Source organism: Tetrao urogallus (genome assembly GCF_951394365.1).
Source record: "Tetrao urogallus genome assembly, chromosome: 18".
In the NCBI taxonomy this organism is placed as follows: Eukaryota; Metazoa; Chordata; class Aves; order Galliformes; family Phasianidae; genus Tetrao; species Tetrao urogallus.
The window spans coordinates 10458807-10569344 of NC_136831.1; the positions used below are offsets into that span (position 1 = coordinate 10458807).

The 110538-nt window shown below is 44.3% G+C and overlaps 1 protein-coding gene across 2 annotated transcripts; it reads left to right on the plus strand.

Annotated features, from left to right (window-relative positions):
- Nucleotides 1-4221: 4221 nt before the first annotated feature.
- On the plus strand, nt 4222-100756 carry GAS7 (growth arrest specific 7; the record flags this gene model as incomplete). 2 transcript variants are annotated; one of them, XM_079544321.1, is made up of 14 exons in its annotated part: nt 4222-4404; nt 42625-42748; nt 64442-64513; nt 65552-65637; nt 68314-68367; nt 74265-74354; nt 77471-77586; nt 84585-84659; nt 88926-89004; nt 92201-92329; nt 94292-94415; nt 97775-97854; nt 99870-99968; nt 100643-100756. In XM_079544321.1, 14 exons carry the CDS (start codon nt 4222-4224, stop codon nt 100754-100756), a joined length of 1425 nt encoding a protein of 474 aa, XP_079400447.1. The 2 variants fall into 2 exon arrangements, with proteins under 2 accessions (XP_079400447.1, XP_079400448.1); XM_079544322.1 differs by having other exon boundaries at nt 65552-65604.
- Between the last annotated feature and the right edge of the window lie 9782 nt (nt 100757-110538).

The window sequence follows — 110538 nt, forward strand, 5'->3', positions numbered from 1 at the left end:
CCTGGCTGGATTGCTCTTTTTAGCTGGCTAGAAGCCTGGCTCTCCATGGGATCAAAAGAAAAGCTCAGATGCTCAGGGACCCACCAGGCTGTTGTAGGTTATCTGGCAAGTCCAGATCACATCACTAAGAATTATACTAAACCAGAGAGAAGGATATTTGATATCTGCTTTCATCAGAGATCTCTTGGGATGTTTTCCTGCTTTTTCCAGTGCTCCTTCATGTGATCTTGGAGAGGTTCCTTAAGATGCTTAAAGTAGGTGAATCATGGATGTGTATCTACACATCTCCACATGTGGGTAACTTTCAGTTCAGTGCTTCAGGTTTGGACATCAGTGCAGCTGTACAAGTATGAAGGTCAGTGTGGGTGGGTTGTGCCTGTGACAGTGGGCCAATGCTGCTATAAATGAAACAGGCTAGGGACAGGTTCCAAAACTGGAAAACCTGTCTACAGAATCATATGGATACCAAAAGTTCTCATGGTCTCTGACAATTACTACCTAGAATAATGAAAATGAACTATTATAAATAGAAGATACCATTTTTCAATGGGGAAGACATGAACTATAATTTTCAGGAAACTGAGAGGATGTTCAACAGAAATAGCTTTCTGCACGGGTCCCTTTTCCTATTCTGTTATTAGACATTACTAGAAACAGGATAATACATCAGTCAGACCCATGGTCTAACCCATAACTATCTGCCTTATGGTCTTATATAAATGCTATAAACTGACATCCAAATGGCCATAGCTCGACTGTTGTTACTGATCCTTAAATGACAAGATTCATAGGTAATGTCTTTCTTCTTTTCAAGGGCTTTTCTCTTTTACATGAAATAGTTAAACTTTCAATGAAGATTTGCTTAAAATTCTGGTTGTGAGTTCATCTGGAAGAAGAGAGGAGAAGGTTATAGTATCTGCTCTAAAGAAAATAAGTGCTCAGCAGTCGTTGAAGTGGTCTACAGTCAGATCCCTGTAAGCGTTCTCACCGCTGTGAAATGCCCTAGCCCTTACCCAAAGCATATGCTTCTTGTCAGACTGGTCGAAGCTCTCTCCTGGAAGTCTAACCAGCTGATGAGAGCACATTTTTGTGACTTAGGTATTCCAGAGCCTGAGTTAGAGAGCAGAATGCTGAACTGCTGGAGAAAAGGCATGGCATCAACATTTCAAGCAAGAGGTTTTGTGACAACAGGGTGTTGTTGACACCTAAGTCGGAGAGTCAGTTGTGAGTCACATTCATATGACCACATATGTCCCTGCCATGTAACAGGGTGGGTCCTGTCCCGCCCCTCCACAGGGAATACGATGACTGTAAGGAAGCTGATCAGAACAGTTTGCTGTTCTCAACTTGTTTTCAAGACAGGAGGTGAATGGAAGCAGTCAGCTCTCCAGGTGAATTACTGTGGCAGGCAAATCCAGTTTAGTCTTAGGTGAATCACCACAAACTTCGTTTGTTGCATATCACTGTCCCTTTACAGACAGAAGCTGTTTTATGTCTGACTCTAAAATAGTAGGTACAGCTCTGGGCACTGTTAAGACACAGATGACTAAACCTGCCCTGGAACATCACTATGTTCTGCAGCAGCCATGGTAAGGCGATGCTGTGAACTCCAATCCTATTTGTGGAATTAACTATGTACAGGAGGAGTTCCAAGATCAACAAAGCCATCTGAAAGAGGGCTAAATGCAGAATCAAAGATAAAGCCAATCTGTACTTTTTTTTTTTTTTTTTTTTTTTTTAAACTGTGTTCGAAACATGTATTTGGTCATATGAATATGAGTCATGAGTCTGACTCCTCTCCCTGGAATGCTTGAATGCCTGGACAGCCGAGTTTTCAAGTGTGGTGCTACAGAATATCTGGCTTAGGAGGTTCCTATGCTGCAGTTTGGTGGATGATGGGAGAGTTTCCAGGGGAAGCACTGCTGTACATTATACTGTTGTTTCACTCCACCCCATGTATTCTCTAAGTTGCTTTCGGAAACATTGCTGACTAGACTACATTTTGTTCTGAGCGCATGTATCTGTTCTTATGTCTTGGCTGTTCAGAGCACTGAAAATGGTCCTTTCTCATAAACAGCAATAGCATTTACACATGTTAAGAAATGTATCTTTTCCATACGGGCTCAGAACATTTCCTCTCCAACAACAGAAGTAATTTCTGCTAAATAATTAGATTACAGAAGTCATTTAAATATCCAGTGCTGTGTGCGGCTTCTTTTTAGACTCTTTCTGTGCTGATTCTTGGCCTCAGGAGATCTGTTTCTGCTGAGTCTTGCAAACAGGTAAAGCCAATCAGCTATTCACGTGATCCCAGCCTGTCATGACTGAAAAGCTCTTCCATTCCAGCTCTGTTATTTTGAGCTCTGCAGGATCTTTTCAGCAAAGACAGCAGGAGCAATTAAGTTCTTTTCCATAGGCTGGAGAGATTGTCAGATGCTGTTTTAAAGAAACAAAATACTGACCATTTCTACTGCTTTCAGGTGCAAGTATTCTTTCAGTTAGTGCCATGATGTTGTAAGGTCCTTCTTGAGGGAATATGCCTATCTTGTTTTTGTGGCATCATTTTAAGCTCCAGATGCAATCTGCAAAATCAAGCCAAATAGGAATTAATTTATCTTTGGATGACTATAATTGAGGCTTTTTGCAGTATCATATGAAGTTGGCTTTTTCCCATTCACCAGAAGCATTTCAATTTGATAGAAAGTTAGAAATCTAAACTTGAGATCTTCACACTTCAGCTTTTGGTGGCAGACAGAGAAAAAGGCCCCAAAGTAGCTGAAAGAATAAGCGCTCTGCTCTGATGGCTGCTTATCCCCGCTAATTGAAGGATGCCTCTGTTGAAGGTCACCTTCTGAAATGCTTCCTGATTGCTCACTTCACAGATAAGGTACCACCATTTCTTAAAACTCCGAAAAAAAGAGAGAAGGAAAAATTGTCACATGAATTAAAGCCTGTGTAGCCCCAGACAAGGAGACATGCATGTGATGGTCCGTGATTGGCACAGGAGGCAGTCTATTCTGAATGTGCTCCTCATTCCTACGCATTGCAAAGCATGAACCAACTGAAAGAATAAATACAAGGCTACTCCTTGAAAAAGGATGGAAGAGAAAAGAATCTGAATCATAGGAACAGGGAAGACCATGCAGGATACAACAGCCAGATAGGATTGATAAAAAGGACAGAGCCCATAGAAAATATGCCATAAATTTTGCACATGCCCAGGTGAAGCACACCTGTGTCCTCTCCACTGGAACAGAACCTGACCCGCGAGCCTGCAGGTGCAGAGCCCCACCAGCACCGGCACCTTGAGCTGCCGGTGGGACACGGCTGTATGGGAATGCAGCACACAGCTGTGTGTGCAGAATGGGCGCTCACAGCCAAAGTCAGACTCACAGTGGTGTCACAGGAGTGTGACACAAATGAAGGTGTCACACACTGAGGTGTCTCACATGTGTGACTCGCACACACTGAGTGCATGAGGAATAAGCGGGGTGCTCACTGAGTGCCACAGACACACACGTGGGATGTGTCACCCACACCTGTGTGTCACTGTTGAAAGATGAATGGGCTTGTGGTTTGTTATATTGATCCCAATCCCTGTGAATTAAGACTCTGAACAGAGTTACGATGTTGACTGAGCAGGGGTGTGCCTGTATTCAAAGATGGGCGACAGATACCCGTAACGCTGACCTGTGTGACACACATTCGTGTCGCTCACACAGATATGTCGCACTCACCCGTACTTCACGCTGACCCGTACATCACTCACTGCTGTACGCCACGCACACACCTGTACATCACACTGCCTCGGATGTGTCCTGCGGTCGGGCAGAACGCCGTCCCACACAGACGCACCTCACAAGCGCACGGATGGCGTCACGTGTGTCACACACACCTCCCAGACAAGCGGTGCCTCACGGGCATGTCACGGCTTCTCTCAAAAGCGCGCACTCGGCGTCACCGCGGACACGCGCGCTGCTCCTGACGACCGCACACCCGCGGTCCCGCGTCCCCTCTCCCCCCCTCTCCGCCGCTGTGGGGCTCCGTGCCCGCCCCGCCCCTTTCCCTCCGCGCTCAGCGTGCGCCGCGCCCCCGCAGCGGGCGGAGCGGAGCGGGGCGGGGCGGGGCGGGCGGGTCCGGCCCTCCCGCAGCCCTCGCTCCGCGGGCGGGCGGCGGCGCCCCGGGCGGGCGCTGAGCGGTGGCAGCGCCGCTGTCGGCAGCATGTCGGGATCGCGCTGCCAGACGCTGTACCCCTTCTCCGGGGAGCGGCACCGCCAAGGGCTCCGCTTCGCCGCGGGGGAGCTGATCACGGTGCTGCAGGTGCCGGACGGCGGCTGGTGGGAAGGGCAGAAGGAGGACGGGCTGCGCGGCTGGTTCCCGGCCAGCTACGTGCAGCTCCTGGAGGTAGGAGTGGGGCCGAGTGGCGGCGGGGCCGCGCGGGTGGCTGCGGCGGCCGGGCCGGGCCGGGGCACGGAGAGCTCCGCAGCATTCCGTCCCGCGGGGCTCCGGAGTCGCTCCCACTCTCACGGGACGCCCCGTGCCCAGAGCGGGCAGCGCCCCGGGGCGATCGGTGCTGCTGAGCTCTGCTTCGGAACGCGGGCTGCTCCAGACGCTTGTTTTTTCGCTGTTGCTCAAAGGCAGCAGTCGGCGGAGGAGGCGATGCAGCTCCTGGCGGCCATGCGTGTCGGCTGGGCGAATGCCTCCGCTCCTCTCCTCCTCCTTTCACTAAGCATCTCCTGGGTTGATGCTCTAGAAGAGGTAACCCAGATTTGTCCCTTCTGCTGCAGCAGCTTCCAGCTGGCAGGGCACCCTACCAGCGCATGTGGTTTTGCCCAGAGCACCTTAGGGACCCAAGAGCTGTGACCTCACCACCAGGATGCCAGGAGGTGCTGTACCTCCAGTTGTCCTCACAGCCCTGCAGCTGCGAGCTCGGGCAGCAGTTCCATTCCTGCAGTACTGCTTGCTCCCCAACTGGCTTGTTACGTTCTTTTCCGTGCAAGGAAGACACCGTCCAAGTGTAAAATTCATGTCTGCCTTCACAGTCTTCGCATTTGTGAAAGTGAAATCTGCAACATCCCTTAGCACTGCCAGAATCTGCCACGAGCCCATCAGCCCTCCTATCATTGTCAGTCAGTCAGGCCATGGACATGGTGCTGCAGAAAAGCAGTCAACAGCGCAGTGCTTCTCAGTCACCTCTGCCTGCCAGGTTTCTGCTGGGATGCATTCCCTGCTGGGCTGCATGTGCCCAGGCTTTCCCGTCTGGGACATGGGGAGGGCAGGGTGCACAGCACTGAGCAGAGCCAGACCGCCAGGTACCTGCAGAGCAGAGCTCTGGGAGCAGGACATTTGCCTGTAGATCTGCAGTCACCCTTCCGTTTTGCCAGTCCAAATGAATAAAAAAATCTGTGATGTTTCCATGGAGTTGCTGTTGCTCATTCTTAGCTGTTGTACAGGAAAGCGGAGGCAGAATTTCCCCACTCAGCATTACAGGAGTGAGGCCGGGGACTTCTCTCTGCCTCTGAAGCACTTGCGAATTTTGTGCTATAGTTTAGGAGTGTGGGAGTCCGTTTGTTTGTCAGGTTTGCCACCTACAAGATCATTGACTGAGATATGTGAACGTTTGTGGTCTCGCACATTGCCAAACATTTACACATCTAATCAGGAATTTAGAAATTATTGGAGACAGAGTGGATCATGCAGTGAGACAAACCTTGCTCAGTAGAAAGTCAACACGATGACTTTGTTTTATATCATCTCCCTCTTGGAAACTCCTTCCTTCCTGCAGGGGTCTGAGTGTGTCACACTGTGCTCGGTGTAGCTGACCTGACTGAAGGCACCACAGCAACCCCATGTCTTCCATTCTTTATCCTGCGCACAGACACTGGGGCTGGTACTAGGGAGGTAAGAACACGTAGAGGATGGGGTCATGAGCACGATCCTCTGATCAGCACTCATGCTGGCTTTGGGTGCCCCATCGCCACAGCTTCTGGTTCAGTACTATGTTGGGAACAAAATTTACTCTCATGGAGGATACGATCTCCTATGGCTGCCTTAATAAGGGCAGTGCTCATGCCAACAGGTACTGCGGCCCACAGCTCTTTGCTCTGAAGGACAGCTGGCTACGTGCTCTGCTGCAGCAGGAGGGAGCAGGTCGTGATCCTCATGCTTGTATCCTTGCTCACACTGGCTGATAGCACTTGGCTCTTGCAAAGAAAAGTAGGTGTTTGTGCCTTTTGGCTCACTAGGGCTGGTTTGAATGGCCCAGGGAGGTAAGGAGGTTTGGCAACCTCTGGTTCCTGCTCCTTGCTGTGGTTGGTTGAAAGGAAGGATGATGGCTGGGAGGTCCCTGTCATGGCAACGATGTAAGTAGTGAGAGCTGGAGAAGCAGTGTGGTGTCTGGGGAGGAGAGCTTGGAAATAAAGAAGTCTTTGTGAGCTCAGGAGAGGACACAGGTGTCACAGAGCAAAAGCAAGCACTTGGAAGGCATGTCCTACAAGGAGAGGTTGAGAACACTTGAGTTGTCTGGTTTGGAGGGATGGAGGCTCAGAGGTGACTTCACTGCTCCTGGCAGCTCCCTGAGGAGGGGCAGCAGAGGGAGGTGCTGGTACTTTGCTCCCTGGTCACTGATGACAGGACGTGTGGGAATAGCACAAAGCTGCACCGAGGCAGGGTCAGACTGGACATGAGCAAAAAGCTCACTATGAGGGTGGTCAAAGACTGGAACAGGTTCTGAGTGAGGTGGCTGACTCCCCGTGCCTGTTAGGGTTCTGGGGCATATGGACAATGCCCTCAGTAATATGCTTTAACTTCTGGTACTCCAGAAATGATCGGGCATTCGGATCTGATAATCTTCATAGGTCCAATCTGACTGAACTCAGGAGGTTCTAGCTGTATGATGGGGTTGCCTGGACCACAGTCAGTCAAGAGAAATTTATACTTAATGTGTGTAAGTAACAAAACTTATTTTTTAACTTTTTTTTTTTTTAATTAAAACATAAAAAAAGAGAGTGAAAAAAACATAAAGCGAGTGGGAAATTTGAGCTTGTTTTCATGAAATGAATGCATCAGTCTGGTTTGATGGAAGTGGCTGCAATTCTCAGTGAGCTCTTGAGGCGTTCAGTAAAGATTTTGGATGAAATTTTACAATTCCTATGCTTCATCCTTGAAAACAGCTGTTCACAAAAAGCGATGACATGAAGCAGTTGTGACTGTGAAGTGAGGGATATCCTTCTCTGGTAAGGGAGGGCTTGATCGAATTTTTCTTCAAATTGAACATCTGACTGCAACTCTATACATTCCATTCAAAAATTCGCAGGTAGTGTATTTATGTTCCCTGAAAACAGAATTGCAGATGTACCCAAAAAATTGATTTTTTTGGCAATATGAAAGCCTATTCTCAAATTTCTTTATCAAAATGGAAAACAAGGCTGCGCTTTTTTTGCTGTTCACAGGACTGTGTTTAGCCTATATATCAAAATGCATGAAAGTTTTTTACAACAAGGGGGTGAGGCACTGGCACAGGTTGCCCAGAGATGTGGTGGATGCCCAGTCCTTGGAGACATTCAAGGTCAGGCTGGACCAGGCTCTGGGCACCTGATCTAGCTGTAGGTGTCTCTGTTCATTGCAGGAGAGTTGGACAAGATGACACCTAAAGTCCCTTCCAGCTCTAAGGATTCTGTGGTTTTCTACAATTCTACAGAAGTGATGATATGAATAAGGTGTGATTGTGAAGTAAGAGATATCTTTCTCTGGGAAGACAGATGAAGTCCAATAAGAGTCATGACCAAATCCGATATGAAAGCTAGGCTTCATATTTTTTGCTGTTCAATAGGACTGTGGAGTCATTAGCCAATGTATGAAAACGTACAAAATGATTTTTCATAACTTCAGCTTGCCATAATTTTTCATTTTGAACATTGTCATGGTAGCACAGATAAGTTGATTTCCGCCACAAAGACACATGTTTGACTCATTTAAATGAGTAGTCAGATCCACCAGAAAGCTGAACCTGTGAGCTATTCTTCATCTTCAAGTTCTGGCACAAGTTTTCCTTCGGATTCCATGGATGATTTGGTTTCATTTCACAAATGATAAAATCCTGTTGGCATTTTACCTCTTTCCTTCAGAGAGGAAATGATGATCCCACAATGAGCATCCACACTTCTAAGGAACTCCTGGGATTAGTAATTATTCAGTCCCCTGAACTTCGTGAAATTCACAGCTCTCATGATAATGTAAAGTGTACGACACGTGGGTCTCAGTCACACCATGTTTGTGTGGCAGGCCCCAGAGGTGGGTCAGCCCTGCACCGTGCCCTCACCTGCACAGAGTTCCACTGTCACCTACAGTCTGTACTTGAGCTACGTGCAACCAACTCATGACAAATATTGCTAAAAATCACATGATAACGATAAAAGTTTATGGCCTTCCAAGGCTGCATTACCAGCTGCCCAGAGCTGCATGCAGGCTGCGGTGGCTCATGCTTGGTTTAGGGATGGTCACATACTTCTGGCTTCCTCCTTCACATGCACTTCTTTTTTGGTCTGAGATTTTTTTGGCCACTTGAGCAGAACCAAAGACTCTAATCAGACTGCTGCAGTCTAAGGCTTGTCCTTCCCAGTCTGGTGCAAAGAGGAATCTTTATAAGCAATGCTTGGTTACAGTGAACACTGCAGTGTAACTGCAGAGCAGGTGGAATGAGGTGTGTGATACAGTGAGTGAGGATTTCTTAACAGCTGTAGGCAACAACTCATTACTTACCCAGAGGCTCTGCATCTCACCTGCAGCAGAGATGCTTGGGATGATAACGTGCGCAGACAGGTTTCTGTGCAGTGCCAGACCCAGGAGCATCCCTGGAGAAGTTTTGGGTGTATTCCAGTTTGCCACAACGATACCCATTGCAGAACAGTGGCAAGATGGGGTAGGGGATGGGTGGGAGGTATGGAACATACTCCAGGACATGTTTTGCATGGAGTCCTTTGGGGAGATACTGGCTGCTGCATCTGCCTTTTCTGAGATGTGCCTTGCACAAGGATAGAGAGATGTGTCATTCAGTCACATTTGCAAGTGGTTTGTTTTAAAATCTATTTTGGGTGCTGCTTTTTGTATTTGTGGTTAGCTGGAAATCACTTATATAAGCAGCAGCAGTAGCAACATATCCAAATTTGCTGATAATTGTCGGTAGTTTTTATAGCTGCAGCCATCCCCCAGATGTGATTCTTTGTGTGAAGCACAGCGTGTGCTTCCAGCCTGTCTGGAGGTGGCTGTGGAATCTGGGCAAGCAGGATGGAGTAGAGCTGATCTTATCTGCACAGCATGGCATGCTGGAACCATGAGATGTTCTGGAGGGAAGGAGTCGTGCACTGTCCCGATGCCTGGTGCACGTGCGGGCAGCATCATTTGTTACTTCCACTGCCATTTAAGATCCAAGGCAGGGGGAGATTCATTTCATGAAACTCAACCTGTGACACATGGGCATGGGAAGTGCCAGAGGCATAGCAAGGAGGTGGGAGCATGCTGGGCTCTGGAGCCACTTCCTTCTTCATGCCGAGGTAGTGACGGGAACAGGAGTGAAAGAGATTAATGGAAACAGTAATACCTCTGATTTATTTGATAATGGCAGAAGAACTGTAGAGGATTTCTGTACCAAACTGTATCTTGTTGTAAGCTGGTGTGATCTGGGGTGACACTGTGCTTAAGGAGGAACTGGAATCTGCGAGCTGATTAACAAGGAGTATTCCGCTGCGTGACATAACTCAACTTTCAAAAATTTCTTCAAAACAGAATTTTGCTGAAATCTCCAGCTATACAGAAAAAAGAAAAAAAAAGTTTATTTTTATTTCTGTACCTCCTGCTTGATTTTGGAGTGTGTTTTGATCAAAGACCCCAAAACATTTTGTCAGAAGATGCGCAATCAGTGCTGCGCAGGTGGCCGTGGGCTGCCAGCTGTGCTGGGCACTACGTGAGGTGCATGGTGTGGTGGGAGATGCTGGCAGCTGTTGGAGTGGGGAGATGATGCTGGCAACTATATACATGAGAGTGAGGTTGCATGTGCAAAGTACCCAGCTGGCTTGAGGTACCTGAGCCCTGTGCTTTTTGTTGTAGTGTCTATACCTCAGTGCACAGCGTCACTGCTTTGCTTTCTCAGCAGGTCCTTCTTGATCCTGGATGTGGTTACCTGATGCCTTCATTCCTGGATCTCCTCTCAGAAATGAGCTCGATGTCAAAAGCCACAGAGAGCAACAAGGGAGATGTGTGATGGGCTAAGTACCAGCAGAGCTGCTGCTGCTGCTGCTTTCTGAGCTGTCCCCAGTGTGGGGACGTGTGTTGGAGGGAATGTGCTGTAGCTGGAGGCTGCAGTGTGTCGGGGGCAAAGGAAGAGTTTTCAGAACTCAGTGCTCCTAGCTGTTTCGGCTGCTTTACTTGGTGTGGTTTAACAGCCAACCTTTGTCTGAAAGGGGATCTTAGAGGTATTTGTGAGACAGCAGTGACGATTAGAATGGTCTGATATCGCTTCAAAATTTGAGAGGGTGACTGAGACTGCTATGGACAGATGTAGAGCATCCAGCTCCCCCTGAAGGTACCGCAGTTCAGCGGTGTCTTTCTGCAGTCAGGATACAAGCAACTGTGGCTTGCACAGGCACTTTAATTTCAAAGGGTTGTTTCTGATGTCTGTGACATCTGTAACGTTTCACATTTGAAACTTCTGTTCTTTGGAGCACCTATGTTTCTGGAGAGTGAGAACAGAACTAAGTAACCTATTTTCTCCTGCTAAAAGAGTGGAGAAATGATGTTTTGCTGCAAGAAGGCCACTTTTTGATCAAGATTTTGAGATTTTAAAGCCCTGTGAGAATGTGCAGGCTGCAGTCCCTTGCTTGTAAGAGTGTCAATCGTGTGTATGGTGAAAATTATCTTCAACTGTAGAAGTTGTAGGAAGAATTTCAAAACTGAATAATACTGTAACTACCCCAAAATGTGTGTAAAGGGGGTTTCTATTGGCAGATGGGGGATTTTGGTGAGCTCTTTTTCCTTCTGGACAAGGTGAGATGTTGCAGGAGCTGTGCTCACGGATGCTGTGGCTGTGGCACATGAGAACAATCAGACCTCTTGCCTTGCAGAAATTGCATGAAACAGAATTTTTAAAAATGTTTTTATTTACCTTCTGCAAAAAGATGAAAGTGGGTCATAGGAGACTTATCCTGTAAGAACCTCTTTCTACCCATGGGTTGCAAAGGGAGTCTGAAACCCATCTCACCGCAGGGATTTGTCTTGTAGATATTGAAGATCAAGCAAGTTACTGTTCACCTGCATTGTAGGGAGTGGATATATAGTGAAGATGAAAAATGCAGATCATTTACAGACTGCTTAGTTCACTGACAAATTCCCTGTTAATTCTGTGCTTTCAATGGGACACACCTCCTGTGGAAAAACTGAGAGTGCTTTCTGTAGAGATGGTCTGTCTCTTTTTCTGGTGTGGATGCAAGATTAATGTTCAGCGTCATGAGTATTGCACTGAAAACCAGATCCCCTGAAATATTACATGGCATATTATACTGAATACTTTTAAAGGAATAGTGGGAAGATGCTGGACACTCAGTATTTTCTAAAACGACCTTTATTTTAATGTCCAAATTGGTAAATACTTGAAAGCAAGACCAGAAGATTCTTGCAGATTTTCCGTACTCATTTCACTTTTACCTGTGTGTTAATAAATGACCAGGTAAAATTAACTGGTCCTTTTAATAACAACATTAAATTCTTGTTTTGTTTTGTATTTTTTTTTAATCTCTGGTTGCTTGTGCTTTATTATTATCATTAAAGCACCTTCATTCTTTAATGTCCAGGTATGTATCCAGAACTTGCTTGGTTCTTTCACTGGCTGCTGATGCTAAGTACAACCTCAAAAATAGGGCATTCTCTCTTTTGGAGAAGTCCCATAATAATGGTAATAAATATATGGTTCTGCAGTATTGAAAGAGAGTGTCCTTCTTTGGAAATATTTGGGACTCTTGCAGTTGTTTTCACAGTGGCCACATTATAGCTCAGGCCAGCAAGAGTGATATTTCTCAAGTTCCTTGTATTAACCCTGTTGGGATGAGGAACCAGCCTGATGGCCCTGGCAAACAAGCAGCTCTGCCAACTTGTGTTTTAGAATAACTGAAATAAGGCACTGATATCTCTGTCTTTGGTTTCAGATGCTTCCAGGGAGCGCTTGCTCTATGTGGCTTTGTCATAATCCAGCACTCACAGGATGCGTCTCGCTGTGCATGCAGGCTGATTTGCTGGAAACTTCCCAGCAGCTTTGCTTGTTGCAGTGGCTGCTCCCTACAGTGCACACTTCAGCAATGATGTGAGGCTCTGTGCTGGGCAGAATTTGCAAACAGGTTTGCAGAACTACTGGGGAAACCTGAAACCACCATAATAGGTTTGATGGTCCCCATTGTGTGCTCTGCTCACTGTCAGCTGTTACATCAGTTCAAAGTGTCCTTGGCCATATTTAATTACACACTGCACTCCCTTGTATTGGTATGAGCCACTCAGTGCAGAACAGTGTAAAATCAAGGCCAACCATTTCTTCAGCTGGTTTTTCAAGAGCAGGGTGCTTCAGCAAGTGTTTGCATTGAAACGTGGGTATGATATTGCATAGCTGGAATGTTTATGTCATGCCACTGCATAAAACATTACTTGTTAAGTGGACCTCTTGTAAACGACTGGTTTGTAGCAGGAATCAGGCCATCAGCCATGCAGATCTGCACTGTGCAGTGCAGCACAGAAGCCAGGCCTCTGCAGTGGTGGGGCATGGGAGAGCAACAACCAGTAAGAGCCCCTGGCACACCTGCCACCACAGCCACAGTGCACTTCTGGCTGATGATACCGGCTTGGGTTGAGGGGCAGGGCAGGCTGCATGTGGGCTGCAGAGCTGTGGCTGTGTGCTGTTGGCCAGAGGACCTTCTCTGTGCGTGCTGTGGTCACCCTCTGGGGGAGGCACTTCTTGCTTCTGCTACTAACCCAGTTTTCCACATGATGCTGTTAAAATAGCTTTTACATCAGTCTAGTACATTTGTGGTTAGCCTTTTTGCTGGCAACTTCTTAAAGGGGGATGCTATGGATTACTCAGGAACTACCACTCCACACCTTCAGCAGTGACACAGGCCAGCACCTTTTAAAATATGTCTTTTTCATTGCTTGTCAGCAGTCCCTCCAGTTTTCAGCTGCAGGTTATGGGCTGCTTTGGAGTGAATTTAGGCAGGCTGACAGGTGACTTTCGGAGGCTTTTGGTCACTGATTTTTGGGCTCCTCTGCAGGCATAGAACCAAACGTCAAAACTACTTCCTTGTGTTGTTGGGGAGTGGTCTGGCACTTTATCCTGTGCGTGCAGTTGGTAACAGTAGACTCTATGCAGATTCTTCTTGAGCCACAGAGATCCCCACTGTGATGCTGGCAGCAAAAGCACCATGGTCTTCCAGGTTTGTTTACTGTACGGATTTACTAGGGCTGTCTCAGCTCTATGGCACCTTGAGATAGTCCTCCTCACCTTGCTATTGTGGTCTCCAAGCTGTAGCCGAAAAAAAGTGACTTCAACATTAGCTGTTTTGTCTTGTATCACTGTTTGCACCCATATTGATCAGTTCTGTGTCTGTCATTTCTTTTTCCACAGGGGAAGAGAGAGCTCAATGAAAGGTAACTAAAAGTTTGAGAAGACCTGGGATGGGTCAGGCCAAGATCTGGAAGAAAGATGTGTGAGAGAGCTTTCCATGACTGTCTCATGGAGTGCTCAGAAGCAAGGAAAACACACAACTGATGTGGAAGCTGTAGGGTGGCTTCCTGTCACAGTTGTATTGTCCTTTGCTATTCTAACATCAAATCCAGAGCTGAACAGCATTGCTGACAGCACTGCCAGAAGATGGGTGATGCTGCAAGGCATGTTACGTAGAAAAAAAAGCAAAAGCTGTCTCTGGGCTGTTTATATAACCTGTAATTGTCAAGTTATCCCATTAGCACTGTGTCTTAGTCTTTGAAGTATCCTTACGCACTCAGCTAGTCCAGGAATGGAGAACAGCTTGAGAGGGCCACAAAAACGCTGAGGGCTGGAGCACCCCTCCTGCGAGGACAGGCTGAAGGAGCTGGGCTTGTTCAGCCTGGAAAAGAGAATACTACTGGAAAACCTCATTGTGGCCTCCAGTATTTCAAGGGAGTTTGTAAACAGGAGGGAAATCAACTTTTTACTTGGGTAAACAGTGATAGGAGAAGGGGGGATGGTTTTAAACTGAAGATTTTGGTTAGATGTCAGGGGGAAGTTTTTCTCTGAGAGAGTGGTGAGGTGCTGGAACAGGCTGCCCAGAGAGGCTATGGATGCTCCATCCCTGGAGGAGTTAAAGACCATGTTGGATGAGGTTCTGGGCAGCCTGGTCTAGTACCAGATCTGGAGATTGGTGGCCCTGCCTGTGTCAGGGGGTTGGAAGTTGATGATCCTTGGGCCCCTTCGACCAAAGCCATTCTATGATTCTATGAGGGTGAGGGGGGAGCAGAGGCACATCACAGTTTAATGAAGAATCCCGAAGTGCTCATATTATCTTCCCATATCTTATCTGAGACTCTCGTAAATAGTTCTTGCCTCTCAGAGTGATATCTCTTAGCTCAGAGTTAACTCAGGTCTCTAACTGAGCCTGCGGTTTGCTTTCTGGCATTTCAGCATCACTCACTGCCTGTTACCTACTGGGGCTGATACAGAGAGCTGGTCAAGAAGGACCAAAACTGTTAAGGAAGAAGCAGTAATTGTATGAACAGCAAGAAAGAGGTTAAAATGAGTTTCCACCCTCACCCGAGAGCTCAGTGGGCTGCCAGTGGACCAGCCTTTGTTGTAGAGAAATGGGAGAAGCAAGGATCTTTGAGCTGGTGGACACTGTCTGGAACATGGAGAATATGTGTGGGATTACAGTTATTACTCCCATCTTTAATACTTTGCTCTTCTCATTAGTGTAATTTGTATGCTAAAATGTTACATGTTTATTGTGTCTTGTAAGTGCTTCAGGCTTTTGACTAGACTTGCTTCATGTAACACTTGCAAATATTTTCAACACACCTCTCACTCTTTTGTTGAATTCCTTGAGAAACGATCTGCATCTCCAGGCCTTTGTGGTTGTATTGCTGGCCTTTTGAGTTGATGGAGACTTTCTCTTTTGTTTCTGCTTCTTGATCTCTGACTCATTATTTTTTGACTTTGCACAGAAGTTTTAATGCTCCTTGACTGCTTCTTTTCTTCTTAAAGTCTTCACAGAATAAAGGGGTTTGTTTTGACAAACCAAATTGTGTTACTTGGTCTGACAGAAGGTACCATCTCTCTGAACTGTACCTAGCACAGATGCTTATGCCATCATGGCTGTTACATTGCTATCCAGTGTTCTTTCATTCTGCTTTTTTCCCCTGATACTCTCGGAAAGTTCCTTTAAATTGGCTGGTTGCATCTGCTTCCTCTTCGTGACCCTTTCTAATTCACCTATTTAGCACTCATTCAGGTTTCCAAAATAAAACTGCAGTTGCTGTGTGCCCACATGCTCCTCCTTGAACCACATACCACAAAGCCACAAAGCCAGATCTGCAGTGACAAGCTGCTGCTCAGCAAAACCAGTTGTGAAGTGAGCTTTCTGCAGCTGCTGCAGAGGTGAGGCTGGGCTGTAGAAAGGCAGCATCATGAGCTGGCAAGTTTCTGGGAACAGAAACGGAAATTTGGGGGGACAAAGATTGCAGGGGGTGGCAGAGAATAAAAAATTAAAGAGTGAATTTGATTATTGATATGGCAAAGTGCCATTTTAAAATTGCACAGAAGAGGAATTATACTTCCAAGGGGTGGGCAAATGCTTAATTCAGAAAGCAACAGCCAGAAACTGGATTGATGAATGCAGTGTATTTTGCAGTCCTGGAGAAATCATTGTACTGTTTGCAGAATTCTGTTTTAAAATCCTGCTGAGGGGTGCATGTGTAGTACATGGCTGAGTAGTTCCTGCACTGCCCTTGTAACGAGCTGCCTTAGCAGCAGATTTGCTTCTCTTGTGCCAGCTGCTGTATAATGGGACTAATTCATTACCCAAGGCCAAGTAATCACTCTCAATAGCAAGATTTAGAGGAGAGCCTATGACTTATCTCATTGTGCTACGAACTGCTGATTATCACAGTGATAGCTGGCACCAAAGGAAGACTGGAATTGAAGACTGGAATTGAACCTTGGTGTGTTATGGGATGAAGAATGGAACTTCAGGTATTTCCATGACAAAAGCATGCTTAAATGATCTATGAGTCTGTTTTGGAAAATGGTTTTGATTGCCATCTCAGCTGCATTGCCCCAGGCATTGCTGTAGTTCTTCACTCCTGCACCCTCTACACTTGACCAGTTTGATTTACCAAAGCTGAAAAAAGATGATAGAATTATAAAATTAGGTAGGGTGGAAAAGGCCATTAAGATCACCAAGTCTAACCATCATCCCATCACCACCGCGCCCACTAACCTTTGTCACTCACTGTCACATCTGCACGTTTCTTAAGACCTCCAGGGATGGTGACTCCACCACCTCCCTGGGCAGGCTGTGTCAGTATTGGTGAGAGACAAAGCCCTCCCTCAGTGCTCGCCAGAGACATGGTTACAGTACCCTGCTCAGGGAATGGCAAACCCGATTTTTCCTTGGAGGAGGTAGGAGACAACACAGCATCTTCCACCATTTCTCATTTATGACCTCCTGCTCTGGCATCTTGTCAGCTTTGAGGCGGGATCTGCCACGGAATCTCTGCTGGAGCAGAGCAGGAGATCTTCTGATCATGTTGGAGCTTTACAGACACGGAACCGACATCTGAAGACCATCCTCTGGCTGCAGGCAGCCTGTGAAAGGGGAAAGGCCCTGAAGGCTCACCTGCTACCCTCACTGTGAATCAGGAGCACGTCTGTGGAGTGTGTACTAACTGAAAACTTCAACTCTTGTGGTACTTTGTTTTCTGGTAGGTTGGAGAACTTATCGTGGTGCTCCACTCAGTGATGACCAGCAGTGTTCTTTCTGTCACAGTCTTACGTGCTTGCTCCCTCCTTCTGGATGTCCAAATGAGTACCACTCCAGTATGATCTGGGAAGCATGGGGACTGCCAGCTCCAGTGTGACCATGACTCAACAGCATAGTGTTCACCACACTTCCTTCTGCAGGCCAAGAGCTGCTCCACACAAATCTTCTGGGCTGAGAGAGTTTGCAGCCATGTGTAGATCATTTTAGATAAGCAGATCATCTCATTAAATCATTTTCATGAGTGTCACATGGGAAGCTGCCCACATCTTGTCAGCTCTGGCCTGCAGGCTGTTGTTTGCCTGCAGACTGCTTGCATGGAGAGCTGGGCTGCCTGCACCACAGACCAACAGTGCCACAGCCTCAGCTGCACATATCTCCTCTTGGGAAGGCTGCTTCTGCCTCGTCATTTTCCTTTCTCTCTGCTGACCTCAGTGGACTTTGCATTAGGCTCAGTATCTCAGAAACCAAGGGGTCTCATTCTTTTCGCAGTTAACGATAAAGAAGAGTGTTGGTGCTGCTTTTTGGTGCTTTGGTAGAACTGGAGGTGTTGCTGGTGCTGGCATGCGTGGATGGTCAGGGAGGGCCATCCGAGCACTGTGTGCTAGGTCTTGTGCAAAATATGGGCTCCTAGGCTTTGCTCTTAGAAAGATGGTGATTCCTGGAACACAGAGGATGAAGTTGGCTGCACCAAATGGGGTGGCTTTGTGCTGGATGAGATGTGGATCTCCGGAAATAGCTCTTTTGTGAGTCTAGGATGAGAAATATGAAAGCAGGAATCACTGTACTCTCTGTTAACACTGATTGATGTTCTGTGAGTGCGTGCGTGCGTGTCCCTGATTTATGCAATGTTGTTAAAGTCACATGCCTGAGCCTCCTCCTCCCTTCCCCCTCCTCCTCCCCTGCCTTTTGCAACATGGCTGCTCCTGAGCTCTGACAGCACCACTGGGTTCAGCAGATGTGCCCTGGCAGCTGGTGAACAGACATTCAGGAGATCCAGTCTGTTTCCAGCTCCACTGTCAGCCTCTGGAGCAAATGAATCTCAACTTTTTTTCCCCAGAACAGAAGTTGATTTGCCTTGTAGTGCTGGAGGATCCAGTGGAGGGGAGAGAGCTTGAAAGGCCCTTTCCCCCTCTCCATGGGAGGGAAGCATGCTGGGGATGTTACTTGGAACTGCTGTGCTCAGGCACTTCCCTCACTGCTGGAATGGAAGGTTTCCTGCTCACCAATTTTCTGCAATCTTTCGCTGTTTTTTTTTTTTTTTTATTCCCCTTACAGACTTCATGCTTTACCCTCCCTGCATCAGGGGAGAGCTGTTGCACCCTCAGCATTCCCCAGAAGCAGTTATATGCTCAAGGTGCTGGGATGCCAGCTCCTCCAGCTGCTTGCCACTGGGACGTTGTCTTTGCGCCTTCTCTAATGCCTAGTTGAACCAGTTAGAGAGCAAGGTCTGGGTGGGAGGTGATACTGCAGACAGTGTTATCTTACAACATCTAGAAGCCGGTGCATTGCAAAGGATTCGTGTCTGATGTCACAGCATCTTGGAAGGGCAGATTTTTGCACAGGGATTTTAATCTGCTGAACCTGCCCCTTCACACACGGAGCTGTGTGCTGTGTCTGCTGGTTTGGATGTTTGAGAGTAAACAAATAGCGAGTTCTGTTTGGTACAGCTATCCCCTGGTCCTTTCGGACCTCTGATAATCCAGACTATTGTCTCTCTTGTGTGTTATCTAAATAGGAGATCGATCACCACTTTGTCTTCAGCAGCTTGTTGACTACGGGGCTGGTCACAACCCATGCCACTCTTTAGAGAGGTACTGGTTGAAAATTTGACTGAGGAGAGATTTGCAGTCCAGTTTCTTCAGTTTCATTGTGTAGAGGCAAATGTATTTTATTTCTGTGATAGGGTGCAATTGTCCTAAATTGTAACACTGTGCCTGAATAGCCTCACCCCCCCACACTCCATGTAACTCTGCATTTAATTCCCACATCAACAGTAGTAAATCACTGTACAAGAGTGGCTGCAGTGGGAAGACTGTCCTGAAGGATTTCAAGCTGCCATGTGTGCAAGCAGCAGGCACTGCCTGGGTCTTGGCAGAAATTGGTGCAAGGTTTCTCCAAATGCATTTGCCTGGGGCAGTGTATGCACAGGCCTTTCTGCATCACCCCGCAGGAGCTAGCATCTGTAGTCCATTCTATTCTCTGGATAACTGGAGGAGAGACTTCATGCAGTTACATTGCCACAGCTGCAAGAAGTGAGACCAGTAATACACACTGTAGGGATTGGTGGTAAATCACCAACGCTGCAGCCTTGCAGGTCTGTAAGGGTGCCCTGAACTTACTTATCAATAAAAAAAAAAGCCAATGTGGCCTTTATTGATGGATACTCTGTTGAAGTTATCTATTACCCAATCCAAGGGTTTTTTTTTTTTAAATGACTGCTATGTGGTGAGGTAATGGCCTGAAGGGGAGGTTCAGGTTGACTGTTAGGAAGCCTTTCCTCTCTGAAAGAGTGGTGAGGTATTGCAGTGGGCTGCCCATGGGTGTGTGGGAGTCCCCATCCCTGCGGGTGTTCAAGAAACATGCATGTGGCTCTGAGGGATGTGGCTTAGTGGGCATGGAGGGTTGCAGTAGATGATCTTAGAGGTCTTTTCCAACCTCAATGATTCTGCGATGATCTGTTTGTGTTACCTTGCTATCCAGTACTCATGTAGGGTTCTGTTGTGTTCCAAGCAGCTGCTTTCAGTCACTTGGAGAAGTATGCCAAAATCAGTCTTTAGTCCTTTTTTTAAAAATAAAGGTGATGTGGGCTGAAAGTTTTGCCTTGCTCTGTGTGATGGGAGGGCCGCTGGGTGGTTCCATTGCTTATTTAACAGTGTAGCTCCCAGCACCTCTTGGTGTACACCTCTGCTGAGAAATGCAGCATGAGAATTGTTAAGACTGTTCGGCTTCAGTGCAACAGACAGCTGTCATGAGCAGTTCTACCTGCCATGTCAGGTGCCAAGCAAACATGTTTAGGTCGTAATTTGTAATCATTTCTTCTCCTTTGTTCAAATAGTATGCAGCTGGAAGGACAACTTGTTACAGCTTGAAAAGCAGTACATCTAAAATCCTTATAAATACCCCCTTTTATTTTAACTAACAAGTTTACAGCTAAAACTCTGATAGAGCCTGTACATTCAAGCTGTGTTATTAGGCTCTTTTTGTCATGTAAATTACAACTGCCTGAATCGTCTTATCAGAATATTGCCAAGGAATTGATCATTGCAATACAGGACACAATTTTTCATTTGCTGTAAGCTTTTTCCTTGACAATTTCTACATACTACTCTCAAAGTGAGACATTTATTTCTAAGTTTGTAAGCCCTCCTTGGTGTTGAATCATTTTTTTTCCTGTCTGCTTGGCATTGACTCCAGCAGTAGGAAGGCAACTTCTTCAGTTGAAGGAGTTAAATATATCACCCCAGAAAAGAGCAAGCCAGATCTGAAAGCTGTTCCTGTGAAACTAAATTTGATCTCGGCCATGCTTCCTGTCTAAAGAATTTCTCTTTTAGAGCAGACCATGCTCAAAGCATCTTGAGAAAAAAGAGAAAAAGCTTTTCAGCTCCAGAGACTCCCTCTTTGAGGAGCACAAGATGAAGGATGAGACCCACAAGTTACAGCAAAGTTAATAATTCTCTGTATTTTTAAACAATATTATGCTGGAGAACAGTAATAGTAACATTAACTGAATATTAATGAGATGACCTCCCATATTTCCCAGATAATTCAGGCTTTGTTTTTCTTCACATAGTGAGGTCCTGCAGCTGTGCAGGATTCACCAGGCGAATGAATACCTTCTGCGATCATACCAACTATTCTCTTAATCGAGGCAATTACAGAAACATGGGATGGACAACAGAAAGCTTCTGTGGCAGGAGCACCTCTGCACCAGAGAAAGATGGAGAGATAGAACCTTAGCATGAGGGCTGTGGGAAGGGTCACAGATGTGACACAGATCCTGCTGATCCTCAGTCGTCCATCAGCTCTCACTATTCTGGCTCAGCAACTGGCCCTGTGATACTGAGTCCAATGCGAGGGAAATTGAGGCTCAGAATTTGGTTGTTCCCTTGGTGCCATTGCCTGAGTGGCTTTGGCAGGATGGAAGGTTGGTTTGGTGTGGTTTGGTATGGCCTGCCCTTCGATCCTCTTTTGTTCTTTAATCCTAGCCCTCATTTGGCAGCAGGCCTGTTCAGCCCCTCTAGGCTTCCTCTGTGAATCAAGTGTCTTAGCAGGAGGTGACTGACTGTTTTCCTGGGGTGGCTTTCTGCAGGGTGAGCTTGCAGGATCACCAGAGCCTGTTCAAAGGGAAAGCTGGGAGTGGGGATGCTGCAAGGCAGCTCAGTGCCTGCTGGGTCTGCCCCTAAGGCCTCACAGCCTGGACTCAGGGTTGCCCAGCTCCTCCCTTGCCTCTCTACAGCTTCAGGATGAGTCCAGCTGAGCACACAATCTGGAATGAAACAGGTCTAGCCACAACCACATTCCTCTGAGGAAGAGTTTGGGAAGCAAGGTGTCCATTCTAAACCTTGCTCTGTGTAGGAGGATCACATGCATTTGACAGTTCTTGCTGAGGGAGCCTCACACCTTATTAAAAGCTACAGAGGGAGGAGGAGACTGTTAACCACCACCTCTTGCAGCACGCAAGCAGCTCGACGGCAAGAAGTTGGTGATATGGCTTCTCTTGTTCTGAGAGGACTCAAACTTAGAGCTCTCAGTTCCTGGGGAGCATGTTCGGTGTCAGGCTGTACACTGAAAATCTTCCTGCTTCCCAGGGAAGGCTGTCTGTGCTGTCAGCAGGCAGGAGCCCAGGGGAAGCAAAAGGAAAGCAAGCAAAGGGAATCCAAGTTGAGTGCAGGTTGCTTATAAGCTTTGAGGGCTGTTTCTGCTGTTACAGTCCAGTGTAGGCAGACAGGCGAGCTCTGGAGGAAAAACTTCTCAGTCTAACATTCAGACAGTGAAATATAATTTCACCTTACTTTACTTTAGAGATACAAATAGATGAGAAGGAGTTACATCTGAGTTGAGCTTTGTGTTTTTTCAGATGTCCTGGCTGGTAGGAGCTGTCTTCCATTTCTCACCAGCAGTTATGGGGCACAGCTGTAGGCACCTGCATTCACTCATGAACTCTGCAGTGCTGTACCCAACTGGAAGCTTTCACCAGCTGAGTGTTGATTTCCCTGCACACAGAACTCAATGACTCTCTTCATGAGAAGGCACACTGAAATGCAGTTTTCATATTTCGCCAAACTGTTCTTCCTATTGCTAACTCAAAGTTCTGGAGCTTGAGAGAGTTGCTATCAGTCTGTAGTTTGAATTCAGCATCTGTTCTGCGTTGTCATGCTTCTCTCCTAGGCATGAGGCCAAGGCTGGCATTTGGTGTCCTGAAGGAGGTGGGACCTGCCTGTACATGCAGTGTCTTGGCCTGTCCTCACAGCACATGCCTTCAAGCCCTTCTGCTAGCTTTGTTGCCCTCCTCTGGATGCTCTCAGTGCCCTAATGTCCATTTCATATTATGGAACCCAGAACTTCACAAAATACTTCAGGTGAAGCTGTGAGAGTGGACCTTCATGCAGAGCTACCATAGAGAAGTGGTTCAGAAGGTGAGGTACTCTGAGAAGGGCAAGCTGCTGATAGTGGTGACTGACTTCTCAGGAGCTCTCTTTTTTGTGTATTCCTTGGAGGGCACTTACCTTGCTCCTGGATTAGCTGCATCAAAAGCTGTGCTGCAGTGCTCCTCTGCTTGCTCAGCACAGCACAGCAGCTTGCTGCCAGGAAACTTCTAACCCTCTATTTCAGATTCATTATAGATTCAAAATAGGATACTTTTTACAGAAACACCAGTCCAGGCCTTAAGAATCCCATCTAAAGCAATGAGATGTGATCGCCAAATTCGTTAGAACTTGCTTGTTTTGTATAGCTACAGTTTTTTGCAAACCCCAGCTTCAGACTACCTCAACTGCAAGTAAGGTTGTGGTTCCTGTGCAAGTTGTTCACTTGTTCGTGTGGAACAGGTTTATAGACTAGGAATTATTTCTCTTTACCTCTTCAAGGTAATACTGCCATGTAAGAGCAGAGGTTGGCCTGTGGGTAAAATGCCATTTACTCAGGTGTTAGGTGTACTAATGTGCTATACTTCTGCTTGCTGATAGCTTGATGTGTTTGGGTTTCCTCTAAATATATGTCCTTAGTTTTCTGCAGTTAAGATGACCAGTGAGATTTTGTTACTGTGAAGATGTTCAGTTTTCAATTGGAAACAAGCATTCCCAGTTTCTTTGCACCTGCACATGGCTGTCATTCATCCCATTTATCTTAAAGCATTTAAAAGTTAGAATATATATTTCTGCTAATCACTTCTTTATAATAAAAGGAGAAAAATACCTGGGGCTATTGATGTGAACTGTGTTAGAAATTCCATTTTGGAATGAACTGTATTAGATTTGGATATTAAGTTTTGGATATCTGCTTGAACTTGGATATACAGTTATTAGACTTTTTTTTTTTTTTTTTTTTTTTTTTTTTTAACTTCCTTTTATGTTTGGTTATTCCTTCTAAAGAAACAGCCACTGAGGATGAAATCCATTTTCTTTAGGACAGGATTATCGATCCAGGAAATATTAATAGACATTATTAAAAGACAGAATAATAGACAGAAATATTTGCCTGATTTCTATGGACAAAAATTAATTTGCGAATAATCTTCTTAAAATTTTACTTCTCAAGTTCTGAAATCTGAAGCTAGGATTTACAAGTTTTTAATTTTTTCTCTCTAACATTTCTTATTAGAAAAAGAGATAATATTAATTATCTAATAAGCACACCTCATAAGAAGTATTGTATCTCGTTACCTAAAATTACCATGTGTCTTAATGGAAACTTTTATAAATTTCAGCAGTGTAGATTTTATGTCAAACTCCATCTGGGATTGTGGGCTAATCTGATTAAGTAGTATAAATTTACACTCACCATGTAAACAATCCTGTACATACCGACTTATTTAGCCAGTGATTAGAGTTATATATAAAATGCAGTCCGAATATCTGTTATATTACAGAAAAGCATCACGGGATGTATTCCAGTATTCCATATACATGATAACAAACTTGATTCTGGGGTTATTTACAACTGGACTGAACAATTGATTGGAACCAGGGGATGGACGCAGTGATCCTTTTGGGTTCCTTCTAGCTCAGGATATTCCAGATGCATTGTGATTTTGTGATTCTGTGCTGAGAGCTGGGTGAGGTTGTGAGGGAGGATGGCTGTGGGGCGGTGCTGCTGCTGCGGCTCTGTGCTGGAAGCAAGCAGCTCTGTGTTTCAGCCCTGACAGAAACCCTCAGCTACTGCAAGCCTGTGTGTGCTGCGGTGCCCAAAGGCTTCGGCTGGGACCACTCTGCTGCATGGGCTTAGTACAAATCCAAGGTTGCTGATCTGCAGAATCCTTTGAATAATACAGCACAGGCTTGGATCTAGGATCATAGCTACCTAAAGCCAAGCTTCTACTAGGTTTCCTTAAAAAAGAAGACTTTGTATCCCTGTTGTTCAAGTGCTTTCATTTCCAGAGGCTTTTCTGAGGCCTTTATTTATGTGGGCTGGGGAAGTTCTACTGGATCACCCCAGAAGCTTGTCTCCTTCAGAGTGGGCTGAAGAGCTCCTCTTGCATTTGGCTTATGAAAGCAAGTGAAACATGACCAATCTCAGAAGTGACTGGAGAGCAAAACTGACCTGAGGCCCTCTGCATTCTTTGAATCTGTTGTGGTTCGTGTCTCTATGGGGAAATATTACTGGTTTGGCTGATGGTAATTCAATGACTTGTATTTTTTCTTAAGTATCAGGATTAATATTCAATATTCAATATCAGGAGAGGTAAAACCCATGCCACGGTGATCTCTGGGGCCTTGTTTTCTGTTGCTGTAAATGTAAATGGTTGCTCTCTCAACCGAATCCATTACCCTCCTAATAAATTATCCCCTGTAGGACAGAAATGAGGTACAGTTAAACAGTTTCTCAATAATTGCATAATTTACGCATCACAGGCCTATGGAAGAAAATGGTTTGTGATAATGTTATTAAAAATTGCAGTATGCATGCATTCAATAAGATTACATACCCTCCTCCACTCTGTAACTTTCAGCTCCAAGTGTTGGCCTTTCCTCAGTAGCATTTCCTTACATTAGGTATTGTTTTCTTTTCAATACACGGTCCCCTACTTTACATAATATTTCCATTTGCAATACAAGTGCATACATTCCAAGTCACCTCAGGGAACATCCGCATAGTGTGATTTCTGAACACACCTGCACACGGAATGCATATGTATCGTACTATAGTCACAGGCTCTCTCCTTTGCTCCATGCAAGGCTTGATAGCATGTATATGATTTCTGAAAAGCAGTTATCTGGTCTTTTTTTAAGGAAGTTCAAGCTGAATCTTTATGCCTCCAACTGAAATCCATTTTTATCCTACCTGTTATGAGCAGGAAAATAAACCATACTTTCTCTTTTTTTTTTTTTCCAGCAGCTTTATGGTATATCTGAGATACTCCCCTTTTTGCTTGTTTCTTCTCTATATTAAACAGCCTTTCCTCTTTCATTTTGGGTCATTTCTTCCAGATCTCTGGCTTTTACTCTGTTTTGGATGACCCAGTTTTTCTTATCTTAAAGAATGAAGTTCAGACCTTGTCACATAATCCAGCCTAGCAGGTGCATATCTCTCAGGTGGCAGTCTTGTTTTTCATCTTACACTAGCGTTCAGGCAGGTGATCAGACTCATTTAACAGATCTGTCTGTGACAAAGTGGTGTAGGCATTTAATTATATTTTTTTTCTCTTATCAGAGTCCATTAGTAAATAATTTATTCAGCTTTTGTTCTAGAAATGGGAATATAGACTGGCTGCTTCATGACTCCATCTCCTTCTTCTTCCAGTTCTACAAGTGATTGTAGATGCGTGTTTTGCCCTTTCGTGATGTTCCCCATCCTGAGAACAACCTCTGAGCTGCTGTTACCCAGGGCCTCTGGGAAGCACTACTTCCCAGCAAAACTTAATGATTTCATACACACATCACTGACGCACTGGTTGTGCATTAGCATACCCCTGCTTTAAGACCGGTCTTTTTTCCAAGAAGTGCTTCTGTCCCGTGTAAGCCAATTTGGGATGAAGCATCCTCATATACAGTCAACTGGAGGCTTGAAGTCTGGACAAATCCAGTTGGGAATGGTGTGTCAAAAGGGAAATATGGCAGTTTTAAAATGGGGAGTTTATTAATTTCCTATAAATCAGTATTAGTGGGAGAGAGCAGTGACTCGACAAAGTGGTGATCCAGTGATGTGTTCTTCTGAGGTTGTGCTCAGGGTGGGGCACATCTTAAATCATCGACGACTGTTTCCCAGGATTTCCCTCCCACAGGCGGGCTTTTGGGCTTGTTGTACTTACATTTTTCTGAGCTGAATCTTGTTATTTCCTGTCCGTGTTTCTCCCTGCTCCACTTCATTGCATGTGTCTGTCCTGGCTGCAGCCAATCACCTCTGACTGATGGCTCCTGCTGTCCCAGACCTGCTTGGCTGCAGCAGCTGGTGCTTTCTTTCCAGTGCTTTTATCATTGCTGGTGTCCACAGCCCTTCCTGCTGTCTGCAGTGTGCTGGGTTCAGTGTTATTCTCTCATATGGACTGTTCTAGGATTAAATGAATTTGTACAGGTGTGGTGACCTGGATACTTTTCTCAGATAGAACTCTTGCACCGTGAAGTTTCATTTCAAAGAGATAAGCTGTGTGAATGAGATCTGCACTGCCTTTGGAGCAGTAGCTCTGAGGACAAGAAACTGAGGTTTATCAGACGCTCGAGGTTATGCTACTGGTTAGGAAGTATATGTGAACAGACCCTTTCATGTCAGTGGAGATATGTCAGAGATAAGAGGCATCCATGTTGTCACATAGTGCCTGGTCTGTTGAAATGTCAGCTCGCTTAGCAGTCCTGTGAATGTGGCATATGGGAAGGACCTGGGCGTCCTCTGTATCAGAAGGGCCAGAAAGAGGAGCAGAGCCCCTGGGCAGGAAAGACTGAGGGAGGCAGTGGCCACAGAGAGCACTGTGAGGGTCCTCGTGGGCTGCGGAGGCACGGCCAGGCCTCACCTCATGGCCAGGCCTCACCTCATGGCCAGCCCTCACCTCATGGCCAGCCCTCACCTCATGGCCAGGCCCTGCTGCTCAGCACGCAGAGGGTCGGCTCCAGAAAGCTGATGGTGCTACCTTTCCTGCGCTTCTTTCCACACCTGTATTGGGAAGAAGTTTTTAAGTGAATAATAACATCCTCTCATGCCAGCAGGTGTCTCTGCCCATGCTGGTGTGCCCCAGAGCCTCCGCCCTGCTCTTGCTGCCCACATCCAGTCCTGCAGGCCCCTCCTGCCAGCCCCACTCTGCCAGTCTGGCAGAGCCATGACTGGGATCTTTCCCCAGGGCAGCCAATGTCTGTCAGCCTGTCTAGCCACTGGCTGTCCATCTGTCTGGCTGCTGCTCCTTCTGCCTGTGGCCCTTGGTGTGGTGGTGGGGCAGGGTGAGACATAGCCCTGCCTGGGGGCTCCAGTCATGGCAAGTGCAGGGCACTGCCTCCTTGTCTCACCTTTTGTTTGCATATTTATGAAGACTTGTACTGTTTGATAGCAGCAAAAACAACAGCTCAATGCCGAGTGTCTGTCCAAGAATGCTTTACTGCAGAGTTACAGGCAAAAACGGTTACATTCCCCACGCCTGAGAGGGATTATGAGGGAGTGTGCAGGAATGTGCATCTGGCAGCACTTTGTCTCTTGGCCATTTCATTGTTTTCTCTGCATCTGAGGTTCCCGAAGTTTTGGTCGTGGAGGGCCATTTAATCTAGGGAATATCAGGTCAGGGCTGCACAACAGATTTCCTCTGCAAGGAAGCACCACTACAGAAAAGCAAAGGACAATTGAAAATAAAAAGTCCCATCCAGGCTGCATGCAAGAGTAGGTGGGAGCTTTATTTGACAGGGAGAAGCAATTTTCATTTTAAAGCGCAGGAAAATGTAGCAGCAGCATGCCAGAGCCTTAGTAGTTCTGCTAAGTCCTGGGGCCAGGAACAGAATCTGAATCAACTATTCTGATTTTAGTTTAATTGCACAGATTTTAAGATAATATTTGTAATAAAAATATCTTTGTAAACATGCAGATCATCAACATGGGTTTCTCTGGGACTCAGTCTCAATATTCTTCCTAAAAAGAGAGGATATTTGCAGTCGTTAAATAAGTAATTAAAGAAAAATACCAACCACTATCCTATACTGTTATCCTTTGGACAATCTCAGAATATCCTTTAACCTCTCTCAAAGGGAGAATACAGCTGTGGAAGTCTCAGCACAGACTCTTCCATGTTGCTTTCACTTCTTTTATTAGCCTGCAGTTATTTACGTGCTACAAAATGTTTCTGTAAATATCTCTTGCCATCCAGAGAGACCCAGTGTGCACACACCTGTATAATTTTAGGGAGAATCCCTTCCTTCCGAAGAGAACAGATACGAGCTGTGGGCTGTGACAGGACTATTTCCTTGTGCCTGGGAAACTGCAGAGCACAGCAGCAGAATTGTGCTTATTAAAAGCATGTAGAGATGTTTGAGGGGTAAAGCACTCAAAGCCCTGACATGACTGTGTGTGAGCAGTGTGTGTCTACCAAGGAGTGCTGTGGATGCACTGTGCCCTTGAGAGTACAAACATCTTGTGAGAAAAAACTACAGTTTTGTCATTATTGTTTTATTTTTACTTTACTAGATCTTTTTGCATCTTGTGCGTTGCTGGAATGGAAGAATGTTCATGCAAACCATGAAAGCAAATGCCTCTAGTGCTAGGAGCTGCCGTGGTGGTACCACACTCACGCTGTCCTGCTGCCATCCGGTGCCAAGCAGGAGTGCTCTCATGGTGCTGCCATGGTGGATGCTGGGTTCTGTGGCCTGGCTCTCTGCTTGTGGGTCAGGTGGAGTGCTGCAGCAGGTGCTGGTAGTCCTGGGAGCTGTAGAGCACCCCCCAGGCCCACGAACTGATAGGGGCTCAGCAGTGCGGGGGGCAGGAGCAGCCTTCTTGTCTGGGCCTCAAGTGGGGCTCTGGGATGCAGAGGGGAAGTGTGGAGCAGTGCCATGCAGCAGGTCAGGACCTGAGGCCAGGGATGGAAATGGAAAAGCCATGGAAGTTTCTCTGCCACATCTTCTCGTTTCTGTTTTTGTTCAGCTTTTTCCTATTTAAACAGCTATTAAGCAGGCCTCTGTTTGCAGAACTCATAGAATCGTTTGAGTTGGAAGGAACGCTTAATCATCATTTAGTGCAACTCCCCTGCAATGAGCAGAGATACCCATAGCTCTGTCGGGTGCTCAGAGCCCCGTCCAGCCTAACCTGCAGTATCTCCAGCAATGGGGCATCCACTCTGGGCAACCCGTGCCAGTGCCCCACCGCCATTATTGTAAAACAAATTTTCCAGTCTAAATCTCCCCTCTTTTACTTTGAAACAATTTTCCCTTGCCCTGTCACCACAGGGTCCTGCTAAAGAGTTTGTCCTCTTTCTTATAGCTCCTCTTTAGATACTGGCAGGCCACTCTCAGGTCTCCCCAGACCTTCTCTTCTCCAGCTGAACAGCCCCAGCTCTCTCAGCCTGTCCTGTTCCATCCCTGGGATAATTTCTGTGATGTTCCAACAGCTCCGTGTCTCTCCTGTACTAAGGACTCCCCATCTGGATGCAGTGCTCCAGGTGAAGTCTCACAATGCAGAGTAGAGGGGCAGGATCCCCTCCCTTGCCCTGCTGTCCTGCTTTGGATGCAGCCCAGGATATGGTTGGCTTTCTGGGTGATTGCTGGCTGATGTTCAGCTTGCCATCTACCAGAAACCCAAGTCCTTTTCAGCAGGGCTGCACATAATCCTTTCATCCCCCACCTTGTTCTAGTAGTGGGTATTGCTGCAGTCCAGGTGCAACACATTGCCCTCAGATTTGTTGAACCTCTTGAGGTTCCCCTGGGCCCACTGCTCAGCCTGTCTGGGTCTCTCTGGATGGCATCCCATCCCTTAAGGGTGCTGACTGCACCTCACAGCTTAGTGTCATCAAGTCCTGTGGCACTATGTTAGGGCTGACCGCAGCTAACTGTGAAACTGCATCTGATCCCATGTCATTATGAATTTTGGCCCTGACTGGAAACACCAAGCACATCTCTGTATGAGTCGCTTGGGGCTTCGTCCTGGGCTGAGAAGAGTGTGTTCTGTCAGGACATATGGATGAGCGAGCTTAGCCAGGCTGAAGTTTCCCACAACATAAGGAGTGGAGGTTCTGTATGAAAACATTTGGCATTGTTCCCAGGTGTTTCAGTTCTTTAGAACCAGCTGCACTCCCAGGGCCCCAGCAGCACAGAACTTGCTGTGCTGCCCAGCTCTCTGCCTGCTCTTTGCCTGCTGTTGTTGACTTCTCTGGTGCCCTTTTCCATGCTGTAGCCACAGTGCACTGCAAGGCTGTGAGAGTAATAAGCGCACTGAGTTAACCAGCAGGGACAGGCTGCAAATTTAGGCAACCATGGAAGATGTCCTTTTTTTAACTGCTTCCAGTCTCCTTCCCAGTGTAGAGCACTCGGAGCACACAGCATGCCCCAGCTCCGCGGCTGCCTCTTGAGCATCCAGTTGACTTCAGCGTGTGCCATGCTCTGCAGTCCCTCAGACGTAGGTCTGTCACTTCCAGCTGGAGACAAGCAGTAATGCTGCAGCTGGCCTGGCCTGCCCTTGTGACTCTCCAGGCATATGTGGGATGACTTCTGCAGTACAAGATTTTCCCAACAAAGGCCTGTTGTCCTGATCTGCATAGGACAACAGAGCCCTTCAGAGTGCTTGGCCCTGGTGCTCCGCCTCGTACCAAATGCTGATGTCACAGATGGAGCTGGAATGTCCTCTGGAGCACAGCAAGTGGAGGAGCGTGCCGCAGGCTGTGCTGCAGGCTGGGCTCCTGGGCTGCCCAAATGTTCATGAGGTGCTGGCAATGCCCAGGCTTGTAGCTTCTCCTGCACATTCCCACATTGCTGCAATAACCCCTTCCTGGGGAAGACTTAGGATTCAGGTGAACCAGCTCATGGCAGTCTGTGCAGAGCTCTGGGTTTCAGTTCCTGTTGAGAAAATGGGGGTATCATAGTTAGCTCATATCAAAGTTTGTCAGCTAAGTATACGTAACAGCATGCAGAGCTTGGGCATGGTAACTGTGAGACTGGCCCAACTGGCCACATTCGAAGATTGTGCTGTGTTCTTTTGAGACAGCATGGTGGGAAGACATCACAGCTTCACTTCCTAATAACAGAAACTTGGGTGTGCTGCTTGTTGGTGACCCAAGCTGCTTGTGTACAAACAAATAAACTGTTCCCAGATCCCCATAGCCCATATTGGCTTTGCTAACTGGAAAATCAGATGCGAGATATTAATTCTGAACATCAATGGTGAGAAGAAAACAAGAAGAGTGGGAGAGTGTTATCTTTATTATTTCTATTTGAGAAGAAGAAAAATCTACAGGTATTTTGGAGAAATTCTGTGACTGCTATGGGGCAGCAGACTGCTGTGAGAGATTATTCCATATTTGAGGGATGTAGTTTGACACACCTGTGTTTGGGAATGGATGCGAGGTACCCCCTCAGTCCTTCTGGGCATTTTTGTGCTTGCCTCTTAAGTTCTGTGTGGTATGCATATGTGCCAGCTTCTCATGGGTGTCTCCAAAGCTTCACAGAGATGCAGATATCTGCCTGTTTTCATGACCTGGTGCCTTTGAATGGACGTAGAGCTGAGCTTCTGCAAGATGGAATGAATGTGAGGTGGTCTGCTCGATCCCCCATTTTCCAGGGACTGTAGCAGGGCACAGACACGTCTCAGCTTTGTTTTGGACTGGGATTATTCCACCTCACCTAAATGTCCTCCATGTCAGCAGCTGCAACCCCACCCCTGCAGGCTGGGAAGTGCGTGTGCACTGTGCCTGGAGCTGCTGAGTCTGATAGACCAGCTGAGGTGAGGTTCTGAAAGCTCCATGTTCCCAGGTGCAGGCAGCAGCAAGGCTAGGCGTGTACTTACAGTAGGCATGCGACAGCACTGCACATATACAGTGCTTACATGCACATGGCCAGCTGCACAGATTCAGACTGACAGAAACACTCAGCTCTCTCGCAAAACAGCACCAATAGTCTCATCCTTTCCCTTTGTAGATACCTGTGTATACTTCTACCTCTCACATAGACACACAAAAAGCAAATGGATCTCAGACAATTCCCAGAACCTACAGCCCCTGCAAGGATCAGGACTGGACCTCTGGACCCTCAAATAGCTTCTGCAGTGTCTGGCCCTCACTCACAGCTGTTCTGATACCTGGGTATCATACCATCTTGATATGCAGCCACAGTGTACACCCGTCCTCTCATGGTTTCAGTTGCTGGCAGATGCACAGTGACTGAAGGTCCCCACTCCTAATGCTGGCAGTAATTAACCTTCATGTATGCTCACGCACGCTGCATAGAAAGCTTCTTTTCCAGGAACACAGCTAGAAATTGAGTTTTATAAAACGATGACAGGATGGACTGCAGTGATCAGATGCAGGTATTTTTCTGCACTGGATCTGCCACAAACCACCTGAATTCCTCCTTTCACCCATCTTTGTTTTTTCCCCTAAACATCCCAAGACTTGCTCAGTCCCAAAGTGTGCTTTGCTTTCTTCTCATGAGCCCAAACCCCTAAAGACAGTACCAGTCTGTAAAATGGTCTACAGAGTCTTTCCCTTGACTCGTGTTGATGATTGTCACTCCAGATGATAGAGCTGATTGTTCTGCACGGGGCAGGAGCCAAGCAGAGTGCTCTGTTTCATTTGGTTTTGGGTTTCTACAGTTATCACTGTCCTGCTGTGTTGCTCTTATTGTTCCTCTCTGCTCCCTTGCGCATTTGAGCCCTTCATCACAGCTGTGTGCCTGTTGGGCTCCCCTTTGGCCATTCATGCCTTTGGCCTCCCCAGACCATTTCAGAGAGGCTCCCCATAGGAGTGCTAGCTCCTGCTTCTGCCTGCTGGGGCCTCCTGCATCTTCTTTCCCATTCTGTTTCACAATGGCCTGTTACTTTTCATACATAGTTCAGCTGGATGACACTAGCCAGGGGGAGCTGCTCAAAGACAGCAGGGCAGATTTGTCCGGTAACTGAGTTAGCATTAGCACAGAAAGGAAAAGCAACAGGCCATCTATTGTATTAGGGGTATTCCTGAGCTTTCTGTGGGTACATTCATTATAGTATATCCATTACTGGAATAAGCGCCTGTAGCTGTGATCGTCATGTTCTAGACAGCCTTTCTTAATCAGAGCAGGCTATTCCGAGACTGCAGTGCCTGCTATGAAGGTGGTAGGTATTTTGTTTCCCCTTTCTTGGTTGCTTATTCAGTGATAGGACTCTACACTCTTGTCACATAGCACTAAATACCATGACAGGGAAGCACTCTGGCTATGAACACACTGGAAAGAAAGCATGGGAATGTGATTAACTTGCTTGGGGGCATGTTGAGAGCTCAGGCAGATCAAGCAGCACTAAAGCCAGCTGCCACACTGTTGTTCTGTGCTCATCCTCCCGCCATGCCTGCTGCTCCCCACGTCAGAAGCGCCTTTTGTTGTATTCCATGAATACTGTGCTCCCCAAGACCAGACCCCACTCCTACACTCTTTCCCCACACTGAATCTCTCCCACATCCCATCTTCCTTCTCCTTCCTACTTCTTATATCTACCCAGCTCTGTTCTCCTCATCCAAAAGACCTAAAACCACTGCCAAGAGCCTCCCTGTACTTCTGCTTTGCAGAGAAGTGGACATTGTGTGCAGCAGGACCTGGGCCAGACTTGGTGCCATGTGTCCCATGAGACAGTATCCACTGCCACGCACTGCTGCGACTTTGCCCAGCTTGTCCCCGTACGTGCCTTGGTGCACCAGACCAACAAACAGCTGCTGTACAAAGTTGCGAATGTTATTTAGGAAGAAGGGACATGGAAGAGAGTTTGGGATGGGAGGAAGGAGAGTTATCAAGGCAGGGGATTTTTGGGGCTAGGACAAATGAGAGCTGTCCCATTCAGCTGGCAGTGGGGTGTGTGCTGTGCATTCCTCAGCCTCTGGTCAAGCTGCCACAGGCAACACCGGGATTCCCAACAGGTGGCATAGGTGAAAGGCGCTTTTCTCACTGAGGAAGTGGGTTGGTGTGCCAGAAGGTTGCCAGGCTGAGGTGCAGTGCTCAGAAGAAGCATGCCAACCGCTGGGCTGCGGCAGACAGTAGCCACGTCTGCACTTGCGGCGTCTGCTGAGTTTCTGCTGCAGAAGCGGTGTCTGCAGGGCCACCCATGGAGGGGCGCTTCCTGCAGCACCCCGCGCCATCAGATGCAGCTGAACAGGAGTTGTGTTGGTTGCCGTAACAACTGGGTGAGCTCATATGACCCGTTCCACTTTCTAAATATAAATCTGTTTCACACAGTGTATATGACACCATGGAAACCAAATGTTGAGCAAGAAAGATTGCATAAAAATGAAGAAAACACAAAATGACTCAATGTGCTAGAGAGACTGGGCAGTGCTGGAGGGGCTCCGAGGGGCACTGGCGTTTCCATTTGCCATGGTGTGAGTTGCAGTGGCTGTGCTTGTGCCCAGCCTGCCCATGTGGGGCATTTCTGGGGTGGGAGCTTCATAGTTTCATTCTGAGGGGGGGTGGTGTAGGTCTCAGTGTCTCAATACAGGCATCGCTACTGCTGAGGGTTTTCATGGACTTCTCTCACTAACAATCCTGTTTGAAGCATCAGCTGTACTCAGATGCAGACTCAGACTCCAGTTCTTTGGCTGCACTGTATTGGTCTTAATTCTGCTTCACGCCGTTGGACGCATAGCTTTGTCAAGATCAGTGTTTATGGAACTTTAGCTAGACAGAAACACCAGCTCACTGAGGTCATTACAGAGCAAGCTTTTCCTCCCAGGACAGGGGCTGTTCTGGTGCAGAGCTGTGGCAGCTTTTCCCTGTTGTGTCCCTGCATTCCTTCTTGCAGGGAGCTTGCACTGCATTTTGTTAATTGTTCTCTGCTCCAGTGATCCTCTGACACTGGGCAGGACACTGCAAGGACTTTGCAGGCCTTCTCTGTACTATCAGATCTGCAGCAGAAGTGCAGTATGACCCCAAGTAAGTGGCAGTAGCAGGTAGCACTGCATTTAGTTAACAGAAACATAGAGAATGGTTTGAGTTGGAAGAGACCTTTAAGATCACCTAGTTCCAACCCCTGCTACAGGCAGGGATACATCCCACCGGTTCAGGTTGCTCAGATTCTCACAGCTCTGGGGCTGGGTGCTGTGCTTTAATAGGGCCATACAGTCATAGAAGAACTGAATTTGGAAAGGACTTCTGGTGGACCTTGCTCAGGGTGTTCAGAGGTTGTTTTGGCTTACCTTGGGCTGTTTGTATGGGAGAGCCTTAGGGCTGTACTCCTCTGGAGTGCAGTGTGAGGTAACGCATCTCCATGAGGCTTTTGAGCACACAGATGTTTCCTCCTGAGGATCCCTCTATGAAGGGAAAAGGGGATTTCCTGCAGTTTGAAAATGGGAAGTGATTTTGTTCTGTTGAGCAAGGCTGGACTCATCTCAGTGGATCAGTCAGCATGGGATGGACTGATGTGTGTAGACCTTTCGTTCTCTGTTCCCTTACTTGGCTGCATAAAATGAAATGCTGTTCAGTGGCCAAGACTGTGGCTCTTGAGTAGGTCATGACACACTGGGGTGGGTGCTCTGCCCCCCCGTTGTTGTCCTCTCCCTAACATCCCCTAGCTGATGCCCAGGAGTCAGAATCTAATGCTGGGGGAATAGATCACAGGTAGTGGTCAGGTTCATGTGCTCTGCCATAAGAAGCACATATTTCTGTCTCCATTGGAGCTCGGGCCCTGGATTAGGTGGGTGATCCTATAGAACTACTTTCTTAGGTTTGCTTTTGTTATGCTCTCACTGGATACTTTCCTTAGAATCACAGAATCATAATTAAAATTGGAAAAGACCTCTAGGATCATCAGGTCCACCCTCAATCCATCTCCCACCCAGTCCTATCTTCTCCATTGTGGGGGCAGTCTCCTAGCCCCAACCACAGCTGCCCAAATTCCCCTCCTCTCCCACCCCGCTCCCAGGCTGCGGTGCAGACATGTGCCCAGAGTTCTGCTTTATGGCAGCACTCCCCCGAAGACTGTGTTTGCAAGGAATTTGACTTTGGGGGCTGGTATACTTGTCTCTGCCGGCATCCTACACTTGGGAAATGAAAACTGTTTCTGAGACACAGGCTGAGAGATGCATTGTGACTTGGTGGGAGAGACCAGAGCGAGTGCTTTGGTACTGAAGAGCTCCAGTTTTTTGAGATTCATTTGATTTTTGATGCATATTCCCAGTTCCTTTCTGTTCTGCATGTATCAGAAGACTCCTGTCTCTGTGCTTCTGCAGACAGTGCAGGAAAACCGTGGTTTGTCATGGAGAAGGAGGCATGCAGGGCAGGTGGCTCCTCACTAAGGTGGCTCCTGCTGAATGGGTTTATGATCCTAGTGAATCTCATAGGACAGAAGTGCTTGTGTTCTTGGTTTTGAATGTTTGGAGAGACATATTGGTCCCCTTTCCAATCAGTAAACACAGATGCAGAAGGATTTTGCTGGGGTCACACATTCACATTGTTCACGTTTCCTGTTTCCTCCATGGTGTACTGCAGACATCCTTTCCAGGTCCAAATCTGCCCCCCAGCACCATGTAGAGGCTGGTGACATTCCCGGCAGTGACAGCGAGGGGAGTGGCATTAATTGTTTCTCCCAGCTCAAAGGCGCTGTGGGAGTTGTGAGATTTGAGAGACAGGAAGGCTTGCCAGCCCCAGCTTCTGCACGGCCGGATCGGGGGATTTCAGAGTCCCATCTTTTCCCCTGATTGCAATAGAGCACTTCTTCCAGAAAGGGGAACTTGATCTTGATGGAGGAACTACACGAAGTGAACAGTCCCCTGGTAAGTCATTCTAGTTGATAATTATCCTTGTGACTGACAGATTCTTTTTGATCTGAGCCTATCTAGTCTCAAGTTCCACTCATTGTCTGCTCTCCTGTCTTTGCCTGTTGGTTCATAGTGCACTCTGCTAATAACAAAACCTCCTGTCCATACAGACTGTCCTCTATTGTGATTTACAGTTCTCATAAGCTATCCTTTTTGTTTTTATTCTCCTAAAAATAGTAACAAGAAATCAAAGTGATGGCACAGTCTTGCCGAGCTGTACAAGACAGAGGTGTGCAAGCAGAAGTGCCTCTTCTCCTGGTGATCCGAGCCAGGGGCAGAGGGTGTGCTCTGCTAAGAGCAGGGCTTGGGGAGGAGGGATGGAAGCATGTCTGTGTGTGCAGTGCCAGCTTCAGAGCTGGGCTCTTGAACACCATCTGCTGGTTGCTTCCTGTCCCTGTGTTGCCTTCTGGCTTTGCTTTGTCTCCTGCACTGAGTAGGATTGCCTACATTACATGCCAGGTTAGTCTGAACTCCTCTTGTGTGGGTGTGCAAGTATGGTTCAAATGTAACTGTGCTAATGCTGGAAAAAGGGAATGGCTTGGATGGGGCTGTGTCTTCCAGGCAAAATAGAGTCACTCTACTGTGATTCTGATTGCCTGGCCGAGCTGGGATGGTGCGCTGTCCCCATGGCCTCCACAACCCTCATTTCTCAAAGGATGCACTGCTGAGCCAGGCGAAACTACTGGCTGTGATGCATTTTAGAGCCCAGCCCTAAACCCTGCTGCCCCACACCATACGATGTATCCCAGAGCTTCCTGCTGTCTGTGCTTCAATGAATGCAGGGTGCTGAGGAGTAGAGGGTGAAACCAAATTTCATTTCTGCTTTGATTCCTTCCCTGTTCCTTTTTCAGTTCCTTTCTCCCCCTCGGTGGGATGGGAGTGGAGCTGCTATAGGAAGTGCAAGTGTGTGCAGGAGGGGACTCCAGTGGGACCAATTAGAGATTCTAATACAGAGTGGTCCTCACAGCCAGAAGCTTTCTTTTGCAGCCCTGAGGTGGGGTAAAATACTGCACAATAGTGAGCTCCTGTTTAGAATCATGTTCCTCACAAACAAAAGGAAGAGATCCACATATCCATGGTTCGTGTACATCCAAGCAAACCGATGTTCTGTTGTTTATTAGAATGGCATTTGGCAGCACTGGGGTTTTTCCCTGTGTTCAGTCATCTCTACCGTCATTCACATGGACATCTCTACCGTCATTCACTGTTGTGCTCTCAGCACTTCTGCGTTTGCAGAATCAGAAGCAGTGGTAGAAATATCAGGAACTCCAAAATAGAATTATAACTGCAAAACATAATGTTTGCATGCTTTTTTGAAGTGATACATTTTGACAGAGGTTTGAGCTGAAACATTTGCTTAATTTTGTTCTTTATTTTTCCACCCTAGTTTAAATGGTGGTCACAGTGGTGTCCACTCTCTCTTGTCTGCCTCCATCTCTTGGCTTTTATTTAAGAACACATCTGTGACACCTGACCTCTGCCTTTGTTGCAGCCTGCCAGGGAGACCAGAAGCAACTGAAAAGGTCACTCAGAGGATGTTGGAGTAATTGCAGAGCTTTCATTAAGCAAACCACTGGGTATCTGTCCCTGCAGGGTACTGGTGCTTGTCGATGGTGTGAAGAGAAGTGATATCTGAAGTGTGCCAAACTTTGTCTTGACCTTCTTGCTACATGGGTACACTACTGGGCCTCATTAAACAAAAGGAGGAGCAGGGATGGATGTGATTTCATCTCCAGGAGGCAAAGAAGGTATAAGGACAGAAGTGGGAAGTGTGCAGTAAGTTTATACAATCCTGTAACTTTAATATTCTGGAACAGAACCCAGGAGGGGATTATCCTGAATTCCTCTTCTTGGGGTCATCTTGCACAGCTGAGACAGTCTGTTGTAACTTTGTTATCTTCAAGGCTGAGCAGTGGATCCCAGTCTGCTGCCAAATTCTTCAGGAGCTGGTAGACTCCTGCGCTGTGGAATTTCAATTTTCTTCAGTATGCTTTTTCAAACAATAATGAAGGTCACTAATCCTGTGGTAGAGAGCATTCAGGAGCTCACCCTGGAGTTGTTCCATTACTCTGTGCTGTCCCTTGGAAAATGTTTGGAGAAGGACTGGTTTGTAGTTAAAAAAATAGCCTGGAACTGACTTGCTTTCCGTTCTGATCTGAATTTCCCTGCGTGTGTTACTTGACCTCAAGCCTCCGAGCATCCTTCAGTCTTGGCTTTCTTTACAAACCTACCTGTGTTTTGGATAAGGACTCTATGTGGGCAAATGCAAGGAAGGCCCTTCGGGAGGTACTTTTGTAGACAGAAATCAGCCAGCATTCCTCCTAACCATCAGCAGAGTGACTGGGGTAACTGCACCAATGGGGCACACTTGCTGAAGGTTCTTTTTAGTTCCCCATGTTTCATTCCATTAGGTGGGGCTGTAGAAAGGGGAGGGGGGGGGGGTAAGAGAGACAGAAATGGAGAAGCTCCTCGGTGTGGCAGGGGAGACCACACAAATGAGGAGCAGCCAAAGCCAACTGGCACAAAAACATTTTTTGTCTAAGGTTCACATGGTTGGTGCTGCAGGTGCTGGTCTGCATCACCTGTGCGAGCAGCGGGTGCTCCCAGTGACATCGCACCTTTGGAAGCCTGCAGGGAACTATTTTCAGTCCTGACTGAGAATAAAATCAAACAGAAGGTGATGGTGGATGCTGTGTTTGTTCTCCTGGCATGGCAGGAGCTGTGCGAGCAGGTCCTTTTTGTGGTGCCAAGGCATGGCTGTAAGGAATTGGAAAGAAGAACGTGATTTCTTGAGCTGTGCAGGGAGTGGTATTGCTGAGTGAAACAAGGCACCGCTGTCAGCAACCGTCTGGTGGAGGAGAACTCGGATAACTCAGAGGTGAAGCTGGGATACCTGTTCGTCAGATTCATCAACTTCAGTGTTTTCGTTAGTAGGATTTGGTGCTCTTATGGAGGGGCTGTATGAAACACGGAGGTATTTCAGTGGCACGTGGGGAGGGATCCCACAGAAAAGTAGGCATGGTTGTGTTAGTTTGACTAAGATAGGAATTTCATTTTGTACATTTCTAGGCAGAAACAACAGTGTTTCTAGACACAAACAATAATGAGAACGTTTGCCTTGGGGCAGGCTGATGTGTAAGAGAGGTTTCCCTGGTATACTAAGTTGAGATCAGCAAAAAGTAAATATTGAATAGCAACATAAACTGTGAAAGGTTCTGCTTTCTCACATGTACGTGATTTCATTAAGCCTCAGAGACCAGAAGAACAGGGAACAGGAACAGATAACAAAGATCCTACTGATCAGTTGTGTGAAGCACCATGCTAGCCTCAGGCATGCAAAATATTCATTTGAGTCATGCACTCTATAGAGACACAGAATCGGACTCACAGAATAGCTGAGGTTGGAAGATCACTGGGGATCACAAAAGTAACCCCACAGCATCACTCAGGGTCACGCAGAGCAGACTGCCCAGCAGCACTTCCAGGCAGGTCTGAAAATCTGCAGGGGAGATGAACCTCTGGACAGCCTGTGCCAGGGCTCTGCCACCCTCACAATGAAGAATTTGTTTCTCACGTGCAGATGGAGCCTCTCGGGTTCCAGTTTGAGCCTCTTGTCCTGTTGCTGTGCACCACAGAAAACAGCCTAGCTCCATCCTGTTGATAATTCCGCTGAGATACTTGTGCACATTAATAAGATCCCCTCTCTGTCTTCTCCTGGTCACACTGGGTCAGCTGTGTCCCCCAGGCTCTCTCTCTGCCCAAGAGAGGAGCTAAAATCTGAATCAGCACAAGCACGATCTGTGCTGCAGTGTCAAGATAATACTTATCTCACATTGTTCTTGGGTCTACATGGCTGCCTTGGAGCTGTGATCTGCCTTTATCATATACCTGATGAGACACAAATGCAAGGTCACTCTTAAGTTCAGTGCCTCCAGAGGGCCACTGAATCAGAGTTTTCTCAAACTGAAAAGAAATGCAAAATATACTTTTGGCTCCAAAATCACTAAATGTCCCATTTGTTCTGTGTTGGAACAGAATTGGAACTTCATGCAGAAATCAGATCTGTAGGAGAAGGGCGCACCACATTGTTTGTTTTTTTTTTTTTCTTTCTAACAACTCTATTCATTTTGCCAGTGTTTGAATATTATATGCAGCAGATGCTGAAACTCTGCCTTCCCTCAGTGTGGCTGCCTTTGCAGTCATTTCTTACCTCTCCACCGTATCAGAAGGCATTTTCTGGATGGATATTTGCTTCTGTTGAATAAATAGTTCAATTTCACATGTTCTTCCTTGTTCTCCTTTTGTTCTAAGGCAAGGCGAGGCAAGCAAACAAAAACCCCTAAAAATTAGTATATTACATGCCTGGTTTGCCTTAGGGAGTGAAAAGAAATACAAGGCAATGTTCTCTGGATGTGAGCCAGCAGGAGGCTGTTGGGCTCACAGCTGCAGCCCTGTGAGTCTGCGACTGGCAGTCTCTGGCCATGCTTCCCAGGTGTTGTCATTCAGCATCCCTGCTTGAAGGGACCAGACAGGGATGAAGCCCTCTTTGCTGTTCTCACATTAAGCAGCTACTGTAATTCCCTCGCTACCAAGGAAACACCAGAGCTGCTTGGAAGAGGTGGTATCACCAGGGTCATGCCCTTCAGCTTCACCTTTTTCTTCCAACCTGAACCCCAGCACACCGATACTTGCAACTGAGATGTGAACTATTGAGGTAGCACTTGAACACTCATAGCAGTTCTGAGCGGCAGCATGATGCTTTTCCCCTTCTCTTCCTAAAGATGTGGATCTCTCCTAGTGAGCTGGATCCTAACCATCAGAATAATAGCCATATAAAGACATCATCCTGCATCCGCATGATATGGATGCAGATTACATCTGGATCAGTAATTTATGCACTGATAATTACATGCATTATCAGTGTTTAATCAGCATACTGATGGGTGTAATTCAGCATGCTGCTCCTTTTAGGCAACAGGGCTCTGCAGAGTTTCTTGACAATGTTTAAAGCTGATGGTACCCCTGTAAATTACATTTGGACAGAACCTTTATGACCAATGCTTTTACTTGCCAGCGCATTCATGTCAGTGTAAATGAGAGTGCCACATGCATATCCTTCTTTCTCAGACAGATGATTGCTTTCTGCTTTGCACTTTATCATTTAACAAGAGTGCCTTTACTGGACAGGTCCAGTGCTTGTGGAGCATCAAATACAGAGGGGTTCCATTTCTCTCCCAAAGAATATTCTGTATCCCAGTGCTCCAAAGGAAGATTTCTAGGAGATAAATTCTATTCTGGGAATAGGACAGATAAGAAGAGCAATGAATGGAACTCTTTAGGTGTCTTGCAGTCTGGAATGCTAAACCATATGATCCTTTTCCAGGCGTGTGTCTCGTTAGGCTTTACATTATCTAGATATCAAGTTAAAGGATTGTGTTTTTTCTTTCTTTATTTTCTTCTTTTTGTTTTCCTCAGCAGAAGCCCAGAAGGGCAACTCCTCAGCCAGGAGAAGACACCTTGAACGGCCATCTTCCCCCAGGCTGGCAGAGCTATATGTCTCCCCAGGGCCGCAGGTACTATGTGAACACCTTCACGAACGGTAAGTGGAAGCTCCAGTAGATGTGTCACCCCAGTAGCAGACATCTGCTGCAGGGAGTTGTCTCTCAAGTTAGTTTTGATAAGAGCTACGCCCAGAGAGTTATAGAAATGAATGAATGACCTTGCTGCCATGTAAACTACTCTCTAGCCCTCTTTCATCTTAATTCTGACCATTCAAAGATATCTGTAAAGTAGAAAAAGCCCTGCCATGAATGAATTAGAACATAAGACATTGTAATGATGTAATTTCTACTACGTTCTTTTATTTCTTTTTCCTTCAGCTGGAGATATGTGTATCTACATATGTACATACATTTAGAGTTGTTTGATAGAATGTCTGGCACCACTAAAGCATCTTCAGGGGAAAACAGAAATAGTTAATTGGAAAGTTGCTCAACTCAAAGTCAGTTTCCCTGTGGAGTCAGAAGAAGAAAAGTGTGTGTAATGGGATAACAGAGATAGACTTTTCAGTCCATTTTTCTGTCTTTAAACACTGTCTTGCTAATAGAGAGACAGACTTAACTCACATTCTTACCAGCAACTCAAGACCTGTCAAACTCGTACCACTTTGGCTTACACCATCTTACCTGCTTTTCTGGTCATGAGCTTACAACATCATTGCAAAACTTGTGACCTGCAAAACCAGATTTCTGAAATAGAAATAATGACAGGATGATAGGGGAGGACAGCAAGAGTTCACTGTGTTTACTACATAGCCAAACCCATCAGCTTCTTTCTGACTGACTGTAGGGGCAAGAAAGAGCCATGGGCTGTCAGTGAGCCTTATGGTCCATTCAGGGACTGATGTGTCTTTGTCCTAGAAGTCTGCCAAGTCCTTATTTACCTTAGCTTTATGCACTGGCATCTCACTGGACTTTTTAGAAAGCACACTGCCATTAAACACTTGCCTTCATTATGAAGCACAGCGAGCTCTGGCTCATTGACAACATCCTTCGCAGGTTGGGGAGATCATTAGGAGTTAAGTGCTCTGTCCCCATTTGCAAAGCTCAGGGCTGAGCCAGCTTGGTGATGGACCTTTACTCACATGCATTAGCCTGAGAAAAAAAAACAGGCACAAGAGGTAGATGCCCCTTTTTTATGTGATAAAGGCAGTTGTCATTGAACCCTATCCCAGAAAAGCAGATGGCCTGGAGTCAGTTTCTTCATAATCTCAAGCAGCTTTTTACAGAAGAAACAGCAAGGAACACTAGCCCGTCCTGCTTCAGAAGACCAGGTCAGAAATGAGGTTCTCACCAGACAGGCAGGGTAGCTCTGGTACAGGCTGCCTGGGGAGGTGGTAAAATCTCCATCCTTGGAGGTTTTCAGGGCCTGACTAACAAATGCCTGTTGTTGGCAGTGATACTGCTTGGTGAGCAGCTGGGATTGAGACTAATCACTTCCAACCTGTCCTCTCACCATTATTTGCAGTCTCACTTGTTGCAATGGGGTTGCTGTAGACCAAGGAATATGGTTTACAGAGCAGCAGAGAATAGAAGAGTGGATAGAAGAGGGATCTGGTCCTTGCTTTAGGGAGCACTTAAGTTCTGTTCAGATGAGTGGGTAAAACATGTAAACGACTTTAGAAAGACCGATTAGAGTCTAAAGCTCCTCACTGGAGTAGTCCTAAACTCAAGTGATATTGAAGCAGGGCATGCTTGCTCTTGTTTGTCATTCTGCACACAAGATCCATGCATTTCTGAGCCTCCCACACCTTCCATGAAGTCTGTAGCCTTTGTGAGACAACAATATTCTCCTGCAGCATGTACAGACACTGTACAGGGACAACTCCAGCTTACCTGGTGTTCTTGGCTGGCTCAGTTTCTCTCACTCTGCTCAGGCAGAATATGCTACTGCATGAAAATCTTTTGTGTGGATATTACATTTTCTTAATTTTGATTTTTTTGTTGTTTGTTTTTGTTTTTGCTAAAGTTGGGATATACTGTGGTGTCATGTTAACACTGCAGATGTCTGCACTTCCTCAAAGTGTGGACAAGGAAGTGTGACACCTGTAGTGTCATTCAGGCCTCAGACAAAGCAGAAGTTTGATGCAACCTCCAGACTTTTCAGTTGAAGCAGGTGATGAAGCCCCATACAGCCCTGGCAGGACAATGTTTTGATTACATCTGACTGATTGGCTTTGACCTTTGTTCCTGAAACATTGGTAGTTCAGGACATAGGCAGCTTGTTCAGTCTCATTTTGTATATTTGCTTTTTTTCTTGACTTTAATGCGGGGTTGATGCTGCGCCATACAGTCACCTCAAAGTCACATTTGGCATTTGAGGCCTGCTGTTTAACACTGGGTTAGCACCTTGACACTCAGAGTGTATTCCTTGTGTTGGAAATATCCAAATAATTTTTGTTAGGACGGTATCTCTGATAAAAGCAGAATTTATTCGCGATTGCAATGGCGGGCGTCCCGCAAGCAGGAGCGCGCCTATGGACACAACATGACAAGCCTTTATACCCTGTTTTCTGCCCCTTGCCTTCCCCCTCCCCTGTTTCCCCAATGGCTGGGTACTCCAGGTTCACAATCTTATCGGAAGGTTTACATTTGCTATTTACTTGTTAATTTATTTGTTATCTGGTGCCAGTCAGTAGTCATCCTGTTGTTTCCAAGATGCCTCGGTGCTCTCCTTGTCCTATTGATATGGTGATTTTCTTTAAAGTCATCATCGTTAAACAAAGAGCACTGGGGGATGATGCCAGGCCTTCCAATGTCTCTTCAGGTGCTTCCTCGGGCAGGCCATGGCTTGTTCTCTGGTTTGATCTCGTGCAGGATATTCTTGCAGTGTGTATGACAAAATATACGTCTATACACCTATATACAGAGTGTGCGTTCCTGGGAAGGTTCGTCTATAAGATAAGTGATGTAAACTTATCAGAGATCTTCCCCAAGTTAAGTAGAAGGACTCCCAAAAAGAACTATGATAGCGGAGATCATAAAATAAAAATAATATTATCCAATTCTAATGCAGAAACATTTGATTCCCATACTTGGCTTTGAGCCGATGGGTATGTCAAAGGTAATATGCTATAAAACCACTGTCCCTACCTTACCTGTGGCAGTTTCATAGACTGGACATCTCACTGATGGCACCTGCTGGTTTGTCTTAACTGCTTGTTTGTCTTGTCACTGTTTAAGCTGCTACTGGCAGTGTTTATTATGGGCACATGATGCCAGCATACATCTCTGTCACAGTGTTTCATATCCCTCCATCCCAATTTGCCACCTTGGCACAATTTTTTTCAGCAGCAGGACCTAGATCTCTTTTCTGTTGAGGTCTTTCCTTTTGTGTGGATGCAGTGTAAAATTAGTCTCTGTTATATCCAAATGAGGAATATGTGCTGGAGTACCCGAGAGATATATCTGTTAAGTTGCACAAGCATGGTGATGTGCAGGCTAGTAGCTGTGTTCCTAGAAACTAGCTGTGCTCTTGGTTGGCTTCTAGCTTCTTCCAAAAAGCTAAAGGTATTTTACCTACCATTACCCACCAGTAATAGCTGATGCAAAATTCTTGGCTTGTGAGGTTGTAACCATTTTACGTACCTCCCAGGAACCAGTTGTCTCTTTATTACAATGAATTATAATAAACTATTTCAAGATCTTGTCAAGTCTTCACGTATTCTTTCAGTTATTTTCTTTGAACCACATGTGCAGCAGCTTCCAGATAGTGACTCACAAAGGGGCTGCCTGACTGCATGTTGACTTACTTACTATGAAACCGCTATAGAAATGACAGCCATTGTTCCCAAGTGAATCTGGACTCAGCTATAAGAGAAGGGACACTGCTAGCCCCATCAGGAAATACTGTAGACCTTGTGCATATGCTTTCCCCTGTGATTCTCCAGCTCAGATGGTCTGAAATGATGCTTTATCTCATCTCCCAGGCATGGAGCAAGAGACTGGGTGGGATCAGGAAATGCTGCTTTGGGTGCTGATGGCAGTAATGTCTCCCACGTAGTGACGAGCATTCTTTCTGCTAGAATGTGCATCTATCAAAAGATGCACATCTTATCAAACAGTACTGGTAATTTCTTCTTGTTGGGCAGAGATCCATCGTCAGCAAGAATGATGAAGTGTAAGCTGTTTTTTGATAGATATATCATGAAAAGCAACAGCCCTGGGATCCATCCATGCAGACTAGCAGAATGTGGTTCTTGACTGTGCCTACAAGAGAAGAATATTAGAGATTACCCACCTAAGTGCCACTGTGTTTGGTCTCAGCCAGATGCCAACCATAGTCAGCCTATGTTAATCTCATCTGGATGGATGTGATGGGGGGTTCTTGTTAATGCACAGATTATTACAGACTGCAAGATTCTGTATTAGGATACATGCCATAGCTAAAGATGCCAGTAAGTCACTAGATGGAATAGCAGAGAACTTTCTGAGGCAACAAAGTGTTAAACAGTTGGTGAAACAGAGTAGTTCCCACCCATCTGAGGAAGGAATATTTGCATGCCCATGGGAGTGAGGAAGTCCTTATTTTAATGAAGACAGATGACCAAACTGTCTCCTGGACGAGGAAGGAGTATTGTGAGATTCAAAGTGAAAGATTAAATCTGTCTGAACCCCTTTAATATAGCCTGAGAAAGAGACTTTTGGAGCCAAAAAGTTTCTCAAAGTGCTCTGATGAGTGTATGTTTAAATGCAGACTTTCTTGTGGAGGGCTCTCCTTACTAGATACAGCAAGGTATAAGCTATGCTTGGAGAAAGAAGCTGTGTACCACCGTGCCAGAAGAGGACAGTGTTTCAGAGCGGTAAGGGAACGAAACAGAACCTTCTAAGCTATTTCTAGTCTGAGCAATTTAATTGTAATTTTCCTTTTTTTTTTCTTTTCACTTCTGTCTTTTGCAAACATCTGTAACTGATGTTTCATCTGTTGTAACTGTTGATGTTTCAACTGATGTAACTGTTTCATCTTTGCTGAAACAAGATGTTGTGAATAAAGTATTTTAGTAGGATCTCACATTAACACGGCTGCACTGGAAGGCGAGTTTGGGGCAACTGTATAACAGCAAGGCATTGTTCACTGGAAAGTGCAGTAGATGTTTCATCTGGGGGACCTCAACTGGATGCTTTCTGCTTAGTCCTCTCAGGGCCTTCTGCTGCATGGAGTAGGTGGAAAGCTGGCACCGAAGGTGCAGATGCTCTGACATGCAGCAGAATGCTGGGACATCTGTTTGAATGGTAAGGGCTTCTAGGTGCCTTGTTACACTGGTCTGTACTGAAAAATTAGTTTTATGTCTGCTCCATTTCAGTCCTTCTGTCAGAGAGAACTTCAGTTTTCAGTCCCAAAGTGAAGGATCTGACTTTAGTTTATGTGTGTCCTCACAGATGTCTCATGTCTCCTGTTACCAGGCTCCACAGAGCTTCTTGTTCAACAATAAAACACATGGAATTGTCCTGGGAAGGAGTCTGTGATCACCATCTGTGATCGACCAAAGGCAGTTTCACTCCCTAAGTGCTTCTGAAATGCCCTTTGGGGGTTTCCTTCCGTTTTCAAGCGTAGATTCTGGGCCTGGATCGGAACCACCTTTTCAAATCAATGGTGTCTTCTCCAGACACTGAGGCACCAAAATTGTCTGGAGATTGGAGTTATGTATTTTTCTCCTTATTTTAAGTAAGTTAGAATATTCTTCCTACCAAAGCATTTCTCTGTTATTTGCTCTGTACCTCCTACCCACTGAGGCTGAGCTAGGCAGCGAAACTGAAACAAAGGGAAGAAGTTATTTAATTCTGCTAATTTATGCAGAAACTTCAGACAGTAAACTAATAATAACTAGAAAAAGCAAACAACTGCCCAGTGGGAGGAGTGGGAGATGCTGGTGTGCTTTCACAGGTAGTGATATGGAGGAAAGTGGCCAGGAAGTAAGTGGAAGGAAGGGTGAACTGTCTCCATGTTAGAGCATCCAGGAACATACTCAGCTCTCCTTGCGTGGAGCCCTGCTTGCAGTTTGTTTGAGGTCTGCCTTACCATGTTCCATACATGCCCTGGGGAGCCTGTCCAGCTGCTTCCATCCACAAATGCAGCTGCTCAGCCTCTGCCTACAGGATGCTGCTACAGAAGCTGTCTCTAATCCCACCTCTGCCAGAGCCTAGGGTTACCCCAACTTGGCCTGCCACAAGACACCTAAACACTACTGTTAGGAAGTGTTTTTTCTTTTTAACTTCAGTACTGAGGTTAGGAAGTAAATGTAACATTGCATTTTTGGTTGAAAGGTGCTCTATGAGGTCTTCTGTAATCTGAAGCCCACAAAGATCCCGAAGCTTCTGCTTCATTTTTATATGTGTTTATTGCTATTATGCACATGCCCTGTGGTCATCCTCGTATGTCTCTCATGCATGAGGTAGAGGACAGCCACTTAACTCAGCCATATGCTAACCACATGTGGAAGGTCCAGGCATTGGGTTCACTGTCTATTAATTTAACCACTGCATTTGGATATCTCCTGAGTGACAGACATGTCCTTCTCTTGCAGCACTCCAGCTGTCATGTGTGCCCAACCAGTTGCCCTGTCAGATATATCTCAGAATGGCGTAGGCTGGGGCTATTCACCTAATTCAGAGTTGTGGCTGAGCCCTGGCATGGGTGAGAGCACAGCATAGCTTCCACCACACGCTCACCATGGTGTGAAGCTGCAGGGCGAAGCATCACCTCACAGAAGGTGAGCACTGGCAGAAGCAGGCTTTCTTGGCAGGGTAACAGAGATTTTAGCACTTCCATCACTAAGAAGTAATGGGATGAGGCAGGCACCCTCTCAAATGGCAGGATTGTGGCTGAACATCTGTGCAGCCTCCAGGCAGGGCAAACACCCCACATGCAGCAGGGCAGCTCTGTTACAGGAAGTCAAGTCTTAAAAACAGCAAAGGCAATTTGAAAGCTGGCTGGTGGAAAAGCAAACTAAATAGAAGAAAGACACTGTGAAGTTACTATAAAATGCTGCAGAACTGCTGGGAGAATCATATTCAGAAGAGTGGTTCTCAATGGCCCCTTGTCAAGGGAAGTTACCAATGAAGGAAATCCTGCAGGGACTTCCCTAGGCTTCGTTCTAGTCAGTATTTCCAGTAATGAATGGCATGCTGACATTGAAAGTACTTATTCAAATGTTCACTTTAAATGAAGCTGGGAGAGAACATTGTGTACTGCACAGAACAAGCTCAGAATTCAGAATCATGATGCTGAAAGGATAAGAAACTGCTCAGTAAAGATGTGCTTAAGATGGGAGATTTCATCAGAACTGATTAAGTGACAAAGGCAGGCAATTGAGCAGTTCACAGACAAAGATGTAGAAGCTTTGGAGGATCTGAATCTGAGTGCTGGCTAGCAGGTTTGTGCTGTTACAAAAACAACCAGTGTTTTCCATTGTATAAATAGGAATGTTGTCTGTGAGAGTAATCCTTTAACTTTACATGGAAAGTATGAAGCCTCTGTTGGAATGTTTTATCTTTTTGTTTGGGCTCTACACTCTTAAGAAAAATGTAAGCTGGCTGGATAAAGCCCAGAAGAAAGCAGCAAAGAAGATGAGAAACCGTGGCCTGTGTGTGCATGTTAAGAGGTTGGGTCTGACTGCCCAGTCAGTCCCTAAGCAGCAGCAGCAGCCCCCCAGCCAACTCAGTTTTATAACTTTTCCGCCCTATGTCAATGTCGTATGTTGCCCAGTTTGGGTCAGTTGTCCTGGTTCTGTTCCCCCCCAGCTCTTTGTGCCCCCCCAACACTTCCCCACTTACAGGACAGTTCAAGAAGCTGAAACATCATTGGCTCTGTGCAGTGCAGCAACAACTAAAACTTCAGCATGTTATCAACACTGTTTTTCTCCTAAAGCCAAAGCACGGCACAGAAGAAAATCAATTCTGTCTCAGCTGAAACCAGGACATTAGGACAAGGAGCAAAAGCTATACAAGTTTTGGTGCAGTGGACTTCTGGACTGCTCCCTGTGTGAACACTGTCTAGTTCTGCTCCTTCGTCCTGAAAAAAGGTGTTGGATGAGTCCAGTCTGACAAATGGCCTTTCCAAACACTCCTGGCACTGCTACACCAACCAGCAGCCACCACTTGTCTCCTTCCCCACACTAAGCAGAGGGTAGTTTTTTAGATTAACCAGGTTTTATTTCTGTTTATAGCTCAAGCTATTCAGATATGGGAACTCAAGATACATATTCCCATACCTGGGAGGAAATGAGATTTTAGAGGCAAGTAACAAGATTCTTACAAGCCTTCAAAATACAGCAGAAGCTGCCACTATTATTCTCCCACAGCTTCATGACCTTCCACATGGTGCTACATGGTATGGAATGTCCCAGTGCCAGTTCAGGCCACTTGGCCTGGCTCTGCCCATCCCCTGCCCTGTGCCATCATGGCCACAGCTCTTCCCCACTGAGTGGCCTGACCTGCCCTCTCTGGGCTGAAACCAGGACAATATCCACCCCTTTTTCCATATCATTTATGTCATACTCAGGCCCTACCCTTTCCCGTACATCTCCGTTAATTACAGATATGGTCTTTCAGCCATCCCTCTAAATAGTCTGTTGAGTTCATTTAGTTCATGACTGGGCTCCATCTGTCATAGCAGTCTTTCAGTGCAGAAGGGACGATGCATGGTGCTGGATTGTTGCGTGCTGAAGCCATTTCTGGTTTGGAGTAAAAGGTCAGAATTCATTAATTTGGATGATTGTTACTGTAATATCGCTGATAATGCAGCAACCATAGCAACCATAGTAGTGATGACTTGCAGTATTATATAATTCAAATTATTGGCTGTTCTCACCCCACATCAGATCCCCTTGAGGTTCACACCAGGTTTCCCTGTTCTTCTGCGTCACTCACCACATGCACCCAGGTCCTTGAGCAAAAGCCCGCGGATGGGCTTGCCTTTGCCCGTGGCAGGAATAACCCAGTCAGTCTTTGCCCAGCATGTTTTTTATGTCTACTACAGGGACTTTATCTGCTTATAGAAGTTTGACTGAGCAGGGCCAATTCTACTGGCAGATCCCCAGATGCTGCCTAACTAAATGGCTTTTGCAAAATGTGTGTCCTGGTGTTTGAATGTTGCAGTACCCATCAATCTCAGTTTTTAGTAGTTTTCAGTAGTTTTTAACAGTCCATTGTATTGTTCCGTTTTCCCAGAGGTGAGTGCATGATAGGTGATGAGATGCACCCTCTCAATGCCACGCTCTTAGGCCCAGATATCTATGAGGTTGTTTGGGAAATGAGTTCTACCGTCTCACTCAGTTCTTTCTGGAGTGCCATGTTACTACAAGACTTGCTTTTCAGTGCTCAGGATAGTGCTTTGGGCAGCATGGGCTGTGTTTCCAGCAATCTGGCGGTTGGTTCACTGTTGTAAGCAGATGGTGCTTGCCATAATGGGTTTGTGGGAGTGTAATATAATCCATATGCCAGGCTTTCTTGTATTTATATTTCTATTGTTCTCCATACCAAAGAGGTTTTATGCACTTGGCATAATTATAGCACATGTATCATGTTCATCCACAACCTGTGCAGTGGTGTCCATGGTCAAGCCCATCCTCAATTCCGAGCCCACCTACATGCTGCATCTCTTCCTTGATGACACTTACATGATGTACCTTCACAACAATGTTCTCTACCCAACCAGCAGTGTCTTTCCATAGTGCAGCAGCTCAGATGGGTTTGCCTCTTCACTGGCAGTTGTTCTGCTTCCCCTTCTGTAACCACACCCCTAGTGCATTGGTGGCCATCTGTAAGTCAGTGTAGAGGTAGAACACTGGTCAAATTCTCTCGTTCAGCAATATCTAAAGCCAGCTGGATGACCTTTTGCAAATTGGCTCAATTTACCTTCTCCTTCAACAGTTTCCGCAGCTCATCATGTAAGACTGTTCAGCAGCCTTCCACCTCTGACACTTCCCCATGATGTTACAGGACCCATCAGTGAACAGGGCATATTGCTTTTCATTCTCAGTGCATGTCACCTCCTCTGGTGATATTCCCAAATCCTTGCCTTCAGGCTAGCCCATAATCACTTCCAAGACTCCTGGGTGTCTGGGGTTTTCCTGTTCAAGCCTGATGTACAGTGCAACCCGCTTACTGCACACAGCATCAGTTCAGTGATGGGTGGAGGGGACCCTGCATTTGAATGTCCAGCCCAGCACAGACAGGGTGACAATAGGAGCTCAGGCCCCTTCATATGATGCCAGTATCTCTTTTTCAGTCAGAGTATAGCAGGCCTTGGTTCCTCTGTATCCTCAACTCCAAAACCCTAGGGCTCCACCATGAGTCTCCCCCGAGGATTTCTGCCAGAGGCTCCAGGTGGGGCCATTCTGCCTGGCTGTGGTATAGAGCATATTTTTTACATCTTCTCCTGCCCAGACTGGCTGAAGGTCTACTGCATGAACTATCTCCTGTTTAATTTGTTCAAAAGCTGCTGTTGCTCAGTTAGGGCCCCATGTGAAATTTTGGAGGGTGACTTGATAGGGAGGATTTACAATCAGATGGTAATCTGGAATGTGCATTCTCCAAAAACCCACAAGACCTAAGAAAGCTTGTGTTTCCTTTTTACTTGTTGGTGGGAACATAACAGTTATTTTATTGATCACATCCATGGGGATCTTATGACATCCATCTTGCCATTTTATTCTTAAGTACTGGATCTCCTGTGTAGGTCCCTCAGCCTTACTTTGTTTTATGGCAGAATTGGCTTTCAGGATTTGGATTATTTTCTTTCCTTTTTGAAAAACTTCTGCTGCCCTACATGATTATGTTGACAGTGTATTACAACTGTTCATAAGTTATTTAAGTTATATATAACAATATAAGTTGTTCCCCTGTGCCAGGAAAGTCTGTGTCTGGATCAGTCCATGGGAAATAGTTGGGCTGTGCTTCCACCCTGGGACAGTCAATTCCAGCTGTACTGGATGCCCCATCAAGTGAAAGCAAACTGTAGTCTGCACTCTACTGCCAGATGAACTGATATCACACTGGTGATACCAGTTGTGGCTGCCTTTGACTGTAGTTTATATTGGAGTTCTAGCATGTTTGGTACAGCAGCACCAAAGTGGTGTGACTTCATTCAGGCCACAGTAGTCTGCAGTCAGCCTCCACTCTCCTGACTTTTTCACTGGCCACATGGGACTAGTGCAGTGAGTCTTACTGATTACTCTTTGGTTTTCCAGTTGACGATTCAGCATATGGATGGGAGTCAGGGAGCCCAATTGGTGCAGTACTGCTGCTGGCACACTGCTGTGGTAGTGATCGGTACCTGTTCCTTCAGTCTTAGCAATCCCACAACAGAAGAGTCCTCTGAGAGACCAGGCAAGATGGACAGTTGCTCAGTGTCCTCCATCTCCAACACAGCTATACCAAAAGCCCACCAGTACCTTTTTAGGTCCTTAAAGTACCCTCTCCTGAGGTAATCTATACCTAGGATGCACAGAGCTTCTGATCCAGCCACAATGGGCTTTTGCTACTTATTTCCAGTCAAGCTCACTTCGGCCTCCAGTATAGTTAGCTGATCCACTTCTCACTTCAGAAATACAGATAGGTTCTGCCCCTTCATTGCTTAGTGGCATTACAGTACACTGGTCACCAGTGTCCACTACAGCCTTATATTCCTGTGGTTCTGATGTAGTATGTCATCAAATCCACACGGTTCAATAAACCCACTTGTCTCTTTCCTCCATCTGGCTGGTTATTGTATTCAACACTCACTTCTCATGAAGGCAAACCCAAAGGCTTCTTATCTACTTCAGAAATAGGATCAGACCATCTTCTTTAGCTGGGAGACTGTCTGCTGGAAACTGGAGCAGCCATTATCCTGGAAGAGCCCCCTTTTTTAGTTTTAATCCTTGCAGTTCACATGGCCGTGCCTCTAGGGTTGGTGATTTTCCATCCCACTCCCTCATATCATCTTCATGGTTACCCAGGTAAAACTACAGGATGGCATGTGGTTTGTAACCACTATATTCTCTCTCTCAAGCACAGGAGTGTATACTTCTTATAGCTGAGATACTGCTCCATACAGGTCAGGAGCAAGGCATATTGTCTTTGAATTGGTTGATATCTCCAGACAGTTTCTCCACAGCTGAGGCACAAACATGTAGGGAGAAAAAGAGATTTTCTTCATATTGTTGAAGTAGCCTAGGTAGTTCGTCCACCACTGGCTTTTCTTCAACTTTCCAGGTTACTGCTGCTAGTGTGTTGGCATACAGTGATAGTGCACTACCTACAAATTTCCACCTCATATGTTGTGGGCACATGATGTCATCTGGAACTTGGGATTAATGATTGTTCAGTATTATACGTCACCTCCAGCACAGCTAATTCCCTTTTTCCACAGTGCTCCACTTGCCTAGGTAACATAGCAGATCTTTATTGAAAGGACATCTTTCCTTCTTGGCTGACAGGAGTCAGCTTCATACGGTACAGGCTTGTGTCCCTTTTCCAACTGCTTTGTCAGTGCCCTGTTCCCTAGAAAGGGATCCGAGCTGCCCAGTATGTCCAGACTAGGCCCTGTTATGCCAGCACTAGAGCAGTGAGGTGGCAATGTTCATGCTTGGATGACAACTGAAGTCTTTTCACATATCTTGCAGCTCACCCATAGTTAGAGGTCAGACAATTATCTCTTCCTTTGTGAGTTCTGACTTCCTCCTCCTGTCCCTGTGGTAAAAAGACAGGAGTATGGAAAACAGTGGCAATCACCCTTGTGCTTAATTCCTAAACTTCTGAGCCAAAGAAGGAATGTTCCCTCCCTCCCCTCCCCCACTATCTCTCCAATTAATTTTTTTTTTTATTTAGAAGAAAACAGGAACACAGGAACTTTTGTTATTTCTTCCTCATCAAATTTGTGCTGACCTTTGTGTTGGCATCACCTCACCAAAGAGTGGTGGTTTCCATCTGCACTTCCCCTGAGCTCAGATCCAGTGTTGACCTCAACTCAGGTCCCAGCCTGGTGAATACCCCAGTGCTCTATGCAGACTCCTCTGCCTCTGTCTGTGACTCAGGTGAAGAGTTGTGCTGTGTGGTCTTAATGAAGAGAAGCTATTTAGTGTTTAAGTGAATTGCTGCATACCCCTGTTTGGTCCTTATAGCCCGTGTCCCTTTTAACAATTTGGCCGAGATTGCTTGCTGCTCCTGTGCATAGGGATGTCCCTTCCCAACACATGTACCATTGCAATAAGTCAGCCAGAAGCTCTGTTGTTCTGCTGGAATTACATTAAACGTCTTTCTCCAGGTTGGTCAGAGTTGCAAAATCAATGTGTGAAGCTTTCAAAGCCTTTCATGTACATGAGCTGAAGGAAGGACTGAGAATAGGAAGAAATCCTGTCTGGGACAGAGTACAAAATAGAGTGCTAATGTTTACATTCAACCGTGAGTGCAACTGAACAACCTCTAGGTGAAATGGAGGCTGGTGCACGTGAGATGAAATAATTTCTGCCCTGAATATCTCCCATCTGGCAGTCAAAGAATTTAGACATTGAATTTTGTGGAGTTGGCTTCTAGCTGGCATTTTCAGAGCCCAAAGCAAGAAAAATAGCACTGTTCTCTTCTGCCCGCATTTCTATACAGTGCATCGGATTTGGTTCAGGCAGTGATAGGACTGCTGATACCTGCATGAAATTTTCTAGGGATGAGCCTGTCCCCTTTTTCAGGGCTACACTGGTATCATCTGAAACAAGCATGTATTTCTACAGTAATTCCTAGTACAATATCTTCTTACCCATAATAATTGTAGTTCTGTGTTGTGATTTCAAATGAGAAGAGACGTGAATTGAGGCATAAGGAGACGTGATGGGGAAGATAAGTGAAGGGACCAAGAAGCTAAACTTAAACAGTCAGGATGGAAGAATAGAGGTGCTATCTGGTTTCTGATAGGTGTAAGGAACTGTGTACTTCACACAGCCTCTGAAAACTGTCTTCTAAAAACTAATGCATAGACAATATTCATCCATCTTCAAGAAAACTGACAAGAGAAATCTCCTCTTCTTTGACTTTCAGTTAATCCTCTTTTTGACAGGAAATTGTTGTAAGGCATTGACTGAATTGTGCTGGCATAGCAGAGGAGAATGCACATAATCTGGACTGTAAAGGCATGTGGAAAAATTTCCAGGCTTCATAGGTTGGTGACATTGGTGTGTTTTTTGAGTGGAGAACCCTAGAATTACTTTGCAAAGTTTGAAAGCAGCATGTGTTCAAAGTGCACAACTACTATGTGGTTAAGCATATGGTTGCTCAGTGTCTTTGGGAGTGGTTTACTACTGTGTGTGGGTGGTAGATTCAGCTGGAAAATATTTGATGACGCTGAAGAAATTCTCTGATGTTCTGCAGCTGTAATACCTCTTGTATTAGTCAAACAATGCACTCCAGCTACCTTACCCATTACATTAAAGATGACATATACATATGACATAAGTGTTTGGCTTGCTGCCATCTTGCATTCTCAGCTAAGGTCAGCTTTTCATGGTGCATCCTTATTTCCAGGCTTTTATTGTCTGTGGTGTCACATTCCCATTTACTGAACAGCTTTTTGTCTCTTGGAAAGCACAAATTTTACTTTCACATTATCTTCATCATAATTAAGACCCATTTATTCTCATCATCACAAAAACAGTGCTTGAGAGGAATCTTGAGAAGTCCAGGACTTCAGAAGCTCAGGAGAATGTTCTCTATTTGCCTGAAAGAGTACGTATTCCTTAGTATCCTCCTGGTTCTACCAGCCAGCTTTTCTGCTTCTGTTTTACTAGAAACCCATTCCTGCTTATTTTGTTTTGGTGTTAACCTTTATTTCATTGAAGCCCCTAATTCCTGGCTGGTCTCTGATCCAGCTGTGCAACCATTGCAACCTGTAGCCTGCCTACCAACCTTAAGAGGATCAGAAACAGCAAGTTGCACTTTTCCAGACAGTGCTTGAACGCTAGCTGAAAACTCATTGCCATAAAGGTTCCCTTTCAAAAGTAGTATTCGATGACCTTAAGCATCCTACAGCTGGTGAACAGCTAGATTCCCTCCATCAAGGATCCTGTTACCTTTGTCTTGTAAGGAAGTTTCCCAGTGCACCAAACCACTACCTGCTAAAGCATCTCAGTCTGAGTGGTGAAGAACTGACACTTCTAAGCCCCCTTGGAATCCACAGTAGTAAGCTGCAATGCTCTTGGTCCTAGTGCACTTTATCCATAGGCCACTGTCATGTGAATGGTGCCTAGCACAACATGTACAAATAAGAGATAGTCATAGTGGTTATAGTCATGTTCTATGCAATACCATTGCCATTAGGACTCTTCTTTGGTCAGAGAATACACATGGAAACTCAGAGGGACTTATGCATGTTTTGAGGTTCTCCATCCTAAAATTTATCATTTGCTAAATTTACGTCTCGTAGCTTCTATACCATGCCAGAGCTGAGAGCACTGTAACCTTAGGATGCCACAAGCTCAACTATTTTTTCCTAAGGTACATAATTTTTAAGTATTGTAAGTGGATAAAAAGGATTAAATTAAGAGGCACCAGGTGTAAAGGAAGCCTCCTTGCTGCACTTTAATAAGCCACAGCTTAATTAGAATATGATAGCAATTTTAATACTGCTGCATTTCACTGGGTAATTGCAAGATGACAGGACACTAAGCAAGAGGATATTGTGACCTGTAATCTCATATTTGCTTTTTCACTGGTGTTGTTGTGAGAAGGGGAAAGAACTTGTTGAATGCAGGGATTGGCCACTGTCTAGAGGAAATGCATACAGAATCCATCTGAAATATTGGTTGCTATGCCTCAAGTAAGAGATGGAACGAACATAACGATGACCTACTCTTGTACTTGTTCTACCTAATAATTTTCCATCTCTTTGAGGGAGTTTGGAGGGATTCAGTCTGTAGGTTGAGATTTTTCTTTTGTATGTCACCAGCCATAAGGAACACCTGCTCAAACCAGTTAAACTTATGGACTGCATTCGAGACACTCTGGAAGCAAGTAAGAGATGACAGGCATTGGTTGTTGTGTCTTTTCTATAGTGTGTCTTTTCTCATATTGACAAAACCTACCAGTGACAGTATCCCTCTGATACAGTAACCTGCCCTGGTAAAGTGGCCTAAATCCTAGAAAATCTAAGAAAGACACAGGAAATGCTGGAAACAGCACTGCTGTCACTACCAAGCTTACAATATTGCAGTATCAGGCTTGCTTTTGTGTGTCATGGTCTTTGCAAAAGGAGGGCATGTTATAGGTCCCCGTGCTCATTTTAAGAGATACTTTGAAAGATGAAATAAGGACTTTGTCAGTAGCTTTTCCCATGCAGCTGAGGTAGTAGCAGCATTCCTATCAACACAGAAAATTTCAAGAAATTGTGTTTCCATTGCAATGTTTAAAACCAGAGAATAAAAGCTATATTGCAGCCTCAGTCTCTGCATTGAAATGCCTGTAGCAATTGAGTTGGATTTGAGATCTGATAATGCAGCTCCTGCTGAACTAGTTCATGTACTATATCAAGCTCTACTTTCAGCACTTAAGAGATTGAATCTCATATTTCATGCAGGTGCAGCGAGATTTGCATCTGTCATTCTGAGTTCTTTTCCTGTCCCTTTAAATTAAATATGAAGATGGAAGTGAAGATCAGGGCCTTGGAAGGTCCGTGGACTAGTTTTGTCTTGGCTTGCAATGGGAACACAGTGTGTAGAGGACAGTGCTGCGGTGCAGGATCTTGTGCACAGGGTGGTAGGTTGTGCCCTTTAAGCTGTTGTTACCACAGCCATGTACTGCAGGCTCAGTGGGTCAAGATGTTAGAGCACAAAGAAGAAACAGCGGCTGTGATGAACTGGGAGATCAGAAAGGGAGAGCCAGAATCCAACTGTGCACTGTCTCTTTGAACTGGTCAGACCTCCTAATTCAAACTAAATGAAATCTCTTTGTGCTACACGTCCTCTATGGAACAGAAGAAAAATATTTTCATTATACTATCATTCACCTATTCCTTCTGCTTCTAAAGTGTTGAATGTTTTACCCTAGTCTTAGGGCATTGCAAATCATTTCCCCTCGTTTCACGCACAAACGTACACGTTTCCTCTGCCTTTCCTTAGGGCTGTTTTCCCCACTCACAATATCAAGGAGTGAAGCATCCTTAAGCCTTTTCTGACTCATCACAAATGAGAGGAATATCTTAGCAAGAAAGGCGAAGATGCAGGAGCACTGACAGCACTGTATCCTTCTGCTTGGTGAGGTGGCCTCCAATCAAAGCCAGGTGAAGCGTGGCAGTGCCAGGCAGCCTGGAGGTTTGGATTGTCGAATGCAGTGCTGTGCAGTTAAAGGAAACCTGTTTTCAGAGCAGGCGTGTTTACACTCCCTCTGACTCACAGGTCCAACCAAGTTTTGGACTATAAGGAGCCACAAACAGGCAACAAGCCTTGCCAGAAAGGCAACATAGCAGGGCATAAGCAATTCAGGACATTCTTCGAATGCGTTGATGGTAACTTGCTTCTCAAAGAGACAGACAAACCAGCAAGGAGGTGCTCTGCTGGACCTCATTCTCATCAAATGGAGAAGTTGATGCAGAATGTGAAGCTCAAGGCCAGCCTTGGTTGCAGTGATCATGAAATAGTTTAACATCCTTAGGGCAGCAAAGAGAGCACACAGTAAGCAAGCTTACTACCCTGGGCTTCAGGAGAGCAGATTTGGTCCAGTTCAGGGATCAGCTGTCCAGTGAAGTTCCCACTGACAACTTATCTAAAGAGGAAGCATAACAGCCATTTTTAAAAGGGGAAAAAATAAGAGAGGATTCTAGGAAGACCTTATGATGGCCTTTCATTACTTAGAATTGGCCTACAAGAAAGCTAGAGAGGGACTCCAGGGAGTGTAGTGATAGGACATGGGGTAATGGCTTTGACCTAGAAGTTAAAGGGGAGATTGAGTTCGATGTGAAGAGGAAATTCCTCACCCAGAAACAGTGAGGCCCTGGCACTGCTGCCCAGAGAAGTGTGAGTATCACATCCCTGGAAGTGTTCAAGGCCAGGCTGAATGGAGCCCTGGGCAGTCTGAGCTAGTGAGTGGCTGCCAGCCCATGGCAGGAGCTGGCACTGGAAGGCCGTAAGGTCCCTTCCGACTTCTGTAATTCTCTGATTTCACTTTGAGTAAGTGGCTTTCTACTGCCTTGCTTTTAGTAATTAATTTACAAATATCTCCCATGCCTCCATCTCAGGCCTGTAAGACTTCTTTCTGTTCACAGAACTCCTTCACAGTCCAGAGAGTGACAAAGAAACTAGCAGTTATTTTTTCCACTCTGACTAAACAGAATAATTATCAGGTGACTGATAAAGGAGAATAGAACTTGTCAGTTTTCATCTGCCAGTGCTACATTACAGTCTCATAGAGTAAGAGGTTTTAGCTTGTTGCTGTCATCTTGTTGGAAGTTTGGATGGGATATAAAATACTGACTGATAGTGAATATATTCTTAAAAGGAAAGCCCATTGTTTTACCACAGGATCACAGCTAGTCTTCAGATTTTCCAGGATCAAATCTGTATTTCATACTCTGGTTCAAGCAGATGTCTTGGCTGTATTAGACAGGATGTTATCTCTCACCAAGTCTTCTCTTTGTGGTTGTGGAAAAACATCATTTTTCCCTACACATGTTCACTTCTAATAATGACTAAACTGCCAAGAAATTCATAATGTTGCAGTTTCATCTTGGCAAATGTGATAGCTGTGCTTGCAGTAGGTGGCGGCACAGCAATACAGTCCTGGGTTAGGATCATTCTACTTGCTCTTGTGCATCTGCAGTATCACTATTAATGTGTGCACAGAAAGGGATTTTCTTTCATCTCAGCATTGAAAACAAGAGAGGTTTAAAACATTCTTCTTGTTCTTTTCATTTCCTGTCCAATAAAACGATTCCATTTTATAGCTTTTTTTTTTTTCTTTTTCAATATGCATTGCTCTACAGTCAACTTAAGTTCTGTATTTTGAAAATCGCTGGGTGCTTTGGATCACATTCACAACTATGCTGAGCAATGGGCTTGTATGCACAAAATCTCTGCCTTCAGGTTATATATCTGGAGTTTTTGTATGGCAGAAGACCAGCTCCACAACAACCAGCAGGCAAAGCAGAGAAACAGCTGGGAAATTTTGAACAACTAGTTATGTTTCAAATTTATTTGTTAGGTTTAAGTCCATTTCTCTGTACAGTCTCAAAAATGCTAAAGCTACGCTTGCATAAAATATATATGAAAGTAACTGAAGTAACTTCTTACTGCTAATGTCCAAGTCAGTTATGATAAAAACATATTACCTTCTGGATCGCATGTTGGCATTGAGTGGACATCACAATCCCTCTGTACAGAGTTGCTCCTAAACCTCCAAGAACTTTTCTTCAAGTCAACTCATTTACAATATTCAATAAAGAACTACTTATATTAGAAAAAAATTACTAAAAATGTGAGTAGCATATTCTACTGTTCGCTTTTAGAATACAGTAAACATAAATCAGATTTTACCTATTTAACCACACACAGGCATGTTTTAAGACAAGCTGACTCAGAAAAGACAACTTATATCACTTGATTTTCCTTCTGTTTAGTTAATACATTCCAATCCTGCCTCATTGGCCAAGAGTGGAATTCATTAATTTGCTACCAAATTCACAAAAATCTAAGCATAATTTAAATTCAGTGATTCATCAAAGCTACAGTCCACCAGGCTTTGCATGTGCAAAAGAAAAAAACAGTCAAAATATTTTGATTTGCAGGCAAAATAAGAAGAGAGGGGCAAAGCAAGCAGAAGAATGTGTATCTTCAGGGATGTGAGCAGCATAGGTTTGGGAGTGCAGCACCTTCCCTCTTCTGGGGTCTGCAGTTCCTGAAATGAAGAATTTGGGATCCCTTTTTCTGAAATGATGAGCCTAAAGCAACACTTAAGTAAATGCTTATAGCAAAGGAGTTGGAACTAGATGATCTTAAAGGTCCCTTCCAACCCAAACCATTCTGTGATTCTATGACTGTGTTAAAGGCCTTGCACAAATCCAGCTAGATGACATCAGTTGCCCTTTCTTTGTCCACCAATGCTATTTCTCCATCCCAGTGATGTTTCCTCGTCACAACCTCATATGACTTAGCTTGTGAGACCAAGAGTGGATAGCAGTTCTCTGGCTTTATCATATCATAGAATCATAGAATCATAGAATCACCAAGGTTGGAAAAGACCTAAAAGATCATCCAGTCCAACCGTTCACCTATCACCAATAGCTCCCACTAAACCATGTCCCTCAGCACAACATCCAGCCTTTCCTTGAACACCCCCAGGGTCGGTGACTCCACCACCTCCCTTGGCAGTCCATTCCAGTGCCTGACCACCCTTTCTGAAAAATAATACTTCCTGAGGTTCAGCCTGAATCTCCCCTGCCGTAGCTTGAAGCCATTCCCTCTGGTCCTATCACTAATGACACGAGAGAAGAGGCCGACCCCCAGCTCACTACAACCTCCCTTCAGGCAGTCATAGAGAGCAGTGAGGTCCCCCCTGAGCCTCCTCTTCTCCAGGCTGAACATTCCCAGCTCCTTCAGCCTCTCCTCATATGGCCTGTGTTCCAGACCCCTCACCAGCTTTGTTGCCCTCCTTTGAACACGTTCCAGGGCCTCAATATCTTTCTTGCAGTGAGGGGCCCAAAACTGGACACAGTACTCGGATATCTACAGATATCTAGTATCCTCTTCCTGATGTCCCGAATGCAAGCATGTTGTCACTTTTCATTCCCATCCGGAATACTGACAGATGCAGGATTACAGACTTTGGTAAGATTAGATTGCTCCTGGATGGGTTTTGTGCATGACAGGTTGAAATGAAGTGGTTGATGCTTTGACTTACTTTCTTAGTTGATGTTGCCTGGCAGCCAACAGTATTTATTTTTGTTTGATACCAACATATTTCTTCTATAGATAGGAATGCTGGCTTGGGCTTTATAGCTACACTTTCAGAGAAGCTGCTGTTGTAATTCCACTATCTGCCATTTGCAACTTTAATGACATTTTGCAATAAAATCCTCTTTGTTTAGCATGTAGCCAAGGACAATTTTCTGTTGGCTAAGAAAATGAGCAAAATGGCTAACTAGAGGAGAAAAGAGGGAAAAAGCAGCAGCAGTCTTTTGAGTATTAAAAGTGGTGTGACATGCATTTGTTAAGGGATCCAAGTGGAATTTGCTGGGGCAGTAGCCTTTTTTGAGGGGGAAGAAGTGTTGTAGTCTGTGTTCCTATCACTGAACTGTCATCTTTGAGTCCCAGCTGTGTTCCACATGGAGAGCAGGGACAAAGGCAGTCCCTGTCCCCAGATTGTGCTCTGTCAGACTAGCTGCTGTGCCCACACAGGCCACAGGTAGGGCCCAGTCTGGGCTTGCTGTAATCTACTTAGAAGTGCTGCCTGCATGGGTTGTGGCAGCAGCTCACAGGGAGTGAGCGTCTTCCACATGCAGCTGTGGCCCTGTTTTCCTCTGAGTGGCCCTGATGTATAGCTGCACTGGAGAAATCAGTGATGCTGTTGCCACTGATCTCAGCTAGCTGCTGAGGAGTGGGGCTGAGAAGGGAAGGCAAAGGCATGAGGGAGGAGATGAGGAGCACCAGGGGACATAGACACCCTCCTCATGGGGTGCAGCCCTGGAGTGGAGAACATTGAGGGTCAGAGCTGTTTGTGTGTCACAGACACATGATGCTGTTGGCCTATGTCACCCTTATGCTGCTGTTTTCCTCCAACAGAGACAACCTGGGAGCGGCCAAGCAGTGTGCCTGGGACCCCGAAGAGCCCTGTGACACAGCAGAGCCCAGCAGGTACTGTGTACTGCCATTCCCGAGCACTGCATTGGATGAATCACCTTCTCTACCAGCCAGCAAAGCAAACAAAAATGCTGTGATAGGTGGGATTTGTATTTCACGTAGATAGCCCTGCAGCAGAACAAGTGTAGTCAGGGGTCTTCATTCCAACCCATACCACCACCCTTTGTTTCCAAATGATGGGTTTCTTCGCCTGCCCCATGTACCTGCTCAGGGCTAAGGTGGTCTTTCCTGGGGCGCAGAGCGAACAGGGGCTGCCAGCTCCGGGAAGCACATCTGCCTCTCCCTCCTGCTTCCTGCAGCTGTGGGAACAGCAGGTGCAGGGAATGTGGGCTGCCTGTAGCTGCACCCTGCACATCATGTGTGCATGAGGACTCTGTTAACACATGGTAGTTGCAAGGCTGTCCAGTTTGTTGCTGGGGGAATCACATAACAGAATCAGCTAAAAAGCTGCAGGGGCTGCACAAAGAGTAAAACTGCACTAGAATAACTGCACTAGCAGCTGACTGTAAACAATGCAGTCTAGAGAATGTCTTCAGCCAATTTTTGGTCAAACTGATGCAGGTCTTCATTGAGCTGAGTGGGAAGTATGCTTGAACGCTATGTTTTGTTGTGACCAAAGGCTATGTAACATAGCTGCATTTATCCCTAATTTGAGCTCATTATTTTCCAAACATACAGCTGTGTACATAAACCATAAACATCTTACAAGGCATGCTTTCTTGACATCAACAGCCCATCTCCATGAAACCCCTCCTTTTTACATACCCTGCTTCTTCAATCACATCATTTTACCAAACTGCAGGTGCAGGAACTGTGTGGCATTTTGGAGCCTCTTTTTTTGACTCTTGCAACTCATTCAATCATAACTGCTGATAAAAGCCTGCTGCAGGATGCTGAGGGCAGAATGGCCCCATGGGCTGAGTTTCAGTACAGTATGCACACTGACAATCAATTACATGACTTGTTTTTAAAATGTGTAATTATACATCTGCAACTGCGGCAAGCCTGCTCACTTCTTACTTGTTCTTACAGTGAATGGCTATCACATTTCTGGGACCCCGGTACACCAGCTGGACTCCGCTCACATGAATCTCCGAAAAGCCAGTGGGGATCCCCAGGTAAGTTTTGGGGAAAAAAAGTCCATGCAGTGGTATCCAGACATAAGTGTGGATGTCTGCTTAAGCAGACTGGGAGTCTGCTAGAGTTGGATGTCAAGAGGCATTTTCTTTAAGAAACTGTCAAATCAGTCAGATTCATTGCATCTAGAAAAGTCACTCTTTGTATTCTAATGGTAAAACAGTACAAAATACCAAAATACTTTGAATTTTTGTGTCCCATTGCTCCTTTCTGAAAATTCCCTGAGGCCACTTCAGTCACCATTAACAACCCTGCAGAATGTCCTGCCATTTCAGCCTGAACTCCGCTCTTGTCTCCAGCACAGTCCTCTCTAGTCATGAACATCCGTCCGTGCCCCTATCTTATTGTATTTTCTTGCAGCCTTTCCTCCCAAAGACATTATTCACAAAGAATTTGAGCGAAGCTATTTTCTGAATTACTTCATCCATGTCAGTGTGTTCTTTCACAGGCCCTCCTCTGTGCCTTTCACAGCCTGTGCCGCACCCATCATCACCTCAGGCTAGCATTCAAGATGCTGACTTGTTGACCGTCTCCCTCATCTGTTTGGCTAAATTTTCACTCAATATTTCTGCACTGCTGATTGCACCACTTCTCATCTCCAGGAGAGTCTTCTCTGCAGATCTGCAAATGCAGTACAGGGCCCTCTTCTAGCTCCTCCTGTGAGATGCTTTGTTCCCTGCCAAAATAGCAACAGCTGAGCAGTGTTGCTGGGTTGCACTCCTGGTGAGTTATGCTTCCCAGTCTGCTGGCTGGGAAAAAGGGCACAGGACCTCAGTTTTGTTTCATTTTTTTACTAGCTGCTAGGTTATTCTGCAAAGCAGCTACTAGAACACTCCCTACAAAATGTGTGTTTTGTGTGTAGTTACCATGCTGAACTACACTGCCTCAGTGTTCCTCTGAAGTCCTATTTCTTGGTCTAAATTTTATGTTGTCTGCCAACTGCCCACTTCGCTTTTACCATCTCTCTTACCCCTTCTAGGCACTGGCCCTCAGTGCTGTGCATTGCACCAGCAGTGCTCTTTCACCTCAGCCTGTATTTCTGGGTCCCTTTCCCCATGGATTCATGGCATTTCCCATGACAGTCTGTCATTTCAGGCTCCATGTCCCTGGCCAATATCTCTCACTTAACTGACCTGCACTGTTTCCTCTCTGAGTACCTTACACAGGCTGGAGGTGGAGCATATGGGCACCAGCAGAAACTCAAAACATTTTAATAACCTCCACAGCCATTGGTGGACACCTCTGTTCACCCACCTGCTGCATCTCCTTCAGAGAACCCAGATCAACTTGCAGGCTCTGACTTCCTTTACAATAAGCAGTTTAAATCCTTGTGCAACAGATGCCATTTTCTGAAGGATCTGCTTCCATCTACCAACAAGTCAGAATAACTGACTCCCCCAGAGCTTTAATTCTAATATTCATTGTTTTTATGGTGCTGTGTCTGACTCAGGTAAATCTTTTAGACTCAAGTCACCTATGTACTCAAATTCACTTTACAGATACGCAGTTTCCATGCACTTCTCAGCTCTATTGAGCTGACTCAGCCACAGGGCCTACAGGAGTTCATGACTTCCTTCATTCACTTCAATGGCCTCCGTCACACTTTCTTTCCATTACTCTTTAATTACCAGTTTTCCCAAACTCAGGTCTTCATTCATGCCTCAAATCTGCACTGGATCTGCAACAAGGTACTGCTGCCATTATCCCTGAGAGCAGCTTGTGTCCATGCCCACACGGGATACAGCTTTTCCTGGGAGCTGTGCATGCTGTTGCAGAAGAATCCTTAGTGAGGAAAATGTCTGCCATGTGCCGCCGGTTGCAGGAAGGGGATTTTTCTACAGCCGTTCTCCAGACCCCAGACTTTGGCTCAGTTGGGCCAACTCCAGTCCCCATTCCTGGGCCATATCTGTCAGTGCTGTGACTGTCTGTGCAGCTGCTCCCAGCAGCATGGCGTTCTCCCGTGAGAGCTGCTTCCAGGCGTGCTGCAGGACCCACGCAGCAGCCACCACGCAGGCAAATGCTGGGGAAAGCTCAGCCACAGCTCTCGGAAACAGGTCAAGGGGGAAAGAGCTACAGCCTAGCACAAAGCGGCGCCGTGCCGTGCCGGGCGCGGGGCCAGGCCTTGTTTACCACTTCCTAGACAGCAGCGCTGCGCCGCCCGCTTCGATGAACAGACGCAAACGGAGCGGCAGAACAGCGGCAGGCAGCCTTTGGACACCGCTCTCGGGCTGCAGCTCAGGGGCTGCAACAGAGCCCCGCATGACTCACGAGCGCTCCCTCCACGCCGGCCCGCGTCGCCCCCAGCCGCCGGGCACGGCACGGGGCCGCGATGGCGGTCCTGAAAAGGGGTGGGCGGCTCCGCCCCGCGCACGGCGCTGCGGGTCACGATCCCGCCTCGGCCCCGCTGGGCGCCGGCCGACCTCGCAGCTCAGAGGAGCGCGGGGTGTAGCCGCACCGAGGGCCCGGCCCGGGACACGGCGGACAGCCCGGCCCGGCCGGCAGGGGCGAGGGGGCGCGGTCCTGGCCTCCGGCGACGCCGCCTCCCGCTCCGCCCCGCGCCGCCGGGCCATGGGGTCCGCCTAGCCCCGGCACGGCCCGTGCCCGCCATGCTGGGCTCCGAGCGCGCTCTCGATGATGCCATCCGCTTCTCTCCACAGACCCCGGGGTCCCCGGCGGCGCCGCGGAGGCAGAGCAAGGAGAGCAGCCTGACGGTGAGTCCGGCCGTGCGGCGCTCCGGGGCGGCGCGGGGCGCGCTGACCGCCCAGGACGGGGCGCTGCGGGAGCTGCTGCGGCGGGAGTAGTTCTGCTCTGTTTAAACACCGCGTCGGGGGGCGCAGAAAGTCTGCGGGATCTCCGCTGCGAAGGATGGAGCTCCATCCCCGGGACGGGTTCGGTGATCCTGCAGGGGCTCTTCCAGCTCAGGATGTTCTGTTCTCAGAGTGCGATTCCTGTCTGATTTCTCCCTTTGATTCTGGGGTTCTGGGATGAGCAGCAGGTGAGGAGGTACCCAAAAAAGGAGCTGGCTGCGGGTCCTGACCGAACGCGCTCCTTTGTGGGTCGCTGTCCGGCCCTGGTCCGTCCCGACGCTCAGGGAAGCAGTGAAGTGTGAGAAACTGTTTAAGGATGGGGTCACAGCCCTGCGGGAGAACTTAGAGCACTTTTCTGATGCTCAGAGGCATCAGATGTTTTTCCTTGCTAGAATGTCCAGTTGAAGATTTCTGATAAAGGCAGAGATTGTAGGTACAGGAATGAAGCGATCATTAAATTTGCTTTAATTAATTATATATAGTTGATAAGATGTTTGCAGTGTGAGGTTTACAAACACTGACAAATTCTGCAGGACTTGTGACTCCATCTGGAACATGGCTTACAATTCTGGACTCATCAGTATAGGACAGATGTTTGAAATTGGGAAAGAAACCAAAACAAATTAATGGAAGTGCCTGGGCGTGCTGTGATCTATTGAATAGGAAATAATGAAGATAAATGAGAAGATAGACAAACTGCAGTGGTAAAAAAGAGGGAGTAAAGGTGTCTGCTCTACCTGTGCTACTCACAGCCTGCTTCGGGTGTGGGGCAGGATGGTAGCAGGCTATGTGGGTAGCCCTGAGGGTGCAGACAGTGAGGGTGCAGACACGGTCTGTGTGTGCTGCACAGAGCAGTACATAAATGAGAGCACCTGTGTCTGTGAAAAAGTCGCTTTGTACCTGCCTGGACACGGGCTGCTCATTGGGGGTGCTTTTCCATATCATATTTGCTGGCCTGTGCGCTGTCTGGTAGCATCTGCAAAGCGGTCGAAGTGTTGTGTGATATGTTATGTAAGGGTCACTGTGTGCCTTTCTCCAACAGAAGTCCTGAGCTTTCAAGCACAATGCACCAGACAGGCAGAACCAAGCTAATTTTAGCAGCCACTTGCTTCAAGCCACTGCCTGCGTCAAGGAAGCATTATGAAAAATAACATTCTCAGATGGAGTGTAAACTGTAAAGCAATGTAAATTCCCTCTCTGCTTCCTCCTCCCCAGAGGTTTTATTTGTTCAGCGCTGCTCCAGCTGGCATTGGGATGCTCTGGTTAACAGGGCTGCAGGGCATGTCCTTAGCTTGCTGTTGAATGGCTTTCCTTGGGTTGCAGCAGCACTCAAGCAGAACCTTTTGCAAAGAGGATTTTTGTCATCAATTTGGGTCTCCGAGTCCGTCAGACCTCCATTCAAAGAGAAACCCATTGATAGGGAAGCTGCAAACATTGGGTTGTGACACCTGATCAGCAGCTGCAGCCCAGTGCTCTGTTTCACTGCTTTCCTCAGGGGAATAGGACCTTGTTACGGTCTTCCAAGGAATGCAAGTGCCTTCTCTACGTTCAAAGAGCACGAACTTCCTCTTTCTTCTGGCAGTCCTGAAGGCAGGTGTGAGCTGGAGTATGTGTCCCACAGGAAGAACAGTATGGTGTCTCAGTAAATGAATGTTACTAGCACTAAGAATCTGTTTTCCCTGGAAAGGAGATCCTGATGGGTTATAAGATAGGCCACAAATCTGCCACTTGCACAAATTATTGTTGCTCATAAGAAAGCAGAAGTGCAATGCTGTGGTCCACATTGATTTTGCAGTGAGTTTCAAGGTGCATTTACCAGCTTTAGCATGGATTTTTGCTGTCTGATTTCTGAAGAGATGTCCCTCTGGACAGGAGTTTTATCTGTGGAAGCTTAAGCTGTAGATGAGGGAAGGTATAGTGCAATACTGTGTACAAGGGAGAATTGAATTGTATTTCACCTGAAGAGCAAGAAACCTTCTGAGCATGTCTGATGATATGGTAGTTTCTGAGCATAGATTTCTTTCTAAAGAATGTTTTAGTGCTTAATGAAGGTAAGATATGACTTGGAAAATGATGGTGTTTACATTGCTTACATTGGACACCAAAATGAACATGTGCTGTGTATGGGAAGAGGGGCAGCCTGCATGCAGTAGCTTAGCATTTTGTGCATCTGACATAAAGAAATTAATACAGTGTGAGGCTGCCCATTCAGCAGTGTTCTCTGCTCTGCCCTAGGGTTGACAGCATGGCAGAAGCTATCAGAAATCCACTGCTTTGGTGCGTGCTGAGCAAATTGTCTCTAGACATTTCTACAGAAACATGAATGAAGAAGCTTTCTAAACACGTCTGGCAGAACCTAACATTCTAAATACCAAGTGGATGAGTTTTCTTTGCTAATGTTCAGAGCTTCAGTTGGCTTTACTCCCCTCCTGTTGTGCTACAGCTGTGACATCACTGCCAATGCACCACGTACAAATCTGTGATGTTGAAGTTACCTACACACAGCCTAGGCATTCCTGGGCTTCCACGCCTGGGTAGAATTAAAGCTGCCTAAGCCTTCATTTGTGCCTAAGCTATACAAAGGTGTCAGCTGTCCTCCCAGTTTGTCTGTTTATCCAAACAGCCCTGTTTGACAAGTGACCTTTGCAGAGTTGGCTGTTGTAGATTTTGTGTTCAGGTACTGAGATTGTAAAGCAAATGCAGGTTACACAAGTTGGCAAAGTTGTGTTGTCTTAAGATGTGAGTGTGCGTAAGTTGAAGAAAAGAGCAAGTGTGTTGCCCCTCTGTAGTTGCTTCACTTCAGCACAACAGAGTGCAGTTCACCCACTGTCTGCTCACTTATTTATGTAGCGTCTTATGTAATAAATATGTAGTTGATTATCTAAACCTTCATCAAATTATTCTTGTTTTATTCATGTTTCTTGGCATTGTCTCATTTACCAGAGGCTGCTGGTAGCCACTTCAAAGCATGAAGAGGACTTTGAAGTCTGTGGAATGGATGTGCATGTCTTGGCCAACAAAGTGTCTTGTGCATGCTGCTCTTGTGCAAATCCTGCAAACTCACCTATGTCCCTGTGACTTTTTGTCTGTAAACCTTTTGCATCTCAGACATAAAAATGATAACAACAATAAACAGCTTATTTTATTTCATGCTCATGGAGTATGAGCTGGTGTGTTTGGCTGTGAAGATTGCAGCTGCTTTTGCTCATGATCAGTACACAGGCAAAAGTATTTTTGATCTGTTTCCTAATTTGATACAAAACAGACTTGTCCGAGGAAGGCACTGAATGGGGTTGCTTGTTCTCTGTTTGTCCCCCCCTGGCTTTGTTGTCACCATGTTTGTCACAGCACAGCTTCTGTGTGCTTGGCTCTGACCTTGGCAATCCACCAGGTGCCCAGACCTCTCAGACACGTTTTGTGATGCCACCAGTGTTCTGTGGCAGCTGCAAGGACAGGCTGCTTTCCGCCTGTCTCGTTGCTTAGCTTATGTTTGGAGCACGCCTTGCTGGTGTCTTTTCACTAAAGTTGCTTTGTTGGCTGACAGCAGCCATTATTTTTATTAGTGAAGAGTCCGCTTGAGGACTTCCTGCCATGATGAGGCTGATGATCACCTGGGCTGCCCCAGTGACATCTGTGCAAACATAATGCGAGTCATTATGCCTTGTTTTCTCTTAAAGTTCTGTGAGTCTGTCATTAGTTAAGATATGTACTTTAATATATATTTAATATACATACAGCAGTAAAAACTGTAATAGTCCCTTCTGCATGTTTTTGTATGCCCTATTGGTTCAAAAGTCTATTTTTAAAAAAAAAGAAATCAGCACAGTTGTTGTCTTTCATGTTGTTTGGATTTAGACTTTATACCTTTACTGTCAGATACTTGATTAATGAAATCAGCAGTCCCATGAGGAGGAAGCAGACACCACTCTTTATGGGGTTGATAAGGCTATTTAATGCCATGGGCTGGGCTTTTGAACATCAGGATACCAGTGCAAGTGACTTTGACTCGATCTTGCATCAAGCAAACAGCTTGCAGGCCTTCAGACTTAGTGGTTCCTGAATGGAAAAGTGAAGGTAACCCAACCTACCTAACGCTAAAATAGGGTGCAATAGGCTTGCAGTGCTGTTCTGAAATGATTGAGCTGACAAGGGAGAGGAAAATACTAGCTGAGGCAGAAGGTTTCCTCAGTAAAACTCCCTCACAGACAGAGTTAGTGCAGAGACTGCAGGGACAGAGGTCAGCCTGGCATCACACAGGTGTCCTTCGCTGCATCATCCAGCTCAGAATTGAGCTGCCTTTGTGATTTCCTGATGCATGATGCTACTGATGGGGAGGTGTGAGGGAGCAGTGTTTTCTACAGCTCTTGTGGTCCAGAGAGAATGGCTGCTGACAACGTGAGGCCTGTCAGGGGCTGTGGCTGCAGTTCCCATGGGATCTGAAAGGAGAACTGACAGGAGAAACATGGCTCAGAAAGGATCTAGATGATGTTATAGCTGGATACCACAGGGAAAAAGTCCTGAGCTTGCTTTGGAATAGATCTGGCAAGCTCTGGAAAGAAAGAGTAATCCTTCTGGAGGAGGAGCAAACCTTTTGGATTACATACAGGACAGCCACTGAAACTTTAGTGCAGACAAACAGTGGCAGAGTTGCTGTGGGCTTACAAGAACAGTGTTGTATCAACTAAAGGCTTTGTCTGCATTGATCTGGCGTTGTGGATTTATCCTGTGTCAGCACTTTGCAGCAGTGTGCTATGTCCCTTCTGATACTCTGAAAAGCCCAAGGGCAGATGTACAGCGTATCACTGCTGGATGTGGGGCTGCATATGCAGCTGTGATAGCCCTGCCCACAATTCCTTGGTTTTTCTTTGAATGTTAAGTAATCCTCCCTCAGAAAATGTTACAGTTGTGATGCTTGTCCATCCCTAATTTCTGTTGATTCTTTGGTTAATATACAGGTACCATTACTGTCCAGTGAACCTGCTAGCGTGCTGGGAGGGATTGCTTTTAGTGCGCCTGCCTGGCAGGAGTTTTATGAGACCAGTATGTAGTCACAGCAATCTGACTCATGCTGGTGCTTCCCCGACAGGCTTAGCTGCACCCAGAATTATTCTGCAGTGTGTTCTGCAGTAGCTGTCACATCCTTCACTTACACTGTGCTGCATTTTCTTCTGTGATAACATAATGAGCACTTGGACATTTTTGTGCGAGTGTGTGATGAGTTCCATCTTAAAAATTTGTGGGGCTTTTATGCACTGAAGTTTAGCTGATTTTAGAGACTTCATTCCCATTTCTGCAGGATCATCAGCTTTATGTGAAAAGGTCTCTGACTGACTGGAGTGCTGTATACTGAAAAAAATGAGACCTTTTAAGTAATCCTGCAAACCAAAATTTGCTAATGAGATAAGCCAATAGCAGTGCTTTCAGTGCTCTAGATCTTCGTGGTATTTCTTGTGTTCAGGGCTTGTTCACATCAGGTATTTCACCACAGCTTTGTTAGGGATATAGAAGTTGGTGTGTGGTACTTTTTAATCAGACAAGCATACCTTGTGTGAAACAAACAGTTCATTTTCTTCTGAGCTGATGCTACTGCTTGCTCAGAGGAGCTTTCTGGGAATACTGAGCTGCTGTTTCCATGCAACAACCAATGTTTCTTCACCAGCACGCACTCACTGTGTTGTTGGTTTCTTTTTGATTGGAGTGTGTATATGTAATCTTTCATTTGCATTTTTCTCATCTAAGTTTCGTTACCTTCTAACTATCTTCTGCCTTTTTTTTTTCTTTTTTTTTTTTTTCTTTTACAGATAAACTGTGTAACTTTCCCCCACCCTGACGTAATGCCAGAGCAGCAGTTGTTGAAACCTTCAGAGTGGAGCTACTGTGATTATTTCTGGGTAAGTAGGCAGACAGCCACATGTCATATTGCAGCTCTTGAGCTTCTGAAAAAGAGGAATGAAAAGCTTGCTTTGTGGTACAAGATAAAGGATTTGGTCTGAGCTGCAGTTGTGTTAGGGCAATGCAGGAGAGACTGAAGAAACCAGTGAAGATCATTCTAATCCATCTCAGATGAGGACAGCTATTAGAAGAGTGTCCTGAAAGGCAGTGCGAGCTGTTGGAGCATAGTTTTGTCAGGAAATGGATGGGATGTAGGAAAAACTATGCATCTCAAAATACGTCAGCCAAACAGCTATGCAGCAGAAGAGGAATACAGAAGTAGTAACGTATTAGTGAACATTATTTCAGTCTTTCTTAGAGCACAACAGCTAGGAGTGCACAAGTGAGCTAGAGATTTAACATCTACAGTCTTTCTTCAAAATTGTAAAGATCATTCTCATTGTTTTTTTCTGGAGGCCAAATGATAAGTTCATCTTTTAAAGGGTTAGATGTATTGTGTTACCTGGCAAAGTTTTGGTGGGGTGGGCTGCAGGGATGGCTTCTGTGAGAAGAGACTGGAAACAGCCTCATGTTAGAGAATGTTATGAGCTTTTGTCAGTGTGTTTTCTTCCCCTGCTCTTCTGCAAGGGGAGAGCAAGAGACAATCATGATGGTACTAAGCTTCCTACTGGTCTTAAACCACCATAGGCATTCAGCATGGCAGTGCTCTCTTCTACTTTGCTCCACTTTTAAGGTCAGATCAGATCAAATTAAACTGAGGTTTGTTATGATAGCTGGAGTTGGTACTTCAAGTGTGGAGCTGATAGAAAGGGCCCTCCTCTGGAAAACTATTTTTTGGGAGGGAGGAGGGGTTACTACCTGAACAGTGGAAATGTTATGAATTTCATGTGTTTCTGGTGACCAGTTATTGAAAATGGCAAGCTGGACATGAGCCAACAGAGTACCCTCACAGCCCAGAAAGCCAGCCGTATTCTGTACTGCATCAAAGTCACCGTGGCCTGTGTACAATCAGTGAATATACAGATGATACAGTATATCCAGGAGTTTGGCTAATGTAATTATTATACTAGAGTAAGAAAGAAGGACACTCACCCTACCCTGGGCTCACGTGGTAAACTCCAATGGAGTGGATCTCCAGAAGAGATCCTTCCCTACTGGCAGTCAGCTCTGAAATGGGTCTGGGAGAGGTGCAGCCAGGCTCCAACCTTTCCTGCAGCACAGCTGGATTGCCTTCACCGTGCTCCTGATACTGACTCAGATGCTGACTCAGTGCTCGCTTCAGGTGATCGATCAGAGGTTCAGACCTGTATGACTCAGCAGTTCCCAGACAGGCCTGCGAGTCAAGGGAGGTGATCCTGCCCCTCTGCATTGCACTGTGAGATCTCACCTGGAGTACCGCATCCAGATGTGGAGTCCTCACTACAAGAGAGATATATGGACCTGTTGGATCATGTCTGGAGAAGGGCCACAGAAATGATCTCAGAGATGGAATGGAACACCTCCCCTATAAACACAGGCTGAGAGAGCTGGGGCTGTTCAGCCTGGAGAAGTTCTGAGGAGACCTGAGAGCAGCCTGTCAGTATCTAAAGAGGGGCTGAAAGACAGGAGACAGACTTTTGAGCAGTGTATGTTGTGATAGGAAAAGGGGAAATTGTCTCAAACTAAAAGAGGGGAGATTTAGAGCTGTAAGGAAAGAAAGTTTTTACAAGGGTGGTGAGGTATTGGCACAGGTAGTCCAGAGAGCGGTGGGGTGTCCTAGTTCCATATTAGGCTGGACCAGGTTCTGAGCAACCTCATCTAGCACAAGGTGTCCCTGTTTATTGCAGGGAAGTTGCACTAGATGACTTTTAAGGGTCCTTTCCAACTCAAATCATTCTGTGATTCTGTGAGGTGTTTAAAAAAAAAAAGAGTTTCACTATAAAGAAGAGTTCAGTTGTAGCTGCAGCAGCACTTCCCCTTGAGAGTGCTCAGTGTTGTATGAAGCACATGCAGCAGATTATACTGTATCATGTTTACCAGTGGTCACATTACCAAAACAATAGCATTTCTTCCATCTCTTATAGGCTTCTGATCCCAAAAAACAATAAAATACGAAATGGCTCATAGGTATATTTTTATGTGCCTTTCAGAAGACACCACCTCAGTTTTTTCTTTTCATTTACATTGGTTTAGTTCACATCTTTCCCTTGATGGAACTTGACTGAAAGCTGCCCTTCTTCTGCAGATATTTATTCTCCCATTTCTTGTCATTCAGCGTTATAATCCAGGATCTGGCTTCTTTGGTGCGCTATACTCCTCCAGTCTCAGGCTTGTAACATGCTGCTGCCTGCTGCCTGGTGTTATGGCCATACATTCATTCTAAAGTCTCACGCTTTGATTACTGTGACATTTGTGACAGCAAAAACAGTAATCATTCTGGAGTGTTCTCTGGGCCTGTTAGAAGACAGTGGGAAATGTAATTCTGAAATATAGAAAAGCAGAGATGGAATAGAAAACAGGAGACAGCGTTGGTCCTTGCAGCAAAGTTGAAGTCAGTGAAGCAAGGGATTAAAAAGATCATGGAGGAAAAATAAGTGAAAGGTGGGATGGATTGCATTAAGCTACTGAAAAAGTTGCTGCTTTGCCCTGCTTTATGGACTGTCTGTGTATTTCTTGTGCATAGATCAGCACAGAATTTTACAGTCTATTATAGGTCATTTAAGACTGCAGCAGGATCTTCTCCTCTCCTGCAGCAATTCCATTGTGCTGGCCCCAGGGTCCATTTTTTTTCTTTGTAGGGCTCATGATTGCCAGAGCCAGCCCTGGGGGTTTAGCAAATGTGAAGGGCTGAGAGCAAATGGGAAGATAGCCCCAGCAGCCTTTTGCTAGCTGAAGATAACTGCACAACTTCTTTTTTAAGGGAGAAATGAGAAGGAATGAGAGAGTGTTTAAGTATTTCTTTGAGAATGGTTGAGGTGGGGTGTGATGAGCAGCTTTGTCACAGGTGATGCTTTCTGCAAAAGGCTCTTCAAAAACTGCTTCAGTGTGGTCAGACTCCTTGGAGTTGCTGCTGGGAACTGTGTGTCTGCCTTTGATTCCCATAGATCATTTGGTTGAAATTCCTTTTTCCTTTCAGGCTGATAAGAAGGATTCACAAGGGAACAATACGGTATCGGGATTTGAGATTCTTCTTCAAAAGCAACTTAAAGGGAAACAAATGCAGAAAGAAATGGCAGAGTTCGTTCGAGAAAGGTAATTGGCACTCCGCTATCAAATTAACTGTTTTGGTCTGGGTTTGTTGTTTTTTTTTCTTCATGATATGAGTATTCCCTGTGTACGTTAATCACAGAACTTAAACTGTGTAAAAGATATGCTACCAATTCTTGAAGTGCATTAAATACTTCCCTAATATCTATCCACATTCTCCAGTCTTCTACAGCTATCACTCATATCTCAGCTATCTCATTCATACTGCCCAGTATGCCCATTTAGATGGAGGGAACCAAGAAGTTTTAAACTGCAGATCTAAGGGAAAAATGTGGGTATGGGAAAAACAGAGTACAGATGTTTAGAATGGAATTCTTTTTTTTTCCCTGAAAAATATGTGACAAAAGTGACCAAAAAAAAAAGTGCTAGTGACAAATTGTGTTTCTTCAGGGGTTGGTATCAAGACTGCTATTTAACGTTTTTGTCAGTGACAGCATCCTCAGCGAGTTTGCCAGTGACATGAAGCTGAGTGATATGGTCAACATGCTGGAAGGAAGGAATGCTACTAGAGAGACCTTGACAGGTTTGAGGGTCCATGTGAACCTCCTGAAGCTCCACAAGGCCAAGTGCAACGTCATGCACCTGTCATGGGGTAGTCCCAAGCACGAATATAGGCTGGATGATGAGTGGATAAAGAATAGCCCCAAGAAGGGCTTGAGGTTGCTGGTTGGTGGAAAAACTCAACAGAAGCTGGTAAGGTGTGCTTTCAGCCTAGAAAGCCAACTGTATTCTGGGGTGCGTCCAAAGAAGTGTGGCTAGCAGGTTGAGGAAAGATACTCATCTTCTCTAATCTGCTCTCATGAGACCCTACTTTCAGTGCTGTATTAGCTCTGGGGCAGCCAGCATAAGGACAGCTTGGACCTGTTGGAGTGAGTCCGGAGGAGGCCATGGAGATGATCAGAGGTCTGGAGCACCTCTCTTATAAAGACAGTCTGAGAGAGTTGAGGATATTTAGCTTATAAAGAGGGTTCAGGTAGACCTTGTAGCAGCCTTCCAGTTTTTAAATGGGGCAGGCCTTCTTGCATGTGAAAGCTGCAGAGGGACTCTTTGTCAAAGAGTGTTGTGGTAGGACAAGAAGTAGTGGTTTTAAACTACACAAGGATAGATTTAGATTAGCTATTAGGAAGAAATTATTTACTGTAAGTGTGATAAGGCAGTGGAACAGAATGCCCCATTCCTCGAAGTGTTCAGAACCAGGTTGGATGGGGCTTTGCACAACCTGGTCTAGTGGGAGTTGTCCCTGTGGAAAGGGTGACAGAACCAGATGATCATTAGGGTCCCTTCCAGCCCAAATAATTCTACCAATTTTTTGGCATAGAACAATGTAGGCACAACTTACTAAAAAATGTATAAAAACATTACTTGGAATTCAGACTGTTAATGGAGCTAAATTAAACACACGTATTTGGAGTGAATATGAAATTATAAAGAGAGATATTAATAGCAAAAAAAAAATGCTAGAATGGTATTAATGGTCCATTGCTCTGCTAACATGGTAGGTGCGCTGAGCACCAGCCACACGGTAGATACACAGTTCAGTCAGATACTAGAGATGGTGTGACATTACTTATGAGTAATGTTGCTATCATTTGAAATTGCTTGTCATGTGTCCAAGACCGTATAAGTCATCTTGAGGATGACTGTCAGAACCGTTCATAGGGAACAAATTATTAATCTCAAGAGAAAGTCAGATTGTGTTTATGCGTGTTCTGTCTTTGAGGCAGTTGTACCAGTGAAGAAGCTGCTGTCCTTAGCTGTTGCCTCTCTGTTTGGGCTTCCTGCTGAGCTGATGTTGTCTTCCTGCTCCACTTCTACATCACAGCATTGTTGTACTGATGGTTCATTGCTGTGGAAGCAGTGAACAAGGCGAGAAGCAGACATGGACATTGAAGGTTGTGGTGTAGTTTGAGTGAGCAAAACTTGTAGGTAATTCCTCCCTCTTTTTTTAATTATAGAGAGGTATGGCAGCAGCAGTAATAGGGGTATGGCAGCTATACAAAGTACAGCATAGTCAATGAAGACAGCCCGATGTAGGAGGTGCAGAGTGCCTGGCATCCATATTTGGTTCCTGATGTTTTTGGTGTAAGACAGTCTAAGAGACAGTTGCCTGTATGATCCATGAATAAATGTGAGCAGTGGGCAGAGAAAAATACCAGCTGGCAGAGGAAAAAATTGAGAAATGGATGCGCTAAGCTAGAAGATGGAAAGAAAGCAAGCAGAATAATGATGGAAGTAGCCAGGGAAAAGAAATCTGAAGAAAACAGTCTAAGATGGAAATCTAGCAGAAAGAAAACAAGGGAGAATTCAAGAGAGAGGCAGATTGGGCACGAAATGCAGGTAGGCTGGGCTGGACTAATGAGAGACCAGTTCTGACTCTGGGAAAAGGCATGGCTGTGTCATTATTGGAGAAAGAAATAGGCATGTTGTTGAAGAAAGGACAGAAGAGATTCACTGTGTCCTGGCAACAAAGAGGCTTTGGTATTGAGTTTGGAGAGAGTCTAGAAAGGAGCTACAAAAAGTTGAGTATATTTTTCTCCAATGTGGAACAAATGATTGAAGATTGCTGTGTACGGAAACGGAGGAGCATGTCAGGCTGAAGAGGAAGTGAGAGCTCAGGCCTTCAGGGAATCCTTAACTTCCCTGGCTAAAATGAAAGAGATTATGGTAAGATTCTTGTGATGATCTACTAGGCTACTGCTACTAAAACCATTTCGGAATGGTTAACTGTAAGCTTCAAGTGCAGAAAACTCTGCATTTGTTAAAAACTGCCTTCTGGAGTTAAGGTTCAGACAGCTAATAAAGATAGCTCTAAATAGGAAGCTGGGATGAGGTCTCCATGATTTTGCATTGTGACATACACTTTGAGGAGGGGCAGAAACTAGGTAAATAATGGAAGAACTGGAAATCCTGGTAGCAGTCTGTGTAACACAGTGGCAGGCACATGGTAAAAAAGCATTTCTTTTGGAACTAGAGTGACTGAAGGGATGGGAAGAGGTAAAGAGAGGTGAACTGAGAGATCAAGTGTTTGGGTGTGGAAGAAGGAAATAATTGCTTTAATTTGGAACTGAAGATATGGTCCAGCATTTGCATTCAAGTAATTTGCACTCCAGAAAAGCCAGGAAAACTTGCAAACAGCACTGAAAGGCATTAGTCTCTCAGAGTGACTAGGAGAGAGGTTTTTTTATTAACTAAGGAACAGCACTCTTCAGTGTTTGGCCACTCACACTTTCTAGTTGAGCTGAGTTGTGATTGGAAAAATGTAAAATAAATATCAGATTATTTAACTACAAGAAATGAAACAGAGTGTACAGCCATTACCCTGCTTGTGTGAAAGGTCTTTGTAGCCCAGAAACTTTACTCTGAGCATGCCAGTATTCAGGGCTTAGGAGAAGACCATCAGAGCCTTTATCCTCCCAGCCTCTGTGTAGGGATTGCCGAAACTAGAGTTGGCATTAGGTCTGCCTTGTTCAGCAGGTTGTTTGTAAAACTGATTTCCACTGTTTGTCTAATCCTTACGAACATGTCTGGTTTTTTGGCAGTGGTAATGTTTTACAGCAAAGACTTTCTTCAGTGCACTTACGTGCCACAAAAAGTAATTCTGTTGTCTGATAATTTTTAATCTCAACTGATGGTGTAAAAAGACTCCTAGCCACTGTCTTCACACAAGTGACAGTTGTTTAGATGTCTGTCAGGTATCCTCTATCACCTCTTCTCTGCGTTCTCTAAGTTGTCATAATCTATTTAGTTTTTTCCTACATGGCAGTCGCATCAGATCATCTTTACCTCCCATTGTAGCTCTCTGGATTTTCTTTATCTACTGTAGGATGCCAGGACTGAAACTCTTAACTATTTGAATGTGAGCACACAATGTACTTTAAAAAAGAAAAAGAAAAAGAAAAAAAAAAAAGATTAGGAAATAAACATCCAAAGAGCAACAAGAACAAATAAAAATTAAGACAATACACATGAAAATATGCTCAAAAACTGATGCTTCTGGTACCCGGGGAGTGAAATATTTAATGTTTTCAAACAAGTTAGTGGAAATAAGAAAATGAATTTTGTCTGTGTTGAAGCTGAAATAATTGCAAAAATTGGATTTTTTTGAGGTACTCAAACAGATCTAAGACCTAATGTTTTGAGGTACTAACAGATCTAACACATCTAAGGACTCTTGTAATGTCTGGTGTGTTGGTGTTTCAGAATGATCACAGTTGAGTATTTTCAGGGTAGGTAAACTGGCCAAGGCCAGCAAACAGTTTTCTCCATTTTTGAGGTATACCTTTGTCTTGCTGTTTTCTTCCACTGAAGATAAAGTCTTTAAGGTCTTTTTGCCAAAGGTTGGAGTGGGGGCCATTTTTGTCTTGAGGCTGTTGCACAGTAACCAGTTCACCTTTTTATAATTCTTTGAGGAACTACTGACTCCAGTAGTGTTCCTTCTTCCTTGCCTTCTTAGTAGTGTCTAATTCTTAATTATATATTTATTTGTATCCTGAGACTTCGGTCCTGCATTTATTTTGACTGCACAATTACACTTTTGTGTTTCTTACAAATGAATTGTTTGTTGTGCTTGGGAGCACTGAATAAAATACATTTTGGTTGTTGTAGATATTACTCACTTGTCTTTCAGTACAAAGTTTGGAGATTCAGAAGGTACTTCTCTCTCTGCCCTAAAGTGAGATTGATGGGACTTCTGCAGGCTTTGCTTTTCTTTTTTTGAGCTTTTGTCCTTTTCAGACTCCACAGAAAGTGTTTCGTAGATAGTCTTCACATTTGCCAGGAGCTAGATGCCATTCATCTTGCTTGCAGATTTTCTCTGGCACACTGTAACAGGATTTATTATTCCCGGTGCCATGGGTGTAGGAAGTTGTGTTGGTGGGTGGAGTAAAGGTGAGCTGCTGTTAGAACAGGGCTGCTGGGAGCCAGGCTCAGGGATCCGCTGACATGGAAACTAGGTCATTCCTGTGAATCCTTCCAGCACTTAAGGTGGGCCTGCACAAAAGCTGGAGAGGGACTCTTTGTCAGGGAGCGTAGCAATAGTACGAGGAATAATGGCTTAGAACTATAAGAGGGTGGATTTAGATTAGATATTAGGAAGAATTTTTTTACAGGGGATAGTGAAGCAGTGGCACAGGTGAAACTGGATGTCTCGTCCACAGAGGCCAGGCTGTATTGGACAGTACAAGTTCCAACCCCATATTACAGGCAGGAAAGGCTTTTCCAATTCAAACCATTTTGTGATTTGATGCAGAATTAGCCATATAAGTTTCTTTTGTCATATGTTTTAAATTGGTGTGAGAAAAGTGCTGGTAGATAGAGTTGTGAGTGAGGGAAGACAAGCTATGGTGCTGCTGGTGGCCCTGACTCATTCTGCTGGTTCTGCAGTCTGACCAGTGACCTACAAATGGGGACCAAGATGTGGACAGTCCACAACTTGATTGTTGACAAAACTGTGAACTGACACCTCTTTGTGGCAGAGCTGATTAGTGTGTTCTTGTAAAATTGGTCTTGAGCTGGCTGGTTTTGTGCTGAGAGGGTGGAGAGAAAAAGAACTCACTATGCTGTATGAGGTTGGTAGTTGCGCTCTGCTGTACTGCTGCAAAGAGCTGGGTATCACCTTGGTCTCAGCCAGCTGCATCTCAGAGTAACATCCACACCATATTTTCATCAGCCCAGAATATTAGGTATATTTTAGCTAGTCAGAAGGATCCCTTTGTCTTGAATGCACCACACACTGGAATGTGTGTTCAGCTAGCTACTGCAGGCTGGTATGCCACAAATATCCCACCTTCTGTCTCACTTTTCTTCTGTGTGTAGTTCAGCACAGAATCAGGAGCTGCTCCACTTGGGTGCCACACTGCTCTTCATCAGAGGTGCTAAACTGAGCAAACTTGTTTGAAAATTGGCAAAGCAGTTCGTAGTCAGGAGAACTTTGCAAATGTTTGACTAGGTGAAAATCATCAAGGGAGCTGGAGTTCAGCTTCAAGTGTGATTCACGTCACCTCTGAACCACTAGCTGTTCCTCCCCTCCCCGATGTGCAGTAAGAACTTACCCTATCACCTTGCTTAATGGTTCTCCCTGCAGCCATTCCTACAGTGTCAACAGCTTCACTCTTCCTTCCCACCAATGCTTGCAAGTTCAGCTGTTACTGGAATGGTGCTGCTGAGTGAATGCAGGCAAGGATCAGGACCCTGCGTCAGCACTGGGTGGGTAGGTGAAAGGCATGGGCTGCCCTCCTGCACACTGGTTGTAGAAGCATCTGCCACATATTCACCAGCTTTGTCATCTGTAACAGCAATTAGGAAGCATTTTTTGTCACTAGTGAAGTCCAGCACCCCAGATTCAGGGACCATGGCAAACATGGAGAAGCCATTTATGTACTGGATACTTGATACCATGTCTCCACTTGATTTTGTCTTTAATTAGATTGAGTTGATCTCTCTCACTTGCTGTTGGTGATTTTTTAAGGTCTTCCTTACACTCCTCAGGTCACATCTTTCTTCTTGTGGGAAACCATTCTCCAGTGGTTGACTATAGCCTGATAGCTGATGATGTCACATTGCTCACTCTCACTCAGAATTTTTCGTTGTAGCTGCATCCCCTTATCTTTGCCTCAAGGATGTATGACTTCATCTTTAGCAGTACACTGAGAAATACACTTTTCGAGTGAGCCCAAATTTTGCAGATAGTTCATGCTGTTCCTTGGAAACACTTTGTCCTTGTTATTTGTGCTCCAGAACTGTAGTTTTTTCTTCTAACTTTATCACATCTGCTCTCCTGCGTGTATCCATGTTCTTGACACCGCATTTTTAGCATATGGAAGGGAGAGAGAGATCTTGTGCCAACCACTGAAGATTAAAAGGAAAATTCCTGTGGCAAGATCCCTTCAAATACAGAGATTTTCCTTAAACTGTGCGTGTGGGTTTCTAGGTTAATGATGATTTACTGCTGTCTTTCTATTTTCTCTATGTGTGTGTGTGTGTAGGATAAAGATTGAGGAGGAATATGCTAAGAACCTGTCCAAACTGTCTCAGAATTCCTTGGCTGCTCAGGAAGAAGGGTAAGTTTTTCTCTGTGACTTTAGCAGAAGACAAGAATTTTTAACATTAAAGTCATTTCTCCCACACAGATACAGGCATTCTTCCTGAGCTCTTCCATTCAGTAGAAGTTTATTTAGCTTAGCATTTTGAGTGTATTGGGAAAGACAGAATTGGTGTGGAATATTTTTATTTTGAAGATATTCATGGTAAATTTTTATCAATACCTATATAAAACCTTGCATTTCTGATGATGTGTTTAATGCTGTCCTTGTTGGGACCAGCAGTATTTCACATAGGGATTAGCATGAATACATACTAAGTTACTTTGAATATGGAGGAATGTATAGAATAAATATGCAGCTGAAAACATATTCATTGCTGGAAAGGGAAGAATCAGAGAGGCCTTGCTGACGAAGAGTGGAACGCTCTTCATTTTCCTGGCATTGGGATGTCTCTGGCACCAGTACTTTTTTGCCTTAACAAAGACTGCAGAGCAAACCACAGCAGCAACACTTCAGAAATTATCAAGAAGATAATAAGCAATGTGCTTTGACTAGACTACACTTCTTTAGTAATAGTGAAAAGATACCACTCCTGAAGATACCACCACTGAAATCTGAGGCTGGAAATCATAGAATGGCTTAGGTTGCAAGGGACCTTGCAGCCCACTAAGCTCCAGCACTTGATTTGGGCTGGCTGTCACCCACTAGCTCAGGCTGCCCAGAGCCTTGAATACATCCCACAATGGGGCACCCACACCTCTCTGGGCAGCCTGTGCCATTGCATTACCACTTTCATAGTAAATAATTTCTTCCTAATATCTAATTTCAGTCTCCACTCTTCTAGTTTAAAGCTGCCCTCCCTTGCCCTATCACTACTCAAATGACTGTCCTCACCCTAATTCTATTGGGAGTGAAGCTTCACAAGATGTTTTCTCTGCTTCCAATAGACAAGAGGTCAGCCTTGTATTATTTCTCTAAGCATCTAAACTTATGTCCAGGTTTCAGCTGGGACAGAATTGATTTTCTTCATAGAGTCTGATATTATGCTGTGCTTTTGCTTGAGGAGAAAAACAATGTTGATAACAGCAGTGTTGTAGTTGTTAGCAGCTTCTCTCAGTGTTCTGCCAGTGGGAGGCCTAGGGGGCACAAGGAACTGAGAGAGGACAGAAACAGAACAGCTGGCCTAAACTGACCAAAGGGATAATTCCATACCAAATGACATGATGTGAACACTATGAAGCCGTGGGGAGTTGGTTAGGGGACTGGCTGAACATTGGTCTGCAAGTGGTGATCAATTATGTTTTGTAAATATATATACGTATGTATATATAATATTGCTGCATTATAGTTTTATATACATATATATATATAGTATATTATATACAGTAATATATATTATTATTATTTTCCCACCATGCTTGAGAGGACTCAACTCACTGGAGCAACGTTAAGAGTTTACAGATCTTTATTTTAAAATTACAGATGATGGGGAATTTTTAATGCTACTAGGGATGTGTAAATATGAAAAGGAGTTGAGGGAGAGAGAAGGAGCTGTGAAATTGTGGATCAGTCAGCTTTATATAACCTTGAGAAAGTGATGGAACAAGCAGTCAAGCTTTCTAAAAGCACTTAGTGGAAAACAAAGTGATGAGCAATTATTGTGGATAAATGCAGAACCAATGATGTCAAACAACCCAAATACCTCCAGTATGAGAATAACAGGCCCTGTGGAAGAAGGAATCAGCATCATAGCTGTTAATTTGGTGTAACTTTTGACAGTGGGAGGTTCTTGTAGGCAGGCAAGAAAAATGGGCAAAAGGCTGATGTTCAAAACTGGGGAAGAAATCATACTTAGTACTTAGCTGTGTGAGTAGCTATAGATTGAGAGTCCACAAATTTTGTCTCAAGTCTAGATTTTTTTTCAATATATTCATTAATGATTTGTGATAGAAAAAAGAATGGGTTTATTAAAATCAGAGATGAGGCAAATTTAGGAGGGCTGACGTAAAATTTGTAGAAAAGATTGCATTTCAGAATGAAATCAACTAGAGAAATCAGCTGAAGAAAAAAATTGAAATTCATTTCAGTAAGGAAAAAGTAACAGGTTTTATGCTTCCACAAGGATGTGAAAGATACAGTTGCATAACAGTTTGTGGGAGAAGGATCTGTTTATACTGAATCACAAGCTTATTCATCAACAACTTCATGCTGTTGTCTAAAAAAGCAATTGCATTGAGATCTGCAGAAGAGTGTCTGATACAAGATAGTGTGTGACCAGTTTAGCAACTGGAAGATGATGTAACTTTTGTTATGACACATTAAGAGGAATCTGGGCTGTTGGAAAGGGTCTAATGAAGGCATGTCCAGCCTGTGGGCCACACACAACCCTGGGCAGCCTCGTAAGATCATGAACCTTTATCATTATCATGTGATTTTTAGCAATATTTGTCATGAGTTGGTTGCACGTAGCTCAAGTACAGACTGTAGGTGACAGTGGAACTCTGTGCAGGTGAGGGCACGGTGCAGGGCTGACCCACCTCTGGGGCCCGCCACACAAACATGGTGTGACTGAGACCCACGTGTCGTACACTTTACATTATCATGAGAGCTGTGAATTTCACGAAGTTCAGGGGACTGAATAATTACTAATCCCAGGAGTTCCTTAGAAGTGTGGATGCTCATTGTGGGATCATCATTTCCTCTCTGAAGGAAAGAGGTAAAATGCCAACAGGATTTTATCATTTGTGAAATGAAACCAAATCATCCATGGAATCCGAAGGAAAACTTGTGCCAGAACTTGAAGATGAAGAATAGCTCACAGGTTCAGCTTTCTGGTGGATCTGACTACTCATTTAAATGAGTCAAACATGTGTCTTTGTGGCGGAAATCAACTTATCTGTGCTACCATGACAATGTTCAAAATGAAAAATTATGGCAAGCTGAAGTTATGAAAAATCATTTTGTACGTTTTCATACATTGGCTAATGACTCCACAGTCCTATTGAACAGCAAAAAATATGAAGCCTAGCTTTCATATCGGATTTGGTCATGACTCTTATTGGACTTTATCTGTCTTCCCAGAGAAAGATATCTCTTACTTCACAATCACACCTTATTCATATCATCACTTCTGTAGAATTGTAGAAAACCACAGAATCCTTAGAGCTGGAAGGGACTTTAGGTGTCATCTTGTCCAACTCTCCTGCAATGAACAGAGACACCTACAGCTAGATCAGGTGCCCAGAGCCTGGTCCAGCCTGACCTTGAATGTCTCCAAGGACTGGGCATCCACCACATCTCTGGGCAACCTGTGCCAGTGCCTCACTCCCTTGTTGTAAAAAACTTTTTCTTTATATCCAATCTAAATCTCCCCAATAAGTGTTTTTGACAGTGTAGATACATTTGTGAACAGATGTTTTCAAGAAGAGTAAAATTAGATTAAAAAAATCTCTGATAGGCATCTTAAGATATCTTAAGATGCCTATCAGACTAATTAAGATTTCAACCACTTCCATCAAACCAGACTGATGCATTAGGTTCACAAAAGCAAGGTCAAATATCCTACTGGTCTTATAGTTCTGTTGCCCTCTCCCCCCCTCCTTTTTTTTTTTTTTTTTGTCTTTGTTTTAATGAAAAATATTAAAAGAAATTGTTACTTATATACAGTAGCTATATTATATATTTTGTATGTGGCAAAGACAATCTTCACTTACTGTGGCCCAGGCAAACCAGAAGGTTTATATACCAGAAGGTATAGAGGATTGTACCTAAAATTGCACTGTCTAGAAAATAACTTGTCTAAAAGAAAAAGAAGGTGGGAGAAAGGACCTAATATTTTTCAAATACTTAACAGCTTCTGCACAGAAAATTAGAATTACTTGCTCACCGACTCGGTGTTTGAGGTAGAAGAGAAAGGAAAAAATGCACTTTTGAAAATCTGTTTTAATTATAAAAAAAGAAAAAAAGTTAATAAAAGTTGGATAAATATGTGTTTAAAATTTTAAGGATCAGATAGCAGAGTATCTTTCTTAAGGCCACTGTGGAATCTCTGCAACTGGAGGTGATTATGAACACTTTTCAGAGGTTTTCCACATACACTGCAAATGTGATTAGTTGGTCAAAGAGACCAGTTATCTTCAGAGATTTCTGCTGTCGCTATTCCATGATTTTGCAGAGCATGGTATGCTACAAATCTTTGTTGTGTCATATGAAGCTGTCTGATCAATCTTGATGTAAGGATGTTCAGAAAACTGCACTGATCGTTGCTATGCTGTGTTTTTCCAGCACACTGGGAGAGGCTTGGGCTCAGCTGAAGAAGAGTCTCGCTGATGAAGCAGAGGTTCATCTCAAATTTTCTTCTAAGGTAAATGGCTTGTTTTCCTTGTTGCAAAAATCTTTGCCCTCTAGTTGATGACTTGCCTTGAGTTTGTACAGATTACTTCTCTAGAGGAAGAAACAAAAATAATACTGTTCGGTTTCTCACCAAGAACCTGCTTTACCTGTCTGCAAGGAAGAGAACCAGGACTATGACTTGTTCATATTGTTAGCCTTTTTGAAAAGGGCAGTGGGAACTTTGTGTTATTCTCAGGTCTTCTCTCCAGTAGTGCCCAAGAAGACTTCTTATGCAAATTGTTGCTTGTACAATATGATCTGTTTTTTTCCCACCACATGTGACATACGCTTGCATCCTGTTAAATTGTTCACGTCTGTGGGTGATCAAGTTTAATATAGATGCACATATCTAAGTACAACAACCGTGTTCTGAAAGAACATTATAGCTCTGCAGTAAGTGATTATGCAGAAGTTACTCAGGCAACCAACTGCTGCCCTGGTAACCCACTGCTCTGCTTCAGACTTCTACTTCAAGGTTGTAATTAGTGAAATACTTTTTGCTCCCTATTGGTCTCCCAAATTGATCTCCAATGGGAGGAGGTGCACCCTGAATGACATGTAAATGTAGTCAAGCAGTGAATAGGATTCTTTTATTGTTTTGCTGCTCCTAAATCCTCCACAGAAGCTCCTGCAGCATCCTCTGAAGTCAACACTGATCCTTTAACTGCTTTTTCCTAACTCCAGCTTTCTTTCATTAACATGATGTTTCTAAAAATACTGATTATTGCTGTTATGTTCAGAAAAAAAATCTTGAAAGTAGTAATTGCATTTCTTATTGATAAACAAAATCCGTCAGTGCTGGCACAATGCAGGGCACACCAAGAGTAATCAAAACTAAACCTGACAGTGAAGATGCTGTCACATGAGGAGGGATTGCAAATACATTGGAGATGGTGACTGCTCTTGGGGCATTTAGTAAGTGTGGTGTTATGGCATTAGTGATACATGTAGAGACTGGAATGGCAATTGTAGGTACACGCACACAGGTGCATATATCTATTCTTCATGAAGGCTGTCATGGGATTGAAGCACTTCTCCAGTTGATTATCTTTCATTGAGCTCCAGGAGGTGAGTTCCGCTCTAGAAGAGAAGATGTGCATGTACCATAGTTTAAGTAATGATGGACTGGTCTGGTTGTGGTATTTTACCAGCCATTCTGGAAATAGTGCTGACGGAGCAGATAACTGCTGTCACTGAAAAGTCTTCTCTAATGTCCAGCACACAAAAATGGCGAGAGTTTACTTGCATTTTGAGCCTCTTGATGCATTTCCCATTGTTTTGGGGATCTCAGAATTTTCCAATCTCATTATTAAATGCATGTAATAAAAACCTTAACTTTCTGTTGGTCAAGGATGTTTACTGAAATTTCTTCTGTTTGCTTTCTCTGGCTCTGGGGATTTTCTTGAGGGTTTTTACAGCAATGCTTGATTGGATCAGATGAGTCAGGTTTCTGTCTTTCTTACCAAGGCTGATTGACTCATCTTGGATTGTTTGCTCAGGTTAACTCATTTATTGATGGAGGGATCTGAAGGGCTCTCTGACTATTCAGCTAGTTCAAACTCGTTTGCACACAGACATCTCTATCAATTATAATACGTTGCCTCTTCAGTTGCCACTGAAGCCACGCAGAAATTCTCTCTGTGACAGTTCTTATTTTCATTCAGCAGTGGAAATGCTACTGGCACAGATATGCATTCGTACCTCAGGTATTGAGCTTGTACAGGTGAGCTGGACCACAAAGCTGCGAACAGCTCTTTATTAGCTTGTCTGGGGTCATCATATCTAGAGGGTCATAAAAATACTGTCTGGAATTTTCCAGTCCAAATTCCCATTGAGAGAAACGTTATCACCCACAGTGGATCAAGTCAGCTACATCTTTGTCTGGCAAAATCTTGAGTACCTTTTAAGGATAGAAATTTCACAACCTCTCGGTTCGCTCTGTACCAATTTTCCACTACCATTCTTATGATATGTTTTAAAAACAATATTCTGTCTGAACCTTCCAAAGATATAATGGCCACAAATTCTCTGTTGTGATATTGCCTGGCCCTACAAAGAAGAATTTGGCTCTTTGACTTCCAAGTAATTGTAGGCAATATTAAATCACCTTGGTGCTACTCTCCAGCTGCCTTGTCAACGTCAGCTTTATTAACTTCTCTAGTAAGTGCTATGTGGCCTAGGCTATCTCTGTAGCATCTCTCTGTCAAAAGGCTGTACTGAATTCGAATGAAATGTCTCTCTCCATTAAAATAGTTCTACAGGAAAGCAAAAAATACTTGGTTTTAAGAACTACTTAATTATGCTCCGCTGGTCCGTGAGAAGTGACTGAGGACCAAACTCAGCTGCATAAGCAGAGCCCAGCACCTGCACTGGAAGGATGATAGAAAAAAAGTATTGGGTTGCTTCTGGGAGGGTGAAATGTCCTTATCCCTTCTGAGTGCATTTCCAAAAAAAATCAAGACCATGTATATGTATGAGAAAGTTACAGAGCAATGGGATGCAGACTCTATCAGAATTGAGAATTACTGACTGTAAAGTCTGGATAGTAAGAGCTAAGTGCCTGTACTTGTAGTCACAAGTGTGGTCTCAGTGGGTCTTTCCTGTCCATTTCACAGTGGTTTTCTTACCATTATTTGAAGGGACTCAGCTAACTGCTGAGACTTGCTTCTCTTTAGGCTCTCTTGCACCTAGCAGAAATAAATAGATAAAATGGGCCATTAATGGATCCCTTTTCCCAGTACATACAGACATGTAACCTCAGTGTGTTGAGTCACTTCACTGCAGTCAGGGTTAGCAGCTTTTGTTTGTGTTCTTTGGGTGTGTAAATTGCATCAGTTACATCAGAATTGGAGCACTGCATGCTACTGCATGAAGTTTGATCTTACATGCAAGAGAAGAGAGGATTTAACAGAGAAAGAGGAAAGCAAAATGTATGTCTTTCTGCTTCCCTCAGTAAATATTCTCTTAGCAGAGCTGTCCTTTGAGGAGGTGATGTTTGTAGTAGCATCACTCAGAGCTGACTTGGGCAAGAGAAATGTTTTAGTACAATACTGCCTGTGTCTGCAGTGCTTGTAGTGTTTACTCTGTCTTGATCTCTGATCAGCAGAAAAGCCAGGAATTACTGCTGAACTCTTCATTAATACCATTTTCCTTTTTTTTTTTATCAGCTTCAGAGTGAGGTAGAGAAACCCCTGCTCAACTTCAGAGAGAACTTTAAGAAAGACATGAAGAAGTGTGACCACCATATTGCAGACTTAAGGAAGCAGCTGGCCAGCCGCTATGCAGCTGTTGAAAAGGTGGGAGTGGAGAACAAACTGGAGAGTTTGAGATGCTGCTGTCTGGAACACAAAAACAACTGCCCTGTGAAAAGATTCTGTTCTATCACAAGGAGCCACAAAGATTTCTGCTGAGTGATTTCTGCTACTGGTTGTGCTTTACTGGGTTCCAGATGTGGTTTGCTACTTAGCTGAATTTTGGGAAGCTAAGAGCTGCAGCCAGTGCTCCTGTGTTACTGCTGAGTTAGCTTTTTGTTGCATCTGCTCTTTTTCAGTTTGCGATAACTTATTTCTGACATATTTGGTAGAAATATTCTTAGCTCATATGTGTCCAGAAGTCAAATGTATTGCCCTCAAAATCTAAGAGACACTGCGTTAGAACAGCAAAGGCCAAAAGCTCATCCACTTCAGTATCCTCTTGGACAATAGAAGCAGATGGTCAAAAAAGTTAGCTCAAACTTGGCACAGCAGTTTGCAGACACTCTCCCAGTACCAGTTTTCTGTGTCACAGCAAACAGCAGCACCCTAGTTTCAGGTACTGTTTTAACATAAGCATCCAGTAGGTAGCTGAGATCATGATTATAGAGCTGTGCCTATGAAAAGAGGTTTCTTGTGAGTAGCTGTTGGGAAGTAAGCTCAGCTGCCAAGATATTTGGGCTACATTGTGTGGTTCTTTGTCACGGTATCTTCACCCAGCATGCTCTCAGGTATGACGTGGAAAGAAAAACATATCACTCAGTTAACCCAGGAGGTTGTGTGGACTTCCATTTATGATCAGAGTGCATATGAGAAAGTTTGCTCAAGGGCAAAATTGTGGCAGGACGGACAAGATTATTAGACTGCATATATTCAGAGAAAGCACTTTTCTTGAAGTCTTCAGTAGGGGTATTGAAAAAGGTGAATCAGAAGACAGTAGAGAGATTGAAAAGGGTGAATCAGAATAAACAGACTTGAGAATAAAGAATGGTAAAGAAAAAAAAAAAAAGCTGTGTCTGCAGTTTGCCAGATGAAGCACATTGCTTCTCACCAGATTGCTTTCCTGCAGCTCCCTCTTGTGACCTGCCAAACTAAGCCTACTATCTTTAACACTGAAATGAAAAATTCAGGCAGTGCTTTGAGAGCATCTTAAGTTACTCTCAGGTGTGATGTGGGAAAACTGCAAGGTGATAACAGATTATCCAAATTTAGTTTTTGGCACTCTAACTTGAGAAAGAACAACATGACCTATTTTGTAACAAGCAGAACAGTTGAGGCAGAACAAGTTTTCCTTATGTATTTAGGCAACTTCAGCAAATGAGAAGACAACTTGCATAGGTATTGGATTACTTGTTCAGACAATTTGCTGATTTACCTGTATAATTTAAGTAATTATCCTGATAAATCAGGTCTTAAAATCTTGAAGAAATTTAAGGTGATTTAAGTAATCAGTTGTAAACAGGTCTCAGGTTATTGATTTCTGTGTTATGAGCTATTGTTGTCTCTGACCTGAATTAGTTTTTCTAAAGCAAGTCTAAAATTTCCTGTTGTTAAAGTTGCTGATAAATGTATATTGAAACTAGAAGGTAGTTGAAAATAAATTCTATAATGTAATTGAAATTCTTCAATTTGTTCTGAAAAAAGCATATGTAAGAGGTATTTGCTTAAGAGATTTGGAAGAAGTTTCAGCTCCTCTTTGTTCCAGAAAGAGTGAAAAAGTTATAGGGAACATTACAATCTGATTATGCCTTTTGGTACAGTGAGGCAGATAGACAGTGACCTGAAAGTCCAGATGATTTTGCAGTTTCATCAGTGAAAAATTCTGTATGGTGGTAGGACCCTTCCCTGAACACCATATGATGTCCTAGGAACTTGAATGCCAGTTAGAGCCCAGTTTTACGTAAAATCCCTGACTTCTTACTGACACATGCATGAAAAAGTCATTGAGGGCTGAAAGCAGGTGGAAGCTCTTTTCATGTAAACAATATGACCTTTAATTACTCCAAGGCCCGGAAAGCCTTGACAGAGAGACAGAAGGATCTGGAAATGAAAACACAGCAGCTGGAGGTGAAGCTCAGCAACAAGACAGAAGAGGAAATTAAAAAGGCAAGGCGGAAGTCTACTCAGGCAGGTGAGTACCTGCAGTTGTAAGCCAGTGGGAGGTAAGTGCAGCACTGGGGAACCAGCTAGGAGATCGTGGTGTGGATAACTGGGATCTAACTGCCCATCCATCCATCCACGTGTTTCATGTTTTTAAGACTGCAGCAGTGAAATCTAGAAATGAATCATAAAATCATTTGAATCAGAAGGGACCATTAAAGGTCATCTAGTCCATCTCTCCCACAATGAACCTTAGAAGCAGGGAATTCTTTTCAAAGGAAAAAACAGTCAGGTTTTTCTAATATGACATCAGGAAATGATTGATGATTTTGATAACTGAACTAAAAGGAGAGTGTTTTGTAGAACTGTACTTGTGTTTTGTAAAGTTGTGCTGAGGTAACAGTGTTTGTTAAACTTTATAAGTGGGAGTTAAAGAAATTTGTCATAGCCCGAAGTGTCTTTGAAATGGAATTAGTGCCCAGTTTCAGTGTAGTTAGCCTGCTTATGTGCTTTAGTTTCAGACAGAAACGCTTGAGTTGTGCTTTCATGTTGATGGTGCTGAGATAATGAGATGCCTGTCTCCCATCTGACCCCTCTGTTTTTAAGTTCCTTACGGTTTTCAAAATAGGTTTGTGACTTATTCAGGTTGTACTTAGTTCAGCTGAAAAATCTGCCAGCACAAGACCTATTGCCACTCATGTAGCAGGCTGGTGCTTGCCTAGAAGGCAGCAGATCTATGGTTTAGGCTCTCTCAAATCAGAGATCTAAACACACAGCTCTCCAACCACAAAGAAATGTAAGCAAATTATGGGGTGCTCTGGGGTAAGATTACTCTGCATCGCTCCTGTTGAAGCTGGGTTACTGTGCAACCAGGAAGGCAAGTTTTATGGGTCCAGAGGAAGAACAAGAAAGAAGGAGCCTGATTCCACCTATCAGCTAGGGCATCCAGATGACAGCAAGGAGTCCGGGGCTTTCCTTGGTGTGATTGTGGATCTGCAAATTCACACTTTTTCAGGTATGCTCAAATATTATACCAAAGATCTTTTAGCCCCTGGAGATCTCAGAGGGGCTCACTGCAGGCTTCTTCTCTACACATCACTTATAAGTGATGAAGGTAGCACGACCCACCCCACAGTACGACTTTTTTCTCAATTTCTGGCTGAAACAGTGCTGTTTACAGCTCAAACTAAGTGCAGTCTTAGCTTTTATTCTTTTTCTAAGGGTCATGAGTACTTGCAAGATTAAGGCCCATAGAACTGATTCTATTTACAGAGTTGCTTGGGGTACAGTGTTTGAATTTTCGGCTTTTCTGAAGTTCCTGTCAAAGGTAGTTACAGATCTTTGCTCAGCTGGGGAAGTTTCTTCCTTAAATTGTAGTTCCTTCCTTGGTTACTCACTGAATCAGTTACCCACAATGGTGTGGGTGCTTGCTATGCTGCCTACCTCTTTCTTTGAAAGTAAACTTTTTTTTTCTTCTGTTAATTAAGCAATTAAAATGATTTCTGTTCAACACATACTGAGGATATAGTAGTGCGTGTTACATTGTAGTGAAGACAAAACTTACTTGATTATATTTGTGCATGCTTTTTACAGAGACTCAAATCACTTTCATGGGATCCATTAGAAACTGTCTTTCTTGAGACCTGTAAAGCTGACCTATGCAGTACTGTTAGTAACATTACTACAAATGCATTTTAACTGTGGTTTCCATAGTTCATCACTTCACAGTCTGTCCTGTGGTAGAGTGGTCCTTTACAGTACTAAAACTCTAAGCTTTCTCAGCCTGTGTGGGTCTTGATGACACTAGTAAGAGTCATTTGCAGTTCGTGTATAGAGAGAACCATTTGAGGAGGAACAAATGCTTCATTGGTGATAGGAGACTGTTCGGTCAATGTTGTTAGTTTGTCCACCTGAAAATTCACAACCTCTGTTTGCTTTGATCATCAGAAATTGTTTGTATAGTTATTTACTAATTGTTTACTGAACAAAGTAAGAGCTGAGCTGAAGGTCAAATAGGAGTAACCAGTAGTTTGACTTGAGTCCCCCCATCACTGTACCAGACTTTATGCCACTGTTGCAGTGCATGGAAGTGGGAGGACTTGCCTTGTCCCACACATATGGCTACGCAGCAGCCCAGTGTTACTGATCTAGCTTTGAACTTAGGCAAGCTGCAAGTGGATGTATGACTTGAGATTTTCAGATGCTCCTTAAAACTACACCCTTTCTACAGTGCCATGTTACTAACAAGTAATGTTGCTTTTTCGCTTTCACGTCATGTGCTTTGTGACTTTCATGTTCCTGGCTGTGTAGTCTCTCAGCTTTACTGAGGTAGGTGAAGAATATCCAGTCTGATACCTAGGGAGCCTCCTGGAGCACACACAGTGTTCCTGAAAGCTTAGCCTTTAAGTCCTGAAATCTCAGTGCATTTTTTGTTTTTTTGTTTTTAAATAGACTTTGGTTGTCTCCCTAAATATTGAGTCTGTGCAAGATTTTTAGATGGATTTACTTATTTGACACTTGCTTGATCTATATTATCCCATTCACAGTTCTTTATTCTGCCCTGGTTTGTGTATAAAAATATTTTTGCACCTAAAAGAACAGTAAGAATTTGAACTCCAGACTAAGTCATTAAACCATTTGTGAAGACATAACTAAGAAAGAGAATTTACTATCCAGAAAGCAGTAGTATCTGAAAGTGACAGATTTCCTACCCGCATTCCCCTCTATATCAGAGCAGAGTGCTGCAATGGAGGAAAAATTGCACTAATTGCACCTTATTGTGGTACTGCCGTGGACAAGAAAGGAAGCATGGACTGGAATTATGCATCTTCAGGAAAACAAGTTATAGACTGCGCAAGGTTCAATTTGCTGCAAAAAAAGCTTCACTGGATCTCAGGCACCTAGAGCTTGATGCTCTCCTTTTTTAAGCTCATGTTAGAATGCAGTCTTAGCTACTATTCTGCTATAGGATAACTAGGGTTACTGTCCTATAGTTCCATGACTCATTAGTATTAATTTCCAACTTTAATTATTTTTTTTTTTCTGGTACAATTTTCTGTCTATGACCAGCTTTAATTTAACTGTAGTAACTTTCATAGTTCAGTTTATTTTGTAAAATATTACTTAGTGTTCATATTTTCCTTTTAAAATTTTCTAATTCCACTTCACTTTAATTCCTCACCTCCAACACCTGATCTTATACTAAACATAATTGCATGCACTGCATTGAAATTGTTTTTACTGTGCCAAATGAGTACCGTACAGCAACTGTATTCAGCTCTGCTAGGACTGAACTTCAAAACTTTGGGATGCATATTTGAAACAACTTCATTCTAAGCTTCATAATATTGGCCAGAAAGAATTAATGTGCTGCTGTCCTGAACTTTTCAGGAGATGACCTGATGCGTTGTGTGGATCTTTACAATCAAGCCCAGTCCAAGTGGTTTGAGGAAATGGTGACCACCACTCTGGTATGTAGTAACTCTGTGTAGCGTCTTAAGTTTATAACATTACCAGGTTGTAGTAGCTTGAACTAGTTGCAGGAAAAAGCACTGGGAGAATTAGATAATTAATCTCCACTGGTATATTGCATTCTTAGTTCTGAGAAAAACTCACATCATTTGGAGAATGCAGAAATAATTTCTTTGCAGAGTTCCTTTGCAGAAGGCTCAAAACCAGTTCAGAACTTCTTAGAGGCCAGAATGCTGGAATTTTCCCCAAGAAGGATGAAGTAATAACCAAGGAGCAAAGAAATGAAAATGAAAAGACACACAACACATACACTAAATACACTAAGCATTAATGAATTTTTGTTTCCCATGAGTATTGCCAGCTTAGAAGAGACAGAATTTAATTTCTTATTGCTCTACTTCTCTGAAGATCAGCACAGCTCACAGTGTTCACCCAAAGGGCATTTACCTTCAGGGTTAGTCATCAAAATGGTAAAATGCTCTTTTAGCTTTTACTTTCAGTGTTCCTTGAAGTGCATATACTTCAGCACAAGGGCTCCTCTCTCTCATGTCATTCCTTAGAATTCCTTAGACAATAGCCAGTTATTTTCAAAATTGGGAAATAAAAGCATCTTTTGTTAATATTTTTCTCACTGGACAAAAACAAAGCATCAAACTCCTCATAATAAAGAAGCAACCCTCCTATTCCAACCCTCCTGCCTGGGCGGGGTTGCTAGCCAGCAGATCAGACTGCCCAGGATCCTGTCCAACCCAGTCTGAATTCCTCCAGAGATGGAGCACCCACAACCCCTCTGGGCAGCCTGTGCTTGTGCCTTGCCACCCTCTGATAAAAAAAAGTCCTCCTAACATCTAACCTAAATCTCCCCTCTTTCAGTTTAAAACCATTGCCCCTTGTTCTGTCACTATCAGATAGTCTAAACAGTTGGTCACCTTCTGCTTGTAAGCTCCCTTCGAGTTCTGGAAGGCCACAGTGAGGTCTCCCTAGAGCCTTCTCTTCCCCAAGCTCAACAGGCCCAGTTCCCTCAGCCTTTCCTCACACAGAGCTGCTCCAGCCCTCTGCTCATCTCAGTGCCTCCTCTGGACCCGCTGCCAGAGCTCCATGTCCTTCCTGTGCTGGGGGCCCCAGGCCTGGACGCAGCGCTGCAGATGGGGCCTCACAAGGACAAAGTAGAGGTGGAGAATCATCTCCCTCTACCTACTGGCCACTTCTCTTTTTATGGTTCCTGGAGAATCTAAAGGTTTGTTCCTTAGCTTTAGAGGGAAGTCGTGGCCTGGAGGCTGCTCAGCAGGTTGGTTGGTGGGGACATGCAAGCTAAGGATCATGTAAAAATATGTCTTGATATACATCCTTATAAAACCCAGTAGCAGAATCATAATCCAGGAGACATGCTGCCCTTCCACAGACTTAATTGAGCCTCCTAGAGGGGAGGGAGGCAGAAAAATTCAGAAGGAAATTTAGAAACTACTTTCCTTTAGAAACTACCTTCCTTTATAACTGAAATGTTGCTGGGCTCCTCTCACTGCCAGCTGAGCTAGGTGGAGACTTGTCCCAGCCTATCATCTGTAACAAATAAAACTGTTCTTTTAGGGGTCTGGTTAGACTAAAAATAGTCAGGCCCTCTGAGTCATACATCCCAACACAGTCACCTGCTTCTCCATCTATTCACTGTAACTTCTGGTGCTAGCAACATAGCATGCAAAGCTTTTTGCCGGAAACAGATTTCCTCTTGCTTACAGTATCCCTAAAGATAATGTCTCCTATCTCTCCCTGAGTGGTCTCAGTTTTGGAAAGAATTCAGCCTTTTTTTCTGTCCTTTGGATCGGGATGAAGTGAATTCTTTTGCTTGCTCTCTCTGCTTCTTTGCAGTTTGAGCAATGTGCAAGCACAGAGTTCAACTCCAAAGCATGACCATGGGGTTGTATTGCACCGACAGGCAAACTTTTGTATATCGTCCTTTCTTTGGGCCTTTAAGCTCGGCTTCCAAAACAAGTGTACTTAATTTCTTCCTCTTTAGGAGCTTGAGAGACTAGAAGTTGAAAGGGTGGAGATGATTCGGCAACATCTCTGCCAGTATACACAGCTGCGGCATGAGACAGACATGTTCAACCAAAGTGTAAGTCTGCTCCTTGTTTGTCTTCGGTCTTTGCTGCTGCTGAGTTGAATGGTCCCCATTGTGGTCTGACTAACTTCCTATCAAAAGGAGATGTGAAAACTGCGTGTTGTCAGCTGTTAGCTTTCAGCCTGCAGCCTCATCCTCCAAGACTCTCTGATCCACTTAAATTTCATACCACTGGATCCCAGCTTTTTGTTTGGGTTTTGAATTCGTTTGACCAGCGTGAGCTGTTAACAGCTCTCCTACTGCCTCAAAGTCATTTATTCTTGCAAAGAAAGATAGCAAATACACAATTTCACTGTTGGAGAAGGGAGCATATATATTTATATTTTTTCATTTAAAAAGTTCAAAAAACTGTCTAGTTTTCAAATATTAAAAGGCAGGTGGATTATGCTGACCTGTAATGCACGGTTTTGTTTGATGCAAGATACAGTTTGCAGAGTAGGAGTCTGAAGATGGACTGGCCAGTGCCTGCTGTAGGAAGCTTGTCTTTGCCTGGCAAGGCAAGCCTGGTTCCCACCCTGGCTGTTGTTCACCTGCTCAAGTACATGTAGTTCTTGGTTATCTGCAGATGTCACATAGGCATGCTCATAGCTGTTCTATAGTTGAGAGCAATGACCGTCTCTGCTTGAAATGCGCCCTTGACTTTTTAATTCTTGTTTTGTTCATTTCAGACAGTAGAGCTTGTGGATCAGCTGCTTCGGAAAGTGGATCCTGCCAAAGACAGGGAACTGTGGGTAAAAGAACACAAAACTGGAGATATTCGACCTGTGGACATGGAAATATAGACTGTTCTTACAGTTGTGATGAGCCCACTGAATTAACCAGGCTAATGTTTTTTTTCTTGGGGTCAGAAGAGTATAGGGCAAAGGTTGTTCCACTATCAGACACCTTGTAATTTATGCCTGTACAGGCTGTTAAATTCAGTCATAAAATTTGTCCTTGTTGTGCTAAGCCTTAAGCACCAAACATTCCAGGGTGAAGAAAATAGATTTGTGCTTCCCACCAGAAGTTCCCAGTTGCACTCATCTTCCAGAAGAAATCTACTTTCTGGTACAGAGAGAGCTCTGTTCTTCTGTGACTTTTGTGCTACATCCCTTGCATGACTATCGTATATATTATGTTAGAACAACCACTCAGTGCGCTTCTGGCCAGCCAGCAAGTAGGTAACCAAACAGTGCAGGAGGCAAGGAAGTGCTGATCGAGAATCCCAGGCCTGTCACCGACTGCTTTCATAACCACAGACAAGTCAATAAACATTTCTGGCTCCCCCATCAGTTAAACGTACATATCTTGCATCGCTGTTGTATGAGTACATTGATTTCATACAACATAGTTTCCCACAATGGCCCTTTGGAAACACCTACGGAGAAGACCCCTGTTCTCCCTGTTTTATACTCCCTCTCAGGGATATATAAACCCAGTATCATCATTTTTGTGCTAGGCCAATCTATAAAGTGTTACCATCCCTGTTGTTCAACAGGAAAGATTTGGTTGTGCTGTACCTACCTCATTAGCTGTTGGAGTGCCCTCAGTGACAGAAGAAGGTTGCATAGCAAGAAATAAATGAGATGTTCTAAAACTTTCTGCTTATGCAGGATGTTTTCTCATAAAGACAGCCCTCTAACATTTTGTTTGGGATCTAGATTTAAATTGCTCTTTGTTGGTTTCTGCAGGTGAATATCAGAGCCCTTAGCTATATTTATTCACCAAATTTGCGTAGATGAATTGTGACTTTTATCTTTTAGAGCCTGATTTTCAAAGGTGCCATGTACTTTTGATTCTAGACTGCATCAGGTGTAGATGTAGGTGCTCAGCATTTCTGAATCAGATTCTTAAATCAGTTTCTCCTATAGTGTGAACTACCAGAAACTCAGAGCAGCTCCTGGTACAGAGTGTTGTGTAGTTTGGAGACTGGTTTTCAAAAGGTATTTTCTTCTCCCAGTGTTATTTCAGATTTTTGCTCTTAATCTGTTTTCCAGCTTCTCTTACTCAAGATTCTTACTTCAAGTCCAGAAGAAAGAGAGAGGTTCTACATTTTCCCTCTCGGAGATCTTCAGAGGCAGCCTGGGTATGGTCTTGGACCATCACCCTTGGTGACCCTGCTTCAACAGCGGGTTTTGACCAAATGATCTTTAGAGGTCCTTTCCAAACACATCCATTCTGTGAGTCTGTGAAACCTTCATTCTCACCACTGTGGCCTTTCCTCATTGTCTACTGTGGTGTTAGCTGCTGTTTTCCAGTATTATTCCTTTAGATCCACATTTTTGTTCCACTTTTATCTTGTTAGCATTTCTTTTTCCCCGGTATGGAGCTTCTGTCGTTCATCTGTATGCCCTTCTAGGCTTCTCTTCACCAATCTCAAGTTACTGTGCTGTGAGAAGATCTCTGAGAATTAATCTTTACAAATACAAGCTGAGACATAGAGAAGTCTTATCTGAAATATGTTTTTAATATTGATTATTTTTCTGGCTCGTCATTTCAAACTTGCATTTTCCTGTTGTTCCTTTTTTTCTTTCCCCGCCATTTCTTTACTAGTATAGATTCATAGAAAAAAGGTTGGTCACCTTTTATTCACCTGAGTTATTCCCATCTTGCAAATGCCTCTTCAGCTCCTTTCTCCGCTATGTCACTAGCTTTATAAACCTTTGCACATCAGCAGGTGCAGTGTTGTGACTGTTGCATGCTAGGATCATTGTTCCTGGTGTTACTGATTGTTAGAGCTGACATCTCTTATACTGCACTTTTGTTACACGCTTCAGAATTTGCAGCTGTAATTTTATTCTTGGTGTTGGAAGCACCCAGCATGTTGATACTTGAAACATGGTTTAAGTGTCACTCGGTCCCAGAGCTATGTAAGACTACACACTTTTCCCTCGCCTCCTGTTTCACTTGAATGAGGAGGTTTTCTGCTAAATTGTCTTTTTCAGTCTTCGTATTCCTTTGCGGTCTGTCTTCAGTATGATTCTTACTGGCATACTGATGTGTACTGCTGTCTCTTCCATGCACTTCAGGGGGCAGGTATTTTTGGTTTGTTTTTTGTTTTCTTTAAACCACAAATGCAAGGTGAGCTTTCCAAACTTCAATACCAAAATTATATACTTAAGAGCTGTATCTAAGGTTGACCCCTGTATTCTAACCCGTATTGCAAATTTGAGCAATCTTGATGACCCATCACCACATTCGTGGTTTGATTACAAAAACAAGCTAGTCATGCACTTTATATGGTATTCTCCTTATTAAATATATGAAATACTTTGTTAGCAATTTATTTTTTCCTCACTTTTTTTTTCACAGATATTTATTATTTTATTTGTTCGTGGCTGGAAATGCTGTCCATTAGCACAAGTTTCTCTCAGGACTGCAGTTTATTTTGGTTCCTATTCTGAGGCGTTCTTAAGCTGCTCTCAGTTCTCACTTGAATTTTCTGATGACTTGGGGTTTATTGGTTTTCTTTGGTTTTAATTATATTATTTCTAGACAGTGATCCTACTTCTACTTTTTGATCCTCTTGAAATGTTGCAGGGAAGCATAAGCTGCACAGAATGATAATTCTTTTGGTGGAGGCTGTATTTTTTTTTCTTCCAAAACACAAGGAGAACACCTTCACCTAGTTGCTGCTTGCCTTTATTTTGCCCAACTTCTCACTTGGATCTAGTCTGCAATGGGTGAAATGCTTCCTTTACAATAAGACTTAATAATAATTTTCTAGCTGGTAAAATCATTAGGAGTGTTTTGCTATTGCTTGTAAATAGTTTCCATCTTATTTCCTGGGAATGATACACCTTCGTGGTACCACACTGCAGAAAGTGGGATCTGTGATTCTTTGCCCATTGCATTCTCTGACTGATGGATCTTGGACAACGTGAGGCATAACAAATAAGGGAGTGCTGGAGACCTGGTGTTTCTGAATGGACTTCATCTTTTAAACTGCTAGTGGTGTTTTTGTTCCTAACAGGTGAAATTTCAGCATTTCTTCATTCATCTTCCAATAAATTGAAAAAAAAGCAGTTGTTCCCAGTCTTTACTTCTCCGGACCAAGATCAAGCTTGATGTTAGGCTGCAGCATGCATGTGAAAGCATGAGGATGTTTCAGTGTGACTGATTAATAGGAACAGCAGAATAAGTCTCTTGCCTCCATAGGTCCTGAGCCCAGGTGTGATCTCGTTCTTTTTCTGGCTGGCTAGTACACACATCATACAAGTTTTTACTGTTCAAGACACTGCAAATAATACACTTTTTTGTGGTTTGGTGTGGCTGTCTTGCATCTTCACATGGCTCCCTGGTCACAGAGCAGAAAATGGGCTGTTGATCAGCATTGATTGTTTTCACCTAAAGAAGTGCAGTACAGTTTGTGGGAATTTGCCTCTGACTCCCATCTTGTAGGCCTCCTTGCCCTGGTGTTTTTTGAAGCTGCCTGAGCTTCAGAGCCCTGCCCCTTCTGTGCAGCTCCTTCTCTCCCCAAGTGGTGTAGTGATATTCTGGTCTCATGCTGCCAAGCCTCTGGTTTCCCAGTGATTGATCTCTGCTTCAGCCAGAGCTTTTGAGCTCTTGTCTGAGGTAGAGGGGTCCGTGAACTCCTGTGGCTTTGAATCCTTTGAATGTTCTCAGTCAAAACAAAGTTTTATGCAACTGTAATCTCAGCTTCCTAACAGAATGCTGGTATTTTATTCATTGTTCCAGCCTGCCTGTAAATTCTCTTTTCTGGCTCAAGGCACTGTTAACTCAATAGGAAGTCCTTTTTGCAAGTCTTTCCTGGAGATATTCTTTTAGGTCTTTTTTTCCTAACAGTATTAGTTCCGGATCCAATGCTGCTGGCTAATTTCTGTTTGAATTAATGAACTGAAAGTGATGACTTATTTGCCACGTGAGCCAAGTTCACTCTTCTGTGTCACTGCCAGGATTCCAGTCGCTTTCATAAATCAAGATCCAAAAAAGCCTAATTCTCAGATTTCCAACCTACTGCAGATTCTCAATTGTCCATAACCCACGTATACTAGTTGCTTTTGTATGTTGAGCCTGGTGGCTCTCATCCAACTTAGGATGTTCCATGATTCTGTGGACTTCTGTTGAAAGAATGCAGTTGTTCTCTGTTAGGAAATCTATTATTTGATACTGAGATCTTTAGAGATGGTTTTAATTTATTTTTTTAGATGTTGAAAGATGGTAACAACATTGAAAGACATGGGAATCCTGCTTATGTTCTCAGAATACTTTTTCTCCTCTGCAGCCCTGCCTGAGCTGCTGTGCAGTAGCTGTGTTCCCTCCATGTTGAACAGCTACAGTACATATTGAAGTTATTTTTCCTTTCATGTGTAACAGGTAGCATGCAAACTTGTTCCCTGCTTTTGTTTGCACTTCATGCATCCTGAGTTTTGTGTTGCAGAGTTAACTGTTGTTAATTGCAACCCTGTGCTGTAGTGACAGCAAGTATAGCTATCTTGGAGTGGTGAGTTGCATGCAGATTACCTTCTTTTTTTCTTTTTTTTCTTTTTTTTCTTACAGAAGGTTTCTATAAAGCATTCACGGGAAGCATTTACATGCTGGTAAAAGTCCTAACTGTCCACACCTTCTCAGAATGTCTTCATGCTTGTATCTTTTTTACATCATCCTTCAAATACTTGCTGGAAATGATCTTCCATAGTCTTCATGTAGAAATGTGCACTCTTCCTTTGGCCTTCTGTTTGGAAGTGCTCAGCACTCAGAAATTTCTAAGAGGTGAAGAGAGTGTGCATGGGTGATAACTGAGACCTTGAAAATCAGGCTACTGATTAGAAATGCACAAACTTTTTTTTTTTTCTTAGTCTTTCAGTACATATATAAGGAAATACTGAGAAATGAGATTCTCCAGTACTATAATGAATATAGCTGTTGTATGCTGTTCTCAGCAGAGTGACACAACAGCTCTGGAGCACAGGCTGACAGCTCTCCTTTTGCAGTCCCAATGATCCAAATCCCAAATTAAGTGAAAAAGAGGCTCTGACCTTCTGTTTCTTTAGTCACACAGACAGAAAAAGAGCATTGCTTACCCAGGTGGATCCTTCACAATGACGCACCTTAGAAATCCCAACCAGCACCTTTAAGGCACCCCTGGAGTGAGTAGATGTGACTTGGTGTGATCAGTTGTTTGCTTTATTCTGAAAAGAAAAAAAACACACAGCTATTTGCTATTTCGTAATAGCCAGCATACTATTTTGCACTATTTAGTACAGCCTGCTGGGTATGTTTTTAGAGATGAGGTTCAGACTTCGTTGTCCTGGAAGAGCAGTGTGTTGTTCGCACATCATGGAGCTTTCTGGAACATCTGTAGGCTTTTTGCTCACTAGCATGTATTGATATAGGAGAATGAAGTCCCAGAGCTGGTGGTTACCAAAGTGTTGCTGTGAATAATTCGTGCTATCTGGGCATTCCTCCTGAACTCATACAGTGATCAGGAGGAGCTGTCTAGTGTCCTTCAGTGCGTGGTGGAGGCATCTGACAGTTCACAGAGGAACCTGCTGGTCTTTGCTTAACAGGATGGGCAACAGTCACAGACACATTGCATTGTACATGGAAGCTAGTAAAATATTTAGCCACCTCAGTGAAATTTGAGCTTCTCAACAGTAGGCACTCGTCTCCCTCAGAGATCTGAGATCTCCCTCCTGGTTGCAGTAACAGACTCCTCTCTGAATTTTGTTTAGTGTCCTGAAGTCAGTAATGTTCCCTCATGTTTGTTCCTTGTTAAAGGGCTCTCTGGCCAGCACCTGGTTGTGCCTGCAGGAATCTGGTAGGTGGCAACACCACACTGATGACTGAAGAATGTTTTTTGGATTTGGCAGTAGCGTTTTGTTGTGTGCCACTGCACTGAACTGGCTGTAAACCGGACTGCATCAAGCCTGGTGTGTCCGTGTTCTCCAGGAGTTTGGAATCTGCAGTCTTTCTGTTGCACAGTGGCAGTGTCGTCTTTCACATCAGCAAGTCCTTTTCTTTTCCTGAGAAGAACTGCTGTTTTTAAATAATATCCATTACTTTATCTAATGGTAGATGTTACTCACATAAGAGTGCATCAGTCAGTTCGTACTTCTTCATTGTTACTGTACCCACCAGCTCTATTACTGACATACAGCACTTTCCAAGGTGCTCACAGAACATCTCTTTTGCTTTAATGTGCTGCCTGAACTTCACGCTTTTGGATATTTTCTGAGTTTAGGGTGTGCTTGGTTTTTGTTGGCTTATTTTGGCTTCTGTTTGGATTGTTCCTCCAAGCCTCTGGGCTTGGAAGTGTAGTGACTCTTTTTTGTTGGCCACAGCTTCTTTTCTGGAGATCTTTTCTGAAGGGACCAACCCATAGCACAATTTGACTTAAATTTCTAATCCCATATTCCTGAGAGTAGAAACCTTTTGTGCCTAATGAAACATCTGATTCTAACAATTGTACATGGATAAAATCTTACAGAGACCAATATGAATTATGTCTTATAATAACAGCATAATAATTACAGAAAAAAATATATAAATTTGAAACATTCAAATGTAATTCCCTCAACTTACATTAAGTTGAATTGTCCCCGGTGTATCGTACGAGACAAACTCAGCGGACGTTCAGAACAAAAGCTTTTCAGCTGCTGTACTCAGGCTCAGGAGTGCACAACACCTTCATTTTGAATATATGCAGTCTTTCAAGGCTACTGATTTCACAAATAACTGAGCAACGGCTTCTATCACAACCCTACCAAAATTCATCCAGTAGTTCCCCTTGAAGTGCCTATTTAAACTGTACCTGCTACAACCATATAACATACACAGATTCACCCTATGAATTTCCAGAACTCAGGAGCAGCCAGTGCGCACTGAGCCGTGCAGGATTTCCAGCCCTCCTTCTTTGTTCTGCACTGTGCACTCTTCTTAGGGCATCAGCATACCCACAGACCTGCCTTTATCTCACTAATCATTTGCAGTCCAACATAGGTGTCATAAATTCTCAGTGCTGAAAATGGAGTAGAAAATGTTAAGCCATATTAAACTTAGAATAACTGCTTTGGAGGACAGTTACTAACTTTATTTACTGATACATCCTTCAGCATGGGGTCTCAGTAGAATAAGAATACTGCATAAAAATAGTTGAGTAAGGTGGCATTTCGGATTTAACTAGTGCTGTTTTGTAAAAACAAACCGTAACTCTTCTTTAAAGCAGTTACTTAAAACAATTTTGTCTGGTACTGGAAGTCCATAAAGCTGAATGATTTCAGGGATCTCCTATCTGCCTGACATGAAAATTTTAGTCATTTGAATTTGGGAATGCTCGATGTGAAATCCCATGTTCCTTTGGATATTTTTTCATGTGCTGATAGAGATTTTCAAAATAGCATAAGGAATTTTGATATCCATTTGCCACTCTGTTACTGCTCTATGGCAGGAACACGCTTTACAGACAGCAACTTTATCCATTGTGGAAAAAAGCAGGTAGTAATACTGGGCAAATCTTTTCTTCTAAATTTCCTTCTGGCAGCACAAGATAAGGAAATTTCTACCCAACAGTTTTGCAGACATTCCAGCAGCAGGGATTCAGAGGTAGGCCACATCACTGCTCGTACAGTTAAACAATTTTCTACTAAAATAGGGTTGCCTATTTGGTCCTTTTTGTGTAATTTACTAAATACTTTCTAAACTTTTTGAAAAGTTGTCTTTTGACAGTACTAATGACTTCTTTTTAAAGATGCTTAACCAATATTTTATAATTTTCCATAAATTCTGGCTGATAAGGCCCCTTAAATTAGATTATGTATCATGCAGCCTCTGTCTAAGTAATCAGTAAATCTTGGGTTGTTGTGCAAATTATAGGATCGGTTTCGTTCCATAAAGGTGCATGAAGAAATCGCCAAACTGAAGGGGTTCAATGTAGGAAAGATTTAAGGGGCAGATCTTCAGCTTGGGTGAACTGGCAGAGTTTGATGGAAGATACTTGATGTCAGTTGTGGATCTTGTCCTTCGATGTTGAAGGCATTTCCTCTACATATTTTCTGTCTTACTGTAAAACTATTTCATATGGTTAAACTGTATTTTGCTATGTTGTTCTGCAGGTTTATATGCACCACAGTGCTCATCTCATCTCCTGTAAAATAAACTGTACAGAGACGTATTGAGCATGGAATTGTCTTTACTAGAGTGTTTCTTCTTCTGTCAAAGTCACACACCTTTTGAATGTAGTGATATCAAAGTACACTCGGGGTGCCATACGCACATTTACTGCTTTGCTAATGCTAGTATGGTGAAGCTTGAATTCATACATCAATAAGGCGTAGTCTGTTTGTTTGTATCCTTTTCAGACCTTTGCGTGATATTCAGATGAGTACAGTTGCTGACATTTCATTTTTATTATGAAACCAGTTTTAAAATCACTGGCAGTTAAGTAGGTTTGATTCTTAAATAGGCAAACTAACTCTGATCACTATGAAAAAATACGCATGGCTTACGTGCTCTGTAAGTCTTGTACACCCAGTCCTTTATCTGCAGGTTCCACGTGTGCCTTGAAGCTTAGTTGAAGAGAAAACAGTTGTCAAATGCTAATAAATTTTTATGTCTCTGATGTGTAATACTGATGGAGACCACAGCACAGAACAAGGTGTCAGCAGCCCTGCAGAGCATGAGCATACTTTCCCAGCAACACAGCAGCCTTGGAAGTAAAGGCATTACCTACACATCTCTTAATCCTCAGTGGAGTTTTCTCCTAAGAACTCTTCCAGTGTTGAACTCATCTAAAAACTTACTTTCCTCACCCTCCTGCAAAGTGCTGCCCTGCAGCTATATGATGTGTTTGTAAAAGGAACGCAGGAAGTGCTAGTGAAGGAAATTTCTTAAAAATGGATGTGGTAAGTAGTTGTAGTTGCAGAATTCTCTGCACTCAGAAAAGGAAGAGACAGGTATGACTCTGAGGAAGTTCCACATGAAGCTTGGTTTTCACAGCAGTACGTACTTAGCAATTCTCTTCATGGTGTGATGGATTTCATTTCACCTTATCAACAAAGAGTATTTTCTAGTGTGGAGGAATATGATAGAGCTTTGAACCCAGAGGTGAGGAAATAATGCATTTGCTGTGCTGGTGTGGCACCCTTAGAGGTGCTGCAGGACCAGGATCAGCCATCAGGCATAGGTGGTGACACTTAGATGTGAAGCACAGAATTTTTTACACGTTTTGCACAAGAACACCAGTGCTGGTATTTTGCAATCAAGGCAGTAATTTTAAAACACCAGTCTGGATTTCACACTCAGCCTCTGACCCTCCCATTCCTCAGAGGCAGAAAGAAAGCTGGAGGGACATTGATGAAGGGATTTATTTCAGAACGCTTTTGGAACTAATGCATACTTTATACCTCAAACTGTTATCTAATGCTTCAGTAGTTCCTGTTAATTGTAAAGTTCGGTCTACATTTTTGCTGTTATGAGCAATATGATCTTGAACTCGCCAGGTGAGTACTTAAAATTTGTGAATATTTATATGTATATCAGAGCTGCACACACTCCAGATTTTTGAGCCAGGTCTTGCTCTGGGTGCTGCTCTTCACCTTCGTTCTGCTTGTGCGTGGTTCCTGTG